Below are 121,896 nucleotides of genomic sequence, written 5' to 3'. Positions count from 1 at the left end.
TCTTTCAGAGACACTCTGACTTGAAAATGATGACCATGCACTGCCCGATACATGTAAACACTAGACCACGTAGATAACGGGGAGTCCACTCTGGACACTGCAGCGGAAAAACCTATCACCACGTGAACGCAGAATAGAAAACAAGCAGAAGCCACACAAGGAATATAAAAACGGCCTAATAACTTCTGTAAGCAGACTTGTCACACATACAGCAAACTGCAATGCTTCAAATGTTTCAAAATACAAACCACAGCCCCACTAGGTGGTTTCCACCATTACACTTTAATGAGCATGGCGAACAGTTCACTTCCTTCAAGGCTATGATGAAAAAGAGATGAAATGAGATTTTTTTTTTAAAAATTGAAGACAACTATGATATCTAAAGTTGTTACTGACTTGTTTACATGAGAAGTTTTTCTCTTGTATGAGTTCTTTCCTACTTCCTCACATCAAGATGATATATAATGAAAATATACTAAAATATCTAAAGATACGGCCAAGCAGTCAAGACAAGTTCATTCCCAGGACCACTGTCAGACTCTAGACAACTTCTTGTAATCCTTGATACAAGAAGATCCAAAGTTCTAATCTTCTTCGGAACCAGCATGCACATGTTCATATATGCACAAAGACACAGTGACACTGCATAATTAAAATGAAAACGTATCACTACAAACATAACTTTCACTCATGACTATTCTTCTTGGCTAAGCATTCATTCCTGAACTCAGGTGTTGAGGCACCTAAAGGCTTACCTACAGCATTTCTCTACATCATGAATTGGCTCATGTAACAGAAAGCAAGCGTGTAGGCTTGAAGTCAGAAAAATCAACCCTTCCTAGTTGATTGGGTATCATTTGGGAAGATTTAGAAAATGTTGCCTTAACAACCAGCCTTCCTCAAAGAAGATGACCAACATCAAAGAGCCTCCTTATGGAGTTAGCTTCAAATGTGGCAAACCAAGCACTGGGAAAAAATGTCCTCGTTTCCGCCACAGACAGAATTCTGCCTTAAAATGGGCAAGCTTAGATACAGGCAGAGTCGACCACCGAACTCTGCCAAGACAGGGTAAGCAAGTCCTTAATAGTTCCCACCTCGCAAATATGTCTGCCAGAGATATTAGGCCAGAAGCCGAAGATGATGCTCCAATGTTAAAGAGAGTGTTGGGTGACTGTTCAGGCAGTAAACTTAGTCATTTCTTCACTTTGCTATATGCAGTTATGTGTTCTTTTATGTATTTGTAGATTATTTTGTTGTGAAAAGGCTTTATTACATTGGTCACACTTGTAAGGTTTCTCTCCAGTATGGATTCTTTCATGACTTTGAAGGTGATTTTGACGTGCAAAGGCTTTACCACATTGATTACATTTATAGGGTTTTTCTCCAGTGTGTGTTCTTTCATGAACCCTGAGATGACCTTGTTGTGAAAAGGCTTTATCGCATTGATTACATTCATAAGGTTTTTCTCCGGTGTGTGTTCTTTTATGTATTCGGAGACTATTGTAACGTGTAAAGGCTTTACCACATTGGGTACATTCAAAAGGTTTCTCTCCAGTATGTGTCTTTTTATGTGTTCGGAGAATACTGTGACATGCAAAGGCTTTACCACATTGATTACATTCATAGGGTTTCTCGCCGGTATGTGTTCTTTTATGTATTCGGAGATAACTGTGACATGCAAAGGCTTTACCACATTGATGACATTCATACGGTTTCTCTCCAGTGTGTGTTCTTTTATGTCTTCGTAAAGAAATGTCTTGTGAAAAGGCTTTATCACAATGATTACATTTGTAGGGTTTCTCTCCAGTATGTGTCCTTTTATGTATTAGGAGATGACTGTTACATGCAAAATCTTTACCACATTGGTTACATTCATAGGGTTTCTCTCCAGTGTGTGTTCTTTTATGTGATCGGAGATTACTGTCACATGTAAAGGCTTTACCACATTGATGACATTGATAGGGTTTCTCTCCAGTGTGTGTTCTTTTATGAATTCGGAGATTACTGTGACATGCAAAGGCTTTACCACATTGACTACATTTATAAGGTTTCTCTCCAGTGTGTGTTCTTTTATGTATTCTGAGATGACCATGATCTGGAAAGGCTTTCCCACATTGCTCACATTCATAGGGCTTCTCTCCAGTATGTGTTCTTTCATGTATTAGGAGATGACTGGGACAGCCGAAGTCTTTACCACACTGCTTACATTCATAAAGTTTCTTTTCAATATGTGTTCTCTTATGTGTCTGGAGATGACTGTGATGTGCAAAGGCTTCACCATATTGAATAACTTCATAGGGTTTCTCTCCAGTGTGAAGTTTTTCATGTTTTTGAAGACAATTATGATAGGCAAAGCCTTTCCCACATTGTTTACATTCATAGGGCTTCTTTCCAGTCTGACTTCTTTGATGCCTGCAAAGATAATTGGCACATGTGACAGCTTTACAACATCAATTACACTGATAAATATTTTTATCTATATGAATTAATTTTACAATTTGGTCTAACTGTAAAGAGGTTTTATCACTTTGTTTACATTCATGGCATTCCCCTTTATTATGCATTGTTCTTCATCTTTGAAGATACCTGTGATAGCAAGAGCATTTATTACATAGCTCACATTTACAGCATCATTTTTCTATAGGTTTTTCATATATTTGAAGAGAAATGGAAGAACTAAGAGCTTTACCATACTGATTGCATTCATAAATTTTCCTATAATATACTTGCAAAGAGAAAAGACAAAAGGATTTCCACATTCCTAGTATTCATAGGGATTTTCTGCAGTGTGAGTTTGTGGATGTAGTCCCAGTGAAGTTGGAAAACCAATTAATTGTAACCTTACATCACATTCTGAAAGTCTACTCAGAGTAGGAGCATATCTTCTAATTGTTCTGGAAGATGGAGAGGTACGTGGCTTGCTTCAATATCCCTGTGCTCACATGGCTTGCATCCATTGTGACATATGCTATAACCATTAAAAGAAGAATAGCAGATAAAGGTTTCCACACTACATTCACCCAGTTTGACATCTTGCTCCTCGTAGACATGTGGGATGCGGGTTAAGGTTCCTCCACAACAACACTCTTGACTCTCCTACACGGCCCCTCTCACTAAACTCAGCAACGTAACGACAGCTATGAGAAACACCAGCTTTACTGTGGGCCGGTTGCTTATTAGAAGGCTTTGGACATAGACTTATCACCTATATTCAATGTGTACACTTTGCAGTTCTGAGTGACATGAGACTAAACAGACTGGCAATTCTACACCAGAGCTCTAATGGGGCTATGACATAAACAGTGACAAATGATAAGGCATTGTTTCCTTATCTTCCTTCTTAGAGGAATGCTTTGCAAAATCAAATCTGAGTCCTGCCATTGAGGTACATGGTTTTATGAGAATTTAATAATCATCAATACAGTTAAAGCAGTGCTTTTTTTTTTTTTTAATGTTGTTGCTTTTCTTTAAAACTCCCAGGACACACACAAATTTCCACAGAAGCATATTCCTGTTAGCTTGCACATGAAAATTACCTTCCATGTCTTCTAGAACTTTGATAATTATCTTCAAAATTATCATCTTCCCAATTGTAGCCTAAAATATAGTACCAGAAAACTTATGATATATTATTGGAAGTTAGGCAAAATTTTAAGTATCTATCTTCAGTGAACCTTAGAACCATGCCTGATTTATTCAACTCATTGTTCCTCATTCTCAATTAAAAATGCAGAAAAGCATCAATAACCAAAAATCAGTTTCCCCCTTATTTTAAAAAGGGAAAGAAAATTCATTGTCTTACCTATAGCACTGAGATTCCTGTAGGTCTCCAGCATCACATTTTTGTAGAGACTCTTCTGAGAAGGATTCAGCAAAGCCCACTCTTCCTGAGTGAAGTTCACATGCACATCATCATAGGTCACTGCATCCTGGAACATCCCATACATCTATACAAGAGAAATCACAACACTGACAACATGTAAATGTGTACTACATTGACAATATATTCATAGAATTCTAGTGCTTACCCCACTTATTGCCTGACACAGAAGTTCTCAGGTAGTCACCAAGTCATTTTAGAAGGAAACTGAATACTGAGGTTCATCTCTGTCATTGCTGAATTCTTTGATATAGCCTTCCAAGAGAATTGCCAATTAACAGACATGGAGGGGGGGGAGAAAACAGATCAAAAGTACTGAGCACACATCAGAAAGATTGTATGAATAATTATTAACTATGAGTTGGATGTATTGGCTCACGCCTTTAATCCCAGCACTTAGGAGGCAGAGGCAGGTGTATTTCATTGAGTTGATGACAGCCTGGTTGATGCAATGAGTTCCAGGACAGCCAGAGGTACATATTATGACCCTGACTCCCCTGAAAAAAAAATTAACCAACGCCTCCCACCCCCAGAGGAAAAAAAGAACTCAGAGGTTTTCACTGAAGTTTTACAAAGAGTTATACATTCACTCTAGTTCTGTATTAATATTAAAGAAACCTGACATGCTCCAGTTTGAACTGCAACATTAGTAGCATCTTACTAAAAGAGAATGCATGTTTTAAACAGTCACAAATGGACAGATGAAAATATCAGCAGTGTAAATGTTGATTAAAAAAAAAAAAGCAATAGAGGGCAAGAGAGGTGGCCCAGCAGGGAAGAGTTCCTGCCAATCAAGCAAATAACTGGGTTCAATTGCCAGTGCTTACACAGGGGCTTGCAACTGCCCATTATTCCGCGGTCAGGAGTTTTGAGTCTGACTACTGTGAGGGCTCGGCACACATGAGATGCATATTCATGCATACAGACAAAATTCCCATATTCATTAAAAAACATCAAAAAGAAACATAACAGGTAGAAAGAATGTCAAGCACCTGCAATTCAGTGGCAAAGAAGGCTTTGGCAGTGTTGATGTTGTAAATATATGCCATCCTGAGAAATTGTAGTGGATATAAACACATTTCTGTTTTGATCCCAAGTGTGGGATGTAAAACAGACTTTTATAAGGGTGTGCAGTGTTTGTCTGCTGGAAAGACTTTTGCAAGAACACATGATGTTTTTCCACTAGAGGAGGAACTGCCTCTTGTGGGGGCATGGTCTTTGCCAACTGCTAAAAATCCTGGTACGGACTCTCTCTCTCTCTCTCTCTCTCTCTCTCTCTCTCTCTCTCTCTCTCTCTCTCTCTCTCTCTCACACACACACACACACACACACACACACACACACACACACACACACACACAGAGCAAAACAAGAGGCTTGGCTTTTTGGTTCTGGCATTGCTTCCTAATATTTGGCTATTCACCACTCCACTTTGAGACTTCCATAGAGAGAATGCATCAAGGTTCTGAGCTCCAGGTGTAGCTCCAGATTCCAGCTGCTGCAGCTGCAGCCACCTTTGCTGAATTGCTGGTTTGCTGTTTAACAGGTCTACTGAAATCCTGACTACGATCACTCCAAGGAACTGAGTGTAAAAAGGTCTACTTCTCCTGTTCCCATTAACCTCTTTTTTTCTCCTATCTAGAGTAGGTGTGTTGGAAGGGAGGTATAAGCATTAAAGAACCCCAAAAAAAGTACGTTTGAAAAAGTTCAAAACCTACAAAAAATAGAATATGCGCTACCAAATTTCAAAATTCACGATGTGGGTGTAGCTTAGGACAACAGCATATGGTTTACGTGTACAAAAACATAGCCATAATATAAAAATGGAAAAAGCCAGGCATGCTGGCCCACATCAAATCCCAGCACTCTGGAGCCAGAGTCAAGTGGATCTCTAAGGTCAAGGCCTGCCTGGTCTACATACCTACTTTCAGGACAGCAAGGGCTACACAGAGAAACTTAATCTTCAAAATCAAAAACCAAAAGCAACAAAATTAAAAACATCATGCTAGCAAAACAGCTTAGGGTTGAATAGCAACTGCCTCTACTGTATCTTATGTGATTTAGGGACAGAGTCTATAATGGGGAAGTCATGACAGCATGAGAAGGAAGCTGACTGATCAATTTCAACCACAGCACAGCAGACATCAAGAACAGGGAATGGGTTGAATGTATAGATACTCAAATCTCATCCCCAATTTCAACAGCAAAACAAAACCAGAAAGGCTCCTCCTACAAAAGCTTCCATAAGCTCCCCAAAGAAAGCCAAAAAGGAGAGACGAGTGCTCAAAGACATCATCCTATCTGACAGCTTTCTGATTCCACCCACTACATTCTGAGCCTGCTCACTAGAGGCTCACGGTCATCCCATGATGAAAATGCAGTTAGTCTAACTTCAGTGACCCTAAGTCTGCAACAGCCCCAACACTGTTCAAACGTCCAAAGTCTCTTCTGATACTCAAGACAATCTCCTCTTTGCCACACCTTGTAAAACCAGAAAACAAGTTATCTTTCCAAAATACAATGACACAGCATACCCCTTCCGTTTTAATAGAGAGAAATACGTACACAGTGAAGACTGGACCAAGGCAAGAAACCAAGCAGGGAACACACCGACTCCTGTAGCTCTGTCCAGAAACACAGAGCTTCGGTATCAAAAGGCTTAGATGGCCCTGGCCCTCCAACTTCTTATACATCCCTTACTTTGGTTACTTCTATTCCCTATATGCATCTCTCCATGGCAGATGTGTCATCCTCAGGTCTTCACATCCTGTGATCTCAAAATGCAACTCAGGCTTCATCCTCACAGCTTCATGCAATGAACTCTCACAGTCTCCTCACCGGGACTCTGAGGCTGCCAAACACAGATGGCTGGGACAGTGCTGAACTGAAACCACAGAGGAAGAATTCATGACTTTAAATATTTTTGTTCTTGTTTCCAGGACCAGCACAATACGGGTGATCCCGTCAAGTCTGGCTTCTAAATGTGATAAACCCTGCCACATTTGGACTATAGTTGTGGGGGAATGGTCTTAAGACCCGCGAGCTCACAGTAAGAGCTGCCCCATTCTGGCTACACACTAGTTTTTCCAGTAAGACTACTGGTAAAGTCAGATAAAGGCCAGCTGCCCACGAGCGGCAGTTCCGGGAACTTTCTCTTGACTAACCAGATCTTTTACAACTTCCCTCTCTCTGTAATTTCTCCCCCTTCTGTGGTTATAGCAGCTGTAAAGGTAGACACCTGCTGGGGCATTTCACAGTTAGGTATCCATAGCGACCCTCGCTTACGCAAATACCCATGCCCCAGTAACCCCATAAAAGCTCTGTGAGGACTTTCAATATACGAGTCTTGATCAGAAATTTCCAGACTTGACTTCATTTCTCGCTCCCCTCCTTGTCCCCCTTCCCCTCCATTTCTAGGGTCTCCCGTTGACTGTCCCACGTGTCGGGGCAATAGTTGTAGCCGGTTTTGTTTAAAGTTCTTTCCTGGCACTGGGAACCACTTTGCCACAGTAGGTTGGAGTGTTATACTTAGCACACCTTCTTAGGCTTCCAGTCCAGAGGAAGGCCCTTCTCTGCCAAGAGCCAGTGCCTTGGGGAAGTTCAGTAGGCTTGCAGGCTTTCTGGGAGGGAGCCCAGGGTCTTGCAAGGTCTGTACCGAGATTCACTCCAGCGTTGCTTCCAGTCTCTGACGCCCTTCTTCTCATTGTTGCTGCATCTCTCAAAAAAAAAAAAATCTGGCATTTGTGTGAACCCTCGCTTTCTGTGTATTTACCCACTCTGATTGGACAAACTTCCTACACGATGCACTTGTTGTTCAGATAAACGAATTCCTGATTATGGAATTCCTGATTTGATTCAAACAATTTTAGAAGTTAAATAGTTGATGGAGAATTTATTGCTGCGGTAAATGCTTTTGTGGACCTCCAGATGCCTTACTAGGAGACAGGCCTGAGTCAGATTTACGGTCCCAGATAAGCTTTCACTCTATGCAAGTTGGTTTAAACTTCTCATGGACCTAAATTTTAATGGGGCTACTAAGAAATGTCTAATTAAGTATAAACCTTAATGTCAAAATATATATGTTTCATTGTAATCCCTTATACCTGTCATCATATGGCATAAAATATTGTCATTCTAAATTTATTTTATATCTTGGAATGTAAGACCAATAAAATTATTGTCCTGAACTCAATATAAATTAAAAGATAGCTGGATAATGTATAGCCAGGTCAGTCCTAACTGAAAAGACATATATCTTTTTTAATGTTTCTTTTTTAATATTAATGATAATACTTATATTATTACACATGAATAAAATAAACTGCACACAGCAGGCAGAACCATGAGACAATCAGGAATTATATAAATGTTACATTCATAGTGATTTGGCTGTTTGTATTTGGCAAACTTGAAGTAAACATCTTTCCTATCTTAAGTCTAAATGTCTGAATGTAGATCAATATCTATCATATCTCTATTAACTTAAAACATCTATCTTAATCTAAAAACATCTTAACCCCTAACCTACTAAGCTTAATTGTAAGACTAAACTATCTGGTCTTCAACCCCATCAGAGACTTGAGAAGGGATAAAACTTAAATACCTGAGTGAACCGGAAGTGCAGGTTAGCAGCTTCCAAAGTGAAAATATGACTGAGACAGTTTACTGCCTGCACAGTCACCCAACACTCTCTATCACATTAGAGCATCATCTTCAGCCTTCTGGCCCAATATCTCTGACAGACATATTTGCAAGGCAGGAACTATTGAGGACTTGCTTACCCTGTCCTGACAGAGTTCAGTGGTCGACTCTGCCTGCATCGAAACTTGCCCATTTTTAGGCAGAATTCTGTTGGTGGCAGAAACGAGGACATTTTCCCCAGTGGCTTGTTTGCCACATTTGAAGCTAACTCCATAAGGGGGTTCTTTGATGCTCATCATCTTCCTTGAGGCAGGCTGGGTGTTGCCAGGAGTTAACTTGTGAAAAGACGTATATCTTGTTGTAACTTCTTGGACCCTGTTAACCTTTAGGCCCTGTCGACCTTTGTCATTCTGAACTCATTAGGAACCTATGTAATGGCTACATAGATTAGAAGCATTCAGGTTTTATGAAAAGACACCGTGTAACCCACTAGCTTGTTGCAGCCGTCTGTTTGCCTTTTTGGTTAATTGCCTTTTTGGATTATGCTCGAATTCCACATTTGAAACGGGCCTGGTGGTCCTTGAGCCTTACGAGGCAAGGGAGCTCAGGCAGTCGTCATAGCCTGGCAGTCAGCCGTCGCCAGCCCTTTTTCCAGATCATCATTGGGACCTTTTCCCCCTGGGCAAGGCTTTCTCTTCTACCAGTATGGTTTCTTCACTCCTCTTCCTCTTCCTTCTCTCTCTCTCTCTCTCTCTCTCTCTCTCTCTCTCTCTCTCTCTCTCTGTCTCTCTCATTCTAGTTCTAGGTGAACCGTGTCCACCTGACCTGTTGTAGTCCTACCTGTGTCCTTGGGACACCTTGGGCTCAGGTTTGTGGCTCCTCTCCTCACCATGGGAACAGTGTCTTTGTCCATACCTCCAAGCTCCCCACTGGGACGCCTTCTGGGGAACCTCAGATTCCTACACCTAGCACCCAACTTAAGGCTTCTAAGCTTACACACCTTTGCAGTCACACTTGGCCCCAATAGCCTCTTTTCCCAGAGTTCCCATGGCATTAGGGCCAAGCTTAAGCACTTGGAGAGAGAACCCCTAACTTCACAGGCAGAAGTCTTAGCACTGGCCTTTAAGGTGTACCAATGGAGAGATGAAAAGGCCCACAAGCAAAAATACCACCAGGCCCCTGTTTCAAATGTGGCCAGCCGAGTCACTGGGTCCAGGGCTCTCCTAAACCCAACAAACCACCAGAGCCATGACCAAAGTGCCTTCAAGAGGGATTTTCATCTGTTGGTCGCCCCTGGGTCCCCCATAGCACAGGGACATGACTCCCAGATCTCCCTCCTCCAGCCAATCTCCCTAGGCCTGGCCATGGACAACTGAAGGTGCCCAGCTCCCCTGGCCTGACCACGGCCACCTCTGACAGGGAGCCTCGGGTAGTCATCTCCTTCCTTCTGGACGCTGGAGCCACTTCCTCGGTCCTTACAGAGTTTTGGGTACCCGCCTCTCCTCCTTTCCCTGTGTAGGGGTAGTGGGACAGCCTTACCGACTTCACCAGACCCCACCACTTGACTGCATTTTCCAGGGTGTTCCCCTCACCCACTCTTCTTTAGTGCTGCCAGTCTGTCCCGGGCCCTTATTGGGAAGGGACATTCTAGCCAGAGTGGGAGCCTCTGTTTCCTTTGCTTCCCCTATTCGCCTGATCCCTAGCTCGCCAGCAGTTCCTCTCCTCCTCCTCCTCCTCCTCCTCCTCCTCTTCCTCCTCCTCCTCCTCGCTACCCACGTACTGGTTCTAACACATCATTTCCTTTGCCTCTCAGGTGGACCAATTCTGGGATGTACAGAACACCTCTGTTGCTAAGCACCATTCTCCTGTGGTCCTCCAACTATAGGACCTTAGCAGGTATATCACCCAAGCTCAGTACCCACTTTCTCTCCAGAGCCTCAGGAGACTGAAGCCTATTATTATCTCTGACCTCCCAAGGGGAAAAAAACCCTGTCTTTGCCCTGCTTCTTCCCCCTTTAATACCCATACGCTTACAGTTAAGAAGCCCAGTGGTACCTAGCACCTGGTTCAGGATCTCCAGCTCAGTTCTGCAGTGCGGCATGGCTAACCCTTAGCCATTCACATCCCCTCTCCCCTCGGAGACCTCCCATCTCTCAGTCCTGGATCTCAGGGATGAATCCTTCTCCATCCCCCTTGACACCCAGTCACAAAACATTTTTGCTTTCACCTAGACTGACCCTGGCCCACTTATCTACCCAACTCACCCAGGGGTCCCCCAGTTGCCCACACCTGTGTGGAGAGGCCCTGGGCTCTAATCTATCTTTCCCTAACTCTGAACTTATTTCTTCTTGGTTTTTTGAGACAAGGTTTCTCTGTGTAGCCTTGGCTGTCCTGGACTCACTTTGTAGACCAGGCTGGCCTCGAACTCACAGCGACCTGCCAGCCTCTGCCTCCCAAGTGCTGGGATTAAAGGCGTGTGCCACCACGCCAGGCCCCTAACTCTGAACTTATAGAGCATGTAGATGACCTTCTCCTCTGCAGTCCATCCCTACAAATTAGCCGAACTAACCCCGCTCTTCTAAATGCCTTGTCCTGCCGGGGCTATAGCGTCACACCTTCTAAGGTCCAACTGTCCACCCCTCGGGTCCCCTGCTTGGGACTATCAATTACCCCAACCCACAAAGCCATTACCTTAGTTAGAAAACAGCCAATCCAGTCTCTAAGAGTCCCCTCTACTAAAGAGGAGTGTAGTGGTGTAGTGAATGTAAACATGTTTTTGTTTTGATCCCAAATATGGGATGGGGAACAGACTTGTGAGAGAACAGGTGACGTTTATCCATGTCGAAGTCAAACCATTTTATTGGGGGCTTGGTTTTTGCCAGCTGAAACACATCATAGTACAGACTCTGAGAGGATATATATATATATATATATTTATACACACACACACACACACACACACACATACATACACACACATACATGTGCGCGCGCGCGCTCTGAGAGGATATATATATATTTATACACACACACACAGACACACACGTGCACGTGCGCACGCACACCCACAACAGGAGGCTGGGGCTTTTTGGGTCTTGGTATTGTTTGGCTGTTCATTGCTCCACTTCAAGAAGCTTCTAGAGAGAACCACGCCAATGAAGGCTTTGAGGCTCTGGGCTTCAGCTGCTGTTCCAGATTCCAGCAGCAACTTTGGTGGGATTGCTGGTTTGCTGAAATCCTGCTGACTATGCCAAAAGGAATCACTCCCAGGAACTGAATTCAACAGGTCTACTTCTCCTGCTCCTATAAACCTCTTTTTTTCTCCCATCTAGGGTAGGTGGGTTGGAAGGGAGTTATCTGCATTAAAGAACCCCAAATAAAGTAGGTTTGGAAAAGGGAAGCCTACAGGTCTCAGAGTCATGGGTTCGTGCCCCATGTTGGGTGCCACCTGTAGGTTGGGGTTCTCCCTCGACATCACAGAAAAAGAGGGATATGTCCTTGAGATCCTGGGTCAGCAGCTGGGACCCTCCTCTGCACCCGTAGCATACCTGTCAAAGACACTAGAGCTGACTACGCAGGGATTGCAACCCCGCATACACGCTTTAGCTGCTGCTGAGCTCCTTATTCGCAAATCCAAAACCACTAACCTTCAGGTCACCTCCTTCTATCTTCTCCTCCCACAACCGGCCCCGCCTCTTAATGTGTAAAAGTAATTTTATTCTGCTGGCTCCGTTGTTGTCTGGGAGGCTTACTGCCTCCTTCTGCTGGCCTAGGCCTAGGCCTGGAAGCTTCTAGCCTCCATACAATCTAACCTGGGCCTAGAAAGTTTTCAGCCTCTGAGACTTACTGCTTAATAAGCTCACCCTTACTTGTTCTTTCTGAGCTCTGGGCCACCTGGTTCACCTCAGCTGTCCCGGCTCAAACGCTTCTCCCAGGTGATTTATTTCACCTGGCTTCTCTCTCGGCCTGGAATTGCTCTGCTTGGCCTAACTCAGCAATCTGCTCTAATCTTCTGGCTTCTTTTCATTTTCTGGCCTGTTCCGTCTTCACCTGAGCTCTCTCTCTGTAACCTATCTCTCTATTACTGTCCTGGTAAAACTGCCTCCTCTCCTGTGAAAAACTGTCTGTTAAGTAGCTTCCCTTTCCCCTTTCTTCTCCTGAGAGTTGGGCGTATCTTCTTCTGTCAAATCTTCTCTGATTCGTCACCTTTCCTGCCACTCAATTAGACATCACTTTCAAGCATGGGTGCTTCCTTGTACAAACTAATTTCATCTTTGTTTGGGATTAAAGGCGTGTACCACCGTGCCTGGATCTAAGCTTTTCTTTACCTGATACTTGCTCTATACCAGGCTGGCCTTGAACTCAGATCTGTTCGCCTCTGTCTCCTGGATTAAAGGCATGTTTGTATTCCAGCTGGATGATCACACAAACCTATAAGATCTTTGGATATGATCTCTGGCCAGAACAGCCAAGTCCTGAATTAACATTTTTCTGCTTATGTATGTATAAATGCTTACAAACTCTACCTCCCTCCAGAGCTCTTTCTGTCCGGGTGGCACTAGCAGAAGGCGCTACACTTACTTTCCAACCATGCCCACCTCTTAATAGCTCAAAAATTTCCCCCGACCTGATGCTGACTGCTCTCCACCTCATTCCTGCATTGAAACCTTTGAGAAACTATTGCCCCACACCTCGCACATACAGGAGGACACATTGCCCTGGGTCAGCTATACCTCGTACACAGATGGCAGCTCCTTTGTGGACAAGGGAACCTGAAAGGCTGGCTATGCCATAGTGTCAGATACTGAGGTTGTTGAGGCGCAGGCCCTCCCTGACCACACCACGAATCAGCAGGCTGAACTAACAGCTCTTACCCATGCTTTCCAATTAACACAGGGACAATCCCTAAACACCTACACAGACCCTCAATGTGCCTTTCATGTCCTCCTGTCCCACGGTGCCATCTGAAGAGAGTGTGGGCTACTTACAACAAAGGAAGGATCAGTAACGCTAAAAGCCTCTGTCTCTCCACAGCTGCTGGAATTGTCCCCTGCCCGTCCCACCAGACCAACAATCCCACCATCTCTCAGGGAGATAACGGAGCTGACAAGGCAGCTAGAACTCTGTCCCTCGGAGGCCTAGACTCATTCCACCCCCCACAGGCCATCCTTGCACTACGGCCTGCACCCCCCTTGTCACTCTTCCAGTTCTGCCCCATGTGCGCCAGCTCTTTCGTCCTAACAGCCACGCCTTGTCTCACTTTGCTAAGACCCACCTGCAGCCCACCCCTGAGGACTTACGATTCTTAAGGACTCTTACTGCCTCTTGTCAAATCTGCCAGATGTCAGACTCCAGCTCCAGACACTGCAGCCCCCCACCCCTTTTCCTAACCACAAGGCCGGAGGCTCTTTTCCTGGGACGAACTGGGAACTTGACTTTACCCACAAGCCCACAGTCAAACGTGCCCGGTGCCTTCTGGTCTTGGTGGACACCTTCTCAGGGTGGGTGAATGAATTCCCCATCAGCAACACAAGGGCTCAGAGAGTCTGTGATCTCCTCCTCTGTGACATCATCCTTGGGTTTGGCATCCCCAGCTCCCTCCAGTCAGACAATGGTCCTGGATTCACCTCCCAGGTTTCCCAGACCCTATCTAAGGCCTCAACATCTCTTTGTATTTTCATATCCTACACCGCCTCCGGGCCTCAGGGAAAATAAACTATCTGGTCCTTTGAAAACATTTTTCTCAAACTGTCACAGGAACGCGATTGGGTAAAGCACTTGCCTCTGGCCCTTTTCAGGCTAAGGCTCTCCTCAAACGACCTCTTCCCTTCTCGCCCTTTGAGCTCACGTCCAGACAACCATTCTGACTCCTGGTCTTTCATCCAGACCCTCGCCTCTCCCTGATCTGTCATCTCCGCTCCCTACTACGGAACGTCACTGGCCACTGTCTACTACGGCCATACACTAACGTCTGTCCATCTCCTGCCGACCTGGAGATCAGGTCCTCCTCTCCCCTCTGGACCAGCGCCCTCACCCCTACACCCCCAAATGGCAGGGCTCCTTCAGGGTTACTCTTCTGATCCCCACAGCTGCTAAGCCTGAGGGCTCCTTCATTAGATTCACCTATCTCACCTCAACCCTTTACTCCCCGCACCTCGCGATAATTTCCCTTCCTACACATCAACTCCAACAGGACCCTGCTCCCTTACGTTTCCGAGGACGCCAACACCAACCAGCTTGTCTCCAGTTCTAGAAGAAAGAGGCTTCACTCTGGCAGCTGCGCTTGACCCTACGGGAATGGAGATGGATTTTCCCTCCTGTCCTTCTTGTTTGTTTCTGTCCGTGGTAACTCTTACATATGGGGATTTTGAGGCTCAACAAACCATCAGTCATAACAGTCTCTGCAAACAGGGTTGGAAAAATTGCTCTGTGGCAGGTTGTCAGCAGACGATTAGAATCATCATCGCCCCCGTCCACCCCTCCTTCTTCATTTCACAACCTTTTTGTTTGTTTCCTCTTGGACCAGACAGAAAGTTATTATAAAGTGGCCAGACAGATATACTGGTCTTGCCAATACCAGCTGATAGTAAAACCAAAACCAAAACCAAACCAAACCAAACCAACAACAAAACACCTAGCCAGGCACAGTGGTGCACACCTGTAATCCCAGCACTCTGGGAGGCAGAGGCAGGTGGATCTGTGTGAGTTCGAGGCCAGCCTGGATTACAAAGCAAGTCCAGGACAGCCAAGGCTACACAGAGAAACCCTGTCTGGATAAAACCAAAACCAACCAAATAAACAACCAAACAAACCAACCCTCCTTTATCTATATGAAAAGACCCCGGCTTCTTCAGGGATCCTGTCACAGAACCTTCCCTCGCCATTCACCAGCTGCCCTGCCCCGGGTGTTGCCATGGTGTTCCCCACCTTTTTCATATCACCCTCTTTGCCATGGAAAACTGTTTTAAGGCACCTGGGACACATTCTGTAGAGGCGTTAAGTTCCGTAGGCTGCAACAAAACCACACTCCTCCATACCTCCTCTCAGCCCCAGGGTCCTAGAGGCCATTGTGGTATTCAAGTCCACCCTCACCTACCTGCTAGCTGCTCGAGCGTTTGCATGATAGCATTTCTCTTCCCCAAGCTGGGGGTGCGACACGGAAAAGAGCCCCTACTGATTCCAGCTGTGGACTCCAGATGTGCCTGGCATAATAAAAAGGAAGTTCTAATCTTGGGCCTCCTGGCCACTACAGGAATTACAGAGGGTATTGGCACTGGCGCAGCAGACTGGCAACTTTCTCTAACATTGTTTTTGTGTTTGTTTGTTTGTTTGTTTATTTTTAGTTTTTCGAGACAGGGTTTCTCTGTAGCCTTGCCTGACCTAGACTCACTTTGTAGACCAGGCTGGCCTCGAACTCACAGCAATCCGCCTGCCTCTGTCTCCCGAGTGCTGGGATTAAAGGAGTGCGCCACCACGCCCGGCTTGACTTTCTCTAACATTGTTATCATCAGTTTTCTTCACAGTTCATCCAGGATCTCCAGCAGGTGACCCAAACCAGACTTAATCTTCAAGGACAAATCAACTCCCTGGCGGCAGCAGTAGTACTTCAGATCTGTCACGGACTGGGTCTCCTTACAGCTAAGAAAGGGAGTCTTTGCCTCCTCCTCAAAGAGGAGAGCTGCTTCTGTACCAACCAGTAGGATATAGTAAAAAACAAAACAAAGCAAAGCAAAACAAAACAAAACAAACTCCAACAACTCCAGACAGGCCCACAAAAGCAACAGGGGCAACTCAACGCTCCCAACCTCTGAGCCTTTTAAAACCCCACATGTCCTCCCTCAGCTAAAGTCTACTTGGTGTCACTTAGTGTGTCCTAAGCGATGGTAAATCCTTTACAGCATCAATTTTACTCTTCTACATCACAGCTTAATACTGGAGTGCTACCCAACACAGGAGACGCCTTTTACAGACTCCACAAAATTAACTCCAAATGGATCTTACACCTAAGTGTTAAATGTTAAGGGCAGAACTTGTGGAACACACTAGAGAAACTAGGGCTCTTGCAGTTTCGCATCTTGCCATGGATGTTTCTACACACAGCCCCCGGCTTCAAATGCTTTATGGAGACTCAGCTCCCTTGGTGAAGTTATTCAGAGACCATCGCCAAGTCTTAGGAGTGACTAGCACTAAAAGGGACCATACAGGGGGCTGGCTCCATCTCGCGGCTGTTTACCCCGGAGCCAGGAAAAGACCCACAACACCAGCTCAGCCACCTGCTCCCCGTTGTGGGCAAAGACCCCGTGCTCACCATGTTGCTGCTTCGGAGCATGCCTGCGCTCCACTTTGAGCGCCCAGCAACCACGCTCACAGAACATCAAACAGAAGCGTGCAAGCTCAGCAGCTACTGAACTGAACCTGCAGCACGACCCGGGAAGAACACGCCTCCCACAACCGCAGGCCCGCATTGAGGTTCTGATTGGCTAGTGAGTCTTGAACACCTCCTTAGCGTTAGAGTGTGTTGAAGGGACACCGTATAGTGGTTTTTGACCTAAACTTCCATTCCAGAGCCAGATGTTTTCCAGATATGCAGATTCGCATCAATAGCCTACTTGTCTGTCTTCCCACTCAGCCCCCGGGAGGACCGACCACTGCTCAACAGCCTGCTCCTCGCCTTTGTGGGCAGTGACACTGAATTCACTACATCGTGACTTTAGAGCTTGTCTGAACTCCCCTTGCAACACTCGGTAGCCACGCACCCTTCTTCCTCCTGAAATAAAGGTGGAAAGCATGCATATGTAATTCCTACAATTAACTTCTAAGCCTCACCAGCTCAGAAGCCTGGTAACTTCTTGGAATGCTGGGAAGTGTAGTTCTTTGGAAACAATGCCACATGGGAATGTACAGTTGCTGGGAATTGTAGTTCTTTGGAAATAACAAAGCCTCATGGGAGAGTACAGCTGCCTAAAGGATTTGTGCTTATAAACCCCTGCAAAGGGTCACTGGGGCCGTTCCAGCTAGCAGAATTGGCCTGAGCAAGTTCCATCTCTTGGTTAGAGATGGCTGACCCGGCTGACCCAAGGTACCCGGGAAATGCATTCCACCCTGCAGCCTCCCAAGATGAATGAAATACTTGGAGGAAAACAGCAAGTTTTTTAAATTTTTTATTTTTAAATAGCTAGCTTCCTGTTGGCTCCTGGATTCTGATTAAGTTGTACATTATCTGAAGAAAGGGGAGAACCTGACCGTGTTTGTACACCCCCATTCAGGCAACTAGGAGATGTTCCGAGGCCCCGTCAGATATTTCCAGGTAATTTGGAGTCCAGCCAGAGCCCATGCAAGGACCAAACTAATGCCATGTTCTGTATGTTCTGTAACTAATGCTATGGTGTGTATGTTCTGCAATAATTTGTCCTCTAGGTGACCCTTACTTCTCCCTGCATTCTGGGAGTCACCGTGTACAGCTGTAAACTGCACCTGCCGGCAGTCTCCAAAAAGTCCACTGGAGCAATCAGCGTCCAATGTTCCTCTGAGATAAAAAACAAAAAAACAAAAACAAAAAAACTTCCCCTTGAGATCCAGGCTCCATCCAACCTGCCTAAAGGTTGACATTCCTGTGACCCACAACCTCCCCTCCCATCTTCTCCCCCCCCCCATATATATATATATATATATATATATATATATATATATATATATATATTTTTTTTTTTTTGGAGACAGGCTTTCTCTGTGTTATCTTGCCTGTCCTGGACTCACTTTGTAGGCCAGGCTGGTTTTGAACTCACAGCAATCTGCCTGCCTCTGCCTCCTGAGAGCTGGGGTTTTTTACTTTTACGAGCCAATTGCCCTTGAAGCTCTGTGCCACTCTCCTATCCTGTTGCATCAGGAAGGATTGTGGTCCAAGCTCGAGCCCTTGTAATACAGGACCCTGTGTATGTTGCATCGGTATCGAGTCCCGGTGGTCTTTTCAGGGGTCTTGAGATCTGGGCGATCTGGGTACTACACCATCAGTTATTTTCTGACTTGCCTTGGAGCCGGGGAGATGCCCTCTGGTGATGCTGAGAGTCTGACACTTCAGTGTAGCCCAGCACCTTGGCACTGACAATGACAAGGATTCCCCAGGGCTCCAGGCAGTCCCGGGGTTATGCAAGGAGGCCCCTGAAACAGCCTCCTATCTTTCAGTTCCCCTAGTGGGACTGCTGAAACCTCTGTGTGACACTAATTTGTTATGTTGGACCCTAGAGTCCACTCGGGTAGGTGGTCGTCGTGAGAGACCACTAGAGGACCACAGTGTTGATGCAAAAGCACAAGGTTTATTGCTGATGCCCGTCAGGGGACCTCAGCACTCACTCGAGGGGCGGAGGCACCCCGAGTCACTGTTACAGGCTACTTTTAAAGGCTAAAACCGCAAAGGTTAGGAGGGGCTGTGTGCCCTATGTTAGGATTGGCTCTGGTGGTCGCTAGGGGTGATTGGCTAAATGTTATTGGCTATTGAAGGGGTCGTGGGTCTTGGGGGCTATTCTTGGCAAGGAGGGGTGTTGGGGAGTTTCCAGGGAATTTCCAGATGGTAATTTTCTGAGAATTGTTTACCTTAGTTGAAATTGTTTATCTCAGAAACTGAAACTGGCCTTCAATTTTTTCTGGGTCACTTTCCCAAGCTTGTCTGGGTCACGTTCCCAGGCTTCGGCTGAGAGAGAGAGAGAAAGAGAGAGGGGGAGGGAGGGAGGGAGGGAGGGAGAGAGAGAGAGAGAGAGAGAGAGAGAGAGAGAGAGAGAGAGAGAGAGAGAGAGAGAGCGCCGTACAGTTACTATTGTCTCTGTTATCGTGTCTGTTTTGTGTCTCCTCCACGTCTGATCCTTCCTTGTGTTACAACTTGGAGCAACTAAATAGAAGAACAAACGACAGAAGAAGGACTGATGGACTACTCACGCAGAGAAATCCAGCTGTTAAATGCCGCTGTCTTGACTTAGGTATCTCATCTATCTTTGTATGTTCTGACGAGGGTCTGTAAGGCACAGCCGCACGAGGGGCTCCAGGTGCAGCCGAGGCCCACCACCACCTGCTTCTAGTTGGAAGTAGAGCAGGATATGTGATATTCCGACTTGCAAACACTGATAAGCTACCTTACAATGAGGTATGTGATTTTGTTAAACATAAACATCATCAATACATTTAATCAGACACTGATTAATGGCGTTGTATGTCCTGAGATTTCTGGACCACATTATAATCCTTTAGAGGGACATTTGTATTAGCTTGCACGTGAAAATTACTTTCCCTTTTGTCTTGAACTTTGACATGATTCTTCAATATTGTTGCCTTCAAGTGTGTCCAATTATACAGTACTAGAACATGTATAAAATATATTTGGAAATAATAGACATTACAAATTTCCATCTTCAGTGAACCTTATAACCACGCCTGATTTATTTACCACTTTCTTCCTTTCCAGAATCTAAATCACAAAAGAGCATAGATAACCAAGAAATACTCCTCTATTTAGAACATGAAGGAAAACTCACATTCCTACCACAACAGGGAGGTGCCTGCAGCTTTTCAGCATCACATCTTTGTTGAGACATTTCTGAGAAGGATCCAGAAAAGCCCATTCCTCCCAAGTGAAGTTCACATGAACATCTACATAGGTCACTAAATCCCAAAATATCCCATGTGCATGTGTGTTAGAATGGGTAACTACGTTCATTGAGACTACGTTCACATTATTCTGTGTGCTTTGCACATTTATCCATAACACAGAAGCTCTAGCATTATCAACAAGCCATCTTGGGAGGAAACAGAAGGGGAAGACACACTTCCCAATTCTGGGGCCATGGAATAAAATTCCAACTGAAGTGCAGATATTCAGAGAAAATACAGAGAGATTAATTGTATTGAGTATTCATCAGAGAAACCACATCAACAGTTTCTAACTTGAGCAGAGGATGTACCAGCTGGGTTGGTGGCTCGCATCTTTACTCCTAGCAATCAGAGGCAGATGAATCTCTATGAACTTGGGGACAGCTTAGTCTATGTACTAAGTTCAAGGATATCCAGGATACACAGCAAAAGTCTATGAAAAAAGAAACCACCAAACAACAATGACAACAACAACAACAACAACAACAAAAACCCATTAAAAAAACCAAAAAGACAAAACTCAGGTCTCACTGGAATTTCTTTCAAAGAACTGCACATTCACACTAGTTCTGTATTTGTCTTCCAGAAAACGGGAGTACCCTAGTTTAAAATGTACAGCTAATAAAATCTTCTTACGAAGGAATCCATTTTTGAGACGTTACTAAAGTGTTGACTGATGAATAAATGCTAATCGAAACAAAAAAAAAAGAAAGAAAGAAAAAACAGGATAAAACAAAACAGTTAACTGCTCTTCTGGATGTTGTAGAAGACCCTGCTTCATTTCCCAGCTGTCACTTAGTGCTTCACCACCATTGGTACCTACAGTTCCAGGCATACAACACCATCTTCTGACATCTGCCACATCACATACACATGGTGTCCACTCATACAATCAAGCAAAAGACCCATGCAAAATTATTAATTTTTTACAAAATTAAAAGAATACACAATGATGGTGCAAAGGTTAAACACCTGTAGTCCAATATAGCAGGAGAATCAGACAGGCTGAATGTCATGAACACAGGCCATCCTGGTAGAAGAAATGACGCCCTCTGCCAAAGGTGGAAAGCTGAGATGTAGTGAAGGTCAGGACAAAAGCAAATACTTGATATGTACAAGCACCTAACTTCAATGTCCATTTCAGGCTTTGAACTTTTTCAAACCTACTTTATTTGGGGTTCTTTAATGCTTACACCTCCCTTCCAACCCACCTACCCTAGATGGGAGAGAAAGGAGGTTAATGGGAACAGAAGTAGACCTTTTTAGACTCCGTGCCTTGGAGCAATTCCACTCTTTTTAGTCAGGATTCCAGCAGACCCATTAAACAGCAAACCAGCAAGTCAGCAAAGGTGACTGCAACCGCAGCAGCCCCAACCCAGAGCAGCAGCTGGAACCTGGAGCAGCAGCGACCTGAGCCTCAAAGCTTTCTCTGGAGAGGTTCTCTAGACGAATAGCCAAACAATAAGAAGCAAAGCCCAAACCCAAAAGCCAATTCACACCCCACACTTGGAATCAAAACAGAAACATGTTTACATCCACTACAGCCCATCAGCTAAAAACACAAAAAATAAGAAGTCTGGCCAGCAAGCTGATTCAGAAAAGCAAGCAAACAAACAAACAAAAAAAACCTTTTTCTACTGTAAAGGGGGGAAGCAAGAGAAGGAAACCTGCCAACCCTAAGAAAGTGGACACATAAAACAGGAAGTGGAGAGGTTCTAGGTACACAAAGTCCTCTCTGGTAAAGCACTACCTCCAGAAAGACTGCAGCTGCAAATGGTTCCATAAGCAACCCCCAAAAAAGGTACAAACCAGAAACCACAGCATCATCTCCTTTACTAATGCAGCCGTTTTTTGTTTTGCTTTGTTTGTTTGTTTGTTTTTCACCTTCCAACTGAGGAAGATATTAACTGTGTCCTCCAAGGCTTGTCTCATACCTACCAGGTAAAAATAGCTACGGTTTACCTGAATCCAGCACGAAGCCACAAAACAAACAAACAAAACCACAACAAAAACCCAAACCCTTTTGTTTCCTAAAATCTTTCTTTAATTGTTAATATTCCGGGCACCCTTCCAACGTGTGGGACAGACTGATAACTCCACTGCAAGTTAGTAACGGGCTTTGCAAGCAAGCTAGCCAGGAGGTAGAGGCAGAAATTCCTAGTGAGTGTTGTGAGGGGAGCTCAGAGAAGCTCAGAAATCCTGAAGCTGTGAGCACAAGGTCACTGTCCACAAAGGGGAGGAGCAAGTGGCTGAGGGGCCGATGTGGCCTGTCCTCCCTCAGGCTATGCAGGGGGTGGGTGGGTGGGGGGACAGACCAGTTGGCTCTTGGAGGACAGCCACAAGCGATACTAAAATTCAATCAAACCCTAACCCTAACCCTAACCCTAACCCTAACCCTAACCCTAACCCTAGTTAGTATATAACTAAAAAGGTCGGACCTGGAACAAGAAGCCTTGGCCAGGAACCCCTGTAAAGGATTTACTATCGCTTAGGACACAGTAAGTGACACCAAGTAGAATTTAGCTGAGGAGGACTGCTCTACAACACCCCACAGATGAGCAGTGTGCTAACCAGGCCTGTTAGAGATTAGCGTGCTAGGATACACATGTTTGCTCTGTTCACCAGGAGTGTGCAGATATTTGCCTCCAAACCATCATAAAGGAGACAGCTCTGATTTACAGCCAGCCACCAGGCCTCATCAGAGAACAGACCTCTAACAAGCTGCTCCATGGGGCGTTACAGGGTTACAACCAACATTAAGGCCTGGCACGCTAGTTAAAGCATCTTTTATTCTCCTGATGTAATTGTTCTCTCTGATGTTTTCTGCCTCCCTCTGCTAACGTAGGCCTAGTCCTGGAAGCTTCTAGCCTGCATACAATCTAATCTAGGCCAGGAATGTTTTCAGCCTCTGAGACTTACTGCTGAATAAGCTCACCCTTTCTAGTTGGTTCTGAATTCTTGCTGGCTAGATCAACATGCCTGTTCTGCCTCAAACTCCTCTCCAAGCTGACTGATTCAATCTGGCTTTTCTCAGTTTCTGACTGAATTGTTCTGCCTGGCCTCATACTAACTGTGGCGATGTGGTGGAATCTTCTCGCTCCTTCTCCTTCTCTGCTCATTCTGTGTTCACCTGTGTCTAGTTCAATGTGCCTCTGTAAAACTCTCCCAGTAAAACTGCCTCTTGCACAAACTCACCTCCATGCACTGCCTCTCAACTCACTGGCTCAACAGAACCTCCTGAACGGAAATGACTAGAACGCAAAGATCTTCATGGCCCTGTTTCCTAAGTGCTAGGAGTAAAGGCCTGCGCCACCATACCTGCACCTAACCTTCTCTTTACCTAAACCTTGCACTATACCAGGCTGGCCTTGAACTCAGAGATCTGCTTGCCTCTGTCTCCTGAGTCCACATTGAAGGTGTGTCTGTATTATAGTCAGAGCACACAGACCTAGAAGATCCCTGGATGTGATCTCTTGTCAGAGCAGCCAGGTCATGAATTAAAATTCCTCTACATAAAGGAGCTGTTTTCTTTCTGAGAAAAGCATAGTTTTGTTACATGGGCAATTCTACCCTAGTTGAACTTTTTCAAAAGGAAGAAATGATTGTATTGAGGCTTGGCCTAATCAAGCAAGACTTTCTATGAGGCCCTCATATATGGAGACTAGCATAGCTCTTTCTCAAACCCAGTAACATGCTTGGCAGAGCCAGTAGAAGCCTAGCGCCTAGGCCTTGAGGCCTTTCCGTAAAGCCCTGATGTATTGAGAATAGAGTAAGGGGCTGGGCATGGTGGCACATACCTTTAATCCCAGCACTCAGGAGGCAGAGGTAGGCGGATCACTGTGAGTTCAAGGCCAGCCTTGTCTACAAAGTGAGTCCAGGACAGCAAAGACTACACAGAGAAACCCTGTCTCGAAAAAAAAAAAAAAACAGCAACAACAACAACAAATAAAGAAAAAAACAAAACAAAACAAGCAAACAAAAAAGAGAATAAAATAGAGCTCCTTCTTTAATATCTGGACTGTGTTTGGGAGAGCTGGTAATGGTCTGGGACCAGGGTCTTTGGGGAGGGCTTGCTTCAGATCTTGAGAACTCAGCTCTAACCCCCACATCAGATCTTATGAGTCCCAAGTCCACTGGAAGCTTGGTCAGTAATGGTCTTGAGATGTTCTATGTTCACCTTGTATAGCACTGTTTTATTAGACTCCTCCTTAGTTTATCCCTTTGTATGATGGTTTCTGATGACCTCATAGACTCTTCCATTTCCTTTCATTTTCCCCTGGAAGTTGTATACAAGATGCTGTTCTTAAGAAGCTTACTTGGCACAAGACATACCTGTGCAGGACCTCTCCACCCCAGCTTTTATCTCTTTTCTTATTGTCCTGAATTGAGGGAAGGAAGAACTTCAAGGAGATGAGTCTTGAGATTTACAGATGTTTTATTAGTCACATTTGTCACATTTCACTCAGACATACCTCTCCTAGTCTGCTGCGTACAGCTGTAGCCTGGCTGGTGGCTTCATGGCTCTGGATTTATCCTGGTGCCCTGAGTGGTCTATGAGGGGCTTCCTTCTCTAGGTCTGGGCCCCTGTCTGGTCTGGTTTCCTAAGGGTCATCAGACTTGGGGACGCGTGTCCAGCTTGATCAGCACAGGGGCATGGTCTTAGTTGATAAACATCACGGCCAGCCTGAAGCGGTCTTGGACTCAGCTTATATACCCTGTCTATGCTGGGAGAAGGAGGAGTGGGTGACATTAGACCTTTTGGCCAAAGGCATCGTGTTATGTCACCCATTTTTACATTATGCTTATTACTATGTTCAGGTGGACAACTTAGGTCATTTCTTAACATAGCAAACACATTGTTTTTACTGTACTTTCTCCCTTTTGTTTTACATGTTCTCCACACCTACTGTCTGCTCTGCCTGTCTTCTCCTCTTCTGGCCCATGGACTTGAGGACGCTGTCACTGAAGAGTGTCCTGCTGTTTGAGGGCACTGCTGTGCTGAAACATTAGTGCTGGGACTATCTTTGCTGTGTAAATGTCCCGTCTGTCTAAGAGGCTGGCTGTGCAGTCTTCCAGGCCACATGTACACTGTTCAAAACCTCACCTGGGCCCTGAACCTTAAAGTGACTTACGGGTGACAGCATGTGTGGAGTACAGCATCTGTTCCCCAGTGCTTCCTCTTAGAGCGTTAGCCAGAGCTGAGTGCATGCTGTCATTAAAGGGATTTTTCATAATTAATCTTTTAATTATGGGTTTATAAGCTGAGTACAAGACCACTTCAGGCTGGCTGTGATATTTATTAACTAAGACCATGCCACTGTGCTGATGAAGTGCAGTGATTTCTCCCTGGAAAGGAATATTAACTCTAGGACTGTACACCTGGAGCCTTTTAGAAAAATGTTTCTGAGACTAGCTGTGTTGACTCAGTCATCTTGATCCCAGTCTGTTGTTCCCCAGAGCAGTGACCTTATTTTCCTCTTGATTAAACTTCTTTCATTCGTAAAAGGCTATACCACCACAGAGGCTTAATGTGCTCTATAATTAATGTAACAATACTGTATAACACTACATATGTAATACTATTGTTTGAATAGTTGTCCAATCACTAGTTTTCCTTAAAGAAAAGCAAGTGTATTAGTTTGTAATTAAATAAGCAGGGACCTCTGTAATACCACAATCCAAGCTAACACAAGAAAATGGCCTGCATCATATATATTTTACTTTGCTGAGAGCGAAACTTCTGATTTCACAGATCTAGACAGGGCCCAAGAATAAGCTTGTCATAAACTCAGGTGGAGAGGTAGCTCAGAGGTTAAGGGCACTGACTGCTCTCTCAGAGGTCCTGAGTTCAATTCCCAGCAACAACATGCTGCCTCACAACCATCTATGATGTGATCTGTTGCCCTCAGGCAGAGCATAATAATAAAAAAATAAACTTAAAAGAAAAACCTCTTTTTTTTTTGCGTCACTCTTTTAGGACCCAAGTAATGCTCCATTGTGTAAATGTACAACATTTTTATCTATTCTTTTTAAAATTAATTTATTCACTTTATATCCCAATCGTAGCCCCGCCCCTCCCCTCCCAGCCACACCCTTCCTCCCTCTTCCCCCTATCTCCTCTCCCCTAACCCTCAGAAGAGGGGACCCCTCCTCCACCAGCCCACCCCAGCACATCAAGTCACATCAGGACTGAGCACAACCTCTTCCTCGGGGAGCTGGCAAGGCAGACTCATCATGGGGCAGTGATGGAAGGCATGCAACAGAGTCCTTGTCAGAGACAGGGCCTGTTCCCCTTACTATGGGACACACATGTCCCCTCCTTTTACTAGAAGTCCTGTCTGGTTAGAGGTGGCCTCTTCAGTCATCATGAGCCCCGTACTAGCGGTCTCAGCTAAGTCACCCCCATATCTTCCCAGAGTCCTACCCTGTCATAGGTCCCCAGCTTGCCTCAGAGACGCCCCCACCTGTCATTTCTCTTCTCTGTAGCCCCCCCCACTGCCCCAGGCCCTCCCCACATCTGATCCCATCCTCACTTCCCTCAGCACTCCTCTCCAGTCCTGTTCCCTCTCTTCACCACTTCCACTGTCTGCTTTATTTCCCCTTGTGAGTGATCGTTGAGCATCCTCCCTGGAGCCTCCTCCTTGTAGCTTAGCTTCTTCAGGTCTGGGAATTGTAGTCTGGTTATCTGTCCTGTACTATAATGGCTAGTATCCGCTTATAAGTGAGTCCACGCTCTGTGTGTTTTTCCGGGTCTGGATTACCTCACTAAGAATGATCTCCTCTCGTTCTACCCATTTCCCTGTACACTTCATCATGTCCTTGTTTTTAATAGCTGAGTAGTGTTCCATTGTGTAAAATGCACCACAGTTTCTTTATCCATTCTTCGGTTGAGGGACATGTAGCTTGTTTCCATTTTCTGGCTATTTACAAATAAAGCTGCTATGAACATAGTTGAGCAAGTGTCCTTGTATGGTAGAGCATCTTTTGGGCTCATGTCTAGAAGTGGTATGGCCATTTTTACTATGTGAATCTTACTGATCCATGAGCATGGGAGATCTTTCCATCTTCTGATATTCTTTAATTTCTTTTTTCAGAGACTTGAAGTTGTTTTTTTTTTTTTCATACAAGTCTTTCACTTGCTTGGTTAGAGTTACACCAAAATACATTATATTCTTTGTGGCTTTTGTGAAGGGTGCTGTTTCCCTAATTTCTTTCTCAGCCCATTTGTCACTTGTATACAGGAGGGCTGCTGATTATTGTAAGTTAATTTTATTTACCACTACTTTGCTGAAAGTGTTTATTTGCCGTAGGAGTTCTCTGGTAGAATTTTGAGGGTCACTTATGTGTACTATCATATCATGTGCAAATAGGCATATTTTTAGCTTGTTCCTTTTCAATTTGTGTCCCTTGCTCTCCTTTAGTTGTCTTATTGCCAGCTAGCACTGTAAGTACTATTTTGAAGAGATATGGAGACAGTGGGCAGCCTTTTCTTGTCCTTTATTTTAGTGGAATTGCCTTGACTCTCTTTTTATTTTGATGTTGGCTGTTGGCCTGCTGTATAGTGCCTTTATTATGTTTAGGTATTGGCCTTGCATTCCTGATCTCTCCAAGACTTTAACCATGAAGGGTGCTGTATTTCATCAAAGACTTTTCCTGTATCTAATGAGATCATATGATTTTTTTCTTTCAGTTTGTTTATATGGTAGATTATGTTGGTAGATTTTTTTTTATGGGAATGCAATACTTTATTCAAAGTGCAAAGAAACTGATCAAAAGCTTAACAGATCGGGGAAACTAAGACCCCCCCCCCAACAAGTTCAAGAGCAATCACAATGAGGGCTCTTTCTAGATACTGTGGGGAGAAAGGTATGCCCATCTTCCTGTTTGACCTTCTGGGTGGTATCACTGGGCTCCACCTCCAGGGTGATGGTCTTGTCTTGTCTGTGAACATCTTCACAAAGATCTGCATCACACCCCTGAGGCAAAGGACTAGGTGCAGGGTGGGCTCTTTCTGGCTGTTGTAGTCAGACAGGGTACAGCCATCTTCCATCTGCTTGCCTGCAAAGATCAGCCTCTGCTGGTCAGGGGAGTATGCCCTCCGTGTCCTGGATCTTTCCCTTGACATTCTCAATGGTGCCACAGGGCTGGACCTCCAGGGTGATGGTCTAGCCTGTTAGGGTCTCCACAAAGATCTGCATTGTCATTGGTGCTGGCGGCAGTCCTCACAGAAGAAAAGAGTTGGAACTCCCTATCTTGATGAAACTCACATTGATGGATTTTTATATAATGAACCATCCCTATATCTCTGAGATGAAACCTACATGATCATGGTGGGTCATGTTTTTGATATGTTCTTGGATTCAGTTTGCTAGTATTTTTATTGAGTACTTTTGTATCAATGTTCATGAGGGAAATTGGTCTGAAATTCTCTTTCTTTATTGAATCTTTGTGTGTGTTAGATATGAGGGTGACTGTGGCTTCATTGAATAAGTTTGGCAATGTTCCCTTTGTTGAAGTTTTCCTTATAGTATCTTCTGTAAGGCTGGATTTTTGGATATATATTGTTTAAATTTGTTTTGTTGTGCAATATCTTTTTTTCTCCAGCTCTGGTGATTAAAAGTTTTACTGGGTATAGTTGTCCAGGCTAACATGTGTGGCCTCTTAGTGTCTGTAAGATATCTGCCCAGGCCCTTCTCGCTTTTAGAGTCTTTGTTGAGATGTTGGGTGTAATTTTGATAGGTCGGTTTTTATATGTGACTTGGCCTTTTCCCCAAATAGTCTTTCTTTGTTCCATACATTTAGTGTTTTGATTATTATGTGGTGGAGGATTTTCTATTGTAGCCCTATCTATTTGGTGTTCTATAAGCTTCTTGTATGTTTATGGGTATCTCTTTCTTTAGATTGGGGAAGTTTTCTTCTATGATTTTTGTTGAAAATATTTTCTTGCCAGGCATTGTAGCACATGCCTTTAATTCCAGCACTCGGGAGGCAGAGGCAGGCAGGTCACTGTGAGTTCAAGGCCAGCCTGGTCTACAAAGTGAGTCCAGGACAGCTGAGGCTAACACAGAGAGAGATCTATCTCGGGAAAAAAAATTCTTGGCCTTGGAGCTTAGAGTCTTTTTCTCTTCCTATTAATCATAGGTTTGGTCTTTTCATGGTGTCCTGCATTTCCTACATTGTTTGTGCCAGGAAGATTTAACATTTTCTTTGATTGATGTATCCACTTTTTCGGTTGTATCTTCTATGCCTGAGATTCTCTCTTCCATCTCTTGTTTTCTGTTGGTGATGCTTGTGTCTGTAGTTCCTGTTTTCGTCCCTAGGTTTTCCATCTCCAGGATTGGCCCAGTTTGTGTTTTCTTTATTGTTTCTAATTCCCTTGTCAGTTCTTGGACCGTTTCATTCATTTCCTTCACTTTTAAAATTGTATTTTCCTCTGTTTCATTAAGGGATTTATTCATTCCCTTCACCTATTTGACTGAATTTTCTTTTATTCCTTTATCATCATATCCTCCTTTAAGGACTCTATCATCTTTATAAAACTGGATTTAAGGTCACCTTCTTTTGATTGAGGCGTGCCAGGGTGTCCAGGGCTTGTTGTCGTAGGATATCCGGCTTCTGCTGATGCCACATGGCCCTGGGTCTTGTTGGTTTTGTTCTTCCTCTGGTCTTTAGCCATCTGGTTGTCTCTCATCTTGGCTAGATGTTCCTGATGCTGACAGGACTTCTTGGGTTGCCCTTTGGTCTGATAGTGGAGCTCAGGGCATAGCAGACTGCTCACTTCCGCTGCCTGCGTGTTCCAGGCGACCTGCAGGCCTGGATGTTCCCCTGCTGGCTGTGTCCCAGGTGGGCAGAAGAAAGACTGGTCAGGCTCTAGCTGTGTCTTCCTGGGGCCAGCAAGTCTCCTCCAGAGGAAAGGTCACAGAGTCTGTTGCCTTTGTCCCCCAGAAGGTAGGAGAAAGGCTTGGCGGGCTCTTACATGGCTGTTCCTGGGGACCCACAGACCTGGGTGATTCTGGGGCCAGTAGGCGTCCTCCAGAAGGAAGAAGCTCTATGGGCTGTGTCCGTGGCAGGCAGGAGGAAGGTTGGGCAGGCTCCCTTTTTATCCGTTATTCAATTGAGAGAAATCACACTTGTTTCCAGTTTCTGTCCAGTACAAGTAACGCTGTTACAAATTGTTGAGCAAGTGTCCTTGTCTTAGGATGGAGCTGCTTCTGGGTCTATGCTCAAGAATGCTGTAACTGGGTTTTATTGTAGAGCAATTCCCAGTCATATGAGGAGCCACAATATTGATGTCCATAGTGACTGTATTAGTGTTTACTCCACCAGCAATGGAGGAGTGTCCCCTTTCTCCACGCCTTTGCCATCATCGCTTGTGTTGTTGACCTTAGCCTTTCTGACATGTGTAAGATGGAATCTCAAAGTAGTTTTCCTATGCATTTCTGTGATAGATAAGGATATTGAACATTTCATTGTTTCTCAGCCATTTGAGATTCCTATGTTGAACATTCTCTGTTTAGATATGTACTCTATTTTTTGTTTGTTTGTTTTGTTTTGTTTTAGGGTTTTGAGACAAGGTTTCTCTGTGTAACAGAGACAGGGTTTCTCTGTGTAACACTCCTGGCTGTCCTGGACTCACTTTTTTAGAACAGCTTGGCTTCAAACTCACAGCAATCTGCCTGCCTCTGCCTCCCAAGTGCTGGGGTTAAAGGCGTGCGCCCAGTGGCTGTACTCATTAAGAAGAAGGCCCTTGCTTTGGATTGGAAGCCTAAGAGGGGGCCCTAAGGCTAACACTCCCTCCTGCAAAGCTTTGACTTCATGGAAGGAGTGTGCAATGTGATTGCTAGTGCCAGGAAGGAACTTCATGTAAAACCTGCTGGGACCGTGCTACAAGTGCGGCATGGTCCTTCCCTATTTAGAAGCCAAACTTGACAGGATCACCTACATCGTGTTCTGGAAAATAGAAAGATGCAATATTGGCGGTCATGGATTCTTCCTCTGTGGTTTCAGCTCAGCACTGCTCCAGCCATCTGTGTTGGGCAGAGTCAGAGCCCCAGTGAGGAGACTGAGTGTTCATCGCACCGAAGCTTGAGGGTGAAGCCACAGTTGCACTGTGAGACCACAAGATATTGAGATACCTAAACTAGGAGGCACCTGCCATGGAGAGACGCATGTAGGGAGTAGAAATAACCAAACTGAGAGATGTCTGAGAAGTTGCAGGGATAGGGCCATAAGCCCTTTGAAATTGTAGCCCCGTGTGTCTGAGACAGAGCTAGAGGATTTGGTGTTTCCCCCGCTTGTTTCCTTGCCTTGGTCCAGTCTTCCCTCACTATGTCCCCATCACTCTATTAGAACGGAAAGGGTCATTCTGGGTCATTGTATGTTGGAAAGATATAACTTGTTTTCTGATTTATCAAGATGTGGCGAACAGATTATCTTGAGTGTCAGGAGAGACTTTGGACATTTGAACAGGGTTGGGGCTGTTGCACACTATTAGGGTCACTGACGTAAAATGAATTTTCATCATGAGATGACCATGAGCCTATTGTGAATGTAGTTGGTTGACTCAGAAAGCTCCCAGATAGGATGATGTCTTTCAACACTTGTCTCGCCTTTGTGGCTTTCTTTGTGGAGCTTTTGTAAGAGGAGCCTTTCTAGATTTTTTTTAAATTGGGCACGAGATTTGAGTGTCTATATACTCAGCCCACCAAGGTCCAGCTGTCCTACAAGCAAATGGACCAAGAAGCAAGCTGGAGTAGCCATTCTAAGATCTAATAAAATAGACTTTCAACCAAAATTTAATCAGAAGAGTTTGGGAAGGAGACATCATACTCATCAAAGGAAATATAGAGGGAGGAGAGAACAAAAGGCAGATTATTGACTCTATTCATGAACTCAAGGCCTTAATTGTTACTCACAAATTTTTAATTCATTGGTATAGAATTTTGTATATTGATGCAAATCATGGTCATGTCAAATACTAGTCTCATTTTGTCACAAGAATATATATTCTAGGTCTCATAGATATGATTCTATAGATATATAAGGTAAAATAGTTAAATAAGGTCTTCAAAAGCCTCAGAGACCCACAGAATATGGCATTTAAAGATGATTTTATTATTCTAAATATTCTTTGACAAGACAAGTTAACTCCTAGCAACACCCAGCCTGCCTCAAAGAAGATGATGAGCATCAAAGAACCTCCTTATGGAGTTGGCTTCAAATGCAGCAAACCAGACACTGGGCAAAATGTCTTCATTTTTGCAATGGACAGAATTCTGCCTAAAAATGTGCAAGCTTAGATGCAGGCAGAGTTGATGGCCAAACTCTACCAAGACACGGTAAGCAAGTCCTCAATAGTTCTTGCCTTGGGTGACTGTGCAGGCAGTAAACTGTCTCAGTCATCTTTGCACTTTGGAAGCTGCTAACCTGTATACTAGGCTGGCCTCAAACTCATAGAAATCTGCCTGCCTCCCGAGTTCTGGGATTACAGGTGTGCACCACCACCCCCCAGTTTTTTTTTTTTTTTTTTGAGTTCTTTATACATTTTGTATATTGGGCTTATATCAGCTGTGAAGTTTGTAAAATCTTTAACCATTCCTTAGATTGTCTCTTTGTCCGATTAACTGTGATTTTAGTTTTACAAGAGCTTTTCAGTTTCATGAGGTCCCAAATATTGTTGACTTTAGAGTCCGCACTATTGGCATTCTGTTCAGAAAACTGTCTCCCGTGACAGTGCATTCAGAGCTGTTTGCCCACTTTCCCTTCCATCCGTTTCAGTGTGTCTGGTTTTGCTTTGAGGTCTTTGATCCATAGGCTTTGATCTTTTAAAAACCCCTACTTCATTTGGGGTCCTTTAATGACTCTACTTCCTTTCCAACCCACATATCCTAGATGGGAGAGAGAGGAGGTTAATGGGGACAATGGACGTAGACCTTTATAGCCTCAGTTCCTTGGATCCATCCCAGTCTTCGTCATCAGGATTCCAGAAGACCAGTTAAACAGCAAACCAGAAATTCAGCAAAAGCCACCGCAACTGCGGCAGCTGTTTCTAGGAGCATCGAGAAGCGATGAATAGCCACCTGATGTGAAGTGATGGAAAAAAAAATGACAAACAAACCCCAAATCCAAGCCTCTGTTTTGGGGCTCATATAGTTCTTCTTAGAGTCCATACCAGGACGTTTAGCAGCTGGCAAAAGCCAGTCCCCTGCATGAGGCGGTTTCCCTTCTACTGGACGGACATCATGTGCCCTCACACAAGTCTGTTTCACATCCCACACTTGGGACCAAACAAAGACATGTTTATATCCACCACATATCCCTTTTTCTGCTAAGCAAAACAAAACTTTTTTTCTCTAACATTAATAAACTACATACAATAAAAATAATTATGAGAATTAGCAGATAAAAATTACTTGTACACTGTCCAGTCTATTTGTATTTGATAATCTTGGAGAGAGTGTTCCGCCATCTATCCTGTCCTAGTGAGTCCTACCTTAGTATCAAGGTTCCCTAAATCACTCTCTTACTATACCTTACATTTATCAACCTACCACATGTTTTAGATCCTAAACAATTAACGCTTAATTGTAGCTATACTATGAATTTCTAGTCTTCAACCCCATCAGAGACTTAAGAAATTTCCAAAAGTATCAAAATGATAGAGACAATTGACTTCCTGGACGTCATCAAAGGTTTTTCTGTATCATTGTGGCATCCAATCTTCAGCCTACTGGCCCAGAATATCTGACAAACTTTTCTGTGAAGCAGGAACTTTGAAGGACTCGCCCACATAGTCTCTGCAAAGTTGGACAGTCAATTTCCCAGTGGCATGCTTGTTCACAGTCTGGACAGTCAGCCTGCTATCAGAAGTCAAGACTTAAGAATAATTTTTGTCCAATGGCTGTCTTGTAACATTTCTTTCTTTTCTTTTCTTTCTTCCTTTCTCTTTGTTTTTAATTTGTTGACTTTACATCTCGATTTCAGCCCCTCCTCTCCCTCCCCCACCCCCTTTCCTAGTTCTTAAATAGGGGGAGCCCTCCTCCCCTATCATCTGACCTCAGCCTATCAAGTCTTATCTGGACTACCTGTATCCTCTTCCTCTGTGGCCTGGAAAGAACATGTGGGCACCACCAGAGTCAATGTCAGAAGCGTCCCCTACTCCCCACATTATGGGACACACATGGAGACTGTGTTGCCTATCAATGACATCTGAGTAGAGGATCTGGGGCCTCTCCAGGCATGGTCCTTGATTGGTGCATCAATCTCTGCCAGGATTTGTTGGCTTCATTGGTCTCCTTGCAAAGCTCCTTTCCCCTCCAGGTCCTTCTATGCCCCAGCTCTTCCATAAGACTCCCTGTGTTCACCCCAAAGTTTGATTGTGAGTCTCAGCATCTACTTGGGTCCCCTGATGCGTGGAGTCTTTCAGAGGACCTCTATAATAGGGTCCTGTCCTATTCTTTCTCTTCAACTGCTTCCAGTGTCTATTTGCCCTTCTGAATGAGATTTAAGCATCCTTCCTAGGGTCCTCCTTGTTATTTATCTTCTTTAAATATGTGTATTGTAGCGTGGTTATTCTGTATTATGTGCCTAATAACTTATAAGTAAGTATATACAATGCGTGTCTTTCTGGGTCTGGGTTACCTCAAACAGGATGATTGTCTCTAGTTCCATCCATTTGCCTGCAAATTTCAAGATTTATTTGTTTTTAAGAGCTGACTAACAGTCCATTGTGTAAATGTACCACAGTTTCTTTATCCATTCTTCAGTAGATGGACATCTAGGTTGTTTCCAGATTCTGGCTATTGTGAATAAAGCTGCTATGAACATAACTGAGCAAACGTCCTTTTTTTGTGTGCTGGAGCATCTTTAGGGTATATGCCCAGGCGTGGTATAGCTGAATCTTGCAGTAGCACTGTTCCCAGTTTTCTGAGAAAGTGCCAGATTGATTTCCAAAGCACTTGTACAAGTTTACACTTCCACCTGCAATGGAAGAGTGTTTCCCTTTCACCACATCCTCGCCAGCATGTGCCGTCACTTGAATTTTTGATCTTAGCCATTCTGGTAGGTGTAAGGTGGAATCTCAGAGTCAGTTTTTATTTAGTGGGGACAACGGAAGTAGACCTGCAGGACAAACCTTTTTAGACTCAGTTCCTTGGGTCAGTTCCACTCTTCGTCATCAGGATCCCAAAAGATCCATTAAACAGCAAACCAGAAATTCAGCAAAAGCAACCGCAACTGCAGCAGCTGGAACCCAAAACCTCAATGCATTCTCTGGACCATTTCTAAGAGCATCTCGAAGCAATGAACAGCCACCCAGTGTGAAGTGATGAAAAAACCAAAAGTCAAGCCTCGGTTTTGGGACTCATATATTTCTCTCTATGAGGATGTTTATCAGATGGCAAAGACCATGCCCCCGCATGAGGCAGTTCCCCTTCTAGTGGAAATACAGCAGCTGCCCTCTCACAAGTCTGTTTCCACTGGTCCTACATCACATATCTTTACACAAGTCTGTTTCACATCCCACATTTTGGATCAAAACAAAAACACATTACATCCACTACACTGCATAATCCAGGCTGGCATCCATCTAACTCAATGAGATCCACCTGCCTCTGCCTAGCGAGTACTGGACTAAAGGCAGAGCCAATCCACCCAGTTTGCCCATCCTTTTTAGCTTTTGTTGTTGTTATTGTTGTGGTTGGTTGGTTGGTTTGGTTTTGTTTTTTCAAGACAGTATTTCTCTGTGTAACAGCCCTGGCTGTTCTGGACTCACTTGTGGACCAGGCTGGCCTCAGACTCATAGAGATCCACCTGCCTTTGCCTCTCAAGTGCTGGGATTAAAGTCATGCACCACTGCACCTGGCTGTCCATCACTTTTTGTAGTTAGTAATTGTTCATACAATTTCTCTGATGTGTGCTCAGTTTGCTGATATGTTTTCTTCTCTGTCTGTCTGTCTGTCTGTCTGTCTGTCTGTCTGTCTGTCTCTCTCTCTCTCTCTCTCTCTCTCTCTCTCTCTCTCTCTCTCTCTCTCTGTCTCTCTCTCTCTCTCTCTCTCTCTCTCTGTGTGTGTGTTAACTGGCATTTCTCTTGTAAGGCTCTATCCTATTTAAAGAGTGCAGAATTGACAGAGATAAGCTTCATTATTCAGTTTCCTTCTAAAATGACTTGGTGATTACATTAGAATTTCTTTGTCAGGAAATAGTAGGGAATGCACCAGAATTGTATGAATATATTGTCAATGACGTACACATTTACAGTGTTGTCAGTATCCTGCTTTCTCTTTTAAACCTGTGTGACATATTTTAGGATGCAGTGACCTATGATGATGTGAACGTGAAATTCACTGTGGAAGAGTGAGCTTTGCTGGATCCTTCCCAGAAGAGACTCTACAGAGATATGATGCTGGAGACCTGCAGGAGCCTCACTGCTATAGGTAAGACTATGCATTTTCACAAGGGGACAACAGTTTCTTGGCTACTGAAGCACTTCTGTAATTTCAGCTGAGAACAAAGAAGAATGAGGTGAATAAATCACACATGTTTCTAAGGTTCATTGAAGATAGTAACTTAAATTTTGCCTAATTGCCAATAATATATCATACATTTTTCTGGTACTGTATTTTAGGCTACAAATGTGAAGACCATAATATTGAAGAACATTGTCAAAGTTCTAGAAGACATGGAAGGTAATTTTCATGTGTCACCTGATACAAATATGCCTCTGATGAAATTGTAATGTGTCCTGAAAGTTTTAAAGTGTAAAAAAGTACTGGTTTAAGTGTATTAATAATCATTAAATTCTAACAAAACCGTACACCTCAAGATCAGGTGTCTGATTTGTGTTTACAAGTCTAAGAAAGAAGACAAGGAAACAATGCTTTAACAGATATCACCGTTTGAACCACAGCCCCACTAGATCTAGGCTGTAGAACTGCAATCTGTCTAGTCCATATAATTCAGCTATTGCAAAGGATATACAGGTGATAAGTCTATGTTCAAAACCTTCTAGTAAGCAACCAGTCCATAGTAAAGCTGGTGTTGCTCATATACTTGTAGTGACATTGTTGAGTTTAGTGAGAGGAGCAGTGTATGAGAGTCAAGAATGTTGTTGTGGAGAAACTTTAACCCTTATACCACATGTCTACGAGGAACAAACAGTCAACTGTGTGACTGCAGTGTGGAAACGTTGTATTTGTTATTATTCTTTCAATGGGCGTGTCAATGTCACAGTGGAGCCAAGCAGTGTGAGCACAGGGATAACGGAAGATGCTCTGTGCTTCTCTGTCCCCAGAACAGTTAGAAGACATGTAGGAGTCTCCGCTTTGACCAGACTTTCTGAATGAGATAAAAGTTTGTGACTAATCGGTTTTCCAACTTTATTGTACTACATCCATAAACGCACACTGCTGAAAATCCCTGAGTACTAGAAATGTGGAAATTTTTCTCTTTGTCCTGGTTCACTTTTCAAATGTGGTATGACTCACACAGTGGGAAAATTTATGAATGTAATCAGTATAGTAAAGCTCTGAGTCCTTTCAGTTCTCTACAAATGTGCAAAAAAAAAAAAAAGTCATATAGAAAAAGGATGGTATAAACAGGAGCCGTGTTATAGCTGCCCTTACCATCACAGGTGTCCTCAAGGACGCACGTAAAACAATGCATAATAAAGGGAAACACTACGAATATAACCAAAGTAGTAAAACTTCTTTACAATTAGACAAAATTGAAGAATTAATTCGTTCACACAGATTAAAAGACTCATCTGTTTAATGAACGTGGTAAAGGTTTTACATGTGCATATTATCTTTTCAGGCATGAAAGAAGCCACACTGGAGAGAAACCCTATGAATATACTCAAGGTGAAAAAGCCTTCACCTGTCACAGTCAGGCTCACGGGCATGAAACAATTCATCCTGGAGAGAAACCCGACAAAGTCACTCAATATGGTAAAGCCTTTGCAAGTCACAGTAGTCTCAAAATACATAAAGATTTTTTTGAGGAGCTGCGGTGTCATGAGACAAGCAGGTGTGGGTCTGGCTGGTGGAGTCCTGGGACAGGGAAACCACAACAGTATCCCTGGGATGCACACTCAGGCTCCCTTGGCTTACCTGGGCAAAAGAGGAGCAGTCAGAGCAGGATGGGGCTGATGTCTCAGACCCCCGCCCCTTGTTAATGAGCATGGTCTCTCTGTGAACAGCAGTTAGGGAGGGGTGTCACCCAGGGCCACCCAGAATACACAAGGGGCTTGGTTATCCTTGAACACAGGACAAGGCCCAGCATTCCTAGGTAAAGCTAAAGCCATCTGCAGGTATGCCTGTGGAGAACTTCCATCAGTTTCCCCCTTCTGCCCTGTGAGCCCCTGATGAGCACTGTCAGCCCTGATTTGTCTCATGTGTTTGCAGGAGGTGGGGTGGGGTGGGACCCCTGAGGCAGGGGCTCCTTGCTCTGCAGAGAATCAGATAAAAGGAAAGATAACACTTATCCCATTTCACTTTCCCAGCCTATTTAGGACATCCAAGTGAGAAACTAAACCTCTTCCCTGAATCTTGCTGTATTGAGTTCACCTCACCCCTAGCCTCACCCTTACCTGAAATGTCACTGAGAGGCCACAAATGGATCAGGGAGGGCATCCCTGTGCTGCCATGGAGGACGACAGTCCTCTAGTGGCCATGTGATGAACTGTCTTCCTCTTCGTGTTTCTGGGAGAGTATGGGCACAGTTGATTGAGAGCACAATTTAGCAAATACCAATTAAAAATAAATAAATAAATAAATAAATAAATAGCAAAAAGGAAAATATTTTAAAAAATAAAATAGAAAGACATGATCCCCAGAAAAAGCAATTCAGGTTCTAAAAGCATATCCAAAGCAGGCTGGAGATTTCTAAAAGTGGTGACAAGATACTTCTAGAATCTTCTCCTGCCTCTGACCAGGTGGACTGTAATTTTTCTCCACTTGATGCTTTTGTTACTTCCCTGCTTAGTGTCTGACTTCTAAGGCTGGGCCCTCAGAGGCCTTCTGCTGGGTCATCACCACCATGCTCTGGGGAAGCCAGACCACAGCTGTTCCAGCTGCCAGGCAGCTGGACATAGCATCCCTTGGGAGACCTGAATCAGAGGCTTCGGACTCTTGTGAGGCAGCTGGTGACGACCCTGCCTGGGATAACAGCTCCCCGCATTCCTGCTGAGCCGTCTTGGAAATTGTGCAGCTGTAGTTAATATAAGGCGACCATCCACTGACATTGCTAGTATTTGAGGTCTTGACATCATTTAATTAATAGAGCAGAAAAACATGGCATTCACAACCAGGTTGTATAAAATAACGCAGCTGGACACTTTCTCCCGGGTAGCCCTGGACACTGACTGTGGCCTCTCCGCAGGCTACTCTGTGGCCCTCGAGAGAATAAAAACGGGCTGAAGAAATGGCTCAGTTGTTGTGTTAGAAGAAATGTTAACTCAGAACACGTCTGCTCTGGCAAGAGATCACATCCGAAGACCTTCTAGGTCTCTGTGATCTGGCTGAAATACAAACACACCTTTAATTCAGGAGACAGAGGCAAACAGATCTGAGTTCAAGGCCAGCCTGGTATAGAGCAAATATCAAATTAAAAAAAAAAAAAGCTTTACCTGATGGTACATGGTGGTACATGCCTTTAATCCCAAACAAAGGTAAAGTTAGTAGGGCCTATGTTTGAAAGTGATGTCTAATTGAGTGGCAGAAAAGGTGACAAATCAGAAAAGATTTGACAGAATAGGATACCCTTAACTCTCAGGAGGAGAGAGAGAGGAAAGGCAAGCTACTTAAGAGGCAATTTTTCAGAAAGAGAGAGGAGCAGTTTCACCAGGACAGTGATAGAGAGATGGGTTGAGAGAGAGAGAGAACTCAGGTAAAGATGGAATGAGCCAGAAGATTAGGGCAGATTGCTGAGTTAGGCCAAGCAGAGCAATTCCGAGTTAAGAAAGAAGCCAGATTAAATAAATCAGCTTGTAAAAGAGTTTGAGCCAGAACAGCTGAGTTGAACCAGGCAACCCAGAGCTCAGAAAGAACAAGAAAGGGTGAGCTCATTAAGCAGTAAGTCTCAGGCTGAAAATATCTAGGCCTAGGTTAGATTGTATGGAGGCTAGAAGCTTCCAGAACTAGGCCTAGGTTAGCAGAAGGAGGCAGTAAGCCTCCCCAGACAACAACTGAGCCAGGAGAATGAAAGTTTCTTTTACAGGTATGAGCAGTGGCTGCTCTTGCAGAAGACCTAGGTTCAGTTCCCAGCACCCACAAGGCAGCTCACATCCATGCATAACCCGGGTCTGAGGGGATCCAAAACCTTCTTCTGGCTTCGTGGGCATTGCATACCTGCAGTCTATAGAAACACGTGCACTCATACATGTGAAATAAGATACTTTTCAAGTAACTAAAACACTTTTAATTATATAAATTTTCTTGTGCACGGCAATGTGTAACATGAGGATATTGTCAGAAATACATATTTGCACTGTGCGCGTTCCCTCTCATACACCCTTCTCTCCACATAAGTGCCTTTGAACACTACTGGTCCTTTAATGCCCACAGGAGATTCACGCTGTACATACCAATATGGATCTTGTACGCCTATAAAATTCAGGAACTGCAAATGTACTCGGTTCTTTCTCCTTCCTTCCTTGTCTGTTTTTAACATTGAAGTTTTAAGTTTCTCATTTTTCCTTCAATAGTCTGAAACGGAAATTTGAATACATTTGAAATTATTCATCAAAGATTTAAGACCTGAAAACTTTAGCAAAGCCTTAAAGCCCATGCGTACTTTTCCCTCGGGGTAAGGAAAGTTGTGAGCAGTTTGGGACACGCTGCACCCCAGAGCCCAGACTGCCACTGTCTGGGCACTAGAGAAGAGGCGTACTGTTGCCTGCGGAAGCCCAAGTGCACAGAAAGGAGAGGAGCCCAGCCTGCTCCTCCAAGAGAAAGGTATGATTTACACACGAGTGCATACACTCTGCTGAAGTTGTTACCTCAACACTGACCTCAACCTAAATCACCCTAACATCTACCTCAGTGTGGTGCTTTCTACACTGACAAGCGCCTGGGCATTTGTAGGTGGGTCCTCTGTGTGCTCCCATGGGCCATAGGCATCATAGGTGACATGATGTCATTCTTGGCTTTTGTGTTGATAGACCTCATAGCCTGCAGTTTCCTGTAAGAGTTCAAGGTCATATTTCCTGGGGTTCCCACCCTGGAGGTAGATGAGCAGACCATGGCATGGTAACTCCTGGAAGGAATCTCCCCCACAGGAGAAGTGCAGCCTCAGTAGAGGTTTGGTCTTTTTCTTTTCTTTTCTTTTTCTTTTTTTTTAAAAAAAGATTTTATTTTTATTTATTATTGTGTATACAGTGCTCTACCTGCATGTACACCTGCAGGCCAGAAGAGGGCACCAGATGCTACCATATGGTTTCTGAGATTGAACTCAGGACCTCTGGAGGAGCAGTCAGTGCCCTTAGAGGTTTGGTCTTTATAAGCCCTCTTCCACCACCTCTGGGCCCTGCTTCTTCCAAAATCAAATGATGCCATGATGACCTGGCCGGGGCAAAGGGGCCTTGCTGACCTCCTTCCCAGAGCCCATGGGTAGGCACCAACTTGCCTGGGGACATTAAATGCCTTTGGCTCACTCCAGTTCTGAACAAAAGCAGGAGATAGAACTAACACCAGAAATACAAATGCCCAGCTGGCTGCCAAATGTGTCTGGGTGCCCAAAGAATCCAGAAGATGGTTACAAGGCAGTGAACACTGAGCTGTTTCAGTATGAGTGCTGGAAGTCTTGCCTAATAGCTCCTGGGCATTAAAATAAGGCAAACAAACAAATAAACCCAAGGCTAGTTGGGCATGGTGGGCGTGGTGGTATTAGCCTTAATCCCAGCACTCAGGAGGCAGAGACAGGGTGTCCAGTGTGGGGAGGCACCTATGGAGATCAGAGAAGACCTTGCAGGAGTCAGTTCTCTTCTTCCAACAGGTGGGTCTCAGGGATCAAACTCAGAGTGGCTGTCAGGCTTGGTAACAAGTGTCCTTTCCTGCCAAAGCATCTCACTAGCCCGAAACGTTCTTGAAAGGGATGTAAACTCTCAGAGGAAAAATCAGAATGCGTTTTCTGGAGTACATGGGAAGATGACCCCCTTGCTGCGTCACTTGTGGCGTGGGTCCTATGACCCTCTGCTCATTTTCACACTCATAAAATGTTTGCTGGGGCTGAAGGTGCTGCTTACTGGTAAAGCGCCTATCTAGCTTGGCTCGAGGTCCTGGTTTGGGTGCCCAGAAGAGGAAACTAAATAAACTAAAAATTAACACATAAAATGTAAGTGTTTGGAGCTGGTGATGTGGGAAATGCGCTTTCTGAAAAGCCTGGTGACCTCAGGGTTAACTCCAGAGCTGAGGTGGTGACAGCCAACTTCTGCTCGTGTCTCTGACCTTCACAGGTATGTTTTGAGAGATGTGCATGTAAACACCACACACACATACATACACACAGATACATACACACATACACACACACCAATAAATATAATAACATGTAATACAAATAAAATAATAAACTAAAACATATTGTTTAAACAAAATCATTCTAGCCAGGTTCTTTTAACAATGTAACAAAAAAGTGCACTGCCTTCTTAAAGCTTCCTTATTTTATTTTATTTCTTGTTTTAATTTTTGTTTTGTTTTGTTTTCCTGACAGGATTTCTCTGTGTAGCCCTGGCTGTCTTGGAACTCACTCTGGAGACCAGGCTGGCCTTGAACTCATAGAGATTCACCTGCCTCTGCCTCCCAGGGGCTGGGATTAAGGGTGTGCGCCACTCTCCCCCTCTCCCCACAATCCCCAGCCCCACCCCCAACCCCACCACAAGGCTTCTATTTTTTTTTTAAGCCAAAATTTCCAGCGTAGAGCTCTTCATGTTGGAGAGAGGACCTAGTTTTTAGATGGCAGATTTAGGGAAACCAAATGCCACTTGAAACTGTAGCTGTACAGCATTATAAAAGTCACAGTATTTTCTTAAAAAACAAACTTATGTGTCTCACATACTGCATATAAACTCTCAAGGAATTCCCAGACAGCCACTTTGTTTTTTAAGTAAATCATAGAAAGATGAACTAAAAAAATTTTTTTTATTTTCCTTTCAGCAGCTTATAGTGTAGTACAATTGTGATTTTTTTGAAAAAGGGTTTTCAAGACAGGGTTTCTCTCTGTACAGCCCTGGCTGTCCTGGACTCGCTTTGTAGACCAGGCTGGCCTTGAACTCACAGCAATCCACCTGCCTCTGTCTCCTGAGTGCTGGGATTAAAGGTGTGGGCCACTGCGCTCAGCTCACAATTGTGATTTTAAATAGCATCCAGGACAACGGCTAATGCTATTTCAAAGATGAAACCACAGCACCCTCACTCTCATTCAGGTCCCAAGGAAGGATATTTTCTTCCACAGTGGAAATTCTTAGAGGACTTTGTCAAGAACAATTTATTTCTTATGTTGAACACTTCAGGTTCAAAGAGTCGCAGGGATAGTTTTGAAGAGACAGTGTGAAAATGAACTAGTCGGTCAGGTTAACTCACACCCCTGCGCACATGTGGCCTCTTGGCTTGCACACAGTCAGACTGCCAGTTAGGGCTGTTTTCATCAGTAGGGGCAGGGCTATGTGTATATCTTACTGCAACCAAATTGTAGAGAGCAAGCTGGCTAAGTGTTTTCTGAGGGATCATAGGAAAGGAAGCTACTGTCAGGCAGCTCCGGTGCTTTACTCAGGAGTCGCTGGACCCATGAGAAACGCAAGGCCCGCACAGCTTCAGAAACAAGCGCTGTGATAGTCCCAAGAGCACCTGGCCTTCTGCAGGCCACTAGCAATGAGAGGAGAAGGTGACTGTGTTTCTGATGGCTGTCACGCTTTCCCAGGAGTGTGATGACCCCAAGGATGCAGGAACCTAACTATTCCCGGTTTTAATGATGCTTTCTCTCTGCTGTTAAACCAGAGCCCTGGCTTTTTGCTTTCCCCCTTGCTGCCGGAGACTGACTACAGCATCCTGCTCATAACAGGAGAGCCCTTGACTGCTGAGCCGTGCCTAACTCTTCCCACTTTCCCTCAGGCCCTCGTGCTCTGGTGCCACTTTAGCCATCAGTCCCAGGACGCGGGTGGTTCAGGGCTAACATCACAGCTCCCAATCCTAGCGTCCCACATAGCCCTCCCGCCCTGTCCCACAGGCTCCCTGTCATCTGACCCTCATGAGTCCTTGGCCACTGTCCTGAATGTCATGGTGAATGAAAAGCTACCGATGGCAGCTGGCCCAGGTGACAAGGGGGTGGATCCACTCACGAATCTCCACAGAGCTCAGAACAGGGTATGTTTGCAGTAAACATTACCAGAAGCCTCTAGAGGCTGGTTGACGGGGAGTCTCTCTGGGGATCCAGGCCATGCTTAGTCCTATTTTGCACCCCACATAACAGAATAGACAGCTCCAGGCAGGCATAGCTTGAGGAGCACAAAAATGGATGCCTGACCTGAAGCAGGAACAAGTGGCCCTGGCCCTCAGCCCAGAATTGTCACCAGGAATGTGTCCAGGAATGGTTGTAGCCCGTTTCACTTTCTACAGATTAATTACATTTAAAGGACGAACAGAGGGAGAAAGCTACTGTTTTTAAAGTGCCATGGTGTGCCTTCCAAGAGTTAGAATTATCATCCAAACTGACAATCGCTCCAGACTTTTCTATTTCACTGATTTGATATCTCTTTCTGGTAAGTTTTTCTTAAAACAGACAGAGTGTCTAATTTCAAGCTCGTAGAACGATAAGGGAGACCAATAGGCAGAAACTGGGCTTCCAAAAATAATATTGCTGGGTTTACTGTAAAAATCTCTTAGGGCTGCAGAGATGGCTCAGATGATAACAGCACGGGCCACTCTTCCTAAGGACTTGGATTCAGTTCCCAGCACGGTACCCACATGGTGACTCACAACCATCTAAAACTCTGGTCCAGAGGATCTGACTCCCCCTTTTGGTCTTTGTGGGTACTGCAAGCACATGGTACATATATATACAGATAAGCCACATACACATAAAATAATTTTTAAAAATCTCTTATAGATGCCCCCATGAAAAATTTAGCTTATACCTAAATATGTGCACTAGTGTTTTGCCTGACTGTTTTTCTGTACAGGGATGTCAGAGCCCTTGGAACTGAAGTTACAGACAGCTGGAAGCTGCCAAATGGGTGCTGGGTATTGAACCAGGTCCTCTGGAAGAGCCATCTCTCCAGCCCCAGGTCAAGCTTTTCAATAAGCCATCTGGCTTTGACCACTCTAGACTAAACATATATTTAGCTAAAGCTATAGATCCAACATAAGCATGAGCAATGACACACACAAAAAAAATCACTATTAAATGATCTATTTTGAAAAATATAGAGTATAGTAAACATGCAAGTTTGGAAAATCTGACTGTGAGGTATCTGAACTCTCTGTAGTCTGATACTATCCTCCTTACCATATTTCATGTTTATTACAAAAAAAAGCAATCTTTATTTTACACATCCTCAATAGTTTTTCAATAGCACATCTAAGTGAGAGTGCACACACATGGACACACGCATGCACATGCACACACATACACCTATATACAAATATGCAGATACATATGTACACATGCATATGCACAGACACATAGACACACATACATGCATATAGACCTAGACACATCATATACACGTATATACAATACACATGCATGTACACACACACACTATGTCAGTGGCCCATTGGTCCTGGACCACACCTCTCTCCCTGAGCTGAGACTGTCTTTGGGGAAGCCCCTTATGCTTCCACATCCATCCTTGGTCCTTATCTGTGGTGGGAGAACATATCAGTGCACACCTCCTGGTGTTGCTGAAATGATTACCTGAGATGCATATGAACGCAAGCAATACTGATAAGCCTTGGAGAGGCAGCAATGAGGACAATACCAATGTAGAGATGATGGGAAGTGGCATCCAAGTAGACATGTCAGTCAGGTGCTCTCTGACTTAGAACAGGACTATACCGGATTTAAAAAAGGGGGGGGAGAGGGGATGCGCTTAGCCCATCCAACCTGTCTGTACTGTGCCTATTAAAGGTTTATCACGTCTGGCGCACCTAATACCGAGGTGGTCTCATGGAGCACACTCAGCTTAGCAAAGCAGAACTGGCAGGCTTGGAGGGGCCAGTTGAGCAGGAGGCCAGGCAACAGCAGTAGGTTTAAGTCCTGGGCTCCGGTCCCACCTCTGGAATCCCAGAGGCTGGACACGAGGCTGGACGTCTTAGCTGTTCACACTAGGACAGCAGAGGGGAAGCCCTCCTCCCAGAACCTCACAAAAAGAGAGCAGCTCCCATCACGGCCATTTGGAGTGTGCGGACCGTGGTCTCTTGACACCAGGCACTTTTCAAGGGAACTGTCTGAAACAGTGTCACGGTCCAAAGGATGAAGAACACCAGGCTCCAGAGCTAAGTGGCGGCAGGTACCCCAGCTGGCTGTAAAACCCTGAAAAGCTTTGCCCTGGGTCTGCTCACAGCTACTGGGTATCGCCCTTTCTGCACAGTAAGCCACAAGGCCATGAGGCTGGTGTGAAGATGAGATGCCATGGAAAATGCCAGAGGTGCTCTTCTGACCCGGGCTTGCCAAGGCGTCCCACCCCGCCCCCGCAAGTCACTACCAAGCTAGACTGAAGGCAAAGTGTGTGAGTGTGTCTACACACCCATGCATGTGTGTACACTCATGTGCACACCATTGCAGGACTAGAAAGGCCGGTGTGGATGGACAAACTGACTGCATGGATGGAGTCACAGTCAGCTCGTGAGCGGGACTGGGAAAAGGCCATGTCAATGGCTCTCGTTCCCAAGCCCTTTACCCTCTGAGGGACATCATCAGTGACATGGAGCTCACGGCAGCTGGAGCTCAAGTTGAACTTGATGAATTAGCGAAACCTTGCAAACAGTAACCAGCGTGAGGCAGAAACCTACAAGCTCGGCATGGATGTGGCAGAATGACTCCAAAGGGTCCCTGTGACACAGAGGCGTTCATGTCGCCAGCAACCTCGTATGGTGCTGGGACCTGGACCTTACACTAATGCACATGAGAAACACCTGGAGTGCTAACCCTGGGTCATAGGGTCCCGCTCTCCTGGAGGTCAGGCCACAGTATCACTGGAATGTGATCCCACAAGATGCTGGTGTGGTGGTGGTGATGGGTTATCCTCGAAGAACTACTGTTCAGCAGACCACGGGGTGGCCCACAATTCTCTCTAGTATTCTGTTAGTGAATGGCCATTCCATTTTGATGGCTTGGTGCTGGGAAATGTTCAAAGGAAAAAATAAATGGCAAGGAGCGATGAATTGGAAAAATTACCAGAAATGCACAAAATAAAATCATAAATAAATGATTTAGGTAATTGGGGTGGTTTTATTTGAAGGAGAAAGCAATTGTACTCAATTAATTTTTTTTTTCAAAGACTTTTAATTCTGTGTATTTGTGAGGTCTGGTGTGTTGGGTGTGAGCATACGAGTGCAGTGTCCACAGAGGCCAGAAGAGGGCACCCAATCCTCCTGGAGCTGGAGTTACAGGTGGCTGTGAGGCAACTGGCACAGGCTGTGGGGATGAACTCAGGTCCTCTGGAAGAACAGTACATGTCCTTAACCACTGAGCGATTTCTCCAGCCAACCCCAACACTTCTCAAGATAAAAATCTGACTGTAACTCCTGGGATCCGGAAGTGTCTCTTTACCTCCAGAGAAAACAGAATTCTAAGGCAATGAGAAAAATATACCCGAGCTGGGTTATATTAAAATACTGCTACACCGTGAAGGAGAGTTCACAGTATCTGCTAACACAAATACCTTGACCCAAATGATTCGTGTTTGATTCAGAAAAGTCAACTTTATTGGTTCTTTTCCGAGTAGTAAACTACATAGAATCCAGGAATAAGCATACTGTGGTTCAAATGGCCCTAGAAAGAGGATCAGAAGCAACTCTGCCTCAAAAAGGTTCACCCCAATGACCTCATGATGTCTGTAGAAGACTGGTCACTGTCACTCCCTATGGGAGAAGGTCACACTTTCAGCCACACAGGTAGGACTCCCTAAACTCAAATATGCTGTTTGATTGAGAAATACAATTCCAAACCTTATTGAAAACTCCAGTGTGTGTGTGTGTGTGTGTGTGTGTGTGTGTGTGTGTGTGTGTGTGTGGTATGTGGGGAGATGTGTGTGTGCTTGTGTGTGTGGTATGTAGGAGGGGTGTGTGTATGTGTGTGGTTTGGAGGGGAATGTGTGTGTTTGTGTGTGTATATATGTGTGTGGTATGTGGGAGGATGTGTGTGTATGTGTGTGTGTGTGTGTGTGTGTTTGTGTGCATGTATTTGTGTGTGTTGTATGTATGTGGGGGGATGTGTGTGGGCTTGTGTGTATGTTATGTGGTGGGATGTGTGTGTGTGTGTGTGTGTGTGTGTGTGTGTGTATGTGTGTGGTTTGGAGGGGAATGTGTGTGTTTGTGTGTGTATATATGTGTGTGGTATGTGGGAGGATGTGTGTGTATGTGTGTGTGTGGTATATGGGAAAGGTGTGTGTATGTATGTGTGTGTGTGTGTTTGTGTGCATGTATTTGTGTGTGTTGTATGTATGTGGGGGGATGTGTGTGGGCTTGTGTGTATGTTATGTGGTGGGATGTGTGTGTGTGTGGTGTGTGTGTGTGTGTGTGTGTGTGTGTGTGTATGTGTGTGTGGTATATGTGTGGGGTGTATGTTTAAAATACCCTACTCAAAATGATCTGTCTAAAGAGCCAAATACCAAGATAATCTATGTCCAACTAAATATTTTCATTCCTCCTGTAAAGTTATGTTCAAGTGAAAAATCCATTCATTAGTGCCCAACTCTATAATCCAATTAAGGAGAGAGAGAGAGAGAGAGAGAGAGAGAGAGAGAGAGAGAGAGAGAGAGAGAGAGAGAGAAGCTCTTGCTATGCAACCCAGGATAGCTTTAGACTCACGACTCTCCTGCCTCAGCGTCCCAGGCCTGCACTTTCATATTGGACTTGAAATCTAGAAAGAAAGAAAAAAAAAACCTACCCTGGACTACATAGCAAGACGCTGTCTCAAAAACAAAAACAAAAAACAGAACAGAGCCAAAATAACCACCCCCCAAAACAAAACAAAAAACCTTAGATCACTTTTTAAAATGTTTCCTACGAGGACATATATAAGTTGTGTGCTGGCATTCACCGCAACTACTTGCTTTAACCTACTTCTGTCTGAGAAAATGAAATGTAAAGCTCTCATCTTTTTGGACAGAAAAAAAAAACCATGGTGGATCAAATGTTTCAGGTTAAGATTAATAGAATTTTTAATGCTGCAAAAGAAAGGGCTACAGATAAAAGTCAAATGGAAGTGACTAGCTTACAATGTCTTTGATGTCCCAGTTGAAAAAGATTGTTTTGTGGCGAATTCAGTTGAAGTGCTGAGCCAGAGAGCAAAGGTTTTCATCTTAATTACCCACAGGTGAATTTGTGTGTGTGTGTGTGTGTGTGTCTATGTCTGTGCATGTGTCTGTGTGTGTCTGTGTGTGTCTCTGTCTGTGCATGTGTCTGTATGTGTGTCTCTATGTCTGTACATGTGTCTGTGTGTGTCTGTATGTATGTCTGTGTGTGTCTGTATGTCTGTGTGTCTGTGTGTTTGTGTGTTTATATTTGTGTGTCTGTGTGTGTGTCTGTCTGTGTGTCTGTGTGTCTTTATGCCTGTGTGTGTGTCTGTGTCTGTGTGTGTGTCTGTGTGTTTCTGTATGTGTGTCTGTGTGTGACTGTATGTCTGTGTGTCTGTGTGTGTGTCTGTGTGTGACTGTATATCTGTGTGTGTCTGTGTGTGCGTGTGTGCGTTTGTGTGTCTGTGTGTGAGCATGTATGGCATGGGCACAGGCATGCATGCACATGTGAATACACATAGACACATGCACACACATGTGGGCATGCACACACACCACTCGCATCACAATAAGAACTGCCATTGAATGATGGAGGTGAGGACCTTTGCTGTCAGGAGAGGCATCTGCAGGCGGTACCCATTACACGTATACTGTGAGCTTTCTAGAAATTAGAACCCTCAGATCATGACAATTAGATCTGAAATAGCGAGACACTGACATGGAACACATACAGACCATGAAGACACAGGTCCTCATAGATTCATATTGGGAAGCTCTGGGAAAGGGTTAACGTTCATGTGCCTTGGGTACACTCTATTTTTTCACTAACCCTCACAAGAATGAACACTGTAAACATGTGTATTTATTGAATTATATTTAAGTATTATATTTACATTTTTGCAAATGTTGAAATTTTGACACTTTTCTTCGTGAGGCTCCAAAGTGATACTTACAGGCCCTCGACAACAGAGTCAGTGTGAGTTAGCGACACACTCAGCGTTGGCCGGGGGATTCGTATGCCTCTTAAATATGAAACATTCCAGACACCCTTGTGAAAGGGACCGTTATCTTCCTTCACTGTTTTCTACAAGGCAGATCTGCCTGCTATCTTGACCCACAATACATAAAACTATTATAAAACCCTTAGTTGAGTGAGTCTAAAAAGTTCAATGGAGATCTAACGGTCCTAACTGGACACCAGTGAGCACCAGAGCTTTCAGACGGCACAAGAAAGCGACGTGTTTCAGTGTCACGGTGCAGGGCCAGCAAGGCGGGAGTGCAAACATGGCTCCAGTCACATCAGAGCACTCCCTGGGGAAGTGTGTGTTTCCAGCACAAAACGGCGCCCGGTCCACCTGCACACTGAGGCCATGACATAAAGGCAGCCGGTATTTTAGTATTGGATGAGTATTTTTTTTTTAACTTTAAGGAATCTCTGTTCTACTTTTTGGGGTATGAAATACATCTGATCCCTGTCTTCTTTCTTAAGCATCACGTTTCTACCCTGCTTCGAACCCTGGGGAAATCTCTGGCTGTTTCTGCTTCCCAACTTGGCTCTTCAATTTAGGTGTCTACATAGGAAGGCCCAGGCCCCATCTCAGCTACACCGAGGGAGAAGGGCCGCTCTACCATCTGCAAACTTGAGTGGAGCTGCGACGTGTAGCTCAGTGACAGAGCACTGGCCTAACAGGGACAAAGCTTCATGTTTAAACCTCCGCAAAGGAAAAGAAAAAGAACATGCAGAACTGACTGAAATAAAGAAAGTCAAAAAATAAAATGAAACAGAATTCAAATAGCCACTACTTGGGTAGCTAATCCGGACTAATTAAGGTGTCTGGTAAAATAAACTGTCCAAGAGATACAATTATTTCTGTTCAAAATACCAAATTTCTTGATAAGTAACAATTGTAATTGTATTCGATAAAAGATTCCCTGCTGTACTAAAGTGCCCGGGATGAGCATTTTCCATGATGTGAACCTATTTAAACACACATGCGCACACATGCATGCACATGGGCACACACATGCGCATGCACAAACACATGCACTCACACACACTAACACACATACACATACATGCACACACACATTCACACACACACACACACAGATTTATATCCTTGGTACACGTTTTCCTATGTTGATACAGGTACCCAATTCTTAGTAATTATCTTTATTAAAAACAAAGAAACCAGCTAAATGTGGTGGAGCACACCTTTAATCCCAGCACTTGGGAGGCAGAGGCAGGCGGATGGCTGTGAGTTCAAGGCCAGCCTGGTCTACAAATCGAGTCCAGGACAGCCAAGGCTACACAGAGAAACCCTGTAAGAAATAACTTAAATGTTCAAAACTCTTCACAGTTTAGACAGTAAGAACCAAGGGGGAAAAAAACTATCAGGAAAAATCAGGTGGTTTTTGTTGTTGTTGTTGTTCTTTTCTGTTTGAAAAACAAAAAACAAAACATATGCGTCAAAAGCAACTGCCGGGCCAGCAAGATGGCTCGGTGGGTAAAGGTGGCTTGCCGCCAAGCCTATCAACCCGAGTCCAATCCCTACATTGTTCTTGACATCCATACTTGTGCCATAGTCGACATGTGTGCTTGCACACACAGAAACACACACACACTCATACCTGAGCAAGGTAATGTTAAAAAAAAAAAAACAGTAAGCAACCACTGAATAAATACCATTTCACACCGCACCAGGTACACAAACATTTACCCACACTGGTTTTCAGTCCACACCTGGTTTTAAACGGAAGGTTCGTCTTTATTATAGAACCCAGGTTCTGTGTCAGCGGCATGTTGTTTGGAGTGAGGGGTCAAAGGCAACATCACGTAGGGGTAGGGAAGAAGCTCATTCTAGGCCGAGGGAACCCTGCCTTCAGCTCCAGCCCTGCCCGGCGGCTCTGTGCCCTCAGCCCGCTGCTTCTTGCCTCTCTCTGCAGCTATGGTTTTTCTCAGCACAAATGTTGTGTTTTCACAGCCACATTAAAAAAAGAAAGAAAGCAAAAAAAAAAAAAAAAAGCTAGTCAGACACCAAGTACGGGGCCGAGAACGCATGTGGTCCCGGCAAAACGCTCTGTTCTCCTGTACTTCCTACCGGAGATGTGAGAAAGAGAACTTCCATTTCCACAAAAGATCATCTGCTCCTTTAAACACTCATTATGAATCCCCCGGCCCCCCGCCCATGTCTAAACTCACATGCTGTGGCTGGAGAGATGGCTCCGCAGTTAAGAGCACTGACTGTGCTTGCGGAAGACCCAGGTTCAATTCCCAGCATCGTGGTGGTTGTAACTCCAGCTCCAAGCCAACTGGATACCTCTGTCCTCCCAGGGCACCAGCACTCACGTGCACATACGTGTACATCAATGTAAGAAAAGGAAATAAATATGGAAAAATGAATCAACCTACTCATTCTACCAAGCCCATCAGATTGTCAAGGGAGATGTTTTAAAGCCATCAGCTGGGTTGGGGAGGTGATTATACAACGCTGAAAATCCTTTCCCGGGTTGGGGAGGTGATCATACAATCCTTTCCCGTGTTTCACCCCCTCTCGCGCCGCCATAAATAGCCTCAGAGAGGGAGATTCCGACTCAAGCAGAAGACTTATTCTCGCTTGGGCTACTTGAGAAGCAACTTTGGAGGGATCGCTTTGGCAGAGACTGACCCTAAAATGGGCACACTGCTTGGGACAAATCTTTGAGGGGGACCTATTACAAAACGACCCACCACACGCCCTTCCCCCTTCCAAGGACCCTGAAATACTGGGCATGATGTACTACTATCCAGGAGTTTGCCCACTTCTTGTAGAGAGCAACGAGCCCATTGCCAACAAAGGGACAACGTCCATGTCTGCAGTTGCTCGCCACAGAAGGGACACTCAGGCATAGCGACCTTGCAGAGTGTTTGAAGAGGCTTCTCCCAGTAAGTTCCCAGCTAAGTCTCTGCTCTCAGGAAGCAGGCAACAGACAGAGTCCTTGTTACATTTGGGGGCATCTTTTGGTGTTAAGGAGAGTAAACTTTTCACCAACAGACACGTGGTCATCCTGTGACCACAGATGGCACACACTAGTCAGACGCATTTTGCACTATCAACAATATGAACCAGGGGGGAAAATGTGATTTATAATACTTAACTCTATCCATCTTAAGCAAGAGCAACAATACATTTATAGACAGAAATGTGAAAGGTGATGTTTGTATATTTCTTAATAGTGCCACACTCATTTATTTTTCAGAATATATTAAAATAAATATAATCTACTTTCAATAGATACTATTTATATTTTCTCTTTTGCTTTCTGAAAACCTCTAGGCTGGACTCTTGAAAATCACAATGGCAGATCTAACCAGTGCTATCTCATATGGAATTGAAAACTTTTTTTTTCATGGCTCACATTGGAAAGGATATATTAAAATCCGTTTGAAAAACCACTCTTTTAATTCTGGGTTCAGCGTGGCAACATTGCAATCAGTGGTCTAACTCCCGCAGGTGACCGTGTGTGCACACTGCAGCGGAAAAACCGCAGAGCAGTCGTACAGCAGTGACTGCAGAGAGTGAGTGAAGAAAGAACAAAGCAGCTTGTGGCTTTGCTGTCGGCCATTCATCACTGAGCTCCTGGAAATAAGAGCAAGTCCTTCCAAACCTAAGTATGCAAACCATTTTGGTCATAGGAAAAAGCTCACAACCTGCTAGGTACATAAGAGCGGAAGATCTACCTTGATTTAAAAAAGAAAAAAAAAAAGTTCAAAAAAAGTAGTTCCTTCTCAACTTTCCTTTACAACTCTGATTTATTTTCAAGTCTAGGTTTAAAATCCGGGGACTTGTGCATAATTTCGTAGCCACATGGGGTCCCACTATACCCTCCAAACAAACAAACAAAGCCTCCTAAATAAAATATTTTTAAAAAACTGACTCCCAAACCAAACAACATAATGCTGAACTAAGAAGTCGGTTTTTGTTTTTTGGGTTTTTTTTTTTTTAAACACTGGTAACATGACTTCCACTGTCATCAACCGTTTAAACGTGTCATTGCTTCTGCTCGTGAGATCCAGTGCAGAGAATTTAAGGAGAGGAAAACACTGGCTGTCCCCCAGCGACGTGGGGGCACTTGATAGAGACGGCATCCTACAGGTCTCGGCTGCTTGCTACACGTCGCTGGGAGACCGTGCTCTCTGGGACAGGGTGGAAGGGATACACCCACAGCCAACGAGGCAGAGGGCTTTCTGGATCTCTTGGTTTCTGAAAGCGTATATGACAGGGTTGATGATGGAATTGTAGGTGGCAGGCAGGAGGGTGGCATAGGTGTAGATGGAGGGATAGGTGTAATCGGCGATCAAGGAATAGAGGGTGAAAGGCATCCAGCAGGCAGCAAAGGTCCCCAGGATGAGGGCCAGGGTTGAGACCCCTTTCCGGGTAGTCACGTAGTGCGACGTGGCCAGGAAGTGGTGCTGCAGAGCTATCTGATGGGCGTGCCTCATCACGATCTTACAGATCTGGATGTAGAGCTGGAGCATCAGGGCAAACATGAAGAGGAAGGAGATGGAGAGGATGGCGGCGTTGTTCTTGGTGAGAGGCCTGACCACGCTGCAGGTGGACTCGTCCCTCAGGCAGTTCCAGCCCATGACAGGCAGCAGCCCCAGGCAGATGGAGGTTCCCCAGAGCATAACCAGCATTACATAGGTAAAGGTGACGGTCCTCTCGGAGTGGTACGTCAGGGCGTAATACAGCGAGAGGTAGCGGTCCACGGTGATGGCCAGCAAACTGCAGACAGAGGCAGAGAAAGAGGCGACAATGAGTCCGATGGTGACCAGCTTGGTGGCCTCCGACTGGAGCAGGTATGCAAAAACAAAATTGATGATGAGTCCCAGGCCAGCCAGCAGGTCTGCAAGAGCCAGGCTGCCTATTAGCAGGAACATAGGTGCTCGCAGGCTGGGGCTGTGGAAGATGACAAGGACCACAACGGCATTTTCACAGCAGATGAGGGTTCCTGAGCTGCACAAGACAATGTCCCAGGGGTTGACAACGAGCTCGGGTTCTGGCTCCGCCACAGGGCCCTGGGAGGGGACAGCGGCTGAGATGTTCTCCGGAGCACCAGCATCCACACAATCCCGAGGCAGCCCGCTTAAATTGACTTTCGGGTCTTCGTTCATTTTAACCCCTGTCCTCTTCAACGGAAAGACAGGCTTTTTTAAATGTTGGGTACTGTAGGGTCCCAATCCAAGAGCATGCAAAACACAGAGACAGACAGACAGCCCTGGGCTCAGAAACTAGTGTCAAAATGCCACGAGCTTCAGGAATTAGAAACAAAAGCGAAAGTCTGCATGGATTAAACCCCACAACCGAAATGCTGTTTGTCACTGAGGGAAACACGGGACAGGACTCCCGAGGCGGTACAGGCGCACTCGCCAAAGCGCTGGGAATCGACATTGGCTAATTGCATCTCTCATGCCGAAAACCAACAACTGTTTGACATCTGGGCAGCTGAGAGCACCGCCCAGCAGCCACAAGTCTACAGGAGGGTGGAATATTTTAAGGGCCTCCAACTCCCACCCTCCCCAAACATGCCCCCCCCAAGCGCGTGCAAACCCTCAAACACACCTCTGGACTCAAACAAAGAGGGGGGGCGTTCCCATACGCTCCCTGCTCGGATCAGAGATCAAGGGCTACAAAAAAATGTAGGTGTGTACCACCGAGGTGCCCAGACAGACAGACAGATATGCATGCATTTGGCACCGCTCCCCTAGCAGCGGGGACGCGCAGCCTGCGGGGCAGGGGGGTCATTGGGGGTCACCTTGGCACGCCCAGGACGAGGGGGGCTCCTCCGGTGCTGCCGAATAGCGCGGGCCACCCGCGTGGCACGTCCGCGGTGGCGCCCGCGGCAGGTGAGCTGCGGCGCTCGCGCCCGGCTCTCCGCCCTGCGCGCTCCCTGCTCAGCGCGCGCCCGCGGAAACCCCACGAGGCTGCGCGCGCCCCCGCAGGTCGCAGCTGCGTGCGGGGCGGGAGCCCGCCACCGTGGACGCCTGCCTGCAGCGGTCAAGCCCAGATCGCTCTGCACCTCGACCTGCAAGAAAGCCTGGCGACCTACTTTGTTCCTGTGGCTTTCCCGAGGAGCCCTAGCCACCAGCGTTCGGGTTCTTCATGCCTAAACTGCAGGGTTCCGAGCCAAAAGAATTGTAAACGGCGGGGTGTTCGGAATGTGCAGGCGGATGCGGGGTGAGCAGGTTCGGGCGGGCAGAGGAGCCTTGACAGCGGCAAAGCTGCTCAGACTCTTCTTAGATGGCAGTTGGCCACTCTGCAAATCATTGTTCCCTGGGGACGTGCGCTTAACTGACTAGAAGCCGCTGTTACTTGGGTCGCCCAGCTGCACTTCTTAAGCACCCCGGAGTGGTTTGCGAGTGGAAATCGTTCAGGGCGTTCTTGCAAAAAGCTTTCTGCAGGCACTGGCCCAAACCCAATTCATTCGAGCACCGAAGTGGCTCTGTTAATTTATTGTCTTTTACCACATCCGCGGAGTCCAGGATTAAGGTTGTCTGCCGGAAAAGGATGAGTCTGGTGTCTCTCTCGTCCTGGAACCGGATCAGATCTTAAATTTAATCATAATCTCCAGGTGAAAGGTGGAGGAGAAAAGTCGTGTTTCTGTGTGGCCTAAATGTCCAGAGCAAAGATCCCGGGGACCTCCCCCCATCCCCACCCCCACCCCTCACCCCCCACCACCCTCGTACAGGATATCATCAGGTGCATCTGCCTACCCTGACTCTCACTCAAAGTCCTACTTCAGACTACCCCGCTCCCAGCCTCAGGTCTCTTTTTAATCTCTTTTTATGCTCTTTTTATCTCGCATTCATCAGCTCTACACTGTTGGTCCAGCTCTCCTGCCACCAAGACCCTCCCTGACTGCAGCCTTCCACATCTCTCCCCTGCACTTCCGGTACCCGGTACTTTCTTGAGAACCAAGGCAACACCTGCCCAGGTGTGGCATTGCCGTGATTTTGGAGGTCAGTTTCACAGAGTCTGAGAGCTCAAGCTGCTTCTGAACTCTCTCCCAAAGCAGGTCAGATTCTGCTTTGGGCCACGTGGAACTGTTTCCTTTCGTGCTGTGTGCCGTCATGTCCCCAGGGAGGCTCCAGGACTCTTTCTGGGTGCTATACTCCCTGTAGCAACACTTTTGATCCTTGCCATGGAAACCAGCAGTTCAGCTGGGCGTGGTGGCACTATTTGCAATCGGGGAAGCAGAGGCCGGCAGATGTCTGTAAGTTTGAGGCCAGCCTGGTCTCCAAAGTGAGTCCAGGACAGCCAGGGCTACACAAAAGAAGCCTGTGTCAAAAAAAAAAAAAAAAAAAAAAAGAAAGAAAGAAAGAAAGAAAGAGAGAAAAAAGAAAAACACACAGCAGTTCTGGGGTGGGGTCCTGGCATCAGTCCCTGGTGCTGATGCTGCTGGCCTGCCGGTCACCCTTTGAGAAGTGAGGGTTTGTGGAGTTTAACCAGCCATGTGTATGGTAAGGAGGCATCACTGTGATGAAGGCCTGTGTGAAAGCCTGAGTGGACAGCTCCGTATGACGTAGTCTTAGCCCTCACAGGACACCATAGTCCAGTGGTAAGGCGAAGCTCAACAGTACCCCAGGTAGCGAGTGCCACAGCCAAGGAGCGTTCATTTCTCCTTTAATTTCTATGTGACAAATGGAAGCATTTTTAGAATAAAGTAATGAAAAAAAAAAAAGCAGTGTGGGGCTGGAGAGCTGGCTCAGTGGCAAAATGCTTGCAGAGGACCCTGGTTCAATTCCAGGCATGTAGAACCACATCTGTAACTCCGGTTACACACACACACACACACACACACACACACACACACACACTCCAAACTTAACCAGCCCCGAAGTCATACACCGTAGAAAAGGTCTATACAGTTAGAATTGGCATTCAAAGTGGACGCTGTGGAGGTTCACAGCAAGTCTTCCACTTTCAGTACTGAATACGTTTTAGGCACTTATCCACCGCTAGGCAAAGGGTCCACCCAGAATTAGAACTAAAAAATTAATTAGCTTTATATCCTCCTTCATAACTTGTGTCATTCGGCCCGCCCTCGTCCCCTTATATTTCACTTTCATAAATGTGTATGTTATATATTTAAATATATTCTAAATATTATATGTAATACAGTGTAAGACAGAGAAAAAGAGGGACTCCTCGCCCCCTCGAATGTCACTTTACTTTATTTCAAGTCCCACATTTATTGGTGTGCTTAAGACTTGTGTTACCACAGGACAGAAGCACAGTCCAAACTGGACTAACGTCTTTTACTGTCTGGCTGAGAGAGACCTAAAGAGAAGTAGAAGATACAGGCGGCATCACTTGCCTGATGGTGTGTGGTCAGGTCCTCCCAGGTTTATTTCTGCTTGTCCCTGCTGCTCGGCTCGCCAGCATCTCACTCTTTCTACCTCGGGCTGGTTGCTTACTTGTATCGGTGCCAAGTGGCCCTAGGCAGCCATGAGTTTACACCTGACCCTGTGCCCATCTTCTTAGCTTGCAGAGAAGAATTCCATGGGGAACCTGTGTGTGTGTGTGTGTGTGTGTGTGTGTGTGTGTGTGTGTGTGTGTGTGTGTGTTGCTGTGGCTGAGGGTAATGCACCAGGTCCACGTGCACAGAGTCCTGAGATGACCGTCTGCTATAATCATGACTCTCCCCTCAGGACCGAGGACAGGTTGACAGGAGGATCGGGGGTTCACGTTCATCTTTGGTTTATCACTTAAGATTCCTGTTGCTGGAACAGAGCACCACGGTCGCAGCAGCTTATAAAAGGAAGCATTTAGGCAGGACGACAGTTCTAGTGGACCACAGTCCATGACGGTGGAGCAAAGGCATGGCGGCAGGCAAGGCTCAAAGAGCAGCCAGTAGGAGGCAGAGCACTGGGGATGGCAAGAGGGTTCAGAAACCTCAAAGCCCACCCCTGGTGACACACCTCTCCAACACGGCCACACCTCCCAGCCCTTCCCAGACAGTTCACCAACAGGATGGGGTGCATGCAAGCATCTGAACCCCTCTCAGAGGGGCACCCTCATTCGGAGCACCACACTTGGCTGTGTAGAAAGCTTAAAGCCAGCCTGGCTGGGCTGCATGAGACTGGATCAAAAAAATAAAATAAAAATTAAAAAAAAAAAAAAAAGAAGACTAAAAAGAGGAGAGTGACAAGAGACAGGCAGGGAGAGAGACAGATTTGGTTTCTAGAGTGACACTTGGGAAGGGTGTGGCCTGCAGGAAGGAGAGCCTTGTAGGAGATGCTGGGCCCTTAGGATCAGCCTCTGCTTTACTCTGCCTCACACAACGACCTTGATGTGCTACCAGGCCTCAGGCTCCAATCAATGGGGCCAAATAAACCTGTGCTGAGCTCCCAAAACTGCAACCCCCATTTAACCTTTTTTCTTTGTAACATCGACGTTGTCTCCGGTACTTTGTTAAAAGGACAAAAGGCTGATTGTTACAAGGTCCTACCCAAACTTCCCCACGTGGGCTCTTTTCCAGAGGAGTGGGGAGGTGGAGAAGTGTGGGTGCCCTCTACAACTTAAGGTAGATGGGAAGATTGGGGTGTTTTGCACAGCTTTCACTAAGGAGGGTCATAAAAGCACTGTTTGCGGGCCGGGCAGTGGTGGCGTATGCCTTTAATCCCAGCACTCGGAGAGAGGCAGGTGGATCTCTGGGAGTTCAAGGCCAGCCTAGTCTACAGAGTGAGTCTCAGGGCAGCCAGAGCTACATGGAGAAACCAAAAAACCAACCAACCAACTAAACAAAAAACAACAACAAAAAAAACCACAAAAAACAAAAACAAAAAACAAACAAACAAAACCCAAAACTAAACCAAACCAAAGAACTCCCTGCAAAGCTGTCTTCCTGATTTATTCTCTATGCATCGTAGGGCACTGTCAATGGCGCCTTCTGTGACAGTTATTGCCTCTTCGTTACTTAGCTTTCGACCACTTGCTCTATAACGCTGGCAAGAAGTTTTAGATCTTCTGTCTGGTTATACCCTGCACGCAAGTTCCTGTGTCACACGAGGACAGCCCTGAGCACAGCTTAACCTCTGTGATGCTATGAGGCTTGGCATCTGCAACAAGGAGATAAAAGTCTGCAGCACGAAGCTGTCCTGGGAGCTGTTCTGTTCTGATGAGGAACAGTGACTGAAGCACTTGGTGATGGAACATGAAGGATGCAGGATGTCAGCATCCAGCACGCTGAGAGGAATGAATCCTGTCAGGTCTGATCCAGCGTCACGGTGTCTGGTTCTTTTACTCTGAAAACGTATAATTTCTCACACGCATTATACAGTCCTAAAACTATAAATGTATAAGGCGTGTGTGATGCGCAGAACAATTAAGGCTTGCCCCTTGCTCTTTGTATGAGCAGGAGAAAGACATCTGCGATTCTTCATTCATGCCATATGAAGAATGGCATCTAATAAGTCACAGGGATTCCGTCACCACCAAGAAGCCTTGTCTGTGCATAGACACTCATTCCTCAGCCGGTCTCAGAGCTACGCCCATGTAATGGGATTAGCGATATAAATTACCTGCTTGTTCTGCGGTTTGAATTCTTTACATCCTGATTGTAGGCCCCTCCCCCATCACCTCCTGATTCTACCTTCCCTCCTTCTTCTCCTCCCCCTCCCTCTGTCCTCCTCTCTCCCTCCCTCCCCTAGTCCTCAGAAAGGGGAGCCCTCCTCCCCTAACATCTGACCTCTACCTATCAAGTCTCATCTGTACTACCTGTGTCCTCTTCTTCTGTGTCCTGGCAAGGCCACCCTGTCCATAGGGGGAAATGATCAATATTGAGGGGGCCAGAGTCCATGCCAGAGGTAGCCCCTACTCCCCCATATTGTGGGACCCACAAGGAGACTGTGCTGCCTGTCTACTACATCTGAGCAGAGGGTCTAGGTCCTCACCATGCATGGTCATTGGTTGGTGCATCACTCTGCGGCAGCCAAACTCTGCCAAGATAGGGTAAACAAGTCCTCAGTAGTTCCTGCCTCCAAATATGTCTGTCACATATACTGGGCCAGAAGGCTGGAGATGATGCTCCAATGTTATAGAGAGTTTTCGGTGACTATTCAGGCCCAAACTGTCTCTGTCTTTTTTTTTTTTTTTTTTTTTTTTTTTACTTTGGAAGCTGCTAGCCTGTACTTCCTGTCTACTCAGGTAATTAATTTTATTCCTTCTCAAGTCTCTGATGGGGTTGAAGACCAGATAGTTTAGTTTTACAATTAAGCTTAGTTGTTTAGGGTTAAGATGTTTTTAGGTCTAGAGAGATGTTTTAAGGTGATAGAGATGAGATATGATAGATACTGATTAACATTCAGAATTTTAGACTCACCAAGATAGGAAAGATGTTTTCTTCAAGGTTGCCAAATACAAATAGTCAAAACACTATGAATGTAGTATATATATATATTTTTTTCCTGATTGTTTCATGGCTCCACTTACTGTATGTAGCTTATTTTATATATGTGTAAATACACACACACACACACACACACACACACACACACACACACACACACAATATATATATATATATATATATATATATAATATTTTTTAAAAGTCTGCAGCACAGCCCAACACAGAACTCTCACTGCTGAGCTGGATTCCCTGGGGACCTGTCCTTAAGGCACCCTGAACGAGTCTGCCATAGCTCTCTTTTCTTGTGACCCAAGTTTAATAACACACAGTGGCCTAGCTCTGCAGTTTAAAGGATGCAGTTACTGTGAGCCAAGGGGCGTCCCTTTCCTCAGAGACTGGTAAATGCCAGTACCATCGGTGCCATGGTATTGCCTGCATCTTAGCTGAGGGGCGGCTTGACACGAGGAAATGGAGCATTTTGTGGATGTGATGCTTGGCTTATATTAGGGGACTTCAGCAGCCAATGTTACTCGATATATTTCAGCCAAAGCGCGCATTAGCATGTCCTCTGACACTTGCCATCCTGGCTTGAAGTGCTGGCGAATGAAGCAGGAAGAGGTGGGTCAGCAAATGCATGGCCCTTTCTAGTCAGTTCCAGCAATGCAAAGAAGTTGGACTTACTAAGGTCACAGTCTGCAAAGTGCAGCTGGAAGAGCTCCAGCCGTGTTCTTGCCAGCAGCGAAGGAAGGGGCTGCGGGCCACTGGCCACAGGCCACGGGCCACGGGTCATGGGCTACAGGACACAGGTCACAGGCCAGAGGTCATGGGCCATAGGCCACAGGCCATGGGTTTGTGTCTGCATGATGCTGCCAGGGCCGCTCATAGCTGGCGTTTGCTCCATGCTTTGCTTGGCAGGAAGGATGGCCCAGTCTAATACTGGATTATTTCACATGTGTGTGTGTGTCCTACCCAGATGTGAGGTTTATACATATCTGAGTTTATACAATATTCACGATACCGAGAAATGTGGGGCTCACACTCTGCTACATTTTACTGTCAGTAACAATAAGAGCTAAGAAAAGGAGACACTGGTGTGTATTCTCCGTAATGTCATTCTGCTGGGCACGCTCCTTTAGACCTGCCTGTGTCTAGAGGTTTCTAAGATCACTTCACACTAAAAACCAATTTTAAAAACACTACATTTAGGGCTGGAGAGATGGCTCAGAGGTTAAGAGCAGTGACTACTCTTTCACAGGTCCTGAGTTCAATTCCCAGAAACCACATGGTGGCTCACAACCATCTATAATGAGATCTGGTGCCCTCTTCTGGTGCACAGGTGCACATGCAGACAGAACACTGTATACATAATAAATAAATCTTTAAAAAAAATACTACATTTATTTTTATTTTATACCTGTGCCTGATTTGCCTGTATGTATGTCTGTGTGCCATGTGGATGCCTGGTGCCCACAGAGGAGGTGCCACCCAGAAGAGAGCATCAGATACCGCTTCGAACAGGGATTACAGATGAGCCGCCATGTGGGTTCCGGGACCCAAACCCAGGTCCTCTGCGAGAGCAGCAAACGCTCTTAACTGCTGAGCCATCTTTCCAATCTCACAAGGCAAATATTTTCTATCATATGTGTACATAAACACACACAGGCCTCAGACGGGAGGAGGGCACACTGATTTAAACATCCTGAAAGCTCGTGGCATTGCTGATTTTCCCAGTGCCCCTCAATCAGACAGAGACTGACTCCCCAGGGCCACTGATGGATGTGGTGTGAGGGCTTTGGGTCTCTTCAAAGCACAAACAGAGGAATTTCTTACGGTTGACCCAGTCGGGGAACGTGTTGAGGAGATTTCAGATTCTAAGCCACTTTTCTCTAAGCAACACAAAGGTGTTCGGTATCTTGCAGACTAGTGGCTGTGTGGATGGACCGAACACCCTCTGGGCTGAGCTGTTCATGGGATTAAGAGCACACACGTGCTGTTGACAATACCAGGTGGATAGCCAGTTCACGAGGGGATATTAATTTACCCTCAACTGTGGCTTAGCTTGGGGCCTGATTTTCAGCCTTATACACTCTGTTGTCGGCATTGTGAGTAGTTCATGTTTGCTGACTTGATTTCTGTGAACTTAGTCTCTGCATAACGTGTATGCTCTCAGGAGCCAGGTACGAACAGATCTTCATGGCTTCGAGCAAGCGGACGAATCACCTTGTTCTCTGTTGTAAAGTGAGAATGTTCGTAGCACCTACCGCCAGGGGCTGTGCCTATAGCACAGGTACGTGGCCTGGCACACCCTGAGGCTCTTACGATGACGGCCATTGCCACCAGGCTGTGCGGCATCCCCGCTGCCCTTGTATAACTGGAAGTGTGAATTCTGCTTTTCTTTTCTTTCTTTCTTTTTTTTTTTTTTTCTTTTTTCTTTTGGTTTCTCTGTGTAGCCTTGGCTGTCCTGGACTAACTTGTAGACCAAGCTGGCCTTGAACTCACAGCGATCCGCCTGCCTCTGCCTCTCGCGTGCTGGGCTTAAAGGCGTACGCCACCACCACCTGGCTTGAATTCTGCTTTTTTTGTTGCACTGACCAAGTACCTGGGCATTCTCCCCGGAGTGACTGCTATGAAAACACCCAAATTCCCAGAAACTATCAACTCTACCTTCAAAGAAGATCCACCTCTGTCCAGACCCGGAAGCTACCAGCGTTCCTTTAGTAAGGGAACAGGTAAATAAGCCATGGCATGCCCGGGCAGAAGAACAGTATCCGGTGCTGAAAAGGAAGTGAGCTGTGAAGTCACACGCAAAGATGTGAGAATCTAAAAGGACACACACTATGGGATTCTAACTCCTGGGACAGGGGAGATGCACACAGGGGTCCCAGTACAACGGCGCTCTCATGGTGGACACTTATCAGGAAGCACTGGTCCAGACTCACCGCCACGTGACCTGCAGTTGTGAGGACATGTCAGGGCAAGTCCATCAAGTCTAACTCCCACAGGACTCCGGTGGCGGAGAAGAGTGACAGCCTGGGAGGCTGTGTGTGCCGGGGTGCAGAGGCTGATGGGAACGCTCTGTACCCTTATGCTCCCTCTTGCTGTGAATCTGAAACTGCTCTAAAATTAGCCCATTAAATAAAGACGAATAGAGGAACGACGTAGGAATTAAATTCAAACAATCAACTAGTAAGTGTTCAAGTACAAATATTAGCAAGAAGAATAAAATAAAAAGGAAAACACCGCTTCCAGAACCCCCTACCACTCTACCATATTGGGCCAAATGGCGTATACACACACACACACACACACACACACACACACACACACACACACACAGAGCTCACCTAGCTCACCTCATGCTCTTACCTGCTGGCTCCCTCCACCTGGTCTAGCCACCGTCACAGGAATCACATGATTTTAATTAGCCCCTGCCAGGGTTCTAATCCCCACAGAGCGATGCCTGATGCCCAACGCCTCACGCCAGCTTAGAATTCTGAGCCCAGAATCTCCACCTGGCCTCCCCCTGTGTCCCTTCCTCCCTGAGTCAGATCTTACCCTGGGTGTCTTTTCTAAAAGACTGTCCACACCTTTCCCATGACTGGCACACACTTTCCTCGGGTCTTCCTCTTAGGGCAGCAATTCTCAACCTGCGGGCCACAACCCCTTAGGGGGAGGGTGATGTTGAATGACCTTTTCACAGGGGTCACCTAAGACCATCGGAAAATACAGATACAATTACAGATTACAATTCATAACAGCAGTATAATTGCAGTTATGAAGTAGCAATGAAATAATTTTATGGTGGGGTGGGGTGAGGGTCACCGTAATATGAGGAACTGTATTACAGGGTTGCAGCATCAGGAAAGCCGGGAACCACTGTCCTAGGGAGTCTTATCGTGGTTGTTGTGTATCCCCCCAAGACATGGAAGCCTGCTCTCCACCCTGCCCTTCTCCACAGCTCTCCTGAGTGCTCCTCAGCACTGTCTTCCCGCCCACCAGTGTACAGCCCAGCAGAGGCACCCCAGGACACTGCTGCTGTACAGAAGGCAGAATTGAACTGGGTGGAACGCGCTGCTCAGTGGAACCAGGCTGTCACGGCACTTGGCACACCGTACCAGGTAGTCACGAGAGCCTGGCCCTGACCCGGCTGAACTGCAGCACGGTGCCTGAGGGCTCACTGTAAACGTCGGCTGCCATGGTGGTGGTAGCGCCAGGTTCGAAGCAGCCCTTTTCACTTCAGAGCTCTGTCTCTTCAAGTAACTTGTCTTGATGTGGAGGGAGGGAGGGGCCGGTAAACATTTATGGTGCGAAGCGTGTTTGTCTTACGCTTCTCTGTAACTCATTCAAATGCATAAGTAAGACGGGCTGACAGCCGTGCCCCCAAGGAATGGAACTCCTGCCTTCCCAGAGGCGGTGCTGAGTTGGTGAGGGCCAAAGGGAATAGGAAATCACAGTGGGGCAGCCCATGGGTGGCCAGCATCCCACTGTCTGCTGCCGGCTCCTAGGACATTAGCGATGGAAGAAGAGAGACATTAACGCCCACGATGGCAGAACGTGCAGGTGCGTCAGAGATGTCGATGGGACGACCATCAGCTAACAGGGCAGTGTGTCACTCTGCCAGACCGGGTGTGGTAGTCCGAATAGGAATGTCCCCAGGAGGGATCAAGGTCTCCACAAGAAGACTTACAGAGTCCACTAACCTGGGCCCCGTGGGGACTCACAAAGACGGAAGCACCAACCAAAGAGCAGTCATGGCCTGGCTCTAGGCCCCCTGCACATGTGCAGCAGATGCACCGCTTGGTCTTCCTGTGGGTGTCCCAGCAGCTGGAGCAGGGGCCCTCTCTGACTCTGAGGCCTGTCTTTGGATCCTGTTCCCCTAACTGGGCTGCCTTGTCTGGCCTCAGTGGGAGAGGATGCGCCTGGTCCTGCAGCAACTTAATGTTCCAGGGCGGGTTGGTACCCATGGGGGACCTCCCTCTTCTCTGAGGAGGAAAAGAGGGGAGAAGGGAGGGAAAGGGGGCTAGGAGGAGGAGGAGGAGGAGGAGGAGGAGGAGATCCTTCAATCTGGATGTAAAGTGAATAAATACACTAATTAGCGGAGGGAAAAAATTAACAACAAACTATTTTTGTATTCCGTTTGCTCATCAAAGAATAAAATACAGCTATAGTTTTTACAACAGTTCTACTAGAAAACTAGGTGTCAGTTTATAAAATCATGTTAACTTTGGTAAAAGTCAACTTTGCCCATGTATTGATGCTTAAAATGCGAATAAGTCTGTTTTTTTTTTTTTTTAATGTCGGTGGGTGGACATAAAATAGAAAAGAATGACCTCATAGGCTCACACAGTGGCGTCCTCTTGTTGGAGTAGGTGTGTCATTGGACAAGGTGTGTCACTAGAGGTGGGCTATGAGGTTTCAAAGGCTCACAGCAGACCCAGATCTCTCTGTCCTTTCTCAGTGACTCTGTCTCTGTGTGTCTCCCAGTCTCTGTCTCTCTGTCTTCCCCCACCCCACCCCCAACTCGCACCTGCTGCCTGTGGATCAGGAAGTAACTCTTTCAGCTGCTGCCCCAGTACCATGCCTGCCTGTGAGCCTCCATGTTCCCCTCCGTGAGAATGGACTGGCCCTCTGACACTGCCAGCAAGCCTCCAGCTGCATGCTTTCTCTTAAAGGAGTCGCCTTTTCATGGTGTCTCTTCATGGCGGTAGAACAGTGACTGAGACGCCCGGATTTTCTAGAATTTCAATGAGCGGCCTCGATGGTCGCTAAAAATGCCTCCTCTCTCCTCCCGGAGATGAATCAGATTAAACCATGTTGAAATAATGTCTTCAGCTCACCACCGGCTCTCACACATCTGCAACCCAACTCGTCGAAAGTGTTATTCATGAGCTAATCGTCACCTATTAAAATTAAATGGCATAAAATTTGGATTAGCTCAACTGAACTCACAGCCTCTCAGAATTCTCAGAGGAGCCTCGAGAGAGGCCCGTCTCAGTCTCATTAGATAAGACCCACTCCTCAGCACGAAGCTCTCCTCCACAACTATAAAGTGGCCGCAGGCAAGAAGGAAGCAATAACCCCAGGTGCCCACCCTCCATCTGTGGACTGAGGAAGAGACGCATAAATGGCACCAGCCTCTCCCGTTGCATCTTAAATTGCATTTTGAGATGAAATTAATGGGTGCAGGATGGAGACCGCACGCGCAAGCAGGATGAGCTAAGTTCACTGGTTTCCCACTAGGACGGAACGCTAAGATCCTGTTGCTGAGGACAGCACACACTTTGGTTACAGGGTGCAGCAGGAAACTCCCTCCCTGCTGACTGTGTTTCCAGTAGCCTTTGTCACGGTCCCGGGGTGAGTGCCACAGGGCTTGGCATGCAGGTAGGAAGTGAGGGTTGTGTGAGTTGGCCCTGGCCAGAGGAAGAGGCCTGCTGAAGGCTGGTGACAGCAAAGACTCTGCCATCCCCTTGGGAAGTTCTGGCGTGGCTTGGGAACACCCTAAACGGAGGTGAGACCACAAGGGCTTGGCGTACCATTTCCAACTCACCATCTTTGGATGTGCGCCCCCTACCTCATCCTTGGAGAAAACACCCAGAGACGGATATAACAGGAGTTACTGGTGGCCAACAGCTGGAACATCTAGAAGGGTGCATCAGGCCCCAGAGGGGATGGGCTGCCTGCTGGAGGGTGAGCTCTCAAGAAGGCTGATGTGCTACCATGTCCACTCGCATGTCCCCAAAACCTGGCACAGCAGGTGCTTTGTAGCTACTCAACCGAAGACAGTTTAGACTGTCTTAGACTGTAGTTAAAACCATCATTTTCAGATGTAAGGCAGGTAGGCTCGAGATGCAAACTCTCACTGGGCTATTGTTACACTTTTAAGGAAAGAAACGTAAGAACAGAAAAGTAAAGCTATAAATATACTTTTTTTTTTAAAGATAGGATCTCACCATGTAGCCCTGGCTGGCCTAGAACTTGCTATGTAGACTAGGCTGGCCTCATACCCAAAGAGATCTGCTTGCCTCTGCCTGCCAAGTACTGGGATTAAAGACCTGGGCCATCACCTCTCTCTCTCTCTCTCTCTCTCTCTCTCTCTCTCTCTCTCTCTCTCTCTCTCTCTCTCCCTCCCTCCCTCCCTCCCTCCCCTCTCCTCTCTCTCTCTCTCTCCACAAAAAAACTCTTTTTTGGTTTTCTTGAGACAGGGTTTCTCTGTGTAGCCCTGGTTGTCCTGGACTCTGTAGACCAGGCTGGCCTTGAACTCATAGAGATCCTTCTGCCTCTGCCTTCTCGAGTGCTGGGATTACAGGCTGGTGCCACCACCACCCAGCCAGAGCCCGATTTTTTTGACTAGGGCACAGCCGAGATTGAGAACCCCCACAGCCAAAGCTGACAGGCTTGTGTTCAGTCACCTCAGTACGGTAGAGATGCAACTGGCAAACGGTTTCCCTCAGCACAAGGCAGCAGGGCTCCCCCACACTGTGGCTGCAGACGTGAGGCTGAGAAGCCAGAACACATGGGCTGCAGAGATAAATTCAGTCATGATGAAACCTACCGATTCGGCAGCAGCTGTGAGCAAAGTTCATTTGACACGGTGTCTGCTCTTATTTGTCAACAAGACAGTGGGGGAAAGCATCCAAATGAAACCACAGCATCAGATTCTAGAAAAGATTCTGTGTCCCAGTTTCCCAAAGCTGAGAGTCACTCATCTTTCCTTTTTCAAAGTCATCACCACTGCAAGTTCAGAAGGTTCACACATGAAAACAAACGGTGCCAGGGCGTACTGAAGACATCTGTGGCTGAGGTAACAGCTTAGGTTATGTGTTGGCACTCTGTCCTATTGTTAGAACTCAAAACATTTTTAGAAATATAAAAGTCCAAAAGTTGCTCTTTCTACATGAGAAATTTGGTGGGCTTTGTTTTTTTTTTTTTCTCAGCTTGTTTGTTTTATACTGTGGTAAAAAAAAAAATACACATGACATAAAATTCCCCATTGTAACAATTTTATTTTGTGCGTGTGCAGGTGGGGTGGGGTGCAAGCATGCACATATGTGCATGTGTGGGAGTCAGAGGTCAACCTCAGGTGCTTTTCATCAGACACTGTGCAACCTTTTTTCCTTGAGGCAGGGTCGCTCTCTTGGCTTCGAACTCACCTACCAGGCAAGGCTGGATAGACAGCAAGCTCCAGGGATCCAGCTGGCCTCTGACCCCAGCACAGGGAACCATGCCCAGCATCTTTTATTGGGTTTCAGAACTGACCTCAGGTCCTCATGCTTGTACAGTGACCACTTTACCAACTGAGCCGTCCCCTTCGTCCCATGCCACCGCGCACCTGTGGCCACCACCCGCTTCCATAGCCCTTTCACCTGCCTAAATGGCAATTCCGTGTTCGTGTCCCTTAACCCCCCCTCTTCCTTCCGCATCCCTAAGTGCCTGCCTCAACCGTCAGCCTGCTTCTCCTCTGTGAATTTGACTATTACAGGCTCTTCCTGCAAAGGGAATAAGACAGAATCTGTTCATTAGCATGATGCCCTTCATAGTCTGTGTCAATGATTCTCTTTCTTTGCCTTTTATGTGTAGATATGTGTTACACACACACATGCACATGCACGCGTGCACACACACGCAACACACCATGTTTAAATGTTTTATTTTTTTTTTATTTCGTTTTATGTGTATGGGCATTCCGCCTGCATGCATGTATGTTCCCCCGTGTGCATTTGATGCATATCTGGTGCTCAAGGAGGTGATAAGGGGGCATCAGAACCCCGGGAACATGGTCGCAAGCCACCGTGTGGGTGCTGGGAGCTGAATTCAGGTCCTCTGCAAGGGCAGCCAGTGCTCTAACCATCAAGCCATCTCTGCAGCCCCACGTTTGCCATCTTGACGGTTACAAAATCTATGCCCCAGCTGTGTTGAGGACATTCTTGTTATCCTCTCATCATCATCACCACAGCCCTGGAATCCTGTTCATCTTCCCATACTGAGAATTTGCACACAATAAATGCCAACTCCTTAGTCTCACTGACCTCCATCCTCCTTTTTGCGTCTGTGACTGTGACTCATCTGGATACTTTATGTGCATAGAGTCTTACAGTATTATGTGCATAAGGTGCTACAGTATTATGTGCATAGGGTCTTACAGTATTATGTGCATAGGGTCTTACAGTATTATGTGCATAGAGCCTTACAGTATTATGTGCATAAGGTCCTACAGTATTATGTGCATAGAGTCTTACAGCCTTCCACGGCTGGCTTATTTCACTTAGTGTAAAATCTTCATGGCTCACACACAGTACAGCACACAGCAGAATTTCCTTCTTTCGCAAAGCAGAGTAACATCCACTCAGTTGTCTATTCCCCATTTTTTTCTTCTACATTTCAGGCCACCTGAGAGAGGTGAGCTCAGCACGCACAGTGGATGCCTGTTTGAGACATCTATTACACCCTGCAGGGCCCTGCTTTTAAGATGTTGGGGTTTGGTTTTTTGGCTGGTTTTTTTTGGGGGGGCATAATCAACTGTATGTAACACCATGCTATTTTGGAAAATCGTCTGCAACTAGGAAGCATTTCTCAGTGCATTCTCGTGAGGTTCGTTGCCTAGGAACCCTTTGGTAATCCTCATTGATTTAGCTGAGGAAGGATGCGAGAGTCACTCACTGCTGAAGACACTCACTTTAGTGCTAGTTCGTGAAACTCAAGAGGCCCTTATTTTTTTTTTCATAGATTGCTCAAATTGGAGAGTCCACAGAGCTGAGCGAGATGCTAATTTGAGCCACTTTTCTCTATGCCTGTGTGTGCTCTCTTTGCACAGAGGTGATTGCGGCTTTGTGATCTGAGGAGACTAACTACTCTGCCAGTTATACTGGAGATGTTTAAGGGTAAGACTTGGGACACAGCTCTGATATCATCCCAGTGGTATGACAGAGTAAGGAAGATGCGCGCAGAAGGGAGGAAGGCGCACGGTGTCTGCTTAAGGAACTGACAGAGCCAGCCCACACCCCATGAGTTACGATCCCAGTGTCTAAGACCCAGGGAGGTAATTGCCTTCTTTATGAAGTAGTGGCAAATTAGGATCTTAATTCATTGCACTTGGCCTGTCTACTCATTCCCCTTGCTAAGAAAAGGCAGCGAGTTTAATTATGGATTACTGTCTTAGACTGTCCCCCAAGGGAAGGGCTAAATAAAACGCACCTGTACCACATCGCCTCCCTAAGAACTTGCAAGCATTCTGAAATATGAAATACAACTGGTCTCAAGGTTGCATAGGAGACTGTAGATCTGTCCAATGGAGAGCCGAGAGAGCTAAGCACTGACGAGGCTTAGTGCCCGATTACTTCTGTATGGCCCCCATGGTTCTTGCCCTGGGAGATAAAGCAACCTGGTGTGACAATTAACCATGAGGATGCACTTGCTCTCCAGATAGACGGGGACTTAGGACACGGGACATTAGAAGGCAAGAAAATCATACTTTAAGCAACCGAGAAAGACAATTTTAAAAAGCAATTAGTTGGCTCACGGACTTCCAAGGTTTCCATCTGTGACCGCCCTGCCTCTGTTGTTCCCTGGGCAGCGATAAGGTGGAGTATTTTGGTGGAAGGGCATGGAGAGACAAAGTGCCACAACTAATGGTGGCCAGCAAGTGGGGGAGGGGTGAAGGAAGGGTTGGGGACAGGGTAGGGCTACTTCAACCACCCAGGTCCCCCCACTACTCTCCACTACCCCCTCAGTAATGTCGTTGCATTACAAACCATCAGAGGGTTAACCCATTGATGGAGTCAGAGCTGCTGTCGCCTGGCCACTTCTCCAAAGCCTCAGTTCTGAACACTGCTGCTAGTGGGAGCCAAGTCCTCAGCACAGGCCTTCTGGGGGGGGGGGCACTTCCTGTCCAAATGCTGGAAAGATGTTTTTCCTCCCCACACTGTTCGTAATAATTCCTGCTTGACTCACTAAGTTCTGGGAACGTCTGTTCTGTTTATTGTTTTAGCCCAGATTTTCAACATTTTGTGCAACAAATACCAGGTGCCCGACTTGTGATTGTTAAACGGGATGAGTTATCCATCACTTGGAAAGATCTGAACACACAGAACATCACTCTCCGTGATTAAATCAATAATCACTTATAGTCATCAAATTCTTTCACTGTGCTTTAAAAAAAAAACTGTTTCAGCAACCTGTGCAATTATCTTAACCTGACAACCTGTTTCATGGATCTGAATGTGACAATTTGAAAGCTTTGTAATAGCTTTTAAGGTTGGGAAATTTCCATGTTGCTACGTGTCTTCTTCGGTGGTGACATGGAAAAATAACCGCTTTTATCCTAGAGAAGACACTGAGGAGAGACAAAAGAAATTTTTTACCCATTCCTAGCTTGATGAACAGTGAGTTTATTGGGGTTACTGACAGAAGTGTGAGTGCAGGGTTACTCACAGGGACACAAGCAGCCAGGTGTAGAAGCATGCAACTTTCATCTCAGCTCTCAGGAGGGAGAGGCAGGCAGGTCTCCGTAAGCTCAAGGCCAGCCTGCTCTACAGGGCAAGGAGACAGAGAACGCAGTGCTGTGTAGAGACACAGTCTCAAAAACAAACCAGCAGCAGCAGCAGCAACAATGCAAAAAACAAAACAAAACAAAAACAAAACAAAAACAAAAAAACAAGCTTACAGGTGCACAAGTGGCTCAGCTACAACCCCAACCAGCTAGGTTGACAACTGATGAAAGCTGCATCCCTGGAGCTCCCTGCAGCTCAGCCACTTATAGTCTCCTCTTCATAGCAAGTGCTACTGCTTGCACACCATCCTGCTGTGAGGTGGCTTGTCTTAGTCACTGGTGTGTTGTTGTGAAGAGACACCAGGACCGAGACAAATCTTACAAAGGAAAGCACTTAACTGGGGCTGGCTTATATAGTTCATTATCATCACGGCGGGGAGCATGGCAGCACACAGAGAAATAGCTGAAGGTTCTACATTCAGATCCGCAAGCAGCAGGAAGAGACTGACACTGGGCCTGGCTTGGGCTTTTGAAACCTCAAAGCCCGCCCCCAGTGACACACTTCCTCCAACAAGGCCACGCCTACTCCAACAAGGCCACGCCTACTCCAACAAGGCCATGCCTACTCCAACAAGGCCGCCGCTCCTAATCCTTCTCTGGTAGTGCCATCCCCTCATGACTAAGCCTTCAAATATGTGAGCCTATGGGGGCCCTTCTTACTCAATCCTTACTCAAGGCTTATGGCTCTTGTGAGTCTTAGGAACTTCCTGAGACTCCTCGGCTTTATTTTCTCCCCCCGAATCTTCTGAGTTTCCTTTACTTCCTCAGTCTTTACAGCCTCCTCCTTCCTGGAGGGATTAGTGAAATTTGGAGGAAGCTACACCGCCCTTGGTTGTGACTTCATCTTGGGGGTCGCACAGCCATGGGCAGTTGATCTACACAGCCTGCCTGGCCTGCTCTTTCAAGCTCTCATCCCTGTCCCTGATGAGTCCCTGACCTGTCCTGTCTCAGCCGCAGAGCTGATTTGGGACACAGACGCAACGGCTGGGTGGGTCACAATAAAACTGCAGCTTCGGAAGCTCCCAGCTCTGCCTCTATTTAGCTCATCTCGTCTGGCCTCCAATCTGCCCAGTTTTTGACCCAGAAACTTGTCTTTATAGGTAGCTCTTTGAAAGAATTCCAGTACGGCTCATTCAACGAACTTGTTGCCCAGAGTCCCCAGGCAAGAGGTCAGAATCTACATCCGCAAAGTGTGGCTATTTAGCTGGCCACTGGCCGCTGCCAGGGCTCCTTCTCTGCTGACTTCCACCCACAGAACACTTTCTCTGGCTCTTCTTGCCTGGCTCATCAGCACATCCTGGTGCTCAGTTCAGACCATCTCAGAGCATCCCTGTGCTCAGACCATCCTCCTGGAAGCCTCCTTGGGCTCTGGCAGCCTAGAAGAGTTTCTTCCCTCTGATCTCCCAGCATCCTTCAAGAGATGAAGACAGGAGCTAAACTACAGGGTCAGGGGCAGCTCCCACCACATGCCCAGGAACTCAAGTACCACCTGAGATTGAAGAAACGTCACTTCTTAGTATCAAGGATGCGGACAGTGTGTACCTGGGCTCTCCTTTCCCCATCGATTCCATATAGTACGCAATTTGTAGAAGCATTGATTTTGTTGCTGTTGAAAATTAGGGAGCATGCCTCTCAGGCATACAGGCAGATTGTTAGCATCGCTAGGGTGTTCAGCCTCTGAGGAGAGTTGGGATAATTTTCGGGGGCATGTGTAAATCCTCTGTGGAAGTCAGCTTTTAGAAATCTGCTCCTCTGGCCTCAGATGTGCTATCGGATAAAACACGCATGTCTGCTCTCCAGAACCCAGTTTCTGTTTCCTCTGAGATTGTGTTTTAATTTCAGGTGTGATGTTGTGTCTGGGCCGCAGGTGTCTAATCTCATCCCTTGTCAGAGTGTGAGGCTGTGTGTAGAGACGGAGAGGTTCCGGGTAACTACCCACCCTATTCTCCAAGTAATTGCATGAATAATGTAAAGAGACAGAAGAAACAGAAGCAGGCTGAGAAGTGCACAAGCTATAACAAGTATAGTTAGGCCGAAATTGATTTACTTAGTTAATTTGCAACTCCAGGATCCAGTAATAGTTCAGACAAAAATGGATTTGAACGCTCGCCTGGATGGGTTATAACTTATAGTTGGGGCGAAAGGGAGAGGCGTACGGAAGTGGGGAGTGGGATAGGCTTAACCGGATTGCTAAGACTTTCCGTCTGTCATATTTGACTGTAAACAGGTGGCTGCTTTCTACAAGGACAAGTGACACTGTTTGCACCTGGGGGATCACAGTGAGTTTAGGCCAAACTTAAACTTTCAGCCAAATGATTCAGCTTAACAGCTACACCTCCAAACACTAGCTCTCGTGTATGTCCCGAGGCCTCTGCAAACACCAGTAACTTCAATCTTTCTTTCTTTCTTTTTTTTTTTTTTTTTAACTTCAATCTTTCTGATCCAAAACCTATACAGTGTAAGCACTGGTCCGCTTAATTATTTTGGGGGTGAGCAGCATTGTCTAGCGTAAATCCTTTAGGATTAAATGAGACAATGAGATGAGAGGACGTCTTGACTAGGGCCACACAGCGAGTTAGTCACTGACGGGATGCGCGGGGTGTGTCATCCCAAGTACGATACCTGGCATCGCGGCAACTTCATCCATAAGCATCCTCTGAACTGACCTTCCCCTCAGATGCGTTGCCCTCCCTTAGCTCAGAGAAAAAGAAAAGCAAGTTCAAGGCAGCACAGATGGCTTGAAGATGCAGCTCTGCTTGAGGTACAGCTCTGCGGAGGAGAGTCTGAGCAAGATGCTGTGTTCCCCAAGTGGGCTGAGCAGCAGCACAGCAGGACCCTTCATCAGACCTGACCTGACCCTCCTCCTCCTCCTCCTCTCTTGCCCTGGCCAGTGAGTCCCCAGGATCCGCCTCTCTGCACCCCTCCCCCTATGCCGCCAGGGTTAGGTGAATGCAAATTCTTTGGGCCTGTGCATAAAAAGCATCTGCCACACCATCTCCCACCCAGCCTGTTTCTTGAAGGCTCCATTTCTGAAGGCTCCCGTGCCACCGTGAGGGGTTCAGATTGTAATACCCTCAAATTATGATGCACGGGCAGGCGGAACCAAAGCAGCCTCAAGCACATTCCTTTCCCTTTTCTCAGTCCCTTTCTCTCCCATTTCCCTTATCCGCCTAAAGAGCAGATCCACCAACTGCCTTTAATCTTTTGCCTGAAAGTTCATCAACCAGGGAAGATCAAGTGAGAGACTCAAAATAAAGCGCTTCCAAGCCCAGAAGAACTTTGTCCCAGGATACTGCCTTCGAGGCTCATTGGCTACCTCATATATAATATATAAAATACATAATATATAATGTATAATGTATGGTATATAATATAAAATATATAATATATAGTATATAATATAGTAAATATATAATATATATAATTTACTACCCTTCCAAAATTGCCCACAGCACCCACCCAAACCTTCCCTCTGTGAAGAGGGTCTCTAAAGCCACACCCACACGGCCCTGCTTTGTGTTTTGGGATTTGCACAGCTCCCCAGTTCACGTTCTTGGTGACCAGTGTTCTGTCCTTTCCCAGGTATCTATCTCTTGGCAGTTAACTTCAGCTGACTCAGTGACCAAGCCTTCAAAAGGAACGTCTAAACTTTCCTACACTACCTCAAGCCTATATTAAATAAATAGGTCTCCTTCTGCCTTGTCAGCCTTTTATTAGAGAGCTTTTTGTTTTGTGCTGTTTTTTGTTGTTTTGTTTTTTGTTTGGGGGGTTGTTGTTGTTGTTGTTGTTTTGAGAAAGGGTTTCTCTGTGTAGACTTGCCTGTCCTGGACTCACTTTGTAGACCAGGCTGGCCTCGAACTCACGGAGATCCGCCTTCTCTGCCTCCCAAATTCTGGGATTAAAGGCGTGCGCCGCCACCACCTGGCCTGTTAGAAAGCTTTGCCTGTCAGCCCAGTGGCAGTTGAGGAAAATCGATCCTTCTTTACCTACATTGCAAGCCAAGGTGCTTGGGCTGGCGCCATCCCCCTGCCTCACCACAAGTCTCTCAGTAGCTACTACCATACTGGCTTTAGTGCACTCCTGCTTAAGAAAAACTGAATACAGAGAAATATAAACCACCTAAAAATAAAAGCCACCTAAAAATTACACAGGCTGCTTAGTTTTTTGTCAGCTTGGCATAAACCTGAGTGACCTAGGAAGATGGACCTTCAGTTGAGAAGATGCCCCCGTCAGGCTGGCCTGTGGGCAAGTCTGTGGGACATTTTCTTGATTAATGACTGGTGTGGGAGGGGCCCAGCACCCTGTGGATTGTGCTGCCCCTGGGCAAGAGGTCCTGGGTGCTCTAAGAAGGCAGGCAGGGTGAGCCACAGGGAAGTGGGCCAGTGAACAGCACCCTCCATGGCCTCTGCATCAGCTCCTGCCTCCAGGGTCCTGCCCTGACTTCCCTCAGTGACAGACTACAACTGTAAACCGAAACAAACAAACCCCTCCCTCCCCCACTCAGCTCTTGGTTATGGTGTTGTGTTCATCGTAGCAACAGAGTGCAAAACGAAACAGACACCAGATCAAAGTTTCCGTTGTCCAAACAACTAGTACAAGTGTATGTAGAATAGTTTGTGGGGCTTTGCCTTGCATCTGAAGAGGAGGTTAAGAAGTGAACAGCACACATAGTTTTCAGGTAATTTGCCCCAACATCTCTCACTCACTGTTGATCATGTGACCTTCTTGTAGGTGCCTGGGACCTTCAGGGTTATGCATGCATCAACCAGTCCTCCAGGTCAGGACGTGCCAATGTGCTTCCTTCACCGAGCACACAAATGGCTCTGGAGCACTGGGAGATGCCACCCTCACCCCGGGTTCTCCCTTCCTGCCTAAGAATGGATCTGAGAGCAGTTTGGGTCCAGGGAAGACCTCATACAGTGTTGGCGAATCCCTTCCTGGCCTAGAAGCAACCGCCCGGCTCATTAACAGCCTGTGTTTGTCGAGAGTTTCATGCGAGTCTGGGCTTGTGCAGCTATTTATAGAAGACGCTGCCAGGTGTGTATTTGATGCCCAAGGGTCTACTGGGATAGATCAAGCCCAAGAGGAAAGGCCCTACAGGGGACAGGGGTTGACAGTGGACATTTGGGGTCACAGCTGGGTCCTGGGCTCTACCTTGTCTTTCACCCTGGCCCTGTGAACCTGCTGGCTGCACATTGAGCCTTGGTGGCATCGAAAACAGTACCAGGACAATCCTGTGGTCGACTGGAGAAGGTCAGGGGTGAGGGTCTGCACTGGCATCTCATCCTACGTAAGGCACAGAGGAGCTATACAGCACAGACTGGCAAATGACCTATTCCTGGGTGTGGATTGGGAGCCGCTCGTATAAATTGATCAGATTAAAATTGATCAGACTGCAGAGTACACTGGTATATTCAAAGCATCTGGGAAACTCGATCCAAAAACTCTGCAGTCACTCCAGACTGAGAAAAGGGTGAGACTTGCTTGCCTCAACACCATAAAGTGGTGGGTACCTAACACTGCAATGGCGAGGCCCCACATGGACCTGTCAGGTGACACTTGGAGTGTGTATGTCAGGGATCCACAAGCAGGGGACACCCCAGCTGTTCTTGGAGTATCTCTTCGGCTCTCCCCCTTGCTGCTGACAGGGCGTGCTCCCTGCCTGCCTTTCAAGGGTGTTGTTGGTTCCTGACCCTCTCTCCCTTTCACACATCACTGTCCCCCCACCCCCCTCCCGCCATGACACTGTGCTCTGCCACAGGCAGCATAGCCAAACAACCACAGCTTCAGCCAAGATTAACTTTACTCTTGGAAGTGGGGCGGGGGGGGGGAAGACAAGCTTTCTCTGTGTAGTCTTGACTGTCCTAGACTCACTCTGTAGACCAGGCCGGCCTCGAACTCACAGCGATCCACCTGTCTCTGCCTCCCGAGTGCTAGGATTAAAAGTGTGCGCCACCACTGCCTGGCAAATTTTACCCTTTTACGAGCTGATCATCCAGGGAGAGCCATGCTCACTGTGGGCAGTGCCACCCCTGAGTAGGTGGTCCAGAAGTGGACAAAACAAAGCTGGGTGAGTGGGCCATAGGGCGCAGCTTAAGCCAAACGAAACCTTCCCTCTCCAAACTGCTCTCGGTCGTGGGGATTATGCCAGCAACAGGAAGCCAGCTAGCGCAGCCATGAGCTAATATCAAGAAAGGAGTCTGATGTGTGAAGTTGGAGTGAGTCCTCACTGGAGGGCTGGGGAGCACAGAAAAGAGATGATAATAATAATAATAATAATAATAATAATAACAACAACAACAACAACAACAACAACAACAACAACAACAGCCCAAATAAAAGTTTAAGGACAACAGAAACTCAAAATTCACAAATAGAAGGGTCTTAGTTTATTCCATGAGAGTGAAAAGGAAAAAAAAAAAAAAAGGAAAATTAAGGCAAGGCACATCCTCGCCCAGTTGCTTAAAACAAATGATCAAGACAGAATCTTGGGGGCTGGAGAGATGGCTCAGCGGTTAAGAACACTGGCTGTTCTTCCAGAGGTCCTGAGTTCAATTCCCAGCAACCACACGGTGGCTCACAACCATCCATAAAATAAAAATTAAATTAAATTAAAAAGACAGAATCTTGGGACATCTGGAGGAAAAACCATCACCCACAGAGGAACCAAAGCCGCAGGTTTCTCAATAGAAGCCACGCACATCCTAAGACCATGAGTGACAGCATTAAAACACTGCTCAGAGAGCAATCAGGCCAAATCCTGTATTCAACAAAAACATCTTCAAACAAAGCAAAACAAAGACACACAAAGAATGCAATGGCAGCAGCTGGGCCTTGTAGTATTGAAGGGCATCGCAGGGTGGGGTCTAGTTTTCAGCTCAGAAGTTTCCTGTGACACAGAAGGATGCAGAAGAGTGGAGATGCGAATGCTGGATAAACAGGACATGCTGTCTCCTTCACTTCTCGGATATCAAGCATCTTTTGTTTGTAGCTTGTATTTATTGCATGTGTGTATGCATGTGCATGTATGCATTTGTGCACAGATGTGTATGAGCCCACAGATGTGCCGCACAGAGACCATCTTGCTGGAATTAGCTCTCTCCTTCCACCACGTGGGTCTTGGGGATCAAACTCAAACTGCCAGTTTGGTGGCACGTCCCTCTCTATGCTCAGTCACGGTTTCTCTGGCCGTATATCTCTGAATCACTGAAAAATAACTGGCAGTTTCAAGTGAGGTACTAGCAAATGTATTGTGGGGTTTATAACACAAATAGAATTAAAACGTGTGTGTCAATAATAGCCCAAGGGCCGAGACGGAGGCAAAACCACTGTCATAATATTCTGAAGTAATATCAAAAACGATATAACATTATTTGAAGCTGGACTGGGAGAACATTTTTTTAAATGTGTATTGTAAGCCTGGAGTGCCTGGGAAAACATAACAAAGAGCACTAGACGATGAACCAAAGCCGAGGTGAGATGAAGGCACAGCCTGCTTGCATCATCAGTACTCAGCACCCAGTGTTTTATGAAGCAAAGTTGGGGGGGGGCGCACTACCTAACCCGAGCCTAGCAAAGTGGAGGAGACGCACTACCTAACCCGAGCCTAGCAAAGTGGGGGAGACGCACTACCTAACCCGAGCCTAGCAAAGTGGGGGAGACGCACTACCTAACCCGAGCCTAGCAAAGTGGAGGAGACGCACTACCTAACCAGAGCCTAGCAAAGTGGGGGAGACGCACTACCTAACCCGAGCCTAGCAAAGTGGGGGAGAAGCACTACCTAACGGGAGCCTAGCAAAGTGGGGGAGACGTACTACCTAACCAGAGCCTAGCAAAGTTGGGGAGACGCACTACCTAACCCGAGCCTAGCAAAGTGGGGGAGACGCACTACCTAACCCGAGCCTAGCAAAGTGGGGGAGACGCACTACCTAACCCGAGCCTAGCAAAGTGGGGGAGACGCACTACCTAACCCGAGCCTAGCAAAGTGGACGAGACTCACTACCTAACCCGAGCCTAGCAAAGTGGGGGAGACGCACTACCTAACCTGAGCCTAGCAAAGTGGGGGAGACGCCCTACCTAACCAGAGCCTAGCAAAGTGGGGGAGACGCACTACCTAACCTGAGCCTAGCAAAGTGGGGGAGACGCCCTACCTAACCAGAGCCTAGCAAAGTGGGGGAGACGCACTACCTAACCCGAGCCTAGCAAAGTGGAGGAGACACACTACCTAACCCGAGCCTAGCAAAGTGGAGGAGACGCACTACCTAACGGGAGCCTAGCAAAGTGGGGGAGACGCACTACCTATCCTGAGCCTATCAAAGTGGGTGAGACGCACTACCTAATGAGTCCCTAGCCATGGGCCGGACCTGTACACTGTGTCAGTGAGCAGCAGCAACACACATTAAAACAGGTTTAGAAGGCGTGCTCCACTGTGCTCGTTTACCCGGCATTATCCTCATCTTGCACCAATCGGGAGGCCATCTTGAGAAGCTAAAGCTTTACAGTTAAAAACAGGGCCGTAACTGTGAATGATTTCATTAAGTAGTCAATCTCATTGATAAAAGTTTCTGAAATCAACATCAGAAACATTACTTCTGCTTCCAAACCCAAAGGAAAATAAGAAATGTCCAGAATAAAGAGGTAATCATTGTCTAGCATGTTGGAGGTCCTGGGTTCCAGCTCTCTCTCTCTCTCTCTCTCTCTCTCTCTCTCTCTCTCTCTCTCTCTCTCTGTGTGTGTGTGTGTGTGTGTGTGTGTGTGTGTGTCTCCCTCCCTCTCTCTCTCTCACACACACACATAGAAAGGAAGGAAAGAAAGAAAAGAAAAGAAAAGAAAAGAAAAGGGTGGAGGAAGAAGAGGGAGAGGAGAAAAAAAGAAGAATGTTGAATTCCAAGGCAATCAAAGTAAGATCCGCCCCCTCAGGATCCAGCCAGGAGGCTCCACCCCCTCCATTCCCGCCCCCTGATCCTCCAAGTACATTGCTTATGCAAATCACCCAGATCGGTTTGCTTCGCTTGTAGGGGCTGTCCCCCCTCAAAAGCTGTGTTTCTCCTTGATTGGCAGGAAGTGAAAGCTAGGCCACCAAAAGGAAGATGAGCTGGAGCCCCTCCAACCACCGACTGCTCAGTGACAGCGTCCCTGCAGTTACCCCAGCTGCTCTTGACTGAGCTGTCCTGGTCCCGGTCCCAGCACAGCTAGTATTCGCTGGGTAGCAAAGAGCTGTGGTACTTTCTTAGCTTACAGCAGCGTAACTTGTATTTTACACCACTGCTGTGTTGGGGGGGAGCTGCTTTTGCTTATGGACTTCTCTAAGGACTCCAGTCACCTCGGCTTAGGGCCCCACCCTTACCCACTGTAACAGTAGCCACAGGCCCGCTTCTAAACCAGGAGGAATTCTCAGGCAGCGAGTTAGAATTCCAGCGCACAAGTTCAGACCACGACGAACTCCATCTCTGCAGAGGAAAATTTGTGAGTGAGAAAAAATGCGGGCAGACCAGGTGTCATCCACAACGCGAACCAGGAGCAGGGAGGCCTCTTCAAGAGCCTGGTGGGGACTGTTCTGCCCTGGCACTTCCGGTGGTTCATGGATAGTTGAACGGAAGCAGAGAGGCATGAACCGTGGTCCTCTGCGGACCGAGGGTGGGCAGGCCATTTCCTCAGCCCCAGCCACAAGCTGGAGCAGGCCACGCTTGTCCCACTGCATGGCCGAGAAGCCCATAGTCTCACAAGCAGCTGACATCTTTCTAGCGTTGGGGACATGCCACTCGCTGTTTTTCTTAGGCACACATTTGTCTAGAGCTAGACAGAATGTTCAAAAGCAGTAAAGTAGACAGCAGGGTGACGAAACGGGGTGACACAGGAGAGGCGTCAGCGTCTGCTGATTTCACAACAAACAGCAGTATCTGCTAATCTGGAAGTCGTGGGGATGGAACGACAGGGACTGGCTGCTACACTTGACCTGGAGCAGAGCTTATTGTTGGCCTGTGTGTGTGTGGGTGTGTGAGTGTGTATGCATATGTGTGTGCACACATGAGCACATGCGCATGCACACACACACACACTTACCACACGGGCCACAGAAAAGACTTTTACTTGCTAAAGCATTTCACCAGCCCTTGAGACAGGGCTCTCTCATACAGAATCTGGGGTCTGTCGTTTCTGGCTAAACGCCAAAGCGCTCTAGCAATCACCTGTCGTCTTGCCCCCTCAGCCTCGACCCCAGCACTGGGACGTCAGGCATAGACAAGCACACTCAGCTTTTTCATGGGAGCTGGGGATCTGAACTTGGGTCTTCATGCCTGAGCAGCAAGCACTTCACCCACTGAGCTCTCTCACCAGCCCTATCCCTGTTTTACATAGAAAGAAATGGCAGCTGTCTGATTTGTGGTGGCAGGGCTGGGGTCTCTGAGTAAGGCTACCCACTGAGACAATTACCACGTTTGTTGTTTGTTTGTTTGTTTTTAACCCAGGCTGCTCGCTCTCAGTGGCAGACAATTTCAAGATCCATCTCTAGGGCAGCTAGTCAAGTTCTGTCAGGAAACAGATGACTCAGCAAACCAGAGCCTTCCAGAATTGTGAAGTGAAGGGAAGGGGTATTGCCATCAGGCTGTGCCTCATCCTGAATCTCTCCATATTATGTAAAACGTGTTTTTCAGACTGTGTCTGCTCCTGAGAGACTCCATGTTACGAGCAGCTTCGGACACCATTTTGAGGCTGAAGGATGTCACCCAAACAGTACAGACTAACAAATGACTTATCCCTGGAGATAGAAAGGGTATCACTGTGTTGTCCCATCAGGAAAACCAGGAACTAAAAGACACACCAAACAAGGGAGGAATGCAACTCCCCCACCTGGACCCTAATGTCTAATGGCAAAGGTCTCACTAACCTGCCATCTGCACACCCCACCTGTATGAGCTAAGGCAGAGAACTAAATCCTCACTGTCCCTGGGACCTTAGCTCAGCTCAGCTCTGTTGATGCAACTGACTCAAACTGCTGTCTGTTTGCCATCCATCCATCCATCTACCTATCCATCCATCCATCCATATACCTATCCATGCCTCTATCTACCCATGCATGCATCTATCCATCTGTCTATCTACCTACCTATCTGTCCATCCATCCATCCATCCATCCATCCATTCACCTACCCATCCATCCATCTACCTACCCATGCATCCATCTATTTCCCTATCCATCCATCCATCCATCCATCCATCCATTCATCCATCCACCCATCCATCCATCCATCCATCCATATACCTACCCATCCCTCTATCTACCCATGCATGCATCTATCCATCTATCTACCTACCTACCTATCTGTCCATCCATCCACCCATCCATCCATCCATCCATCCATCCATTCACCTACCCACCCATCCACCCATCCATCTATTTACCTATCCATCTATCCATCCATCCATTCATCCATCCATTCATCCATTCATCCATCTACCCACCCATCCATCCATCTATCCATCCACCCATCCATCCATCCATCTATTCATCCATCCATCCATCCATCCATTCATCCATTCATCCATCTACCCACCCATCCATCCATCTATCCATCCACCCATCCACCCATCCATCCATCCATCTATCCATCTACTCATCCATCCATCCATCCATCCATCCATTCATCCATCTACCCACCCATCCATCCATCTATCCATCCACCCATCCATCCACCCATCCATCCATCCATCTATCCATCTACCCACCCATCCATCCATCTATCCATCCACCCATCCATCCATCCATCTATCCATCCACCCATCCATCCATCCATCTATCCATCTACCCATCCATCCATCCATCCATCTACCCACCCACCCACCCACCCACCCACCCACCCATCTACCAGGATTTGATTATGCCCTTTGCCTCTACAGTAGTAATTCTCAGCTTTCCTAACTCTGTGACCCTTTAATACAGTTTAATACACCTCATAACCTGGTGACCCCCAACCATAAAACTACTTAGTTGCTACTTTATAACTGTAATTTTGCCACTGTTACGAATCATAGCATAAATATCTGATATCCAGTGTACCTGCTTTGTGACCCCAAAGAGTCGAGAGCCTACCTCTGCTCTAAGGCCGTCAGTGGCCCTGTTCCCACAGCTCAACTCTGACTTTGCTGCCTGAGTCTAGGGCAGCTGATAGCCACAGCAGCCTCCCCAGCAGACCTCCCCTCAGAGAGATTTGTTAGCTTCTCCCACATAGATCCCATCAGCTTCCCTGTCTCTCAGGCCTTCATGATCTTTAACCTTCTGTAGCTGGTCTGCAATCTACATATACAGTAAGTAAGGAGGTAGATTTACTGTGTGCTGCATGACAAAGAGTTAATGTTAATGAAGACAGAAATGTAGCAGCAGGTGCTTCCTCTGGCCACCTTGTGACTTTTCCCTCTCAGCACCTTTTGAAAATTTTTTTTTTAACTTCTCAATAAGTTCTAGCATTGTGGGAAGGCACGGACAGGTTGTCTGTGTTTCTGACGTGGTATGCTCACGACAAGAGGTGGGGATAATCTGAGAGAGGAAGGTAGAATGACAGGTGTCGTGGGGATGGGGGTAATGAGCAAATACCAGCGCAACCCAGCTTCTCCAGGCCTGAGCCAGCTTCTCCAGGCCTGAGCCCAGCTTCTCCAGGCCTGAGCCCAGCTTCTCCCAGGCTAAGCCCAGCTTCTCCTGTCTGAGCCCAGCTTCTCCCGGGCTGAGCAGTGTTTAGGGAGAGGGGGTAGAGAGGCTATAAATAGCTGAGCAAATGAGTTCAGGACAATTTAACGACATGAGCCTACCTGGCCAGCAGACACTCAAACAGTTAAGGCAATTTCCTTTAGTTGGCTTTTCCCTAAGGTCAAATTTGTGTATGGATAATTCCCAAATCCCTCCTGAAGACGTCCGCCAAACATCTCGGAGCTCAAGGCCCCTGCCTGTCTTCTCGTTGTAGAAGGTGTCAGAGGCCAGGGTCCTGAGAACTTTTCTGCCCAGCCTCCAGTACGTACCCCTTTGTGGATGGGGCTGTGCAGGGCCCAGGTAGGGTGTACCTTCTGTGCAGATACATAGGGCCTTAGGATTCTAGTCCTATAGGAAAAGCAGCTAGGAGTTTGCCAGAACAGGGTAGTGAGTGTCACAGTCACAAGGACTATCAAAGAAAACGAATGCCTTGATCCCTCAGCAGCTTTCATCCCTGCTGATCAAAAGATTCTCTACCCTAGATAGTCACCTCCAAGACTAAGAAAGAATAGCCCCTCAGGCCTGAGGAAAGCTGTCAGGTGGGAGGTGCTGTGTCCCTGCTGTAAACAGCTGTGACTCTGGAATAGCTGCCTCAGAGCTGGGGCAGGTCTGAGCTCCAGATGCCTCTAGACAAAAGAAATTAATTAACTTGTCAAGCCCTTCCTCCCAGCATAAATGCCATCAATTCCTGCCCCACAAACCTCATTTCCTGGGGGTGGACACCTGCCTCTTCCCTCTTCCTCGCTTTACAATCCCTGGGCCCAAAGCTCTCACAGCAGACGTGCGGGAAAGGGACAGGACACACTCACCCATCTCTGTGTCTAAAGGGCTGCAACTTGGTCCGAGTCAAGCTGAGGCTCAGCCTTTGGCCCTTCTGGATGGATGCTGAGTTCTGGAGTTTTAAATGGCTTTATGTTTAGGAAAACATTTAATAAGGCAAACACTCCCTCAGAGATGTAAATTAAACCCAAAGCCTTATTTAAGTAGCTTTGACTTATGGTTTTCATATTCATAAACGTCATAAATGGCAACCTATTTGCTTTTGGATTTTCATAGGGGGCTCTGTATATTTTTAGGAGGAAAAAAATAGCCTTTTTGAAAACTTCAATTTATTGTCATTTATATTCCTGATGAAAATACAAAAAGGTTGTACACTTTCAGTATAGTTGCATGTTTCCCAGCCCCTTTCAACCATTGCATTTGAGGGCCCCTAAGGCTGTTACACATAGAAAATATATAAACATAGAACGAGAGAGAGAGAGAGACAGAGACAGAGATGGCATGGGGTTAAGAACATACACTGCTCTTCTAGAGGACTCAAGGTAAGTTCTCAGCACGCACGCTGGGCAGCTAACAACTTCCTGTGACTCCAGCTCCAGGGCCACTGTGGAAACCTACATTCCTGAGCTCACATGCAGACACATGTACACATACATAGCTCAAAATAGAGAGGGCACAGGAAAGGCCATCCTCAGGGAGGGCCCTATGCTCACACCTGGAAAACCCAGAATCGGTGGGATTCAGCACACACCTGGGGATTCTGGGCCTTTTAGCAATTACAAGAAGATGTAGCCCACTGCCTATGGTCAGCATCGCTCCTAAGCTGTTTGCATGACGTCACCTCCCCCGAGGCAAGCCCTGTATATTTTCTCTGACCTTGGTAGTCCTTTCAAAGAGACCTGGCTTGTCTGTTGCACCCTATATACAACACTTTGAAATTTGCTTTTGAGTTATTTTTGTGCGCTTGAAATCTTCCCTATTCACCGAGCGCTTCTCCCCAGGACACACATATGCGCAAATTCCTGCATCGGAAAGGGGTATTAGAAGCCTCCGTGTTGAGCCCATGCTGTGACCTGGAGTTTTTATTCATACTGCTCTGAACATAGCTGGGCATGAGAAGGCCGCAGGGGTAGGGAGAGGAGCCTGTTGTCACACACCAGTCCCCACACCCTCACCTTGACACCATCACAGCCAGGGAGGCGGCAGAGCTCAGCTCTAGTCAGAACACAAGTTGGCTGTAGAAGTCGAACAGCACGATGGTGAGCCCCTCACTGTGTCACTCCACGGTGGGTAGCACTGTGGTGGTAAATGCATGAGGCAGGGAGAGAGAGATCATGTGATAAAACAGTCAAGGCACAGTGAGTGGTACAGGCTCGCTTTGGAACAGCTCACATTGGCCACACCAACTTATGGTCCCAGGAGATGTGCATCAATTCCTGCAAGGCACATTCCTCAATGACCTAATTACCTCAATGTGAAGGACCCCACCGCCTCTCAGTGTCGACATACTGGAAATCAAGCTCCTAGCACTTGAGTTTCTGTGGGAATGCTGGCACCAATACAGGAACCCTAGCAAACAAGCAGTCAAGAATCTGAGCAGTCTGAGAAACTTCCTTAGCCCTGGGGGACCAGCTCGCATGTGCCGGGGCCCCTGTTGCCTCTCAGCACCAATTTTAAGGAATAGCTCAATTTCATGTGAAGCTCTGTCTCACAAGACTCAGGGTTATTGGTATCTGGTGCAGCGTGACCCTTCTCACAACAATAGGTGCCTATGCAAGTCCTGAGCTCTTCGGTGACTAACTGGGACAAGCAGCGCCTGCTCCCCAGGGGACTTCAGCGCAACTGAGAGAGGCTAAGAGCATCTGGACTGTCGGTCCTCGCCCTGTGGGTCTCCACCTCTTTGGAGTCAAACAACCTTCTCCCAGGGATCGCATACCAGATATTGGCATCACTAGTCATAACAGTAGCAGCATTAAAGTAGTGAGTAGCAATGAAAATAACTTTATGGTTGCGGGTGGGGGTCACCACAACATGAGGAGCCGCATTAAAGGGTCGCAGCAGGGTTAGGAAGGCGGAGGACCACTGATCTATATGGGGGGGGCTCTAAGGAGGCCCTGCCACAGTCAGCCCAGGGAAAGGGGTCAGCGCCCGAGCTGCTGGTCCCTGGCTGGGAGAAGCAGAGGTGGGAGTTAAGAGCTTGGAGACTCAGCCGAACCTTTCAAAAGGGGCGAGAGCTCGGTTTCTCTTCAGTGTAGCTTCTAGCTCAGGCCTCAGAGACACATTCTAAAGCCACAAGGAAGCAGAGGAAGTCTTGGGGGGGGCGGCATTTTACAAATTAGGGATTATACTTTCTGAAAGATGAAAACCGCTGTTGGTCTAGCGTGAGCTTTACTCGAGAATCTAGAGGAATGTGGAGCGCTGTTTGGGACGGAGGATACACAGGTTCGGGCGAGCGTGGATGCATTTGCCTCTGTTGTCCGCAAGCCAGGGATCCGACATGTGTCTCAAGGAGCCACTGTGAGGGTTCAACAAAAACCAGACGTGTTTCTCACAGCTCCTCGTGCAGAGTGATTTTCAAGAAATTCACTGCTCTCGTTTAAAAGCCAATGTAATGAGTACATAGGAAATGGCATGACTCACTGAGAATATTATACTAATTTAACTAGTTGGGTTTTTGTTTTGTTTTGTTTTGGTTTTGTTTTTGTTTTTTTGTTTTTGTTTTTTTGGGGTTTTGTTTTTTGTTTTTTGTTTTGGTTTTTTTGCTTGCTTTGAGACAGGCTCTCTTACTCTGTAGCCCAGGCTGGCCTTGAACTTGCAACAATCCTCCTGCCTCTGCCTCCTGAGTGCTATGAGTTACAGATGTCCGTGGTATCATAGATATAGCCACAGTGTATAAGGATATTATCTTAGACATTGACTAAATCACTAGCGATATCTTTATGCTTGTGGTGGGAATTCTAGGTCTGTTTAATTATCTCCGGGGAGGAGCAGATTTGAATGACTGACCAAGGACCCAAGGGACTGACTTTGCAATGAGTTAGTAATTAAGTAAATCTGAACAAAATGTTTCGGGAAAGGAAAGCCTCTTCTTTTTTTTTTTTCCAATAATTTTCCTTTGAAAATTCTTCAATAGTGTGTAGGTCTAAGAAGTTGCTTGGGGTTGAAACCGTCCCCTGAGCAAGCCTGAGTCTTTGGTGATGGATACTGGCTTTTGAACTCTGTGTTAAAATTGGAAACAAGAGTGATTCAGCACACAGAGCCACAGAGCGAGCAGTCAGTCTGGAAACGAAAGCGGCAACGAAATACGACATTTTTCATCATCCTGTGCCCCAGATTCCTTGCAGGAAAATGCAGTTTCTGAGACTCTTATCAAATGCACCAAAAGCAGACGAGGACACCCCGGGCCCGACGTGCCAGGCTTGGTTGAGACGCCTGTGAGCAAAGCCTTTCCAAAGAAGACGACCGAGGTCTCAGAACACTGCTTTTTCCAACTATTTAACTCTGGCATTTTCAAATACTACTTAGACAGTGAAGTCAATTTGTTTTAGTGACTGCTTGTGTTGGAGCAACCACAGCAAACTGACTCTCAGCTTTTTCCTTATAGTAAATGCCATGCAGGCTAAAGAGATTACGATTATATGAACTCTAACACTGGCTCACAAACCACTAGAATTTTGCTTTACTCTGCCATGAGCAGTAACGCTGCAAATCTAGCTAATACCTTTTTTGATTTGGTGTAGCTGAAAGTTTTCCCTCAAAAGACCTTACTATAGTTTGCATGGTGAATGCCCCCTAAAGGCGCACATGTTTAAAGCTCAGGCCTCAGGGTGGCACTATTAGGAGGTGATGGGCTTTTAAGGCAGTGAGGCCTAGGGTGAGGTCATCAAGTCACTGGAGACATGTGCAGGAAGGGGACTTGTAGGAACTTGACCTCTCCCTCCCCCACCTTCCGCGACCCTGTGAGATGAGTATGGGTACCCGCCCTGGTGCCCTGCTCACCACAGGCCTGAGCCAACAGGGCCAAACAGCCGTGAGCTGAAACCTCCAAAGCCATAAGCCACCACCAACCTTTCTCTCTTTGAGCCGGTCGCCTCAGGCTTTCGGGAAGAGTGATGGAAAACTCACTAACTGAGGCCCACTATTAGCACCACTAAGGACAATGTCTGTGGTGGAGGTGGGTTCCAGGGAGGCGGTGCTGACAAAGCACCCCAAAACTCAGCGGCTTTATGGAACAGAGGAAGCTGCTCAGTGGTTAGAGCACCGGCTGCTCTTCCAGAGGACCTGGGTTCGGTTCCTAGCACCCACATGGTGGCTCACAACTGTCTGTAACTCCAGTTTCAGGAAATCTGATGCCCTCTTCTGGCCTCTTTGGACACCAGACCCTGGGCCCGACGTGCCAGGCTTGGTTGAGATGTGGTGCGTAGACATACATACAGGCAAAACATTCGTATGCCCAAATAAATAAAAATTCATAAACCTTAACAACTCAATAGCTTTAAAAGTGTTAAAATATTTTGTAGAAGTATAATTTTTTTTTAAATGTAAATTCTTGTTCATGGGTCTGAGAGTCAGCTCAGCACTTCTGCTGCCTCAGCTGGGCTTCTCCTCCTGTGTTCTCCACAGGCTGGAAACTGGAGGGAACAGCCATTTGGACTGCGATGACATCATGCCCGTGACCCGGGGTTGCTTGGCAGCCGGCTAGGATGCTGGGATACGTACAGTTAAGTCACAAGTTTCACCTTCAGGCTGACCTGAGATTGTTCCTCGTAGCCAAGTGAGGGTCTGAGGAAGAAGGTGAGCAAGACCGTGTTAAGGTGAGGCCTGCAGCTAGGTGGCCACCCCAGTCACGCTCTCTCCGGTGACTACCGTGGCTAGGCAGAGTGTAGATTCCAGGAGGAATGGGGCCCATCATTGCTGCAGGAGCAGCACCTTGGTAGAGAGTGCCTTTGGCCTGTTTTATCTTCCTCTAGGATGCATCATCTCTAAATGGCCTTATATCTTTTTTTTTTTGTCTTTTTGTTATTTTGTCTTTTTCCCCCCCAGAGCTGAGGACCAAACTCAGGGCCTTGCACTTGCCAGGCAAGCACTCTACCACTGAGCTAAATCCCCACCCCCCTTATCTCATTTTTGTTAGTGACATATCATGGGACGCTTGAGAGTCCAGAAGTCACAGGATGGCCTCTCCTCCATAAATGGTTTTTGATGGGACTGAGGTTACAAATGCGAGATGTCACATGGCCTTTTGGGGGGGGAAAAAGGTTTGGTGGCCTCCAAGCAAACACATGCTTGGGGTTTAGGCCCCAACACATGACTGCTGGGGTTTGGGTCACCGCTTATGATCAGAGAGCACAGAGAAGAGTGGCCGCTGAAGTGTTTTTGTGGCTTTATCAATCCTTGTGAAGTCATATAGAAGTAGCCATGTGTGTCTGGGTGGGGTGGGCATGGATACGTGACACAAGTAGAGAAGGGAGATGGAGGGTGTGTGAGAGACACAAGTGTCATGAACTGGGGGTGTGCAAGCAGGTTAACGGTGGTAGGGAGTCAGAGTCACCTCCAGGGTCGAGAAGCCTCGTACACGGGACAGAGGGAGGCTACTAAGTGTGACTTCACGTTTTCACCTGTCATCTTGGCCCTGTTCTCCGGGTAGGAGATCCCCCTGGGAAATGAGAGTCTACGTTAAAACCGAGATTTGACAGAAGATGCTAAACGTTATAAAACTTAGTGTCTTTATCACCAAAGTGAGGGTGATGATGTCTGCTTACCATGAGGTCATGGTGTGAGGTTAAGTGGTGTCATAACATGTGACATCACTTGGCATGGTCCCTGCCACTAAAGATGTGCTCAGGGAATGGAAGTACTCATTCAATTTTTTTTTTAATGTTTTAAACATTTAATTGAACCCTTGACCTGGACTAGGAAGGAGAACCATGGGAAAATCAGAAAGATGCCTTTTACCCATCCACCCCCAGTGAGGACAGGTTCTTTCTTTCTTCTGCCCATGATGTGATCTCAGGTAGGAGGGAGCCCACATTCTGCTCATAAAATGACAGGCAGAAGAAAAGGAGGGCTCTGCTAAAGCCTCTCGACATGGGCCGCAGCACTGACCGCTCAGCGCTGGGAGTGGGGCTTAGACATGCCTGCTCATGGCCATGATGCTAGGAGTGGCCGACTCCTGCTCCTGTCCACAGGATCCGCCCGGCCATTCAGAGCAGAGGGCTCGGCAGGTGTGGAAGGCATCGCCCTCAGCTGAACCCAGAGGCTGCATCTTCCTTCCCTTTTTGGTGTTGGTGATCCCCACTCCTCTGTTTCATACTGAGAGCCCAGGGAGACTGTGCTTCAGACCCATCACCAGAGTAAATGTAGCACTGGACACCTTATACACTGGGATGGTGTCTGTGTATAGTGTGTGTGTGTGTGTGTGTGTGTGGTGTATGTCTGTGTGTGTCATAAACACTGAACACAATAATGTACTGGAAAACCACACTGACAAGCTCTGCCTGGAAAATAATCATGTGCATGCGTGCACACACATACATATATACTCACCACACACACACATACACACATATACACACACCACACACACACACACAAACACCAATACACCACACATACACACATACATATAAACATACTACACACACATACACAGATATACACACACCATACACACATATACACACATACATATATACACACTACACACACATATACACACACCACAATATACCACACACCACACATACACACACATACTTAGATATACACTACACACACATATACACACACCACACATACCACATGCACATACACATACACCACACACAGAGACATGCACCACACACACATATCCACACACACAGTAATACCAACATTGCTGGATCAAACTCCTGAGACAATGGTCCCAGTGTTTACCACTTCCTGGCAAATGTACCATTCACCCCCAAAGGCTCTACTAGCAACAGTGTACTTCTGGGGTTCCTCAGCCAGCCTGGAAACCGATGGTAAAATGGATCTGTCTCATGCTCCTCAAGTCAGATATCAGAACCAGAAGAGCCACCCCATGTCCTCAGTTGTCCATGAGTGAGATCACGGGTGCATGCACACTGCCCAGGATGTCTGTGTGGCACCAGCTCTGTCACTGAGCAGGTGCCCTGAGAGCTGTGAGTACACAGCAGATTGGGGTTTATTTTTAAACATCCTTGCTGGGAGGCAGCGGCGACCTTAAAGTAGGTTGTTTCTCTTTTTCTGGCATTTCAGTCTTATTATAACGAGCATTTATTTGTAGAAACAGAGAAGTCTAAGCTGTAAAAACACACACGTTACACAAATGGCAGATGTTGGATGTTTCCCATCTCAGCCAAGGCAAGTAGGAGGCTAGCCCTGGCTCTCACGTGGGGTGCAGGAGATGGCAGTTTGGTAAGAGCGGTTCTCATGAAGTGTGCCCCTTCTGGTGCAGGGGCCCTAGGAGGACCCGTAGACACCTACAGGCAGGAAAACAGTGAGTGCAGCTGATGGGATAGCACTGTTCACTCCCCATCAGCACCTCCATGGTTGCTATGGTTACAGGAGAAAGCCAGGGTGTGTCCTGCTTCCCTTACGTAAAGTGAACCCTATTGTCTACCACTTTGCTCTGACCCATCCAGAGAGAAGAAATAGTTCTCAAAGGAGCCAAGACGTCTGACGGGCGCTTTGTGGTTAGTTAGTGTTTTCGGGAGTTGGACCTCGGAAATAAGGATGCTCATCATGTGAGTTCGAGACCAGCCTGGTCTACACAGTGAGTTCCAGGAGAGCCAGGGCTGTTACACACAAAAAAAGCATGCCTCAAAAGCAAACAAGCAAAACAAAACAAAAACAAAAATCCTCATGCTTATGGTGTGTATATATTATACAAATACATTATTAATATAGTAATTATCTAGTAGATGGCTTAAATCACGCTAGCAAAATATGACACATACATTGTCTCAATAATCACTTCTGCAAATACCTGTTACACATCTTACGTATAGAAACCCTGTGTGACGCACTTGGGAGCTCAAAGCCTTCAGGGGCTTAGAGTTAAAAAAAAAAAAAGAAAGATGCAAAACAGATCATTCCAATAAAACTGCAGTGCAGGGATGTAAGTGGGTAACCTAGGGGAGCAAAGCCTGGTACAGTTAGAGTTAGAGGCGGCAGCAGGTCTCAGTGTTCCTCCACCTCCTGCGCGGATAGTGAGAGGTCTAGGGACTGCTGTGGTTCCCAGCTTATATATCCCGTGGGTGCTAAGGCCTGGTTGCCAGCCTACGGAATCTCGGGAACGCAGGACCCAGTAGAAGGAAATTAGCACTGGGATCCGCGCGCACGCCTGTCATCCCAGCACTCGGGAGGCAGAGGCAGGCAGAGCACTGTGAGTTCGAGGCCAGCCTGGTCTACACAGTGAGTTCTAGGACAGCCAGGGCTACAGTCGTTGGGGGGGGGTGGGGGGGTGCTGTGTTACTCAAATAGAGGAGAGGACAATGTGCTGAAACACGTTAGAGGAGGGCAGGCCGCCTTTAAGGCAACCTGTTGGGCGCCTCCAGTCCTTTTGGTTTAGCCAGATAAAGACCCAGGTTTTCACACACCCCAGCCCACCCCCATGTTACAAACACATGGCCAGGCTATCATTCGCTTTCAGGAGCAAAATAAGGCATGCAAGGCATCAAGTGACTGGTGATGTGGTGGGGACAGCCCTCCCTTATGTGGGAGGTTTGTTGGTCAGAGGACCTCACCGACCTCCGCCCTTAAGCACAGAAGATGTCTGTGAAAACAGAGACAGACGAGCTTTGCACAAGCCCTTCTGCGGTTGTGTCTCTCTTTCTGACTTCAGTAAAAAAGGAGTTGGGGAGGAAGGACCTGCACCAAGATGACCTTTAGAAATAGTCACGAAACCTGAACTGCAGTCCAGTCGTTTAGTATTCAATTGGTCCCCAGAAGATGGCACCAGAGCCCCTGGAACGAGAGGTGTACGTGGTTGGGAGCCACCACGTGGGTACTGGGAACCGAACCCAGGTCCTCTGCAAGAGCAGCCAGTGCTCTAACCACTGAACCATCCCTCCCTTGGATACTCTTTTTTTTTTTTTGGCTTTTCAAGACTGGGTTACTCTGTGTCCCTGGCTGTCCTAGAACTTAGCTCTGTAGACCAGCCCACCTGCCTCTGTCTCCTCAGTGCTGGGATTAAAGGCATGTACCCCTGCCACCACTTGGCTCCTTTGTATGCTCATTTAAAAGAAGGTAGGAAAACATTTTTCTTATTTTGCAACAAGAAAAATGTAAAATTGAGCAGCGGGCATGGTGACGTATGCCTTTAATCCTAGCACTCGGGAGGCAGAGGCAGGCGGATCGCTGTGAGTGCAAGGCCAGCTTGGTCTACAAAGCGAGTCCAGGACAGCCAAGGCTACACAGAGAGACTTTGTCTCGAAAAACAAACAAAAAGTAAAATTGCAGAGTATGATGGTCACACCTTTATCCCCGGCACTGAGGAGGCCGAGGCAGATGGGTCTCTGGGAGTTTGTGGCTAGCCTGGTCTACATAGCAAGTCCTAGGCCAGCCAGCATGGGAGTTTGTGGCTAGCCTGGTCTACATAGCAAGTCCTAGGCCAGCCAGCGTTATGTGGTGGGACCCTGTGTCAAACAAAACAACAACAACTAAAATTTATTTCAGTGTCAAAAAATATTCAAGGGCCTGGAGAGATGGCTCCATGGTTCAGAGCACTGGCTGCTCTTGCAGAGGACTGGGTTCTGTCCCCAGCACCTACATGGTGGCTCAAACCATCTGTGACTCCAGTTCCAGGGGATCTGACGCCCTCTCCTGATTACCTCAGCCATCAGGCATGGACACGGTGCACATACGTATATACAGTCAAAACACTCATAGACGTAAAATAACGCAAATGAATCTAAAGCTTTTCAAATCAAATAAATGAAAAAAAAAGTGAAGAGAGAGCAAAGAAGAAATGGGTGTGTGTGATAAATCACATGATAAAAATAAGAGGCCTGAATCCAACGTAATTAGGGTAACCATTAATTTTCCAAACATGCAAAATGTAAAAATAGCTTCACAAAGTGGACTGAAAGGCAAGAATGCACTGCATGCAAATGCCACCTTCTCTTTTTTAAGCAAAATCTGGCTATGAAATTCAGATTGTCCTTGAACTCATGTCCTGCCCAGCTAAGTGCTGTCATCGCAGGTATAGCCCGCCGTAGATGGCCCCGGTGCTCTGCGTATAATAGCACAAACAGGTTAAAGCTAAAACACCCTGCAGACAGTGGGCCTACTTTGCTGTGAAGCAAAATAGATCTCTAAGAAAGGATTATCAGCAAACACGGACCACTGCTGATGGCCAAAGGGAAGCGCGTTAGGCTCCTTCCACCAATAGAACCCATCCTTATGCTCATTACAGGCCCTTCCTCCACAGGCCCTACCCTGACCTCTGTTTGTCAGTCAATACAACTCATTTTTTTTCTTTTCTTTTTTTCTTTTTTTTTCTCCTTTATTAATTTATTCTTGTTACATCTCAATGGTTATCCCATCCCTTGTATCCTCCCATTCTTCCCTCCCTCCCATTTTCCCCTTACTCCCCTCCCCTATGACTGTTCCTGAGGGGGATTACCTCCCCCTGTATATGTTCATAGGGTATCAAGTCTCTTCTTGGTAACCTGCTGTCCTTCCTCTGAGTGCCACCAGGTCTCCCCCTCCAGGGGACATGGTCAAAGGTGAGACACCAGAGTACACCTTTGACAACTCATTTTTATTGTGAGGTCACAGGTGCTTTGTTCCTTTGTTGGGGAGTTTCTATGCGGCTATCCCTAAAGCTTTCTTGTGATACTGTTGCTTTTGTGCGGTCAGAATGCTTTATGCGGGGATGTGGTTGGCTTGTGTCCCAGAAATAGCGACTCTCCAAGCAATTTTCAAGCAAATGGACTATTCTGGAACAAGGGCTCCTGGCCCCCACAGAATCTGCTTCTTACTTGAGAATGACTAACTTAATAACCAAGCAGAATCTGAGCTTGACAGCAGAGGGAAGACCCTTCCGAGGGCTCCTCCGAAGAACGGCTGTGTTGCCGGATCACAAGGAATCGCGTTGCTTGCTTGCTTTTTTATACATTCCTCTGGGCTGCCAACCCTGGAAAGCACGGGTTGCTCCTCACTAAGGGTGGTGCTGGATAGCTGCCGATAAGACTTGCCAAGCAAACAAAATTGGAATTGGAGAATCGTTAGCTGTGTAGTCGCATGTGGGCGTGGACTGTGATGTGCGTCCCCAAAGCGAAGCTCGGAGGAGCATCGGGAAAGGTCTGGGTAGAGGTGGGCAGCTGGGATTGCACTGGTAGGCTCTCGAGGGCTGTTCCACACCCACTTCTACCCTCTCCTGGGATTTCTTCATGATTCTCTCATGACTCGTGTTTCTGAGAAACCCTGACCTGAGGAGATGTCGTCGCCCAAGGGCTGAGTGAATTAGACGGCTGCCCTTGTCCCGGCATTCTCTGAGTTTGTGCGCACAGCATCCACTAAGTAGATCACTTGAAACGAAAATGGATGATCAGATTCAGATCAAGAGCCGTAGCCTGACATTCAAATTCTAATTTTTTTTACTTTTTTATTTTTTTATTTTGTCAATTAGGATTCTATGCTTAGGAAAACCTTCCTTAGTCTTAGATAAAAATGCTTCAAAACCTTCCAGCACTGGCCCACCAGCCTACACAGAAGCACAACGGCAGTTTTCCTGAGTCTGTTATCCTCTGAAGTATCTGCCAGGAGCTGGAGTCGTGCCACAAAAGAATCAGTTTTCAAAAGTGGGTCTCTGAACAGAGACGATGGCTCATGGGGTAAGAGTGTTATGCAAGCATGAGGGGCTGAGTTCGAATCCCCAGTGCCCCTGTGAAAAGTCAGGCATGGTAGTGTGGTCCCTGTAGTTCCAGCACTATGGGGGCCAGAGACAGCAGGATCTCTGGGCCTTGCTGGTTGGCAGCCTAGCTGCAGGAGGGGAAGTCGTGAACTCACTCATGTCTCAAAAGAATAAAGGTGTGGTGAGGCTTGTCCTCGGAAGCATGTGTTTGGGGCCTCAGACTCTGGAGAGTAGTCACCTCTTCTGGTGGTTCTGTCTCCAACCAGGCTAAAGGAGGCCTGTTTTTGGTCTCTTGTCCCAGGAGCAGTACCCCACAAACACTTCTCTGGGGAGCATCATGTAAAGGGAAGAGCACACATAAGAGATGCAAAAAAAAAAAAATTGTCACACACGTGTGTGTCAGAAATTCCAAACAGAAAAACCTCAGACAAACTGAGAACCTTCAGCCTTCAGCTGAGGACACCAAGCTGTGGTTGCCCCAGCTCAAGTCTCTTTGACCAGGAGAATTTCTGTGATTTGCATGAGTGTAAATATACGTGCTTGGTGGCTTACATCACCTCTCAGGACTGTACAGTGACTAATTGGGACTGCCACCACTCATGTGCTGTGAATCCCCTGCCAGCAAACTGCACACTGGGAAATCTGAAACACACACACATACTGTACACTGGGAAATCCTGATCTCTCTTTCTCTCTCTCTCTCTCTCTCTCTCTCTCTCTCTCTCTCTCTCTCTCTCTCTCTCTCTCTCTCTCTCTCTCTCTCACACACACACACACACACACACACACCCGTCCCTCCACTGCAGCCCACTGCCCAGTGAGTGCTGCAGTGCACACTGTAGCTGCTGCCCAGTCACTGCCCCCTGGTGGCACATTCAATAAACTATTCTCCCTGTGCCCTCTAAAGGGTGAATTCCTTTACCACTGCTTCCCTGCTAAATCTTCTTACGCTTCAGGACCCTCCAGATCCACTTCCCATGGAGGCATTTGATGGCACTGTCAGCACGCCCTCCTGCCTTCACCCTGGGCCATCTCTGCATTCCCTCCTCCTGGTGAGGTTCTGACTGCTATGTCCCAGCCTTGCACCTGTCTCAGGACTCACTGCAGAGCTCCCCCAGGCCCAGCACTCACTCACTAACTATTGTAGACAGTGTCTACCTGAGCACAGAGCTCCATGCCTCTCCCTTCTCAGGACAAATCTGCTTCATCAACCTCCCTAACTCATATGAACCTGCTGGCCTAGCCTGGTTCGAATTCATCTCCTGCAGACTATTTTATAGTATTTCCCCTCTCTAATGTCACCTTAAAGTGCTGTTTAAATTTGTCTTTCTTTCTTTCTTTTTTCTTTTTTGTTTTGTTTTGAGACAGGGTTTCTCTATGTAGCCTTGGCTGTCCTGGACTTGCTTTGTAGACCAGGCTGGCCTCGAACTCACAGAGATCCTCCCACAGGTGTGTGCTACTGCACCCAGTTTAAAAATATCCTTGATGTCACACAAAGGAACACTTGAACAAAGCAACAATAACTGGACAAGGTGTTTTTTTGTTTTGTTTTGTTTTGTTTTGTTTTTTGTTTTGTTTTGTAAAAAGCATGTGTACAGACCTGGCCAAAGTGGTCTGTATATTTTATCCCTGACATAGGTGGTGAGTAAATCACAACCCATTGGTTAGTTGGGGTTTTGTTTTGCTTTTTGGTTTCTCAAGACAGGGTCTCTCTGTGTATCCTTGGCTGTCCTGGACTTACTTTGTAGACCAGGCTGGCCTCGAACTTCCAGCGATCCTCCTGCCTCTGCCTCCCGAGTGCTGGGATTAAAGGCGTGCGCCACCACGCCTGGCTCAGTTGATTGGGGTTTTGACTTCACAATCTGATGTGATCAGATAATCAGTGCAAAGTGAAAAGGGGCTCCTGGGGCAGTGTGTGGGGGGGGTGGATTCAGGAAATAAGGACTCTCATCAGGCTAACTACCTTCTGTGTACACTAACGCTGCATTCACCTTTGTCATTGTCCACACAACACACCACCCTGCCTAGTGGCACCCACTGCTTCGGGGGGTGGGGGGGTGGGGGGTGGGAATCCTCTCTCCACGTTTGCTGTCTTAGCACGTGTAGCATGTTTAAGGGTGGACTGTATTCAGGATGCAGGAACCTGAGGGAAAGGCTTGCCAGTCTTAAAGATTCCCTGCTTGGGGAAGAATGTTTGGAGCTCCTAGGGTGAAGCCAGGGGCCTGAGAGGATTTTGTAACCCAGGGTCAAAGAAAAGGTGGGAGGTGGGGAATGGGGGGGGGGGTTACCTGAGGGAAGCCAGGGGCTCACAGAAGCCCAGGATGAACTGATAGGTCCTAGCAAATCTTTCCGCCGTGTAGTAAAAAAAACCTTGGAAATAGCAGCGGAGATGGGTGCTGTGACCCAGATGGTACGATGCCTCAGGCTGTAGCCCCACTTTCCCCAAGTTCAGAGCAGTCCCCAGCGGTCCAAGCAAAAAGATGTCATCGGGCTTTGAACCAAATCCAGTCTTCAGGCAGCCTGCCTTTCCCCTCTACGTGAGCCTCTCTGCGTGCCTCCAGATGGATAATTTGATACAGTGTCCTGCCCAGATCTGCTTATATAGTTGGGTGCTGTTTCAGAGCAAGGAAATCACAGCTTACTCCATTGTAAACCTCTGGGGCCTTGTGGTCCGGTTCTCCAATGCTGGCTTATAGACTTCCAAGCACAGCGGGAAGGGACGCGCCCTCCTGGTCGTGACCTTACGGTCCACAGAGGCATGAACCACAGAATTAACTGCTCCCCATGCCCCCTCTGGTTTACGACTCAGAGAAAACTCATGGAGGAAGTGAGAGCTCCGTGTCCTTTTGTGCAGCTGCATCTGGATGCTTCTGGAAGTTATGTACGGGCCTTGCTCATCCTTATCTTTTTAATTATGTGGGGGAGGAGGGAGCTCACGGGTACAGTGCTCGAGGAGGCCAGAGGCAGGTGTCCGCTGGAGTACAGGCAGTTGTGAGCTGCCCAACATGGGTGCTGGGATCTGAACTTGGTTGCTCTAGAACTGCACACTTAACTGCTGAGCCATCTCTCCAGCCCACTGTTTTTTGTTTTTTTTTTTTTAGAAAGAAGAGTGAAGTGAGCTGATGTATACAGACCCACAGTGCTCTGATTGTTAAAGCGTGATTTCCTGCCTTCTCTTTTTAGGCAGGCTGCCCAGCGGCCTCTATAATTTGCATATTCATTCAATTCTTCCTACTTTACAATCTCAAAATAGCCATTTCACATTGACTGAGGTATTGGCTCCAAGCAGAGGCAGAAAGAGAAAGAAAGAAAAGAAAAAAAAAAACATTTAATGGGAAGAAAAGGCTATTGACCAACCAACACTGCCTGGAGAGAAAACAGTAAGATTTTGGAATCCATAGAAATAAGGATGAAAATCTCCATTTTAGTCTCAGAACAGGAGTGGCAGATCAGCGAGGCTTGAATCCACAGGGAGGAGCAAGTAAAAATCATAATTAAGACACCACGAGATTGGGTCCATCTACAGAACAAGGAAATCACAGAATAATGATAAATAATTCGGTTTTTTTAAAATCTTGAGAACTCCAGAAAAGCTATATACCACCAATTTCTGAGGACCCAAGAAAGAAATAGAATTTCATCTTCCTTAAAATGTCAATTACTTGGCAAAGCAGTCTGACAAGATGAGTGACAGGGTCTGTGTTCTGGCTACCAGGGCTGAGCACCGGCCATGAGAGATTCTGCCTCTGATTTTCTCCACAGGAAACTTGATCCATAGTCTTTGTCAAGGCTGGCTGACCCAAGCTGGCTCATGAGGCATGCTAAGGCAAAGATGAACCTGGACAGGGACAGTGTAGGGCCTAGAGTGTGGAGCTGGCCGCAGACCAAAATGGACACATCAGTGGACCCCTCTCTAGGCTCAGCTCTGCCATGTGCGTTGGCTGAAAAGGGGTTAAACATGGCACCAGGTACCAGGCAAGCAGGCGGTCCACCACAGTGTGCTTTGGGCTCCACTTCATGGACTGGTCCTTCCCACTCAGAGGTGTTTTCTCCGATGACTTGGGGTTTTCTACACAACACCATGGCTGCCTTCCCTTTATATGCTGAGGTGAAAGCAATGGAGAAAGGAGTAGCAAAGAAGTGAGGCGGAGAGCAGTGCTGTCTGGGGTTATATTGTCACCTCACCACTGTTGTGTGACACCATTCCTGGGGAGCTGGAAGCACACATCTATTCACCCCAGATAAGGAACCATTGGCAGAACAAAGTACAGATACCACCAAAATTCAAATGGTGAACCAATGAGTTTATCATGGCTACCGACAGGACTAGAAATAGTTGCATCACCAATCCCGCCCACCTCAGCCTGGGTGACAGCATAGAAAAGCTAGGAACCGGGAGTACACTGCACAGCCTGCAGGTACCACAGCTGGTTAGAGAGTGTCCTCTCCAGGCAGTTAGGCTGGTCTGAGTCTCTTCCTGGCAGCTGAGCAGGTCTGTAAAACACATCTCAACCGTCTTTATTGCTCATATACACTTAGGGAAGGAGGGACCTAGCGAATCTGGTAAGTTTCAGGGACTTCCTGATGCCTTTGAGTTGTGTCCTTTCCCGGGCATCCATCCTGCAGGAGTTTCCCTCAGGATGGAGTGTTCTACCTCCCCTCAGAATGTCTTAGGAAATTGCTACAGCCACTGTGGCTGTGTGTCTGGGTGAGACACCTATTTCGGGTTATTTTTGAACCTACCACAAACCAATTTTAATGATCTCTACCACATACTAAGAGCTTGGTGCATTCAGCATAGGCTGGAATCCAGATGTAGTCTTTGTTAGGACTCTGTGTATACCTGTGACCACAATAAAGACTTGTTGAAAAGTGGATTCCTTAAGTGCAGGCATGTGTGGCATAACAATGAGGGGACAATCTGAGAACAGAGTTGCCAGGTGTCTTTTGTCATAGTGTAAATATGACTGTGTTTCCACAAGCCAAGATGGTTACTAGGCAACATAATCTTATGGCACCATCATCATGTACGTTCTCCACCAGGGACCAAAACATCCTACGGAAGCCAGGAGGTGGTGGCACATGCCTGTAATCCCAGCACTTGGGAGGCAGAGGTAGGCGGATCTCCGTGAGTTCGAGGCCAGCCTGGTCTACAAAGTGAGTCCAGGGACTGCACAGAGAAACCCTGTCTTGAAAAAAAACAAAAAATAAAAAATAAAAATAAAAATAAAACAAACCCATCCTGCTGCACTGAAGGACAATAGTAATGAACGACCGGAACAGAGACATCTGCAGCGGAAGCAAGTCCCTCCCACAAAGGTCTGAACGCATCAATGGAAACCTGCAGGAAGTGGCCAGGACCATAACACGTCTCTTGAGGTCGTGACCGCAGTGACCCACAACTAGGCTCCATCTCTTAAAGACTCTATGTCCCCCCTCACCCCAAGCCACCACTCTGCTGCTCAAGCTTTTGACACATTGGCCTTTAGGGACATTCAAAAGCCAAGTTACGCAGCATGGCTTGGCCTCAAATGGCCTTCCAGTCCTACTTTCTTCATCTCACCACCCACCCCGCTCCAACCCGACTTACAGGCTGCTTTTCAAGAACTGTGTGCCTCTCTGTGACTCACGATTCTGGCTTTCAGCGCTGTAAATCCCTTCGCTCACTGCCTGGAGTCCTGATTCATCCAGACCACACGTTGGGAGAATTAGGGCAGCGCATGAGCATCAGGCGGCCCAACCCCGGAGAAGTGCTCCACGTTCGACAAAGGCGCATGCGCACTTTTGCCGAGGGCTCTTTGTAGCGGTATTGAGTATAGGCACAGACCATGGCATCCGCTTGTCTGTGTGGAGTGAAGGATTCACACTCAGCTTTCCAAAGCTTTCAAAGCTTCTGTCTGCTGCTGTTGAGCTCCACAATGCCCCTGCAGAGACTAGTGGTGACCCATCTTCAGTCCCGACACGACAGCTCTGTAAGCAAACAGCTCTTCTCTCCTTCTCAACATGCACACCAAGTCCACAACTCCTCTCCTATGTCGATTCTTCACCGCCCTACCCCCCCCCCCGACCCCGCCCCAGTGCTGTCTGGAGAGGCACTCTGGCATCACACTTCAAGGCTCATGTAAGCGTTTGTACCGATGGAGGGGGTGCAGGAAAAACAATGAATTCCATCCCCTGGCAGCACCCTTTATCTCCATTGTCTATAAACAAAACATTGGGTATTTTTCAATAGTAGGAAACCTGTCTAATCAGTTCCCTCCAAAGCTCAGGCATTACTGTGGAAGAGAAGAAGAAGCAAATGGTGGGTTACCACAAGGAGACAGTGTCTTCCAGACACAGCAGGGCATATATGAGCTCACTGTGGTTGTGACAGCATGCACATGACCTGTGCAAGCCCAAGCTACACCTGTGCAAGCCCAAGCTACACCTATGCAAGCCCAAGCTGGACCTGTGTAAGCCCAAGCTACGCCTGTGCAAGCCCAAGCTGACCTGTGTAAGCCTAAGATACACCTGTGCAAGCCCAAGATACACCTGTGCAAGCCCAAGATACACCTGTGCAAGCCCAAGCTGGACCTGTGTAAGCCCAAGCTATGCCTGTGCAAGCCCAAGCTGGACCTGTGTAAGCCCAAGATACACCTGTGCAAGCCCAAGATATACCTGTGCAAGCCCAAGTTGGCCCTGTGTAAGCCCAAGTTACACCTGTGCAAGCCCAAGCTACACCTGTGTAAGCCCAAGCTACACCTGTGCAAGGCCAAGCTACACCTGTGTAAGCCCAAGATACACCTGTGCAAGCCCAAGCTGGACCTGTGTAAACCCAAGCTACACCTGTGCAAGCCCAAGATACACCTGTGCAAGCCCAGGCTAGACCTGTGTAAGCCCAAGCTAGACCAAATCCTAGCACAATGAGGGGAGTTGGGCATTAAATCTCACATGTAGCCAGGGAGCTGTGTGTGAAGGAGACAGTTTTCTCTAAGAGTTTAGCCCCTAGTAAATTAACTATGCTCCAGTGGAAGACCACACATGCAAGAACATATAGGAAACACAATTGGCTTTGAAGCATGAGAGAGAGAGAGAGAGAGAGAGAGAGAGAGAGAGAGAGAGAGAGAGAGAGAGTTGGGGGAGGGGAATATGATCAAAGAATCAATAAATTATAAAATAAATCCTTTCAGAGATAGAACAATGACCATGGTCAAGTCATTTTCACTCTGTAGGGTTTTTTAATACGATAAAATGCCACTTTATTAGACCAGGGAGGTGGTTTTGATTACACAGGGCCTGAAGGGAGAAGTGACAAGTGAGGTACAGGATGAAATTCAATCTCTGTGTCACTGTGCTAAGCCTCCTAACTCCAGGACCCCAGTGATGGTCTCCGGCTTACTGCATGGCGTTCTGTAACCACTGCTTCGGACTAATTATAATTCACTTGGCTAATTCGAATGCCCTGACTTCAGCATTCTGTAACTAAGCTGCATTGGGCGGGGGAGATTTAGCCACAGAAGGAAAATATTCCCTTTCCCACTGTGAGAATTGATCGAGCATGGCGAAGAACGGTAGATGCATCACTGTGAGTGAGCCAGGGCCCCCTGTCCTGGTAAATGCTGCTGCTGCTGCTGCTGGTGATTACAATGACGATGACAATGACAACAGTGATGATGGTGGTGATGATGACAATGATGATTACGATGATGATGATGATGATGATGATGATGATGATGATGATGATGATAAAATGCTGTTTCTGATTCCTCCACACACTGGCTTACAAGCACCATCATATTCCATCGTGTTTTCCTCCATGCCAGCTACGATTAAAGACTAATTCAGGACTTTTCTCTCCTAAGTCCCCACCAGTGTCCTCCGTACACACCACAGCTCTCTGTAGAGTAGCCTGTGTCACTCTCTGTGAGGCCCACGGAAGACAAGGACCCGTTGCTATTTGAACACCTCACATAGTAACAGGAGCTGAACATGAGCAAGATGTAGCTATTAGGAGGTGGCGGCGCTGTCCAAGGTCCTGAAATATCGCCCGGGGGTGGGGGGATGGAGGGCGAGCAAGCACAGGCTACAGGGCCCTGAATCCAAACCCTCTAGTAAAGACCAAACCAGGTCAGAGGATGTGTTATAGTGAAAGGGAGAATATCTGATGAGATAAAGTGGAGCAACAGCATGGGGCAGACACAGAGATGGAGAGGAGAGGGGGAGGGAGGAGGAGGAGGCGGGAAGAGGGGGAGGGAGGAGGAGGAAGGGGAGGAAGAGGAAGGAGGAGGGGGAGGCACACAGATGGAGGAGGAGGGGAAAGAGGGAGAGGAAAAGGGAGGAGGAGGAGGGGGGAGGAACTCCCTAGTATAAGTTGTGGGGTGCTATCTAACCAAAGATGAGAGAGGGCACCTCCTTGGAGAGGAGTGAGCAGGTGCGTGTCAGCTTGAACAAGCACAATCACAGGGCTATGGTGCAGCTGGGCAGCAGGTGTGGTGGAGGTGACATTCACAGCTAGTGTCCGTGTTAATGCTTCCTCTTTGGTCTTTTCTCTTCTTTGTCTTAAAATATCAGTTTACGAGCTCGGCGTGGTTGCCCACGCCTGTAATCCCAGCACTCAGGAGGCAGAGGCAGGAGGATTGCTATGAGTTCGAGGCCAGCCTGGTCTACAAAGTGAGTCCAGGACAGCCAAGGCTACACAGAGAGACCCTGTCTCCCCAAAACCAAACCACCAGTCTGTACACCACCATTGACAGATCAGTGTTCGCCTTCCTTGTGTCCGTGTTTCCCATGGTGGCATGGCGTGTTTCTCTTGTCACTTTTACCAATTTTAGATAATTCAGTGAAAATTTAGTCACTCTCATCTCTGGGATACTCTTTTTTTTCAAAATTTCGGCATGTTTATTCACAATAACTTTTTTTTTTTTGGAGAGTCTCTTGTATCCTGGGTTGGTTTCAGACTTTCAATGTATCAGAGGATGACCTTGACCATATGTCCTCCTGCCTCCCCCTCCCAGGTGTCCTCCCCCCTCCCCCACCCGGGTGCCCTCCTGCCTCCCCCTCCCGGGTGTCCTCCCCCCTCCCCCGCCCGGGTGCCCTCCTGCCTCCCCCTCCCAGGTGTCCTCCCCCTCCCCCGCCCGGGTGCCCTCCTGCCTCCCCCTCCCAGGTGTCCTCCCCCTCCCCCGCCCGGGTGCCCTCCTGCCTCCCCCTCCCGGGTGTCCTCCCCCCTCTCCCACCCGGGTGCCCTCCTGCCTCCCCCTCCCGGGTGTCCTCCCCCCTCCCCCGCCTGGGTGCCCTCCTGCCTCCCCCTCCCAGGTGTCCTCCCCCTCCCCCGCCCGGGTGCCCTCCTGCCTCCCCCTCCTGGGTGTCCTCCCCCCTCCCCCGCCCGGGTGCCCTCCTGCCTCCCCCTCCCGGGTGTCCTCCCCCTCCCCCGCCCGGGTGCCCTCCTGCCTCCCCCTCCCGGGTGTCCTCCCCCTCCCCCGCCCGGGTGCCCTCCTGCCTCCCCCTCCCAGGTGTCCTCCCCCTTCCCCTGCCCGGGTGTCCTCCTGCCCTCCCCCTCCCAGGTGTCCTCCCCCCTCCCCCGCCCGGGTGCCCTCCTGCCTCCCCCTCCCAGGTGTCCTCCCCCCTCCCCCGCCCGGGTGCCCTCCTGCCTCCCCCTCCCAGGTGTCCTCCCCCCTCCCCCGCCCGGGTGCCCTCCTGCCTCCTCCTCCCAGGTGTCCTCCCCCCTCCCCCGCCCGGGTGCCCTCCTGCCTCCTCCTCCCAGGTGTCCTCCTCCCTCCCCCGCCCGGGTGCCCTCCTGCCTCCCCCTCCCAGGTGTCCTCCCCCCTCCCCGGCCCGGGTGCCCTCCTGCCTCCCCCTCCCAGGTGTCCTCCCCCCTCCCCCGCCCGGGTGCCCTCCTGCCTCCCCCTCCCAGGTGCTAGGCTTTTAACAAGATGCCCCCTTCAGGCTGAATGGCTGGTTGACATTCTTGTTTTCCCAAGAAGTTGAAATCAATAAGAAAAGGAGCAGGGCCTGTCAGCACGTGCCTGCAATACTCCTGGTACTTGGGAAGTGGAGCTTAGGGAAGAGAGTTCAAGGCCAGCCTTGGCTACAAAGCAAGTTCAAGGAAAGAAAGGTCTTCCTTCTGCCCTTAGAGGGCCAAGGAAAGGAGATAAAATCAGGCTGCCTTCTCGCCCTTCCGTCCCTACGCGCCCATCCAAACCATGTTTGCTTTGTTCTGGACACTGTCCACACTCATTAATTCAAGGTTTGTGCTCCAGCAAATACTGTCTCTCTACAGTTTCTCGCCCCTCACTCCCCGACTCTGGATCACGCCCTGCCTCACAAATGTTCTAGCATTTCTCATCTTTTATAACCCATCCCAAAGCTTACATCCTGTTATCAGTCAGCACGACTTTACTCTAATACACCCCTGGTGGGGGAGGGGGTAGCCGACTTATAAAGAGAAAGTTGTTGTCCTGATTCACTGGAGGGAAACCAAGATGCCACCACTACTCAACTTCTGTCCAAGGAAAAGAAAAAAAAAAAAAAAGCAAAAGGGGGCGGAGTCCCACAGTCTCTCTCTAGGCCCCACCCCTTAAAGATTCTATGGTCTTCCAACATCACTTAACGTTTGGACCTTTGGGTACACTTACCCCAGACTCTGACCACTCACTTTTCTGTTCTGACTTAGAGCAAATCTTGAGAGGGCTATGCGTTCCTTCTTCATTTCCTCCCACCCTTCCTTGCAGGCTTTGGCCCGCTCCCTACACCTCCCCCATGGAGGTCGCCATGGAGGGCCACCACCTCTCAAGCTCAATGACCTGTTCTTATCGTGTCTTCTTCTTTTACCTAGCTCTCCCCGGCACTGATGCAAATGCTCACTCCTGCCTTCTTGAACAGCTCTCCCCTCCCTGGGGTGTTCATCCTTTGTCTGCTTTCCCTTCTACCTCAATAGCTGGACTCCCTTCATTTTCTCTCCCGAATGTTCCTTTTCTCCCAACAGGGACAAGAACAACCCACAGCTACTACCTGTGGTCACAGCAGGCATGGCTGACCTACCTGCTCTGTGCTTTGAGCTGTTCGCATCTGCGGGAGACGCCTGGTGCGGGGTGACAGGTCTCGCCTTCTCTTGGATGGATTACCCCATCTGATTCAATGAGAAAGACTTCTTCAGCCCTCAGACTCCCCAATATCTGCACCCTGTAGCCCACCACGATAGGCACATATTAGGCCAACAAAGCAGAGGTGGGGGAACGTCCAGGATCCGGTGAGAGCGTCTAAGAATGAAGCTCTTTGTATTTAATTTTTTTTTTCATACTCAAGAATAAAATGCTAATAAGTCCTGGCTCCTTTTCTCTGGGCTTTATGGAATAAGCCACCAGCCACCCAGTGGGGCAATTCTATGCCTGAGCTTTAGAGGGCACTAAAGCCTGGCAGTAGAAAGGTTTAATAATAGCCTATGCTCTGGGCCCAGGGGATCCCTGGCAGCCTCAATTACTGCAGCTCCTATTTTTCTTGTGTCCCGTGTTATCTGCAGTTGCCCTTGAGTGCAGGGGCATTTTTTTTTTTAATGGAGAATTTGGATTTCCTATCTGGAACGTGCCACAGAAGGCTCCCCTCCCCCCTCTCCTCCCATGGTGCATACGGTGCGTACGGTATCTTTAGCGCCTCTGTTTGCTTAATTATTGTTTTCCCCCCTCGTAATTGCTAGCAGTAATCTAGCTGTGTGCGCTCGCTAATGAGCACAGCTTTGACGCTCCATGTGTAAAGACCTAGTAGAGGTGCTCCTTCGCCATTGCTGAGTGTGGCCATGTATACCATCACTTGTCTCGCACAGAGAGCAAAATAGAAGCACACACACGGTGCCCAGGCCTGTATGCAGACAATACATTCACACCCATAAATAAAATCTGAGCACACAGTAGGGTTTTTGTTTTTGTTTTTGTTTTACATTGGCAAACTGATGGGTTTCCATGGTAACTAGCTTACAAGGAAGATATTGATTTTTAGAAAATATGGTGGCGGGGGGGGGGGGGGAAACCCCATCGTCACATTTCAACATAGTTAAGTATGCTCATTTCTACAAGTTGCTAAGTGACTCTCCAATGAGCTGATTCTAAGCACACAGAATAAACCGGCCTGTAGCAAACAAACTCAGCACAGTGTCCATGGTTACGGCATAAGGCGAGGTGGCGGCACTCCTTAACAAAGGAGGGTGTTGCTTATGGGACTGTGACACTGCTGAGCAGGCTGTGCCCAGCAGTAAGAATTGCCAGTGTCCCAGATCCTGGGACCATATCATGGCCCTAAGGGTGGGATCCTTCCAAAGAAGAGATTTCTCTTTTATTGTGCCATTCTGGGAAGATTAGACTTAACTCAGAAATGGTTTGAAGTGTGACTCACAATGACTTCAGCTGCAAAGAAAAAGGGCACAAGGCTCCCATTCCCAGGGGACACACTATCTGACATATTTGTCATGGCTGATTCACCACTGTAGAACAAAGAGAAAAGATGAGTGGTGATGTGCCCCTTTTGGCGGGGGGGGAGGGGGGGGCTGGAGGGTGCATGGGCCACGTGAGTGATGTTCTGAGAACATCAGGCAGAGCCAAGCCGTGATGGAGGGAGGCAAAGCTGAGCTCAGTAGCCACAGGGACCCACTTATGTAACTGGAGGCTCTTTCCTCACTCCGCTATGCCCGGCTGGGACATCCATGGCTCTCTGGATTGTTTGCTGACCTCTAACAGCTCAGGAAGGGCCATCCTTTAATCCCCTAAGCTCCGGGGCGGTGATTTGAACCTGGTAGGACAGCAGGCACGGTTACCCGATTACCCAGCATTTCAGCACGGGATTCTGACAGTGTGCCTTTTGTTAATCTTCCCCTCACCCCTGGGAACGCTCGGGTTGAAACTGCCCCAAAGCCAGGTTCTGCTTGGAACAGGATTTCTCCTGTGGCTCCTCTGATTTGACAGTGCAGTCTCAAGGGTTGCCGTGTGGCTCAGTGATAAAGTATTGCCTAGCATGCTCTCAGTTCCATCAACTCACACCCCAGAGAAACCACACTCCCAGGCAGGCTCAGACCTGTCAAGCCCTTGCCCGAATGGCTCTACCAGAGCAGGCCTATCTAATGCTGTCAGCAACCCTTCTGGCTGCCCCCAACCCCATTCATAGTTCCCCCAAACACACTCTCATGTAATCAATCCAACTTTAATAAAGTTTTTTTTTTTAAGCATCGCAATTGCCCGAAGAGATGTGAGGCCTTTGGTGTTCAAGGGGCCCGAATTCCTAACCCTTTCTCAAATAAAAGATAAGTGCAAATCCCAGGCTCCAATGCAGATCAATCCTGTTTGTATAACTGAAGTAATTAAAAATAATATTCTTAGCAGGGCATGGTGGCACACGTCTTTAATCCCAGCACTCGGGAGGCAGAGGCAGGCAGATCGCTGTGAGTTCCGGGCCAGCCTGGTCTACAAAGCAAGTCCAGGACAGCCAAGGCTAACACAGAGAAACTCTGTCTTGAAAAAAAACTAATAGTAATAACAATAACAACAACAACAACAGAACTATTTTCGTATGTTGGGGTTGTTGCTGAGTGGGTAGAGTCCTTGCCTAGCACACGTGAGGCCTGTGGTTTAAGCCCCAGCACCTCATGACCAGGTGAGGTTGTGCACGCCTGCACTGACAGCCCTGGGAGAGGAAATTGGAGGACCAGAAATTCCTGGGAGCACAGCAAGTTCAAGACCAGCCTGGGCTACACAAGACCCTGTCACAGGAGAAAAAGAGTGGCAATAGCTCTCCATGCTTGCTTCCCCTGACTATGATAAACACCACAACCAAAGCAACGTGGATAGAAAAGGGTTTGTTTGGCTTACATGTCCCGGGTCACAGTCCATCGCTGAGGAAAGTCGGGGCATGAACTTGAAGTGTGACCCTGGAGGCAGGCGATGATGCAGAGGCCATGGAGGGGTGTTGCTTACAGGCTTGCTCCTCGTAGCTTGCCCCGCCTGCTTTCTTACAGAACCCGGGACCGCTGACCAGCCTAGGGATGGCACCGCCCACAGTGGACTCAACTCTCCCATATCAATCATTAATTAAGAAAATATCCTACAGCCCTGCCTACACGCCAGTCTAATGGAGACATTTGCTCAATTGTTTCCATCTTTGAGCCAGTTAAATAAAGCTGATAGAACCCAGCAGAGGTCCTCAAGTCAAATTAGGACCAGTTTCTCAAAGACACGGGAACAGGCAAATCCTATGGCCGGAGAGGAGCCAGAGGAATCTGCAGCCTCAAGAACCAGGGGGGCGGGGTTTGGGGCGGTGGGGGGGTGGGGGGGCCAGCCTTGGCACAGCGATGACCTGACAGCACAGAGACAGTAAGGCCATCTGACTCTTCACTTCAAGACCAGCTTTGTTCTTTCAGCTGCAGAATGATGAGGGAGCGTGTGAGGCCGTGGGCCGGTCCTGTCGGTCCTGTCGGTCCTTGTCTTACTGTGCTAGTGATGGGACGGCCCCCAGATGCCACAAGTGAGCATAATGCCCTGACCTCACAGGACTATGTGACCCCTCAGGTTGAGATGGTCTGAACGGTGACGAGAAGGAAGAGACAGCTGGAGAGGCTTCGGGCTTGACAAATAGGTCTGAAACTCAAAGAGCCTATCCTACTTAGCTGATCCGCCCCACCCCCCTAGTTTAGAAAGTATTTTTCAGAATTACAGAGAAGTAGGAAGACTAATTGAAAAACTACCTGGGCGTCTTTCACTCCAGTTCACAAAATTTAACATTTTTGGTGATGGACTGGTTTTTAATGCACATTTTTTTTTCCTGGGCTTTCCAGTAACTTTGATGTCCACTTATAATTCAATTATTTTTAAGTAAGCGTTTACTGGATACTAATGGAGAACGCCCAGCATCCACACAAGGAAACACAGCCTTGAACTCATAAAATTATATGTTATGTATGTTAGTTAACTTCCTGCTGCTGCTGCAACGTAACACCTGAGGTGATCAACTTGTCGAGAGAAAAGTGTAGATTTAGCTCCCAGTCTTGGAGGTTGTTTGACGAGACAGCACTACATTTTCCCCTTCAAGGGTCTCCAGGGACCTACAGACCTCTCACTAGATCTTGCCTCACAGAACCACCTCCTAACAGCACCACTACAGGGGCCAAAGCATCAATCAAGACACAGCACTGGTGAGGGGTGGGCAGTCAGCATCCAAATTACAGCGTTAATCCCCACCGTGCATTCACGGCCAGCGAATGCTGGGTGGTGTGTTAAGTGGTGCCTCCTTTCCGAAGGGCAGATGGTAGATAAGCTAGGGCCCTTGCAGGAGCCACTCACTGCCAAGTCACACACTTAACTGCACTAGTGCAGCGGCGGTGGAGAACTGGAGCAGGGAGTGGAGGCCTCCAGACCCAAGCCCCAAGCTAAGTGACAAAGTGAGAGGCACCAGAGGCCAGAGCCAGGCAGGGACACTGGACCCCAGCAGGAAAGGGCTCCCCTCTCTCTCTCTCTCTCTCTCTCTCTCTCTCTCTCTCTCTCTCTCTCTCTCTCTCTTTAATTTTTTAAAAAAAAAGATTTATTTTATGTATGAGTGCATGTACTCCCGCAAGCCAGAGGGGACATCAGATTACATTATAGATGGTTGTAAGCCACCATGTGGTTGCTGGGAATTGAACTCAGGACCTCTGAAAGAGCAGACAGCACTCTTAACCACTGAGCCATCTCTCCAGCCCCACACACCTCCTCTCTTGAGGCTGTGGGCACAGCAACTGACAGACTCAGCTGTTCACTACACAGCCTCAGTGATGCAGGGCCAAAGGCTCAAGTGGGATAGTGGCCTGCCCATCTAGGGGTGGGGGGAGACGACTCAGGAGCGCAGCGAGGAGACTGCTGGGACTGACACTCAGAAACTCTGCAAGTGTCATTTTGGAAACTCCCACCTGCATCTTAAGCGACGGAATTGAAAATAGAAAGAAGGCACCACCCTCTCTCCCACCTGCCTCCCACCTCCCTCAGGAGTCGACTCGCAAGGCTCCTGTTCTTGCGTTGGTGGGTATCTTTCTGGAGGCCTTGTGGCCACCCAGGGGAGCAGGGCTAGGTGGCTGGATTCACCAGAGGGCAGGCCAGTGCAGGTCCCCGCTGCTGGCTGCAAACCCAGGGTCTGGACAATAACTCCTGTTTTTATTGCGGAACAGTGGGGCCCTGGAGCCTTCCGCCAGCAGAAAGGAAAGCTGGGACTCGGAAAAGACCTGATGGATGTCAAGTAGACGCGGGGGTGGGGGGGTGAGGGGGGGTTGTCGCTGCTCGACTGGCGAGTGCTTTGAAGTTCTTCTGTGGCCCTTGCCTCAAAAGTTCCAGCAAGCCTGTATTTATCCTTCCCCGCTATAGATCCAGAAAGCCCAGTAAAAGAAAGTAAAAGGCTGTAAAGTTTAACAGCCTTCCCTTCAGCCACATCTGCAGACTGACCACTCAAGGCACTTCCTTCCCAACGGAAAGGTCTTTCCCAGCGGCCCGATGAGAGAGGGATGGAGTGACTGGGCAGCAGGCCACCAGCACCAGCATCTGTTGGGGTGCGTGATAAAGGGAAGAGAATTGGGCTGCTTTCTGTTGAGCTCTGACTGACACTTCATTTACCCAACCCACGTTATCCTCACACCAACTCTAGACCGCCAACACATCCCCTTCTGTTCCTCCCTCGGATCCAGGAAGGCAAAACACTTGGGTGAACGCTTGAAGACCCAGAGTTTACAAGAGAAGGCTCCTGTACTTCCCAAATCAATCAGTTTCCGGGCAGCTTTATCCAAGGAAGGTCCAAGGGGAGAAGAGGTTTTTAAAGACCATCTGGATAAATACGACACCCGGGTTCACGTGGAGGGGAAGTCCCCTCAGTCAGGAACGACACATTCAGTACCACTCTGTTTCTGTTCCCGATCTGTGGGAGCCCACTAATCCCGTCAGATATGTCTACTACCTTAGCTCTGCTGAAATTGGGCCATACTGGCAACTGTTGTGCTTCTAAAACCTGGCAGGCAAGCTGCTTGGCAGGGCACAGGCGCAGACCTTGAGAGCCAGGCTGAGCCAAGTCTCCCAGCATGGAGGACGGAGGGCGTCACAGAACCCCAGCAGAGAGTCCAGGAACCAAAAAAGCTGTGGGCTTTATAATGGCGGAACTAATTTCCCTTCCCTGACAGCGTTTGGGTTTCCAGCACTCATCAAATCGGCATCCTAACTGGGGCAAGCCAACTCTCGCTGTACTTGCCACTTGCAAGTTTGCAGTGACTCAGCCCTTCTTTTCTGTAGATTACCTCTCAAGAAGCCCAGGCATCCCAGCGCGGTGGCGCCCACCTGTGATGCCAGCACTCGGGAGGCAGAGGCAGGCAGATCGCTGTGAGTTCAAGGCCAGCCTGGTCTACAAAGTGAGTCCAAGACAGCCAAGGCTCCACAGAGAAACCCTGTCTCAGAAAAAAAAAGAAAAGAAAAGAAAAAAAAGGACAGCAATGAGAAGTAAGGGACTGAGAGCCTGTGTCAAGGTCACTTTCCAGGGAGAAGGCCCTCGAGACGAGGCTCCTCACAAGGAGCCCTCTCTGAGGGTGATGTTCATCCTGTGGCCCTGCTGCCAGACAGTGAGTTTCTCAGCCTCTGAGCTGCCTTGTCACGCTGTGTGAGCCTCTGCTATTTTAAAACACTTATTTTCTGTGCCCTTTTCGTCTGACAGGTGAAGAACTGCCAAAAATTTGGCTCTAAATAACTCTCATTATCCATTACCTGTGATGAAAGACTTTATTTACTACCTGGGAGCTCCTTCAAAGCCGTTCCAAGGCAACCTCTTTAACACCAGGAGGGCATCCGGCCTGATAGAAACAGACTACAGGTGAGAGCCGGGCTCTGCCCGCAAAGGCTCACACAGCTGCGGACCTGAGTCGGTGCATGCCAGCTGGCTCTCAGAGTTGTCTGCGGCTGTCCTGGTGGAGTTCTCACCCAAGGGGCGTGGTTCCACAGGCAAGCAGAGGCTATTACACTTAGTAGGCGAAGTTTATGATACATCCACCAGTCACGGGTGCAGCCACGCATCCACACGTGGCTGGTTTCCCTTGGTGGCTAAGATGCCACAAACCTAGTAACTGTGTGAAGACTGCAAGAGCCCATGGGACCAGAACCAAGGGGAGATGCCCTGAGGGTGGGGGTCGGGGGGGGGGGGGAACCACAGACCTCTGTGGCCACCATGACCACACCGGAGGAGCACTGACTGTCGCCACATAGGAGCAGTCATCTAAGCTCTAGACCCCACTTCTAAAGATAGTTCTCAGCACCCCCCACCCCACCCCCACCCCCAGGATTCACTCGCACACTAATTATATTAGCTATTTCTCTTTTCTGTGACCAAATGCCTGGCAAAGGGCAACGGCAGGAGGATTGACTTGTTTCAGTTCATAGTGTCAGGAAATGGCAAGGCCACAGCAGCCATGTGCGCCTGCGGTCCCAAAGATCGGAGAGCAGACAGATAAATCCTCAACACCCACACCCAGCGGTCCACTTTCTCAATCGAGGCGCCACCTTCTAAAAGTTTCCCAATCCCAAATAACAGTGCTATTGGGGAAACAGTGCACGTGCCACTACTGTCTGGTTATATTTTTCTAAATCACATGTGTGAGTAGAGTTGTACCAACGGGCGTGGCACCGTTAGAGGCAACGAGAGGGCTTCAGACCCCAGGAGCTGGAGTGTTACAAGTGGGTGTGATGCATGCTGGGAGCTGAACTCTGGCCCTCCGCTAGAGCAGTACACACTCTTTTTTTTTTTTTTTTTTTTTTTTTTTTGGGTTTTTTGAGACAGGGTTTCTCTGTGTAACCTTGGCCATCCTGGACTCACTTTGTAGACCAGGCTGGCCTCGAACTCACAGCGATCCGCCTGCCTCTGCCTCCCGAGTGCTGGGATTAAAGGCGTGCGCCACCACGCCCGGCTTGCAGTACACACTCTTAATAGAAAGAGATTCCACAGGGTTCCAACAGCTTGTCAGACTTCCGCTGTACAGACAAGACTGAAGCCCAGACAAGGACGGTCACACCTCGGCTGGGACTGCTGCATGTCGTTGACCTACTAGGTAAACTCTGACCCCGAAGACAGACTTGGGGGTTCACTGTAGCTCTTTGTCCCCTCTTTCCAACATGTCCACGCATGCTTCTGGTTTCCACTATTGATTTGGCTTCTTGGTTTATTGAGGACATGCAATCAAAAGTGATTTGGGCCACAAGCTGTGTGGCCCCATGTTCAATAGCAGGCAGAAACTACTGAGTAGCTGCCTTCAGACTAGCTCCTCAGGAAAAGAGGGAGAGGGCGGGGCGTGGTGGCACACACCTGCAATCCCAGCACTCGGGAGGCAGAGGCAGGGGGATCGCTGTGAGTTCAAGGCCAGCCTGGTCTACAAAGCGAGTCCAGGACAGCCAAGGCTACGCAGAGAAACCATGTCTCTAGAAAAGATAAAGAAAAAGAGGAGGAGGAAGAAGAGGAAGAGAAGGAGGAGGAGGAGGGGAGGGGACGGAGGGAAGGCAGGAGGGAGGGTCTCCACTCCCTCTTGCAGGGAAGCCTGGCTTGGTGAAGTCAACAGTCAGGAGCCATCTGAGCCAACAGAGAACCGCGAACCCCAAGCAGAGAGCAGCCTGCCGCCCCACTTCTTTGTACTCTGAGGATTCTCTGTGTCTCTCGGTTCCTTCTGTCTTCCCCATAAGGACGAGAGAGTCTGACAGAACATCGTGTTCCCTGAAGACCCACAGGGCTCTGCTTCTCTGAAGTCTGTGCACCCCACATTGCGCCAGGAAGCACAAGATGCCGCAGGATAAAAATGGAGCCTCCCTGCGACCATCAACGCTTTGTTTACTCGTTCCTGAAATAGTGAATTTATCCACTCATGAGACCAGGTGTGTGAGCATAAATATTTTTTAATATAATATAAAATTCACATTTTAAATATATAAATATAATCAAAAAATGCCTAGTAGCTCATTTCTGGTTGTTCTGCAAAATCTTACCTAGTAACTGCTATGCAGAATGAAGAGGTCTACGTCCATAAAGAAATAAAAGGATTTTAAGAAATGACATGTTGCTGCCGAGCGTAACGGAACAAGTTTGTAATCCTGGTGCTCAGAAGACAGAGGAGGAGAGAGTTTTGTGAGGCTGAGGCCAGCCTGATCGGCTAATAAGACCTCGTCTCTGAAGGAAGAGTGGGGAGGAAAACACTGAATGGAAAATAGAGTTTGAAAGAAGTGGATGGAAAAGGTGTGAGTCGAGCCCTCAAAGGCAAGGAGGATCAAAATGCCGGGGGATCTGAGGACAGCATTCCAGGAATAGAGAAATCAAGGGTGGGAAGGAAAGAGGTCCTCGTGGTCAGAGAGCTGTGAACAAGGAGATGAAAGACAAGAGATGGGAATGGAAGAGGCCAGCTGGCCGCCTGCTGTGAGGGTGTGAGGGCAGTGGGCGGCAGGAGAGCCGAGTACCAGCCAGGGCAGGAATGTGGTTGGGGAGACAAGTCAGGGAGTCAGTGCTGAAGAGCAGGGCTGCCTTTTCCATCACTGCTCAGGCCCCGGCCCCAGAGTCAAGGCCAGCCATGCCAGGTCGAGAAGTGGGACCCCATCTAGGGCAACAAAATGTATGCTCTCTCCTACTTTTGTTTCTTTTTGTTCCTAGTAAGTCCTCTGAAGCCATCGAGGCACCCAAAGTGTTAATTTCCTAGGAAAATTGTGCAGATGTTAGTAAGTGTGTACTGGGGCAGAGTCCTCACTCCCTTGTAACACCCCAGACAAGGGGACCCAACCCTGGAGGTTCCTGGGTCTCCAGCACAGTGAAGCAGCCACTTGCTGCCACTCCTCCTTGGCTCTCTCAGTGGCGTTGCCACTGTAGCAGGCACAGCTGTGGATGTCACAACAGCAATCCGCTGTGTAGCTTATACACAACAGCAAGGGCACCTGGGAACTCACGGGATCGGAGGGAAGACTCAGAATGGCCAGAACCAAAGGTGGCCAAGAGGCCACCATGACAGTCCAGTTCACCCCTGGGCAAGAGGAGCCATCTGTGCTTTGTCAGGCATTTTCTGAGGACAGAACACAGGACCTTATGCTTCCGGTGAAATTCTCACCCTCAAACACCTCTTGGCAGGCAGACGTGACGTCAGTGCCATTACAGCATGTGTGGTGTGTGGTCACCACCCCAACTCGTAAATCCTGAGATAATTTCGAGAAGGGAGAAGCCCTTATACCAGGTCCTTCCTCTCGGTGCTCAGAGCACAAAAGCTTCTGAACTCGAAGGAGACACAAACCTCAGCGTCACAGGGTGGCATGGCTGAGAGCAAGTGGCTACCACCCTATCTCAAAGCCAGCAACAAAAACAGAGTCGCTTATGCCTTTTTAAAAGGTTTTGTTTACGTTTATGTCTGGGCACTACATGCATACAACAGCCCTAGAAGCCAGAAGAGGGCATTGGATTCCCCTAGAACCAAAGTCAGAGGTGGTTGAGAGCCACCATGTGGGTTCTGGAAACCAAACCTGAGTCCTCTGCAAGAGCAGCCAGTGCTCTGAATGGCTATGCTGACGTTCCAGGCCAAGTTTTGGTTCTTCTTCTCCTTCTCCTTCTCCTTCTCCTTCTTCTTCTTCTTCTTCTTTTCAAGACATGGTTTCTCTATATATAACAGCTCTGGTTGTCCTGGAACTCCAGGCTGGCCTTGAACTCATGGAGATCCACCTGCCTCTGCTTCCCAAGTGCTGAGATTAAAGGCTTGCGCCACCCCTGCCCGGCCAAGTGGTGGTTCTTAAAAGTGGCTGCCTGACACTGAATGTAATTCTCATCCCATCTCCTACTTGTATTCTGTTTGTGGGGGGATTGTTTGTTTGGTTTTGTTTTTGTTTTCCAAACACAGGCAACATTCACCTTGAAACTGAGGCATAAAAACAGGGTGGAACTTGTAACCACTTGGCCGAAATGGAAAAGTCCTGAAAAGATGTATGGCCCTCCTTTCGGCTGCCAGACTATTAAAACATCATACAGGTGCCCCAAATTGAATGTCCCTAGGAATCTCATATTAGAATAAAAAAGAAATCAGTAGCCTGGTGCCAAGCAGAGGAGGAACCTGTCCCTAAGAAAGAATTTCACACAGTCCTGACAACTGGTCAGACTGTCAGTGGTGGTAAAATAAAGAGAGGCTCGGATCCTTGGAGTTCTTCTCTGAGTTCTTTTCCTGGGAGCTTGTTTCCAGGGCTACTTTCTTTAAAAAAAAAAAAAAGATATTTATTTATTATGTATATGAGTATGCTGTCTTCATGTACACCAGAAGAGGGCATCTGATCATAATACAGATGGTTGTGAGCTACCATGTGGGTGCTGGGAATTGAACTCAGGACCTCTGGAAGAACAGCCAGTGCTCTTAACCACTGAGCCATCTCACCAGACCCCAGAGCTACTTTCCTTGCAGCAAGAGCCACTCTTAGATATACATATAGAGAGAGATTTCAGACAAGGCCAGGATTCTTGGATTCATCACAGAAAAGAATTTTGATACCAAGAAGAGACTTGATACCCTATGAGCATATACAGGGGGAGGAGGTCCCCCTCAGTCACAGTCATAGGGGAGGGGAGTAAGGGGGAAAATGGGAGGGAGGGAGGGAGGAATGGGAAGATACAAGGGATGGGATAACAATTTAGATATAATATAAATAAATTAATAAAATATATTTTTTTAAAAACAATTTCGAATAATAAAATAAGAATTTCGGAACACAACAATAGGAAGCAAGGTTGGAGTTTATGAAGGTGGATTGTGAGAAAGTGGAGTGTGGGGCTTCCCAAACAGGGAGGGTATCTTACTGTCTTTATAGCAGGCACACATATATATGACCCCGGGACGACGTTACGGAGCATATCGTAATTTACAAAACGGTTGAAAAGTTCATCAATTTCCTTCCAGAAACGAAGCCGGTTCTCTCCTCTGCCTTGTGGGTTCTGGGGATCAAACTCTAGCTGTCAGGCTT

At 47.3% G+C, this 121,896-nt stretch overlaps 2 protein-coding genes and 1 long non-coding RNA gene across 12 annotated transcripts; 1 reads left to right on the top strand and 2 right to left on the bottom strand.

Annotated features, from left to right (window-relative positions):
• Positions 1-263: 263 nt before the first annotated feature.
• Positions 264-16,962, bottom strand: LOC311586008 (zinc finger protein 431-like). Of its 6 annotated transcripts, XM_084761792.1 has the most exons (8): positions 16,830-16,962; positions 7,418-7,595; positions 6,446-6,764; positions 4,029-4,135; positions 3,803-3,947; positions 3,537-3,597; positions 2,846-2,968; positions 264-2,412 (listed from the first exon to the last, which is right to left on the bottom strand). In XM_084761792.1, coding segments are annotated over exons 7-8 (1,206 nt in total). In that variant the 5' UTR covers positions 2,848-2,968; positions 3,537-3,597; positions 3,803-3,947; positions 4,029-4,135; positions 6,446-6,764; positions 7,418-7,595; positions 16,830-16,962; the 3' UTR covers positions 264-1,208. The 6 variants fall into 6 exon arrangements, with proteins under 6 accessions (XP_084617918.1, XP_084617915.1, XP_084617916.1 ...); XM_084761789.1 differs by lacking the exon at positions 2,846-2,968 and having other exon boundaries at positions 7,418-7,597; XM_084761790.1 differs by lacking the exon at positions 2,846-2,968 and having other exon boundaries at positions 7,418-7,589.
• A 582-nt stretch (positions 16,963-17,544) lies between these two features.
• On the top strand, positions 17,545-52,753 carry LOC311586039. Its single transcript, XR_014775445.1, has 6 exons — positions 17,545-17,828; positions 36,465-36,591; positions 36,783-36,843; positions 37,970-38,103; positions 40,860-41,109; positions 51,100-52,753. It is a non-coding gene; the product is annotated as an uncharacterized lncRNA (long non-coding RNA).
• Positions 52,754-54,029: 1,276 nt separating this feature from the next.
• GPR12 (G protein-coupled receptor 12) lies at positions 54,030-56,716 on the bottom strand. Of its 5 annotated transcripts, none has more exons than XM_084761819.1 (2): positions 56,700-56,716; positions 54,030-55,375 (listed from the first exon to the last, which is right to left on the bottom strand). In XM_084761819.1, the coding sequence occupies exon 2, from the start codon at positions 55,285-55,287 to the stop codon at positions 54,760-54,762; it is 528 nt and encodes a 175-aa protein (XP_084617945.1). In that variant the 5' UTR covers positions 55,288-55,375; positions 56,700-56,716; the 3' UTR covers positions 54,030-54,759. The 5 variants fall into 5 exon arrangements, with proteins under 5 accessions (XP_084617945.1, XP_084617941.1, XP_084617943.1 ...); XM_084761815.1 differs by having other exon boundaries at positions 54,030-55,779; positions 56,700-56,712; XM_084761817.1 differs by lacking the exon at positions 56,700-56,716 and adding an exon at positions 56,406-56,528 and having other exon boundaries at positions 54,030-55,779.
• Between the last annotated feature and the right edge of the window lie 65,180 nt (positions 56,717-121,896).

Source organism: Acomys minous, assembly GCF_964271855.1.
Source record: "Acomys minous genome assembly, chromosome: 16".
Lineage (NCBI taxonomy): Eukaryota > Metazoa > Chordata > Mammalia > Rodentia > Muridae > Acomys > Acomys minous.
This window is presented reverse-complemented; position numbering and strand designations above follow the sequence as displayed.

Bases quoted from the DNA above. Each gene is read 5' to 3' on its own strand.
- LOC311586008 (XM_084761788.1), bottom strand. From the start codon at position 16,850: ATGCTCCGAAGCAGCAACATG. The intron at 3,930-16,829 runs GTGAGCACGGGG...GGGATGTTCCAG, and splicing joins TGCTCCGAAGCAGCAACATG to GATGCAGTGACCTATGATGA. The intron at 3,598-3,802 runs GTAAGACAATGA...ACTATATTTTAG, and splicing joins CAGGAATCTCAGTGCTATAG to GCTACAATTGGGAAGATGAT.
- GPR12 (XM_084761815.1), bottom strand. From the start codon at position 55,764: ATGAACGAAGACCCGAAAGTCAATTTAAGCGGGCTGCCTCGGGATTGT.